General features: G+C 42.7%; 2 protein-coding genes and 1 long non-coding RNA gene across 5 annotated transcripts; all 3 read left to right on the top strand.

The window, feature by feature from the left end:
• The first annotated feature begins 10,619 nt into the window (after positions 1–10,619).
• LOC111840965 (uncharacterized) lies at positions 10,620–21,741 on the top strand. Its single transcript, XM_072706807.1, has 7 exons — positions 10,620–10,826; positions 12,433–12,603; positions 13,004–13,177; positions 19,716–19,889; positions 20,206–20,379; positions 20,494–20,540; positions 21,053–21,741. Exons 1-7 carry the CDS (start codon positions 10,723–10,725, stop codon positions 21,580–21,582), a joined length of 1,374 nt encoding a protein of 457 aa, XP_072562908.1. The 5' UTR covers positions 10,620–10,722; the 3' UTR covers positions 21,583–21,741.
• Positions 21,742–42,543: 20,802 nt separating this feature from the next.
• LOC140582455 (NLR family CARD domain-containing protein 3-like) lies at positions 42,544–109,260 on the top strand. Of its 3 annotated transcripts, none has more exons than XM_072706805.1 (12): positions 42,546–42,756; positions 43,373–43,474; positions 47,242–47,355; positions 54,153–54,266; positions 64,121–64,237; positions 66,764–66,827; positions 67,005–67,233; positions 67,405–69,124; positions 73,542–73,715; positions 95,223–95,396; positions 95,511–95,557; positions 101,322–101,401. In XM_072706805.1, exons 2-12 carry the CDS (start codon positions 43,413–43,415, stop codon positions 101,324–101,326), a joined length of 2,820 nt encoding a protein of 939 aa, XP_072562906.1. In that variant the 5' UTR covers positions 42,546–42,756; positions 43,373–43,412; the 3' UTR covers positions 101,327–101,401. The 3 variants fall into 3 exon arrangements, with proteins under 3 accessions (XP_072562907.1, XP_072562906.1, XP_072562905.1); XM_072706804.1 differs by lacking the exon at positions 101,322–101,401 and adding an exon at positions 103,059–109,260 and having other exon boundaries at positions 42,547–42,756; XM_072706806.1 differs by lacking the exons at positions 95,223–95,396; positions 95,511–95,557; positions 101,322–101,401 and adding an exon at positions 75,942–76,886 and having other exon boundaries at positions 42,544–42,756.
• Positions 109,261–115,124: 5,864 nt separating this feature from the next.
• LOC111845523 (uncharacterized) lies at positions 115,125–117,723 on the top strand. The gene is made up of 3 exons (XR_011985433.1): positions 115,125–116,167; positions 116,295–116,327; positions 117,195–117,723. It is a non-coding gene; the product is annotated as an uncharacterized lncRNA (long non-coding RNA).
• The last annotated feature ends 26,456 nt before the right edge of the window (positions 117,724–144,179 follow it).

Raw genomic sequence — 144,179 nt, 5'->3', positions numbered from 1 at the left:
GGCAACAGGCATGGCCGCAGGCAGTGCAGCCAGAGCCACGGGCGCGGCGGCAGGCAGTGCAGCCAGAGAGGCAGTCAGGACGGGCGAGCCGGGCTGGACGGGCGAGCCGGGCTGTACAGGCAGGACAGGTGGGGCCGCAGGCAGGACAGGCGAGCCGGGCTGGACGGACAGGACAGAAGAGCTGGCCTCAGGCTGGGCCACGAGTGGAGAGGCGGCTTCAGGCAAGGCCGTGGGCAGAGAGGCAGCTTCAAGCAGGGCCGCGGGCATGTGGCCAGCAGGGGGCGCCTCAGTGAGCACCTCGGGCTTGCGGCCAGCAGGGGGCGCCTCCGTGGGCTCGGCGGGCGCCTCAGCAAGCGCCGCCGACACGTGGCCAGCAGGGGGCGCCTCATCAAGCGCCGCCGACACGTGGCCAGCAGGGGGTGCCTCAGCAGGCGCCTTGTGAAGAGCGGCGGCAGCTGCAGTAGGCGGTGCAGCCAGAGCTGCGGGCAGGACGGGACCAGGCGGGTCCGGAGCAGACTGGACCAACGAGCAGGGCTGGACGGGCAGAGCGGCGGCCTCAGGCAGGGCCGCGGCATCAGCAGGCACCTCGGGCGTGCGGCCAGCAGGGGGTGCCTCAGCAGGCACCTCGAGCGTGCGGCCAGCAGGGGGCGCCTCGGCGGGCGCCGCCATCACGTAGCCAGCAGGGGGCGCCGCAGCAGGCACCTCGGATAGAGCGGCGTCAGCTGCAGGGACCGCAGGCAGGACAGGCTGGACAGGCGGGTCAGGCTGGACAAGCGTTGCCGCAGGCAGTGTGGCGGCGGCAGCAGCAGCAGGCGTTGCCACGGGCAGTGCGGCGGCGGTAGCAGCCGGTGCTGCTGGCAAGTCCGGAGCAGGCAGGTCCGAAATGGGCGTCAGGAGTGGCGCCGGGTATGCAGGCGCTGCCCCTTTAAGGGCCTTGGAGATCCGGGGAATCGCATCCCAGACGGCCCTGATCCCCTCGTATTCTAGGTGGCCACCCTGGAATATGGAGGCTGCTGGTGACGGCGGCTGCTGTGATCCCCGCTGGCTTCTGTGTCGGGAGGGGCTCCTCCCGATATTCAGCGGGAAGAGAGGCAGAACGGAGAGAGCAAGCCCCCAGGTAAACGGTCGGGGTCTCCTCCAGTCCTCTCCCCTTGCGCCTCTTTTTTTTTCTCTGACTAGGGCAGGTCGGTTGAGGCGGGGTTGCCTCAGAGACGGCGAGCGGCTGGAGCCGCTTCTCCGTCACCCCGTCGACGAGCTGCCGGAGGTTTTCGTGCACTTCCGCCAGTACGTGCACTGCCGTGAGCGGGGTTATCTCCTCGAGAAGGGTCCCGCTTTGGCTGGCTAGGTGCCGTAATCCAGGGTCCTCACGGACCTCTGGCAGGTTTAGCCAGTATAGTACCACTTGAAGGAGATAGAGACACTGGTCTGCAATCTCCTGAGGTGCGTTGGGGAGATCCGTCATTCTGTCAAGATTCGCGGGGCGGGCGAGCCGGAAAGCAGGCGAGCGGAGCCGTGAAGTCTGGCAAACAGGGTTTATTTGCAACGGGGGGTTGACAGGTACGAACATCCACTGACACTACAATGACGGATCTGACGAGACGTACTCATACGCGGACTAAATACACAAGACTTGCCAGAAATAACAGGACACAGGTGATCACAACCAAAAATTGACACGAGGTAATGAGGGGGCGTGGCACACACAAGGATCGTACGGAGCTGGGCGTGACAGTTACATCAAATAAATGATCCAGTAGCGATTTTAAATGACTGGCGAGCGGCGTGCTGACATCCGTCTCCCTAAATGTTAGATAAATGTTTGCTTTATAAAAGGAAAAATCTGATTCTGAGTGGATGTTTTGGGCATCTAAATCCACATCCCATAAAAGATACCATCCTTTATTCCCTTCCCCAGGCTCGTTTTTATCGTCCACCTAAATTTTTTCAGTCTCTCTCTCTCTCTTTCCCCCCCCTTCATTTTGTCCAGGATGTGAGGAGTTGCCAGGGCAGACTGAGAAGTGACACAATTTTGATCTCCTTGTTGTGAATGTGGAGAACTGGTGGGGAGGGGTTTGGGGGGGGCACTCATCTGCTGCCAGCCAAGTTCCCCTTTCTCCACTCAGACCCAGGCTCCCAAGTCATGCATCACGGACTCGGAGAAGAAGCTAATAGCCTCTCTAGCAGAGCCATGCTAAATTCTCCCTGCACTAAAATCATTCCCCTGGGAATCAATGGGCCTATTCTTTTGTTGGCCACCATTTGCTCCACGGTTCTACACTCCATGTGAAACAGCAGACAGTCATAGGGAAACATAAAACATAATGTGGAAGTAAAATTGGACATTAGTAGGCCCGGGAGGGGAGGCATATTGGGTCTGTTATGTTTTAGGCCTTAGGTAAGAAGGGTTGTTTTGAATACTGTGTGACCTCGTGTAGCCGAAGTACACAAAAAGAAAACAGTATTTGTATTTCATTTCCCCAAAATTTGGAGTTTATGTATTTTTGTTGTGTATTTTTATTATGTTTTTGTTTTGGGTAAACCCATCGGGGACTTTTATTTTGAAGAAGGACGTCACTTCCTGCGGCATTTGCGCTCCCCTCAGTCGGCGGGAAGCCTTGGTGGAGAGAGGTAGGCGAGTGCTAGTGCTCCCATTAAAATACAGTGTTAGTCATACAAAATTACTAGTATATTATTAGTTGGATTTTATCATGGTCATATTAATGTACAGAAGAATACACAGGTTTTTCAGCACACCACAGTATCACGCTAATTAATGGAGTATTGTAATAGTTTTTTTGGTTTTTGTTTGTTAAGGGAGTGTGACGAGCGTATTCCTGTTGTGCTATATTCAGTTCCTTTGTGTATTCAGGTACGTGAATGTTTGATTATTGTACTGTGTGATTTATTTAGTTATAACTACCAGTTTCTTGTTTTATGAATGTGTATGTACTGTTTTGTCGTTATTTCATGTTTTATAATTCATGGCTGACGATCGGAATACGCATAAGATAAATTAGAGAATGTTTAAATATATTTTACTTTATCTTATGTTAGTATATGTTTGTTTTTGCGCTCCCCTCAGCCTTGGTGGAGAGAGGGAGTGTGACGAGCGTATTCCTGTTGTGCTATATTCAGTTCCTTTGTGTATTCAGCCTTGGTAAGGAGATTTGGCGGGAGGACCTGGTGATTGGAAGAATAAATAACGTCCATCGGCCAACCAGCAGCGCGAGTCGTCATTTATGTTAATTACACAACGCAGAGAGGGAAAGAAGGGATAACCGACCGCAAGGCGGACTGGTTACATTAGTGCCGTGACTCGGATTCTGTGCTCCAGATCAGACTCACCCGGATCTCCGCACAGAGGATCAACGCCAGTTTGGTCGCCGACAGTTGCTGCGCAGCATTCCCGGTCTCCACCAAAATTGTTACAGCTAAGTGTCTAGTTCATATGAAGAGAGGACACTGTATAACTCCGGTCTTTTTTTTTTTTTTTCGCAGAAACGTTTTTCTGTGTGATCATTAGTTAGTAGACGTTTGTTAAGATTTATATTTTCCAATTTTGTTCTTTGGGTAGGTTTGGTAAAGTCGGAAAAATGGCATATGAAAAGGGGAGGGAACAAGGTAACATGGTGAATGAGTATATGTTTGCTCCAGGGATGGGGAGGGGCAGGTATTCTAGTGAAGTGCCTTTCACCCCAGTATCCACGGAGAGAAATGTTATAGTAAATTCTCCCATGTTCTGTTCTACCCGTGCACTTGACCAAGTAGTGGAGCAAGTCCCATTGAACCGTAATCTAACCTTATCCGATTCAAATGACCCAGCATTGCGTAGCCTCATAACGCAAATTGTCCACCAGGTTAGGCAGACATTAATTTCACCTGGGTTAAGCGACACTAGGCCCCTGATAAGTGGACTGCAGGTGAGATACAGGAACATCTTGATAGGTATCAGTCAGAATTAAAAGAACGTTGGTCGGCTAGCGCTAGAGGTCTTCGTCCAGTGAAGCATGCCACTGCCCATATTCAGGCACCAGAATTGAGTAATACAACACCTATCTCACCTGAAGCTGCAATAGCGTGCGCCCCTCAAATTAATGACAATTGTATGAAAACCCTTGTGAATTTACTAGATCTAGCAGTCAACCAGAACATCCAGATGGCGTCCAAACAGTGCCCATCAGTTCAGTTACATGCAAGGCATTGTAAGGTCTGTAAGTCGAGTGAGCATTCAACCCTTGCTCACTGCAGACAGGAGCGCTTGTGTTTAGCATGTTTCCAGCCAGGGCATATTAAGGTGAACTGTACAAATAGGTTGATTAGTAGAGCCACTCAGATAAAACGGATTGGTGAGTCCCAGCCTTTAAATTAGATCACTCACGTTCAAGGAGGGGTAGCGTGAGCAAAAGTGAACAGCCCCTCGACGCCGACGACCCTGTACAGTATTATGAGAGTGCGTGTTCGACAGCACCAGTAGGCACAAAAGTGATTGCACAGAATGTACAGAGGGTCGGGTTATTTGATGATTTGTTTTACGCGCCAGTTTCTGTGAATAATAGATTCCAGATGAGGGGAATGTTAGATTCGGGGTCTATGGCATGCACACTCAGTGAAGAGGCGGAATTACAAATGAAAAGTGAGAATGTGTTACCTGAGCCAAAGCCACTCACTGAGGATATAGTGTTGGTTGGATGTGGAGGGAAACATACTAGACCAAAGTGTATGTATGATGTTGAATTGAAGGTATATGGGGAGAGTTGCATCGTGCCAGTTCTGGTCGTACCTGGTCAGAAAGATGAGTTAATCATCGGCACGAACGTGATTAAATTTCTTATACACCAGATGAAATTTAGTCACGACTACTGGAGGCTTTTGTCCAGTAGCGATCAGCAGTCATCTAATGGGCACAGTCAATTCCTGGACCTTATAGCAAATGCACAAAGGTGGCGAGGTAGTGATTTGCCAGGGAGGATAGGGACTGTTAAGTTGCAGCAATCAGTCACCTTGTTAGCTAAACGAGAATACCTAGTTTGGGGGAAATTACCGAGTAATGCTCCTATGTCATTAGGGAGCACAGTTGTAGGGCTGGGCGATATCAAATCGCGATTAAATCGCGCATGCGCAATAATCACTAGGGCTTCAGATGACAGGCGCAACATTTGGTGGTGCGCCAGTTTTTCTGTGCTATACGGACATTTATTTACGCCCACAATATAAGCAGCTTAGTATGGCTAAATTATTAATGAGGCTTTGTATCAGAGCATGTGAGCGGAGTGGAGCTCACGAGGCTGTTGGCTCCGCCTGCTTCTCCGTTCTAATTCGCACTAAGCCGCTCCGCTCAACACCGCTCCTCACTCCACTAAAATTTCCTCCCGCTCCAGTCAAATCGCTCCACGCTCGCTCCAATTTAAAAGAGGGACAAATATTCTGCATGCCTAACAAATGTCACCTTAAACCGAAGCCTTATATCATAAAGAAGTATCAGCACTCAGAAAATATGCTTAGCCATACTAAGCTGCTTATATTGTGGGCGTAAATAAATGTCCGTATAGCACAGAAAAGCTGGCGCACCACCAAATGTTGCGCCTGTCATCTGAAGCCCTAGTGATTATTGCGCATGCGTGATTTAATCGCAATTTGATATCGCCCAGCCCTAGTTGAAATATGCTTACCAATGAGCCATGCATCTCCAGCAGCTCCTTGTTCTAGGTGCATACCTACCGAACTATTCTGCAGTATATAGGAGTCATGCGCACCTCCGGGGAAGCGGGAGACGACATTCAGTAGATGGTACTGGGCGTTGCAGATGAGTTGCACGTTAATTGAATGAAACTGTTTGCGGTTGAGGTAGGGAAATGGATCTGGTGAGGGTGCCTTGATGCGCACGTGAATGCAGTCTGTTGCCCCGATGGTATTAGGCAGACCGGCAATAGCATAAAACCCTCTCATGACTGGCAGCTGCTGTTGCGGTCTATAAGGGAAGGATATATATTGTGTGGCCAACTGATTTATTCCATCCACAACTCGTGGAAGAGCGCGGCTGATGGATGGCTGTGATATGCCCACCTGGTCTGCTAACTTCCACTGAAATGTCCCAGTGGCTAAAAAGCCCAAGGTGCAAAGTACCTGCACATGTGGTGGCACAGGGTTCGACTGTCGTGTATAGCTTTGCAGCGCAGGCTCCAAAATGTCACACAGCTCAGTTAAGACCGGACTTGGTAGCCTAAACCTTGAAATTAAGTACTTATCAGACTCCGCAAATAAATCTAAATGATCTTCGAACATGCGTTCCCTTCTCAGAGCACGACTGGCAAGCTCTTCAAGAAGTAACAGAAATGCCATTTTGATAGCAAGGCCAATACGCAGAAACAGACCTATTTATAATCCACAATTGCCGTTACTACCATGAAAATAATTTTTACACTTTAAAATTATTTTTTATATTTTACTTTTATAAATTATTCAAATACTATCATTTTATCGACTGTAGAATGAACAAAACTGCTATAACCAATTATTTTGAACAAACTATCATTACTCAAATGTGCGTACGAATGGTCTTGAGTGTGCGTAGATTCTGTTCTTAGCTAAGAACAAATTCAGATAAGAAAACATTGGTGAATGTCAGACTCTTCATAAAAAAGTGCGGACGTGGGGTATAAAAACAAATTTGTTCGTAAGAACGGTTGGTGAATGAGGCCCATTGATATAATGAAGCCACCCTAATGAAAAAAGTTTAAAATGGCATCTTACATCTTTACAATTTAAAATACACCACTAGGTTATTCTGTGTCAGCAGCAATAGCACTTTTAATGGGGACCATTACAGAATTTCTGTTACGCTTGTGTAGATAATTTGAGGTCTTTATATTTCTGCCATTTTCACAGAGACCAAATGGAAGGATGCAGTTCAGATCTACGGGATAAACAGGATTTATCTTCCATATTGAAGGTTTGTATTTATTGCGGATATACATTTTCATAAGTTTTGTGTGAATTAGCTTACATTTTATACAACTTTATAGTAAGCTATTAATGTTAATGAAAAGATATTCAAACCTATGAGTCAATAAATAAAACTATGAAATGGTTTAGTTCCAGTAGCAATAATTAACTGTGTTGGTGTATTTTAGTCACTTGAGGAAAATGCTGTAAGGTACCTGAAGGATGAGCTGAAGAAGATCACAAGGTACCTAGATAAGAATTACCCAGAATGCTCAGAGCCTCAGTTGGAGGGCAATGACCTGGACAGTGATGGTCAGATGCAGAAGACCTGTGCTAGAGAAGGAGCTCTGAAGATCACACTGTACATCCTGAGGGCCATGAAGCAAAATGATCTCGCTGACATACTGGAGAAGAGTAAGAGCTGAAACTCATTCTCTGTGTGTGTTTGTTTGGCCTCAGAAAAATAGCATATGAGAAAAAGCATGTGTTACATTTCTGTTTGTCATTTAATTTACAGTGGTACCTCAGTTCTCAAACTAAATCCGTTCCGGACTCAGGATCGAATATTAAAAATCGAATTTTTCACATAAGAAATAATGGAAAACCAATTAATCAGTTCCTGGCCCCCCAAAATTACACCTAAATATGTTTTTTTTTTTTTGGCATTTAAACACAAAATAAACAGGATAAAACAAGAAGAGCATTTTTTTCTTAATGGCTTCCAAAACGATAAAGATCTTATCCCTACATAGGGCTGGACGATATCATATCATATTATATCGCGCATGCGCAATAATCACTAGGGCTTCAGATGACAGGCGCAACATTTGGTGGTGCGCCAGCTTTTCTGTGCTATACGGACATTTATTTACGCCCACAATTTAAGCAGCTTAGTATGGCTAAGCATATTTTCTGAGTGCTGATACTTCTTTATGATATAAGGCTTCGGTTTAAGGTGACATTTGTTAGGCATGCAGATTATTTGTCCCTCTTTTAAATTGGAGCGAGCGTGAAGCGATATGACTGGAGCGGGAGGAAATTTTAGTGGAGTGAGGAGCGGTGTTGAGCGGAGCGTCTTAGTGCGAATTACAGTGGAGAAGCGGGCGGAGCCAACAGCCTCGTGGCCAGGAGCGGAAATTCTCACTGCTCCACTGCGCTCACATGCTCTGATACAAAGCCTCATTAATAATTTAGCCATACTAAGCTGCTTAAATTGTGGGCGTAAATAAATGTCCATAAAGCACAGAAAAGCTGGCGCACTGCCAAATGTTGCGCCTGTCATCTGAAGCCCTAGTGATTATTGCGCATGCGCGATATAATATCGATATGATATCGTCCAGCCCTATCCCAACATTACCCATTTCCTGCCCCGATCGTCCACTCCTTCCGTGTGCCACGCCCCCTCGTTAACCTCGTGTGGGATCCCCATGTGATCAGCTGTTTCTGGTTGTTGTCATTAGTCCTCTGTATTAAGTCTGCGTTTCAGTTTGTATGCCTAGTCCGGTCATTGGGTGCGTTCGACTTGCTTACAGCGCTGGCTTAAAGCAAGGCATTCTGATTCTGACGCAATGCATTATGGTTAGATGCATTGCGAACTCTCACCCAGCTGCACAAACTGGAACCGCCTCCGTGACAACACACCTTTGCCCTTATTGGCTGAAGAGTTTAGTTACATGCATGACGTTTGTATCCCAGGCAGTTCCGATGCGTAATCTGCTATTTCTCCCGAATATCACGTAAAGCAGTGAGAAGTGGTTTTCAGTTAATTTACCTGGTAAAATAAAGTTTAAATAAATGACATAAATGCTCTAATAGTACACGTAAGTTAGTGGTTTATTTATTGTTAGTTACTGTAATGTTGTGCTGCTTTATTTGGTTAATCATCCAGCCTGTGAAGAAGGCATTCAAGTAAGAATTGCATTGTAGTATGACTCATTTCCTGGCGCGTACAATTTATATTAGATCAGTGTTCACAGTTCGACTTCTGATATTCAGATTGGGTTCTAGGTCAAACTGGTTTGTTCGACTTTCAAGAAATTCGAGTTCTAGTGAGTTCGAGAACCGAGGTACCACTGTAATTTGATTTAGGCTTGCTTCTATGAGAAAAAATGTGTTTTTTTGAAAATTCTGTGCATTTACCTATCATTTCATTTCAGGGCGTCTTCTGTCACAATGTCACCACAGAATCAAATGGACTCTGAAGCAGAAATTTGAGTGTGTATTTGAAGGGAAAGCTAAGGAAGGACAGCCAACACTTCTCAATAAGATTTACACAGAACTCTACATAACTGAAGGTGGGACTGGAGCAGTCAATGATGAACATGAAGTGAGACAGATTGAAACAGCATCCAAGAAAAGGCAAACAGAAGATACTACAGTCAAGTGCAATGATATATTTAAACCCTTATGTGGGCGTGAGACACCTATCAGAACTGTACTCACTAAAGGGGTGGCAGGTATCGGGAAAACAGTCTCTGTGCAGAAATTTATTCTCGACTGGGCAGAAGGAAAAGCAAACCAGGATGTTCACTTCATAATTGCTCTTTCTTTCCGGGATCTGAATTTGATTAAGGTTGAATACAGTCTGATTGAACTGCTTCTCCACTTTGTCCCTGATCTCAAATCAGTTGAACCCACTGAGCTGTTTAGGTACAAAATCTTGTTCATCTTTGATGGTCTGGATGAGTGTCGCCTTCCTCTAGATTTTCATGACAATGACAGCTGGTTTGATGTAACAAAGAAAACGTCACTGGATGTGCTGTTGACTAACCTCATTAAGGGGAATCTGCTTCCATCCGCTCTCCTCTGGATAACCTCCCGGCCAGCAGCAGCCAATCAGATACCTCCTGAGTGTGTCCACCAGGTGACAGAGATACGAGGGTTCAATGATGCCCAGAAGGAGGAGTATTTCAGGAGGAGATTCAGTGATCAGAGCCTGGCCAGTTGGATTATCACACATGTGAAATCATCAAGGAGCCTCTTCATCATGTGCCACATACCTGTGTTCTGCTGGATTTCAGCCACTGTCTTTGAGAGGTTTTTAGTGAGACTGACAGGGGAGAAATTCCTAGCACTCTGTCTGAAATGTACACACACTTCCTGATCTTTCAGACAAGTTTAAAAAATGACAAGTACATGAAAAACAGTGAAACCAAGCTTAATAAATGCTTTGAATCTGGTAAGGAGTTCCTCTTAAAACTTGGTAAACTGGCTTTTGACAACCTTGAGAAAGGCAATCTCATATTTTATGAGCAAGATCTGGCAGAGAATGACATTAATGTCAGTGAAGCTTCAGTTTACTCTGGAGTGTGTACAGAAGTCTTTAAAGAGGAATATGGGTTGTATCAGGAGAAGGTGTACTGCTTTGTGCATCTGAGCATCCAGGAGTATCTCGCTGCTTTTCACGTGTTTCTATCAAACTCATCAGCTGACCTGCTGAAGACAGCAGTGGATCAGGCATTAGAGAGCAAGAATGGACACTTGGACCTTTACCTCCGCTTCCTCCTGGGCTTCTCAACAGACTCCAGTAAGACACTGTTACAAAGGCTACTGGGAAAGACAAAAACCAGCTCACATGACATTAAAGAAACAGCTCAATACATCAAGGGGAAAATAAAGGAAAATTTATCTCCAGAAAGGACCATCAACCTGTTCCACTGTCTGAATGAACAGGGCGACAATTCTCTAGTAGAGGAAGTACAAGGATACCTGAATTCAGGACGTCTTTCAGCAGAAGACCTCTCCCCTGCACAGTATTCAGCTCTGGCCTTTGTGTTACTGATGTCAAATGAGGAGCTGGATGTGTTTGATCTGAAGAATTTCATCAGATCAGATAAGGAGCATTGGAGGCTGCTGCCTGTGGTCAAGACATCTAGGACAGCTCTGTAAGTGAAGATGTGAAAAAATGTCATGTCCGGGCAGTAAAAGATTAACATATGTAAAATATACAATTTATGTCTCCTTGTGGATTAATAACTGGGCTGGATTTGTTTTTTCATAATCCAGAGCCCAGATTTTATAATGACTGAGTGATATTTCCATTACCATCCAGTGTGCATCCTAACCTTAAATATACTATTAATTTCTTATTGTGGATTATTAACTGGGCTGGATTTGTTTTTATAATCTGGGACCCAGATTTTATAAGGGTAGTGACTGGGGGTAGTCAGTGTGCATCCTAACCTGCCATAGAAACAAAGAGGCTCTTTATCTGGAGGGTTTATGAGTGAAGTGATCCTTTATTTGCACAAGTACAGGTACATTGGAATGCTTCCACTCTCCATGAGAGACACAGACACATTTACAGGTGACACCAGGCTTAGGGTCACAGCACAGGGTCAGCTGACATCCAGCAGCCCTGGAGCTGGGGGTTAAGGGCCTCGATCAAGGGCCCACAGACATGTGACTGTTCTGCTGAGTGTCTGACCAGCGATCCTCCAACCACAGGCACAGAGGCTTAGCCTGCTGAGCCACACACCAGCCCCACAGACATGGTATGTGAGTGTTACTGTCAGCAGGTGTGTCCATGTGATGGAGCCCAGAGCTGGGAGCTTCTAGAAGACTGCTGTCTCTGACTGCTCACTGCCGCCCTCTGTTGGCCTCAGCTGCTCCTGGCTGAGGATGCGATGACACATCTAGTCAGGCAGTAACAGATTAACATTATTTTAACTATCATTTATTTCCCCTCTTGGATTAATAACTAGGCTGTATTTTTTGGAACCCAGATTTTATACTGACCAAATGTAGTGATGTAATTAAAAAATACAGGTTTTCCATGACCATCCTTTGTGTGATGGTCGGCTATAGTGCTGATCACTGAGCCACAGCGCTGCCCAGAGCTTTATGAAAATACTTATGCAGATATTAAAGAGCCTCAGGGTAACTGGCCCTTTAAGATGATAAAAAAAAAAACAGTTTGTATTTGGCTACAGAGTTTCAAGAAAGAAATCTGTCATAGACATTGGAACAACAAAATCGGTGTCATTTTTAAAATAACCGTTCATTGAATAAATTGTGGAGCATGTTTACTCTCATGGCCTCATCTTACAGAGCTAGATTTAATAATAACTAGGGGTGGGACTCGATTAAAAAAAATAATGTAATTAATTAGAGGCTTTGTAATTAATTAATCTTGATTAATCGCACAAGAAAATTTGCCCCAAAGTGCAAATGTTTTTTTTAATTTAAAAGGGTTTTAGTGGGCGACAGAATCAAATAATAGACATGGACACGAATATTGTAAACTCAAGCTCTTTTAATTTCTGAAAAAAAAGCATTTAAACTGCATTTCAATTCAAAACAGAGAACAAAAATAATATATATAATAATATAATAGCAGTGGTAGCTGTTTAATTGGTCTGAATATGTTACGGGAGGATTCGTAGATAATTTTCAGATAGTATTTTCACGTGCTTTGTTAATAATACTTGGTACCATTAATAATGTATAGGTTGTGTATATGGTTGTGTTTTAAAATGTTTTATTTTCCAGGTTGGGCAGCTGTAATCTCACAGAGAAATGCTGTGAGGTGCTGGCTTCAGCTCTCAGATCATCCTCATATCTGAGAGAGCTGGACCTGAGTGACAATAACCTGCAGGATTCAGGAGTGACGCTGCTCTCTGCTGGACTAGGGGATTCACACTGTAAACTGGAAATACTAAGGTCAGTATTACTGGATATTCCACACTGTAATCTGGGGATACTGAGGTCTGTATTACTGGGTATTCCACACTGTAACCTGGAGATACTAAGGTCAGTATTACTGGGTATTCCACACTGTAATCTGGAGATACTGGGGTTAGTATTATTGGATACTGCAGAAATAGATGCACACCAGCAAACCCGGGTGCAGAATATTGCCACCGAATGGCAACTTTTTATCAGGACCAGGGATAACAGGGATGGAGGAAAAGGGGGAGGTGCTGAAGGCCTGTTTGCTCTGGGGGTCCAGGCCAGTCACTGTGCCCAGTTGGGCCGTGGCTTTGGGCATGACAGCACTGGCATTTTGATGGGTCACTGCCACCTGTATTTTGTCTGGAATTTTGTGATTTCCTTTCTATAGGCTGTCAGGCTGTAGAGTCACAGAGAGAGGCTGTTCTTCCCTGGCTTCAGCTCTGAGGTCAAACCCCTCACTCCTGAGAGAGCTGGACCTGAGCTACAATCACCCAGGAGACTCAGGAGTGAAGCTGCTCTCTGCTGTACTGGAGGATCCCAGCTGTAAACTGGAGAAGCTGAAGTGAGTAGAGAATATGCATTTTATGTCAGTTCAAGTCAAGTTTCTTTGTAGAGCACATGTTCATACACCAAAGTCATTGAAAGTACTTTCTGGAAAAGATGATAAGAAATAAAGTGTGGGAATAAAAATGGAAAAAAACAATTAATACAACATAAACATTTAATAACAGTTTAGGAATTATTAGCTCAGGTAAATTTTAATATCTCCACCAATATGTTTTGAAGTTAATTCAATTTTAATTAATAAATTTTTTTAATGCTGATTATTAACCAATTGTTATGTCGATTGGTCGGCTCCTCCAAACTCAATTGCAGAATTCCCGTGAGTCTGTTAATGTGAGACTTAAATGGGATTCACTAATTACCAGCATCTCTTAATAACCAGGGTTAGAAGGCTCGTCCAGCGAGCTGCATCACCAGGTAATGTAAACGATTGGTAGCGAAGCTCCTCTCACGGCCAATGAGAGAGAGTCTCACGATGTTTCAGGCGAGTTTGAGGTTTCAGAGCATGTTGCAAGATCACACATAGGCAGGGACTTATTGTGGAACACTCAATGACCGAGGCTGATGTTGTGTAAAAGACATGCATTTATTCCTAGCTAACACTACAACTAACATAAGACAGACATTACAGCTAACACAAACAACAAACACGAAATAACGGAATAAAACAAACGATGTAATTATGAAAATGCAATGACCAGATTTAAATGAGTAACCTTAAATGGGAAATACTGTTGTGTAAAGCAAGCACAGTTTGTGGAAACACGGCCCTATGCTGAAAAAAGAGAATTGTTGGACCAACTTAAAAAAATTGCTTCAGTTTGTAACACACAAATGAATTAAGTTTTTTCAAATCAAGTTAACAAGTGTAATGAACCCATTTGCTTTAAGTTAGGTGTACTGAATAATCTGATTACATTCCAAATCAATAGTTTTTATTAATGCAACTGAAATTTTAGACAAGTCAACTTAAAGTTTGCAGTTTTTATAACACAGTTATTTGCTTTATAGAAAAGTAAAATACTGCACCATAACAAACTATAGTATGATTTCAAGAAGTCTTTTTTGTATACTTGCATTTACTACATTAAATATATTTAAAATACCAATGAAATGCATTTACTAAAAATATTTAATACAATCTTTTTTCAGATTTTATTATGCACAACCATATAAATGACTTCTTTGTCCATTTCTCTAAACGAAACATGCACTAAATGCATATTTAGAATAGATATGACAAGAAATGTTCATAACTATGTTGATTTAACAAGTTTGTCAAAATTCCACTGAGCAACAGCTAGCACAAATTAAAAAGTGCATAACAGTTGGGCTATAAACAAAATTCTTTCAAACAAAAATACCAGTTTTTACAGCAGGTGAATATTATACAACTAAACAGTATAACTGAATATTGGATGGAATTTTTCTTTCCCATTGTTACAATTTAGAGCAGCAAAACAACTCTCCCATTTTCCTGGCAGCCAATGGTTTCAGTTCCAGACAACAGTTGATTTATTTTCAATTTCTAAACCAAAATGAATACAAAATGATCAATGAAGAAAATAACAGACAAAATCCAAGTTATGTTTTTTCTGCAAAATATTTTCATTCATTATGCGTTATTATTGTAATTCACATGTGTTCACAATGTTACGTCATGCTCCGTCCGCTCCTAGTGTGTGCCACGCCCCCTCATTCTCCACGTGTGGTTTCCTGATTGTGCCCTGCTGTTTCCTGTTTTGTCTACCTGGTCTGGTGTATTTAGTCCGTGTCTAAGTCAGTGTACCCCAGATCGGTCATTGACGTTTGTTGTTGTGCTTTCCCCAGTCCTGTCCTCCGAATAAACCCCTGTGTTATTCGACTTCCTGGTGAGCTTGTCTGCTTTCCTGCTCGCCTTCAGCACTGCTCGTAACACACAACATTTTGATATTTTATGTATACATAAAAGTTGGTCCAACAATTCTCTTTTTTCAAAGCAATTTTTTTAAGTTGGTCCAACAATTCTCTTTTTTCAGTGTAAAGTCTTATAGCAGGTTAACAGAACAGCTTAAGTTGTTAGAATAAGAGGAAGTTGGTTTACTTGCTTGCAGAGCAGGGGGGAGGGGGGAGTCTTGGCAGTTGGTTGCAGAGGCTGATGAGCTGATGGGATGATGGCACTCAGGAAGGCGCAGCGTTTGGAGCAGTGGAGTGAAGCCCCTTGGATTCTCTCTCCTGGTGAAGCTTTGTCTTGGTTGCAGTTCTCTGTCCAGCTGGGCCTTCACCGGAGGGCTTCTTGTGGGCTTCTCTTCTCCTGGGCTGATGTTCTCCGCCTCTCCTCGGGCTGATGGTCTTTCTGCTCCTCTTGAGCTGATGGGCTTTCCTCTGCTCCCTGAAGATTTTTCTGCCCACCTATATTCTGAGGTGCCAGGTTTTTATGGTCTAAAGTTCATGAATAGGGATGACCAGGAATTCGACTCCTAGACCAATGGCTGGCCATCCATTTGGCAGGTTTTCGGGAGGGGGTCCGTATCAGTCCTTTTGGGATTTATGGCCCGACTGATTCTCCCTTTACTGATGATTTTCATTAAGCTGGTATAACTTTTGATACATCCACTTTTATGGTAATCACTGACCAGTTTTGGAATCAGGAGTGATTGTCCATCAGTTTTACACCAAACATGCCATACGAGCTTCACAGGTTCACACCTCATACCATCTGTTTTAACTGATTAACAATTACTTATATTATGTATGTGACTGACTCACATCAGTATATGACACAGGTGTTTTGGGTTGCACCTCAACAGATATTACACTTTGTGCAGACATTACATCAAATATTCATATTACAAACAGCACATCTTATACATAGATAGGCATGGCCGTTAGTTTGTGGTAATATCAATATAAGTTGCACATCTGGAAACAACATATTTTATTTGGTGTGGCTTATCCCAATTGATCTTCTCCAGAATGGATAAGGTACACCGTAATTCAGTTCTTTTAATATAGCATGGTAGAACACCATGCTATAGCTTGGTAACGGACCACCAAGATCAGATAAGGACCACAAAGGAATGTTGGAAGAGAAGGAGGGGGGGTTGTTAAACAAAGAAAGAAGAATCTCTGAAAGTTAGGACACACTAGGATACCTGGTTAGACTATTCAACTTTTCTTCTGGTATAAACATGAGAACATATATGCAGGGGTAGCTAATACCTACTTATTTATTCAAATTTATATAAGTCTTCAAGTGTAAAGGGGTAAAATAGGTGATACTCTGTGAACATGGTTATAAGGGTGGCACACAAAACACTAAGATTGTCTAAGGACACATACAAACATAAGACTGGTAGTCATAAGTAAATCAATATACAGGGTATACAAAAGCCAAACTTAAATGACACTTTCTTTAGGGTGTTGGTCTGTTGGGTGAGTGATATGTAAGGCAGAGTGCATGGGGAGGGGGTTGTGTGCCAAGTCGAGGGACCCCTGTCAGTGAGGTCCACTCTGCTGTCTGTAGGTCCCTAAATCTTTGGGCAATAAAAGTTGGAGTGCTGGCCTCCCTTGTTATCTGTGTGTGTTTGTGTGTTTGTGTGTGTGTGTGTTTATGTGTGTGGGGTCACTAACCCCCCTTTGGTGCCTAGGCCAATGTCTACCTCTCATACCAGGCTCGGCCTTGTCTCAGGCCACCTGGAATTTAAGCTCTGTGATATGTGCATGTGTGATCCTACAACAGATATTATAAGTGAACATCAGTTACGATTACACAGTCGACCATTGAGCTGCAGCCTGGGTGCTCTGGTGCCAGGTGCCTTATGAACACCCTTATGCTGAATACAATGTTTGTTATGGACAGACTGTGGTTCGCACAGGAGTCCAATAACAGAGCAGCACTCGGGTTGAGATCGGCCAGGCCGCTCCTCCCAGTCACACCCCTCCCAGTTACAGGTTTCACTGTCGCTACCAACATGAGCATTAAACTCCCCCAGCAGAACACTGCAGTCTCCAGAGGGGGTGTCTTCCAACTCCCCATTGAAGGTCTCCAAAAAGAACCCACTGATCTAACACTGTACTGTCATGGATAACCTCCCTCAGGCGTTACCCACTGATCTAACACCATACTGTCATGGATAACCTCCCTCAAGCGTTACCCACTGATCTAATACCATACTGTCATGCATAACCTCCCTCAAGCGATAACCACTGATCTAATACCATACTGTCATGGATAACCTCCCTCAAGCGTTACCCACTGATCTAATACCATACTGTCATGGATAACCTCCCTCAAGCGTTACCCACTGATCTAACACCATACTGTCATGCATAACCTCCCTCAAGCATTACCCACTGATCTAACACCATACTGTCATGCATAACCTCCCTCAAGCGTTACCCACTGATCTAATACCATACTGTCATGCATAACCTCCCTCAAGCGATAACCACTGATCTAATACCATACTGTCATGGATAACCTCCCTCAAGCGTTACCCACTGATCTAATACCATACTGTCATGGATAACCTCCCTCAAGCGTTACCCACTGATCTAACACCATACTGTCATGCATAACCTCCCTCAAGCATTACCCACTGATCTAATACCATACTGTCATGGATAACCTCCTTCAAGCATTACCCACTGATCTAATACCATACTGTCATGGATAACCTCCCTCAAGCATTACCCACTGATCTAACACCATACTGTCATGCATAACCTCCCTCAAGCGTTACCCACTGATCTAATACCATACTGTCATGGATAACCTCCCTCAAGCATTACCCACTGATCTAATACCATACTGTCATGGATAACCTCCCTCAAGCATTACCCACTGATCTAATACCATAACCTTCGTCAAGCGTTACCCACTGATCTAATACCATACTGTCATGGATAACCTCACTCAAGCGTTACCCACTGATCTAACACCATACTTTCATGGCTGAGAGCCGACCACTGCTGTTCCAGGTATTAATGGTAATTAAAGACAAACATACTGTTACTTTACCTAAATAGTATTTTTTATGAAAATGTTTTCTTTTAATTTTATTTTTTGTTATCAATAACTACCCTGCTACAGAATATGTGGGCAGGACGACCCATAATGCATTTCAGCAGTAACATAATAAACAAACACAAACAGCTTCTTTGTTCTTCTCCTACTTCCTTATATCCCATGTTATGTTACAGTTTAGAACGTAAATATGCTTTGTACACTCACCTAAAGGATTATTAGGAACACCTGTTCAATTTCTCATTAATGCAATTATCTAATCAACCAATCACATGGCAGTTGCTTCAATGCATTTAGGGGTGTGGTCCTGGTCAAGACAATCTCCTGAACTCCAAACTGAATGTCAGAATGGGAAAGAAAGGTGATTTAAGCAATTTTGAGCGTGGCATGGTTGTTGGTGCCAGACGGGCCGGTCTGAGTATTTCACAATCTGCTCAGTTACTGGGATTTTCACGCACAACCATTTCTAGGGTTTACAAAGAATGGTGTGCAAAGGGAAAAACATCCAGTATGCGGCAGTCCTGTGGGCGAAAATGCCTTGTTGATGTTAGAGGTCAGAGGAGAATGGGCCGACTGATTCAAGCTGATAGAAGAGCAACTTTGACTGAAATAACCACTCGTTACAACCGAGGTATGCAGCAAAGCATTTGTGAAGCCACAACACGCACAACCTTGAGGCGGATGGGCTACAACAGCAGAAGATCCCACCGGGTACCACTCATCTCCACTACAAATAGGAAAAAGAGGCTACAATTTGCATGAGCTCACCAAAATTGGACAGTTGAAGACTGGAAAAATGTTGCCTGGTCTGATGAGTCTCGATTTCTGTTGAGACATTCAAATGGTAGAGTCAGAATTTGGCGTAAACAGAATGAGAACATGGATCCATCATGCCTTGTTACCACTGTGCAGGCTGGTGGTGGTGGTGTAATGGTGTGGGGGATGTTTTCTTGGCACACTTTAGGCCCCTTAGTGCCAATTGGGCATCGTTTAAATGCCACGGCCTACCTGAGCATTGTTTCTGACCATGTCCATCCCTTTATGACCACCATGTACCCATCCTTTGATGGCTACTTCCAGCAGGATAATGCACCATGTCACAAAGCTCGAATCATTTCAAATTGGTTTCTTGAACATGACAATGAGTTCACTGTACTAAAATGGCCCCCACAGTCACCAGATCTCAACCCAATAGAGCATCTTTGGGATGTGGTGGAACGGGAGCTTCGTGCCCTGGATGTGCATCCCACAAATCTCCATCAACTGCAAGATGCTATCCTATCAATATGGGCCAACATTTCTAAAGAATGCTTTCAGCACCTTGTTGAATCAATGCCACGTAGAATTAAGGCAGTTCTGAAGGCGAAAGGGGGTCAAACACCGTATTAGTATGGTGTTCCTAATAATCCTTTAGGTGAGTGTATATACTGTACAATAAATTCATTGTTTTAAAAACTCTTCTGTGATGGCAGTGATGGCTCACATACCAATGCAAAAGGTAGTTTTATAAGTGTTTCATTTTCTTAAGGGTGGACAGGTGTGAACTCTCAGAGAAATGCTGTGAGGTGCTGGCTTCAGCTCTCAGATCAAACTCCTCACACCTGAGAGAGCTGGACCTGAGTGACAATGACCTGCAGGATTCAGGAGTGAAGCGGCTCTCTGCTGGACTGGGGGATTCCCACTGTAAACTGGAGATACTGAGGTCAGTATTACTGGCCATTTCACACTGTTAACTGGAGATACTAAGGTCACTATTATTGCGTACAGTATTTCACACTGCAAACTGGGGATACTGAGATCAGTATTACTACAGTAGGTATTCCACACTGTAAACTGGGCATGCTGAGGTCAGTATTACTGGGTATTTCACACTAAACTGGGGATAGTGAGGGCAGTGGTACTGAGTATTCCATACTTTTAACTGTAATTATTGAAAGTAGTCACATTTACTTGAAAGTAATATTTGTATTGGTGAGGTGATCTTATTTACCTGAGAGTTTTCATCTGTCGCACTGCAGACTGTCAGGCAGTAGAGTCACAGAAGAAGGCTGTTCTTCCCTGGCTTCTGCCCTGAGGTCAAATCCCTTATACCTGAGAGAGCTGGATCTGAGCTACAATCATCCAGGAGACTCAGGAGTGAAGCTGCTCTCTGCTGTACTGGAGGATCCCAGCTGTAAACTGGAGAAGCTGAAGTGAGTACAGAGTGTGTGTCTGACACACTACAGATACTTATGCATGTATGTGAAGAAGAGGCACCAATAAATAAATGGATACAGCAGTACTATGTCATTCTGCTTCTCCTATAGTGTGGACCACAGTGGAGAGTGCAGGACCAGACCAGGCTTACATAAATGTAAGTGTGTTTGCAGGCTGTTACTTTGTATTTTTATTTACCCGTTAGTTTAGCACGCGCGGTGTTTTGGCGGCTCTTCCCACCGTCAGCCGACATTTCCTGAAGTATTTCACAGACAGGGAGCCTCAGGTTACGGTGTCTTTATGTTGAGTTTAATAGGTAAGTCAGAAACATAAATGCAGTACACAATAAATAATGGTAAATTTATTATTAATGTTACTATTATACAGTAAAAATATAAGTGAATACTGTATTGCACCTTGAGCTGACAAGCGCGTGCCTTCGTTATTACGGACCATTGTATTTAACCCAAATTTTAATGTAACAGGATTCATGGCAGTCCGTCCGTAAGTACGAGCTGTCTGTAAGTTGGACATTCTTAACTCGGGGGCTGCCTGTACCTGAATTCCCATTTCGGTCAGGGAAGCTGGGCTGTTTTGTATCATATAGAAAATAAAGTACAGGCTAAAGCTCGGCCTGATGGTCTTAGTGGCTCTTCCTCCTGCCTACAGACTCCAACCAGCTGACACTGGACTCCAACACAGCAAACAGACACCTGTCTCTGTCAGAGGGGAACAGGAAGGTGACATGGGGGGCAAAGCAGCCATATCCTGATCATCCAGAGAGATTTGACCTCCAGCCTCAAGTTCTGTGCAGAGAGAGTCTGACTGGCCGCTCTTACTGGGAGGCTGAGTGGGATGGATATGGAGCCCGGATAGGAGTGACTTATAAAGGGATCAGGAGGAAAGGAGGGAGGGACTGTCTGCTTGGAGCCAATGACAAGTCATGGAGTCTGAGCTGTGATCCTGACAGCTACTCTGTCCGGCACAATAATAACAAGACTCTCATACCCATAGAGCCCTTAGGCTCCCGCAGAGTAGGAGTGTATCTGGACTGGGAGGCTGGTACTCTGTCCTTCTACAGAGTCTCCTCCGAAGGACTGACCCTCCTGCACAGGGTCACCTCCTCATTCACTGAGCCCCTCTGTCCAGGGTTTGGGGTTTATCCAGGCACCTCAGTGTCGCTGTGCATGCTGGGATAGCTCACTGCCTGCCGGAGGAATCACTTTTACTGTATCACAGTGTGACGTTGCTGGTTCACCATGGTAAATCTCTGCTTTGTAGCCTGTATAATCCTTTTTAAATTGATGTTTGGCAAAAATAAATGATGGGGTACAGCGAGCTGAACAAACACGCAAAATACGTTTTAGTCAGAGAGAAAAAGTTAACGAAATATGAGCCAGATGAATGGGGGGGGGGGGGGGGGGGGGGGGGGGCTTTTCCACTCCCCTGTAAATGTACATTTTATATATTTATGTCTATATATTGTATTTCCTACCTGTATAGTAATAATAAAGGCTTTTTCTTCTGTCCTATCAATGTCCTGGTTCAGCAGTACCAAAGCATAACTGAGTAACATAATAAAACCACATTCTTTGGCAAATAAAATTCACTTTACTACTTACAGTCTAGTCTACCTACAGTCCTGCTTACAGAGGAATCAAAGCATTACGCACATCTGAATTTGTTCCTCTGAGACTTGCAATCAGGGCAAGTGATGGAACGGTCCTTACGGATGACACTGCAGTTGTGACCCGCTGGGCTGGTTACTTTGAGCAGTTGTTTAAAGCTGACCCTCCAGCTAGGACCTCGGACATCTCTGGGTCCACGGTTCTCCTCCGTTCAGCTGTGAACCACCCAGTCTCACTGAGATTGCATGGGTGGTGAATCAGCTGGGGGTACGGAAGGCCATAGGGATCTGTGGCATCCGGGGTGAACTTCTCCAGGCTGGTGGTAAGGCTGTCCTCCTGGTATTGCAGGAAAACTTTGCTGTCATTTGGGAGATGGTCATCATCCCAACTGACTGGAAAACGGGACTTGTAGTCCCTGTCTGGAAAGGGAAGTGTGATCACCTGGATTATGGCAACTACAGGGGGATAGCACTGTTCTCATTGCCAGGTAAAGTCCTTGTTAGGGTCATCCTTAATAGGATCCATGATCACTTGCTTGCCTCTCAGTGACTGAATCAGACTGGTTCTACACCTAAGAAGTCGACCATCAACCGTATCCTTACTTGGAGTGTTCTCATCGAGCGCAAATGTGAATATCGGCAGAGGTTTCTTGCAGCTTTTGTCGATTTTTGTAAAGCATACGGCTCTGTCGACCTAGTCGAGAGATTTACCTACCTCGGCAGTGACATTCATGTCTCTGGTGACTCTTTCTATGAAGTCAGCAGATGGATTGGAAGAGCATGAGGGGTCATGAGATCGCGGGAAAGGGGTGTGTGGCGCTCCTGATATCTTTGCAAGAGGATGAAGGTCCAAGTCTTTAGAGTCCTGGTGCTCCGTGTCTTGCTTTATAACTGCGACATGAACGCTATCCAGTAACCTGAGACAAAGACTGGACTCCTTCGGTACTTTGTCTCTTCAGAGAATCCTTGGGTACCACTGGTTTGACTTTGTGTCGAATGAGCGGTTGCTAGAGGAGTCCCGAATGAGGCACATTACCTGCATTGTGAGGGAGCGTCACTTACGGCACTACGGCCATGTGGTGCGTTTCCCTGAGGGTGATCCGGCTCACAGGATCCTCATTGCTGAGGACCCAAGCAGCTGGACCAGGCCAAGGGGATGCCCACGTAACACCTGGCTGCGGCAGATGGATGGCCATTTCCGGAGGGTGGGACTGGACCGTGTATCTGTCTGGGGGGTCACCAGCCGGAATCCAGTGCATGGTCAGAGCACATACACACACACACGCCGCATGATCAGGGCGAATACGCACACATACAGTGCATGGTCAGAGCAAACATATACACACAGCGTATGGTCAGAGCAAATATATACACACAGCGCATGGTCAGAGCAAATACACACACACAGTGCATGGCCAGAGCAAATATACACACACAGCACATGGTCAGAGCAAATACACACACAGCACTCGGTTGACCACACACATGCATACACACACACACGCACACACACATACACACACACACAACAGCTCAGTTAGAGTGCCCCCTGCATGCTCCACATTCAGTGCTCTGTGCCTCAGTTGTACTATCAGCTTCAGTTGTTATTGTGTGTCTGTAATGCGTATGACCTGATTTCAATGGCTTTCTGCTAACTGCATGAGCAGACAGACTAGCTGTGTTAGCAATGTGCCAAAACATTGTTTTTTGCTGATGCTGTGACAGCTCGTGTGAACATGCAATGTCAATAGTATTTTCTAGCGTTAAGCTTCTCACGCGCTCTCAGGGAGTTTGTGCCAAAGACGATCCTGTCTCTAATCATTTTGTCACTGTTCGGATACTTGCAGTCTTTCACAAGCAACTTTAACTCGACCACAAACTGGTCGAAACTTTCACTTCCCCCCTGTATTTCTTCGTGAAACTTGAAGCGTCTGCTTTGGGTGCTACATACGCTTCAGACTTGTCGTGGTACATCTGTCATGTCTTCCTCTTGTCTGCCATGAGGGTCCATGTATTGAAATATCCCTGCCCTTTTCACCAATCGATAGAAGTAGGTATCTGCACTTTTCCTCCTCCTCTTTGGCGTGTAGCGGTCTGTAGAACATTAGCTCCACATGATGCTGAAAGTTTTTCTTTGCGTCGGGCAGGTTGGATGAATCCCAGTCCATCTGTGGCACGGGGACGCCTGTGTGTGCCATCTTTCATCAGCCATCTTCCATTATCAGGGCAATGTAAACACTGGTCTGTGTGACACCATATAATGTTTTTTTGTGTTATCAATGGCAAACTGTCTAAATAATAAAGGAAATAAACTGGCTCACCTCGGTGTTGCCATCTTTATTATTTAGCTCTGCCTTGCGCAATGCGGTTCACTTTTATCGCGTCGTCACCAAAACTTACTCAGGATATTAACAGTGAATAGGCAGCCTATCTGAATGAGTTCAAATCTGTTTCCATTTGTGTTATCTGGACAGGAACTTATCCGCTTTCATGCTAATAATAATATAATGGTGATTTGATTTCTGTGGTAGTGCAGTCCTGTACAGATGTTAGGTAGTTCATCACCTTCCTTTTATAGCTGGTGATTAATAGTGAATACATGGGCCCGTATCACAAAGCGGGATTTCTTTCTTAGCCTGATAACTTGTCGGATTTAAGGTAGTATAGGCTAAATGGACTTTATCTCTTTTCACTTACATTTAGCTCAGACTACCTTAAATCCGACAAGTTATTCAGCTAAGCAAGAAATCCTGCTTCCTGAAACAGGCCCCAGATTGCGTTTCCCGTCTGTCAGTGCCGCTGATATGTGCACGCGCAACATTTGCTATGCGTAGGGCAGCAAGTGCCAGAGGGGGCGCCAAAACAGCCTAATGATAATAATAATCATAATAAATCATAATGATGAATTATTTAAATGTAAGAAGGAACAAGAAAGTAAAAGACAAAGACTAAGGCAGGGAGCGACACAGGAACAACTACAGTGGTACAGCAGTAGCAAACAAACACAATGACTAACTGAGGAAACAGTGTGTTTCTCAATACCAAGAACGTGAAGATTGTACTTGCGCATGGTCAGAGCAAATATACACACACAATGCATAGTCAGAGCAAATATACACACAGCGTATGGTCAGAGCAAATATACACACAGCGTATGGTCAGAGCAAATACACCCATACAGTGCATGGTCACAGCAAATACACACACAGCACATGGTCAGAGCAAAAATAGACACACAGCACATGGTCAGAGCAAAAATAGACACACAGCACATGGTCAGAGCAAATACACACACACAGCACCCGGTTGACCGCACAAATGCACACAAACACTCAGCACCCGGTTACAACACACACACACAGACACACACACAACAGCTGAGTTATGAGTTGTGCACACAAACAAACACACACACACACTATCGGTCAAAAGTTTTAGTACAAAACAAAAGTTTTCCTTCATATTAAATCAGTCTAAAGTCTTTGTTAAAAGATAAAAAATGCATAAATATAAGTGTAAACCAGTATTGGACACACTCCTGGCTGTAACCTCGCTGTTACAATAAAGACTGAATCTGAAGATCTACACAAGCGGCTCCTGATTTGGTAGGAAGGAGAAACCACAACATAATGTGGGGTCACAAACAGGATCAGAGAAGAAACCCAGGGAGACGACCACCTGACGGAGAACCGGGAGACACCTGGCTGCACCAAAGAGGGCGTTCTAAGGATAGTTAAGAAAAAGGTTTTATTATTGCATGAAATTTCAGTCAGAGATACAGCTGATTAATAGAAAGAGAATATACTGTCTTTTTAGCCAATAAAATACACTCAAAGAATGTATACTGTGTCTTTAGCCAAGCAAACAATTTAATGACAAGGCAACTCTGCATATGCACTGCATTGTCGGTGATGATTTTAGCATCACACATTGCCAAGACCACAAATACGATCTTCACATTCTTGGAATTGTCAACTCCTACCCACTACTCATGGTGCGTTCGATTATTTCTCTCCAAGTCGGAACTCGGATGAAAACGTCACGAAATGTCACGAAAAACGTCGCTTCCCGTCAGAAACACGCCTCTTTTATGACATTTAAGTCGGACAAGATTTTGTTGTCCGAGTTGCCCCGTGACGTAATTTCAACATGGCGGCTTACACACTCAACAGTAATTCTATTTTCTAAATCTTTAAAAATGTTTATTTTGTTAAATGTATTAAATGTAATTCCACATGTTCGATTTAGAGAATATCATATCATAACAGTATCCTAGCATGCAATATAAGATTTTTACCAGACTTGTTAGTGTATTTGGTTTGTTTGTAGTTTGTTTGCCTCTCAAAAAAAGAATATCGCTATGAATGTACTAAAATATTTTATAAAGCTTTTGTCACGATCCGCTCCGTTCGATCCCGTTGTGTGCCACGCCCACCTCGTTACCTCGTGTGATTCCCTGATTGTTCTCACCTGTGGCTAGTTACCAGTAGCTTGTCTTTTGTATTTAGTCCTTGTCTCAGTCTGTCTACCCAGATCCGTCATTGTATTGTTTCGATGTTTGTTCCTGTCAGCCTTCCCTCTGTGAATAAACCCCGTTTGTCCGTATTTACGGCTCCAGTCGCCTGCTTTCCGGCTCGCCTGAGCCCCATCGTGACAGCTTTTAATGAGTTTTGATATTAGTTCATGTTTCTTGTTTGTTTTTCTCTCTGAAAAAATAATCTCACTCCAAATCTGCTAAAATATAAAGCAACAACACACAGCAGCGCGTTCGTGGAGGCAGCCATGTTTGTTCCGAGATGTGGGCAGCTCGAACAGGAGATTGTCGGACGTGATGTCACTCAACTCGGAATTTCCGAGTTCCGAGAGAAAAACGAACGCACCATCAGACCCAACGATCCAAGTCAGTCAGTCAGATGGGGGTGCTATAGTGGCCCCATACACATTTCGGCCCATTATCTCCTGTCCTGTTAGTCCTACAATCGAAAGTCTTTTTTCTACAGAAACAGGCAAATATTCCCTACAACTTTCAGAGTGAAACTATTAGATTTTTTGCTAATTTGCATAATTTACAAAACTTAATTCTGCCTTAAAGTCCTACACTATCTGACCAAATCAGACAAATGAGGTGTCAAACCAATCAGCCATCTGAGCTGATCAATTGTTATAAAAAAGGTCTGACATTTCTGTATCATACGGCCATCTGCCATGCCCAAACTCCACCCAAATTTGGCCAGTTTCAGTCTGACTGCTATAACTTCTCCCTGCCTTAGCCTACCTTAACCAAACTTAAAATCCTACCTCCCTGCTCCATTCTGGGGACACCATACAAAGGGGTCCGCATTTAGTGAATAGGGGGCACTACAAATACCTACTTCCAATATCTCCTGAACTGCTTGGCCTATCCAAGTGAAATTTGGCACATGTAGTATGGCAGTCATTAGTCATACAATGGTGGTCATAATTAGCCAATGAAAATCAAGCATGCATTTCATAGACCTAGCAATCACCAATCTCAACTAAATCTGGATGATCCATGTGTCTACAGACCCTGATGTCACCCTGGTAAGGGCACCCCAGTCTGCCAGATGGGGGCGCTACAGTGACAACTTTTGTGTTTCTGCCTATTTCTCCAGAACTGTCAAGCCTACAGTTGACATTTATTACCAGGCCAATTTAGTATGACATGCCAAATCAAACATAGATGTAGAATTTAGTTCTCCATCTTTGCGTTTTTGCATAATTTATATACACTGAACAAAAATATAAACGCAACACTCTTGTTTTTGCTCCCATTTTTCATGAGCTGAACTCAAACATCGGAATTTTTTTCTACATACACGAAAGACCCATTTCTCTCAAATATTGTTCATAAATCTGTGTTAGTGAGCACTTCTCCTTTGCCAAGACAATCCATCCCACCTCACAGGTGTGGCATGTCAAGGTGCTGATTAGACAGCATCAATATTGCACAGGTGTGCCTTAGACTGCCCACAATAAAAGGCCACTCTGAAATGTGCAGTTTGATCAAACAGCACAATGCCACAGATGTCGCAACCTGTTGAAGCTACTGGTCGATGCATCTAAATGTGGCCTAGGAGGGGTCCTGCTCCAGGGAGAGAAACCGGACATGTCCAAGGCACTAAATGAGACTGAAGAGAACTACGCCCAAATCACAAAGCCTACAGCGGTGCTCTTTGGATGCAAGAGGTTTAGCCAGTAACTGTATGGACGAGGTGATAGTCAAGTCAGTAACTGTATGGACGAGGTGATCGTCGAGTCAGTAACTGTATGGACGAGGTGATCGTCAAGTCAGACCACAAGCCGCTGGAGGTGATCATGCATAAGCCACTGGCAGCTGCACCTCCCCGGCCACAACGCATGATACTGCAGTTATACAGGAATGTTATCACCATTACACACAAGCCTGGAAAACAAATCCCAGTCATGGACACCCGGTCCAGAAAGCCAACTGAGTACTGGGACCAGTCACTGAGTGAAGGTATGGAAATACACGCGGTGATCAGCAGTGTTCCGGTGGGCGACTAAAAAATGGCAGAGAACAGAGCCGCAGCCGCCCAATAGGAGCAGCTGTCAGCGCTGAGACAGGTTACCCTATCAGGGGAGCCCGAGTCAAGGGAGAGTTGCCCCCCTACTGTTACAGAGTACTGGAATCATCAGGACGAGATCTCAGAGACAGACGGCATCCTGCTAAAAGGAGAAAAATCATCGTATCACACTCACTCAGGGCTGAAATGCTGACATGCATACATACAGGACATTCAGGGATGGAAAAGTGTAAACAACAGGTGACAGATGTGTTATTCTGGACAAAATTGGGAAAATAATAGAGGCACCAGTAGGATCCTGCAGCATCTGCCTCAAGCGACGTAACTCCGTCCCAAGACAGCCGACGCTCCCACATCCCGTTCCCGACTGGCCCTGGCAGGTAATAGTCATGGACCTGTTTACATGAAACAGTCCTGACTACATAAGGCCGTCAACTACTATAGCAGATACTTTGAGGTAGAGTGTGAGTAGTGAATCGTGATTAAGATCGTGTGTTAATGATTTAAGTGTGTCAACGATTTAAACTTCACTGCAGGCTTTTTACATGAAAAAATATTATGTCTCTGATATGCTGCCATGATATCGGCAACAACCACACCGTGCCCCCCACTTAGAACCTGTAGCCAGTGAAAAGGGGGGGGCGCTGTGTTAAACACCCGGGCTTCCTATTCTGTACTGCTCCCCCCTCCCCCATCTCAGTGTCCTTTAAGCGACATTCTTGCAACATTCCTCCGCCCCTCCAGGTGCTTTTTTTTTATTTGCATTCACAGATGTTTGTGGGGACCTGAAAATGGTCCCAATAATATCAAAATAAGAGGTTTTTATTACATTGTAGGGTATATTGGTCCCCACTGTCACGATCCGCTCCGTCCGATCCTAGTGTGTGCCACACCCCCTCATTACCTCATGTCGACCCCTGATTGTTCTTACCTGTTGCCTGTTACGTTTGCCTAGTCGTGTGTATTTAGTCTGTGTCTCGGTTAGTTTCCCTTAGATCTGTCATCGTCAACACTGCGTGTGAGTACCTGTCTTGTCGGTTCGTCCGTAATAAAACCCTGTTTTTCCGCTCAACCTGGCTGCTCTCGCCTCTCTCACTTGCTCGCCACTCGCTAAACGTGACACCCACAATGTAATATAAACATAATCACACAAACACAGTCAGTCAAAGGGACATTATTTTTCTTGTTATTATCCTTGTCTGACTGTTATAAATAACTTAAATAGCCCCCAGGTCTGAGACACAAAGCACTGTGGCTGACATTCAAATCCACAGGTAAACATTCTGTCATTATTTCCCAAAACTCACTGCTATTCTCTGTTGACAGAGCTCCATGGAAAATCACACACTAAGATAGCACAGGAAAAGCTGTTGATCGGGTGGGGGGGCTCCATGGAAAATCACACACTAAGATAACACAGAACAAGCTGTCGATCGGGGGGGGGGGTGCTCCTGAAGCATTGGGTAAGCAGCAAGCTAACCTGAGCACCTTTGTATGATGCTTTTATTTGGGTAATACAGCCCCCCAGTTCTGAAACAACACCGATCTCCAGTCACTATCTGCCCTCAAGCCGTTTGTTTCCTCTGCTCCTTTTAAAAGCTCAAGCGCAGTGTTTTATCTGCACATTATGCTAATTCAACACAGCCTTCTTTCTGAGATTATAGTTTTACATGACTTTAATGAGATGGTTTGCTGAATCGCCTACTCCACATTAAGGCTAGGCGATATGGCAAAATATTTTATTGTGATATTTTTTTGCATTTAAGTCAGTATCGATGATTATCAGCGATTTAACCGAAGTCATTATTTCATTACTTTCCACCTCACTTTTTGCTAAAAACTCTATTTGAATTGAAACTGCAAGACAGTAACAGCAGCTAACTCAATCATCCCTGCTGTGCCTATGTCGGACCATAAATCTATTACTCTATTTTTAAAGGACTGCCATACGATTTATTTGAAATTGCATTTGTTTCTGTGATGCAACATATTATTGTGTGCTGTCAAAAAGAAGTTTCATATTTTCATATCTGCCCCATTTTAATGTGCACTCATTTGAACTTATTTGGGCATTCAGCTGCTGTGTTTTACTAATCCACCATAATAAGAAAGACTCAGACCAACATAGCCTTTTCTCATTTAAGCATAACAGAAAAGGTGTTTTCAATCAGGTTAAGAAGCAGTCATGTTCACCTGAGAACTGCATGTGGTGTAAAAGTGAGTTAAATGTATGGCACCAAGCACGGATTATAAAGCTAGACTGTGTTAGACTGCGTATCAAAATTATTTAGCAGTACTGAGAAAAAGTGAGAGCTTAATGGTGGAAGGAGTGCGTTTCCGCTAAAGCAGATATAATGGTTGGTGGCCTTATTGCTTTTAGACCACAACTTGGGATAGAACAACAAATCAAATCACTTTGCTCATTTAATATTCAGAGTTTCATTTAGAAACCCACCACGATTGAGGATGGTATGGCACTGATATTAGTATTTACCACCTGTTGTTCTCAATTTTTCCGGGTTGTCTGTGTTGGTGTATGTTAATTGGTCTGAGTAGTGTATTTTGTTCCTATATATGTGTATCCACAAAGACATTTTCTCAATTGTACAGGTTTGGATGCTTTTCCTTGAGAGCCCAAGCTTGGAGAAGGAACAAAAAAATTGATTTTCCTTTTAGCCAAATTCTCTCCTACTTAAACCATAGAAGATAACACACAAGAACCATTTCTGTGGTTTTTGTTTTCTTGCCCTATTCATCACAATAGCGGTAGATAAAAATAAATAAATAAATAAAGTCAAAAACAGTACTGTGTCATGCTATGCAAATATTCATCCAGCACCATTGGTCTACAGGTGAGTGGGTGGTACCAGGAGCTGTTCAGAAAAGCGTATCACAACGGTCCTAACACCTTTCCGCATATATTAATCATCCAAGGGCAGGACTAGCACTCAAACACAACCCCCACACAATTAAAATATATACCAATCAGGAGAGTCACCCAAAATGTTTCCAAGATTTCTTCGGTCAATTTTTTGATACCAACATGCTATAAAATTACAGGCCAGCAGAAAAACCACCAGAACTACAGTTCTCTAATTACCAAGATCAGTCAGCACAGCAAAGCTTCAAAATAAAATAATAAAAAGCTGTAAGGTCCTTTTTGGTCAGAGTCTTTCTCATGATGGTGGTTAAATCTGGGACGGCCCCCCAGGACTGGAGTTTGACACCTGTGTATTAGATTGACTACTTTAAGATGAACTGACTTGAAACAATTAAGTGTGAAAAAATGAAGTAATATTTTAAGTTGATCCAATGTTTAATTTTTTTCAGTGTGGGCTGAAAATGTGTCGTGAAATGGTGGGGACATGTGGACCCCATCGCCGTGCCCTTGATGTGCGGCCCGCACCGTGGGCGTGATGTGGGCGGGACACCGGGGACCCCATTGCCGTATAACCGGAACCCACATTGGGCCCACAGTGTATGGAGGATTCACTGCATGAGCAATTACAACACTGTATAATCTGTGATGGCAGTCTGGGCCCTGACACAGCCCAAGTGTTACGGGTTTATAGAGAGACCACACTGAACACACAATATACCTAAAGGATTATCAGGAACACCTGTTCAATTTCTCATTAATGCAATTATCTAATCAACCAATCACATGGCAGTTGCTTCAATGCATTTAGGGGTGTGGTCCTGGTCAAGACAATCTCCTGAACTCCAAACTGAATGACAGAATGGGAAAGAAAGGTGATTTAAGCAATTTTGAGCGTGGCATGATTGTTGGTGCCAGACGGGCCGGTCTGAGTATTTCAGACTGAGTATCTGCTCAGTTACTGGGATTTTCACGCACAACCATTTCTAGGGTTTACAAAGAATGGTGTGCAAAGGGAAAAACATCCAGTATGCGGCAGTCCTGTGGGCGAAAATGCCTTGTTGATGCTAGAGGTCAGAGGAGAATGGGCCGACTGATTCAAGCTGATAGAAGAGCAACTTTGACTGAAATAACCACTCGTTACAACCGAGGCATGCAGCAAAGCATTTGTGAAGCCACAACATGCACAACCTTGAGTCGGATGGGCTACAACAGCAGAAGACCCCACCGGGTACCACTCATCTCCACTACAAATAGGAAAAAGAGGCTACAATTTGCACAAGCTCACCAAAATTGGACAGTTGAAGACTGGAAAAATGTTGCCTGGTCTGATGAGTCTCGATTTCTGTTGAGACATTCAAATGGTAGAGTCAGAATTTGGCGTAAACAGAATGAGAACATGGATCCATCATGCCTTGTTACCACTGTGCAGGCTGCTGGTGGTGGTGTAATGGTGTGGGGGATGTTTTCTTGGCACACTTTAGGCCCCTTAGTGCCAATTGGGCATCGTTTAAATGCCACGGCCTACCTGAGCATATTTTCTGACCATGTCCATCCCTTTATGACCACCATGTACCCATCCTCTGATGGCTACTTCCAGCAGGATAATGCACCGTGTCACAAAGCTCGAATCATTTCAAATTGGTTTCTTGAACATGACAATGAGTTCACTGTACTACAATGGCCCCCACAGTCACAAGATCTCAACCCAATAGAGCATCTTTGGGATGTGGTGGAACGGGAGCTTCGTGCCCTGGATGTGCACCCCACAAATCTCCATCAACTGCAAGATGCTATCCTATCAATATGGGCCAACATTTTTAAAGAATACTTTCAGCACCTTGTTGAATCCATGCCACGTAGAATTAAGGCAGTTCTGAAGGCGGAAGGGGGTCAAACACCGTATTAGTATGGTGTTCCTAATAATCCTTTGGGTGAGTGTTTTACACTTGCAGTATTTTGCACATTCAGTAAGTATTAAGTAAATATGACCTGCAGGTCAGGAAATGTATAAGTAAATAAGTATTACATTTTCACTCAGGTAATCTGAGTCCAAGTTCAAAAAGCAAGTTTTTATTTCATGTAATATAATACAATAACAATTAACAAATCAAAAAATACATGTAAAGAACTGAAACACAAATCATTAATATTAAATTAATAGACAAATGCAGTAAACACACATAAAAATACCAAGCTTAAGGGACACGTAAGGGACGGACTGGAGGATTGGTGGGATTGCTTCAAGGATTGCTGGGATTGCTGCGAGAGAGTGGTGTTGAGCTGCAGCGATTGTTTGGGATTGTTTTTTGGAGTGTTTTGAACGTATTTTGAGTGTTTGTGTGCTTTACTTGTTTACGTGGGTGGCTGTTTATTTCTATTTATAGTTCTTTTTCAGTCGGCATGAGTGCTTGTCTGTCCTGTCTGTTAATTAACAGCGCGATTATTACCGACGGAGAGCTGCGGGTGTCGCGAGCGGCGTTTTTCTGTCCGCGTTTAACTCCGTAACAAACACCCGCGGGGCGATAATAACTAATAATATCTAACGTCGGTATCGCTACCCAGCGCCGGAAAAGGACAGTTGCTCCTGAGCTTTGCTCGGTCGCCAGTCGGGGCCGGGAGGACATTTTCCACTTTTTTCCCGCTCCGGCAGTAGCCTGCTGTGAGGGGGTTTTTGTGGTTTTTCGACCTCCCAAGAGCAACTTCGATTTCGCCTTGTTTTTAGTTCATACTTGGTTCAGGCAGAAGTTCTTCTGGTAAGTAGTAGTAAATTTATCAGGTTTAAAATTTTAAATAAAATAATAATTAAGTTCCGTTTTAACACAAGTAATAACTTATTTTAGTGTACTCGGCACGTTATTGCATTTATTGTTATGCAAATTAATCTTTATAGTTAAATACACTATATAAATTTACTGGGCTGAGAGTACGGGGTCATAGTGAGTTTGGTAATTATGGGGCCGGCTCAGTGTTGCGTTTGCAAGATGTTTGCCCTTCTGGACGTTAGTGTCCAGTCTAGGGATGGCGAAAACTAAAAAATTTCTTGACCGACCACCGAGCCTCAGTAGCCGGTTGAAACCGGTTAACCGATTAGTTTAAAATATGGTACGCTATTTGAAATAACAGCCATTTCGAGCCGCGCCTGCAATTTCGCAACTCTGTCGCATCTCTCTGCCGCTCTGCCTCCCGCACACACACACACACACTGCCACTCACGTCACTTTTTTAAAATCCCCTACAGCGCGAAACATGAGTCCCGCAAACGTGGCGCCGAAGAGCTTGTTGTATGTAATCGTAGGACAAATGGCTCCTTAGTTTCAAATGGTTTGGGTACAAGGTGATCGCTTTGAAAATAAAGGCGTTTGTCTAGGTTAGAAGCTCATTTGAAACATTGCCACGGCTCATTTAAGAAAATGACAGCTCCGAAGAGACGCTGTTTTAGTTGAGGTAGAAATGGTCCCACACACTACTTTTCTTTGCACGCTTCATCCTGTCGTCTGCCCTGGCTCTAACCTCGAGTGTTTTAGCCTGTTGCCTTTACTTTTTCGCAAACCTTGTGAGCGCGCGAACCCAAACGCTGTGACCTCGCGCCAAATGTTTTTATTGGTTTATTAAGTACAAACAGGCGAGTTATGAAAAATTGAGTGTGAGGGATAATTTGTTCACTTAACACAAAAAGATGAGGAATGAGATGGCTAACTGTAGTAGTGTATAGTCCACTGTCTATAATAGCCTAATTTAGATATCACTTTTTTTTTTTAACCGACTACCGACAACTTTGACCGGTTAACGTTGATACGGTCAACCACCGGTCAAACGGTCATCGGTTAACATCCCTAGTCCAGTCGGACTTCATCTGCGAGCGATGTAAGCTAGTGGACTCGCTCATGGTCAAGGTTCGCGACCTTGAGAAGCAACTGGCTCTCATCCAATGCAACAGTGAGTTAGATGAGCTAGTTGATACGCCGTTTAGGGAGATGGTGTGTACGCCACTAGCGGGGGGGAGGGAGAATGAAGAGCAGAGAGGTCGAGAGAGCTGGGTGACCGTAGGTCGTAGACGCAGGAAAAGGCGTAAACACGTTACAGAGGCGGCATCACCTGAGGTGTCTGTGTCTAACAGGTTTCAGGTGCTTCCAACTTTAGAGCCGGAAGGGACTGGGGAGGCAGGTGGGCCCTTGGGCACTGAGGAGACCCCTCCCCCCAGGAAGAGGGAGTTTGTGGTAGTGGGGGATTCAATTATTAGTGGAGTAGACAGTTATGTGTGCACGCGTGATAGAGAGTCCCGTACGGTGTCTTCCCTGCCTGGTGCCCAGGTAGGAGACCTTCCAGATCGTGTGGACAAACTTTTGGCCCCAGCTGGGGTGGATCCAGTTGTCGTGGTGCATGTTGGCACCAATGACATAGGCAAGGGTAGAAGGGCTGTTCTGCAGGATAAATTTATAGAAGTCGGCAATAAGCTTAGAAGCAGAACGTCCATGGTGGTATTTTCTGAAATACTGCCCGTGCCACGCGCAAGTCAGGCTAAGTTAGCTGAGATAAGGAGATTAAATGCGTGGCTAAAAGGATGGTGTAGGAAAGAGGGGTTTAGGTTTATGGGGCACTGGAGGACCTTCTGGAACAGGTGGGACCTGTTCAAGCCGGATGGGTTGCATCTGAACCGGAGGGGAACCAGTGTACTGGGAAGGCGTATTTGTAGAGTAGTTGAGGAATGTTTAAACTAGGGACTGGGGGGGCAGGGAGGTTAGTTAAGTATGTAACTGGGGGGAAACGGAAAGCCCCAAAAAATCATATTATAAGTAGGCACTGTAATAGGCCTACCCTTTGTTGTCTGTATCTAAACGCCAGGAGTATTAGGAATAAAATTCATGATTTAGAGGCTCTTATCTCATTGGACTCTTATGATATTATAGCAATAACTGAAACGTGATTGAGTGAAAAGGATGGACAAGAATATAATATGGATGGTTACATGTTGTTCCGTAAAGACCGTATAGGTAAGAAGGGAGGTGGTGTTGCAGTATATGTAAAGGAAAACTTGCAGGCAAGGGAGCTTACTGATAGAAGTAAAAGTACGGAAGCTATATGGGTAAAATTAGATGCTAAAAACTCAAACAACCTAATTGTCGGTGTTTGTTACAGAGCACCTAATGTAGCTGCTGAGGAAAGCAGATTGTTATACAGTGATATTAGGATTATGAGCAATAAAAATGATGTGGTAGTTATGGGTGATTTTAATCTACCGGGGATGCAGTGGGACATTGTTGCTGGCTCTTCTGAAAATGAACTTGACATGGTGGAATTAGTACAGGATTGTTTTTTTACTCAGTTTGTTAACACCCCTACCAGGGGAGATGCCATTCTTGATCTTGTTTTCTCTAATAACCAGGACAGGATTGGTAAATTAGACGTTTTAGAACCACTTGACAGTAGCGATCATAACATGGTTAAATTTGAGGTTAAGTTTAGTGCCTGAAGAGCAAAGTCCAAATCAAAAATATATAATGTTAGGAAGGCAAACTTCAACTGTATGAGATTAAAACTAGAAACTGTGAACTGGATTGAGTTAAATAACAAAACTGTTGAAGAGGCATGGGAATTTTTTAAAAGCACATTATTGCAAGTGCAAGAGGACTTCATACCTGTTTCCAGCAAGAATAAATCTAGGAAATTGCAACCTAGGTGGTTTACTAGGGAAATAAAGTATAAAGTAAGCAGGAAAAGGGCTTTGTTCCAGAAATGGAAAATAACTGATGATGACAGAATAAAGCAAGAGTATCTAAATCTACAGGCTGAATTAAAAAATGACATTAGACGAGCTAAAAGGAATGTCGAAAGGAAGATCGCATTGGAGGCTAAGGATGACGTTAAAAGTTTCTTCCAGTATTTTAACTCTAAAAGAGCTCTAAAAGCTGAAATTACTAATCTGCAGGATAGTAAAGGTCTTATAATTGAAAACGACATTGACATAGTAAATGAGTTCAATGATAGTTTTGCACGGGTATTCACTGTTGAGGACACTAGTAACTTACCAGTTCTTATTACTAATCCAACATCGTTTATAACTAATATATATATATATATATAACTGAAGCTGATGTTTTGCAAAGCCTAGCTAAGCTCAAAATAAATAAATCACAGGGCCCTGATGGCATCTTACCTATAGTGTTAAAAGAGATGAGGGATATTATTTGCTGACCCTTAACTTTACCGTTTAAAAAATCCTTATCTGAAGGTGTGGTACCTTCTGATTGGAAGCATGCCAACATAACGCCCATTTTCAAAAAAGGGGATAGAAGTAATTTGTCAAACTATAGGCCAATCAATCTAACTTGTATAACTGGTAAAGTTATGGAGGCTATAATCAAAGAGAAAATGGTAGATTACCTGGACTCAAATAACATTTTGAGGGATAGCCAGCATGGATTTAGGAGAGGTAGATCGTGTTTAACAAATCTGTTGCAGTTTTTTGAGGAGGCTACTCAGGAAGTTGATGATAAGAAGGCCTATGATGTCATCTACTTAGATTTCCAAAAGGCTTTTGATGTTGTCCCCCACAAGAGGCTCTCCCTTAAACTCAAAGCGACAGGTATTTTAGGAACTGTAGCGACCTGGATTGATAACTGGTTAACGGATAGGAAGCAGCGAGTAGTTATAAGAGGCTCAATGTCACAGTGGGCCTGCGTTCATAGTGGGGTACCGCAGGGTTCAATTTTAGGACCACTATTGTTCCTAATTTACATAAATGATATAGACACCAATATATACAGTAAACTGGTGAAATTTGCAGATGACACCAAGATGGGTGGTGTAGCAGATACTGAACTAGCGGCTCAGCAGCTACAGCGGGATCTTAATTTAATTAGTGACTGGGCTGACACCTGGCAGATGAAATTTAACATAGACAAATGTAAGGTACTTCATGTAGGGAGCAGAAATATAAAGTACAGGTATTTTATGGGACCTACTGAAATAAAGGTAGCTGATTATGAGAAAGACCTTGGTGTGTATGTTGATGCTTCCATGTCTCATTCCCGCCAGTGCGGGGAGGCAATTAAAAAGGCCAATAGGATGTTGGGATATATCTCCAGGTGTGTGGAGTTTAAGTCAAGGGAGGTAATGCTAAAATTATACAATTCCTTGGTGAGACCTCACCTAGAATATTGTGTGCAGGTTTGGTCACCATATCTTAAAAAGGACATAGCGGCCTTAGAAAAGGTACAGCGTAGGGCCACAAGAATGATTCCTGGTCTTAGAGGAATGTCATACGAGGAAAGGTTATTTGAGCTAAATCTGTTCAGCCTCAAGCAAAGGAGACAGGGGGGACATGATCCAGGTCTATAAGATTCTAACAGGTTTGGATGCTGTTCAACCGAATAGTTACTTCAGCATTAGTTCAAATACAAGAACTCGTGGACATAGGTGGAAATTAGCGGGAGAACATTTCAAACTGGATTTAAGGAAGCACTTCTTTACACAGCGTGTAGTCAGAGTATGGAATAGTCTTCCTGATAACGTAGTGCAAGCCGAATCCTTGGGTTCCTTTAAATCAGAGCTAGATAAGATTTTAACAACTCTGAGCTATTAGTTAAGTTCTCCCCAAGCGAGCTCGATGGGCCGAATGGCTTCCTCTCGTTTGTATAGTTCTTATATTCTTATGTTCTTAATTAATAATTAAAGCACTTTTCTCCTATTCAGCCTCCCACTGTCTCTGTCCCCTGCATTTCTGAGCCATAATTTTATGACTTTTTATTTTTATGCTGCATCATATGGCTGCTCTTTGTCACCCTTAACTCTATGGAGGGCACCAGGGGCCCCTTGCATGGGGGGGCATTTCTTCCCTCTTTGGAATAATTACCTTATAACTTCAGATATAAAAGTCACAGACACATGCCTGATACCTAAAATCAAAAGTTGACCCCTTTACAATTGATTGTAGGAAGTTCAATAACGAAATGAATAACCTGTGTATAATTTATGGACATGCGAATATAACAAAAACAGCTGGAAAAATACAAAAACCTGTCTTTGTGTCTTGGATTTTTGTAAATATTTCAAAAACTACATGATGGAATAGGTCCAATTTTAAAAATCTGGTTCCCAAACTTGTTTTCTACATGTGTGCCCAATTTCATATCATTTGATGCAGCCCAACAGGTTTTACGGAGGAAAGAGCAAATGGTGCAACTGGGAGCTTTTCCTATCCAAAACCTAACCTAAACTAATCTGAAACTTATCCAAAATGGCAATAGTGTAACTAGCAGTGTTTTTTGGGGTAGCAACTTTCTTTCTAAATGCATTACCACTTATAGGTCATAAGTAACAATTTGTCACACATCATCACCACACATTTGTAGGAAAATCTATATTTTATTCACACGACTTGTGCCAAACTTATCCAAAACTTATCCAAAACCTATCCAAACTGGCCACAGTGTAACTAGCAGTGTTTTTTGGGGTAGCGTCTTTCTTTCTAAATGCATTACCACTTATGGGTCATAAGTAACATTTTGTCACACAAAATCACCACACATTTGTAGGAAAATCTATATTTTATTCACACGACTTGTGCCAAACCTATCCAAAACCTATCCAAAATGGCCGCAGTGTAACTAGCAGTGTTTTGGGATAGCGTCTTTCTTTCTAAATGCATTACCACTTATGGGTCATAAGAAACATTTTGTTTCTAACCCTAACCCTGCATAACTGTGCCCAAACAAAGCCCGACAAGTGCCCCGCATAACTGTGCCCAAACAAAGCCCGACAAGTGCCCCACATAACTGTGCCCAAACAAAGCCCGACAAGTGCCCCGCATAACTTTGCCCAAACAAAGCCGACAAGTGCCCCGCATAACTTTGCCCAAACAAAGCCGACAAGTACCGTACATAATGTTGCCCAAACAAAGCCGACAAGTACTGCACATAACTTTGCTCAAACAAGGCCGACAAGTGCCCCGCATAACTTTGCCCAAACACAGCCCCGCGTAACTTTGCCCAAGTGAAAGCCAAAAGCGCTGCATTACTTTGAACACTTCAAAGCTTGACAAAGGCAATGCGGAACTTTTCCCAATGTAACACAATACAATGTTACCAAAGCAAATGTTAATTTTTGGAAATGTCGTTATGTTTTTTGAAATGTCGTTGTGTTTTTTGAAATGTCGTTGTGTTTTGTGTTTTTGGAAATGTCGTTATGTCTTTTGAAATGTCATTGTGTTTTTTGAAATGTCGTTGTGTTTTGAAATGTTGTTGTGTTTTTTGAAATGTCGTTGTGTTTTAGGAAATTTCGTTATGTCTTTTGAAATGTTGTGTTTTTGGAAATGTCGTTGTGTTTTTGGAAATGTCGTTATGTTTTTTGAAATGTCGTTGTGTTTTTTGAAATGTCGTTGTGTTTTGTGTTTTTGGAAATGTCGTTATGTCTTTTGAAATGTCATTGTGTTTTTTGAAATGTCGTTGTGTTTTGCCCTTCAGGGCCACCGTACCACAATGTAATATAAACTTAATCACACACACACAGTCAGGAAAATCACACACTGAGATAGCACAGTAAAAGCTGGCGATCAGGTGTGAGGGGGGACTCCATGGATAATTGCACACTAAGATAGCATGGTAAAAGGGGGGTGCGCTCAAAACATTGGATAAGCAGCAACATAACCTGAGCACCTTTGTATGATGCTTTTATTTGGCTAATACAGCCCCCCAATTCTGAAACAATACCGATCTTCAGTCACTATCTGTCCACAAACCGATTGTTTCCTCTGCTCCTTATAAAAGCTCAAGCGTAGTGATTCATCTGCACATTATGCTAATTCAGCACAGCCTTCTTTCTGAGATTATAGTTTTACATGACTTTAGTGAGATGGTTCGCTGAATCGCCTACTCCACATTAAGGCTGGGCAAATATGGCAAAATATTTTATTGTGATATTTTTTTGTCATATCAGTCAGTATCAATGATTATCAGTGATATAACTGAAATCATTATTTCTTTACTTTTACTTAAATGTTGTATCAGGATAAGTCGATATCGTTTATATCGCCCAGCCGTACTCCCCCAGCAAACGTGCCCTCGGGGGGCCACAATGGGCTGAAAATGTGTGATGAAATGGTGGGGACATGTGGACCTCATTGCCGTGCCTTTGGTGTGCGGCCCGCACCGTGGGCGTGATGCGGGCGGGACACCGAGGACCCCATTGCATACATTTTCACTCAGATAATCTGAGGTCAAGTTCAAACAGCAAGTTTTTATTTAATGTAATGTAATACAATAACAATGAACAATAATCAAAAATTTCATGTGAAGAACTGAAACACAAATCATTAATATTAATATAATACACAAATGCAGTAAACACACGTAAAAATACCAATTAATAATTAAAGTACTTTTCTCCTATTCAGCCTCCCACTGTCTCTGTCCCCTGCATTTCTGAGCCTTATTTTTATGGCCTTTTATTTTTATGCTGCATCACATGGCTGCTCTTTGTCACCCTTAAAGGGAAAAATGTGCTTACTTATATAAAAAGCAAGGTGCAGACTCCTGTAAAAATGGAACATTCTGGAGAGACCAAACCATAGTCATATCGTATCAGGTCCTCTGGTCCAAGTCTTGCCGGTGTGTCTTCATCACTGAGCTGACAGTCCCTGGGGAGGATGCCATCGATGAGGCAAACGAGAGGAGAAAACTGCCGTATGCAAACCTGGCAGCTGAGGCAGAGGAGCTGGGCAGGAATGTGAAGGTGCAAACCTGGCAGCTGAGGTAGAGGAGCGGGCAGGAATGTGAAGGTGCAAACCTGGCAGCTGAGGTAGAGGAGCGGGCAGGAATGTGAAGGTGCAAACCTGGTAGCTGAGGCAGAGGAGCTGGGCAGGAATGTGAAGGTGCGTCCAGTTGGCTGCAGGGGTTTTGCAGCAGCTCGTCTACAAGGCTGCTGGAGGAAGTGGGCACCAGAGGGCAGGCTGGCAGAAGGAAGTTAAGGAACTGGCCACGGTCACCGAAAGCAACACTTATTGGCTGTGGCTGAAGCGAAAGGAGTCAGCATAGGCTGCCAAATGACCACTTAGTCAGCATGCGGCAGACACCCAGGTCTGATCAGGCTATGGGGGGCCTGAGGCAGAGGATGCTGAGGGTGTCTGGTTATAAAAGGCAGAAACACCGAATGAGGCCGCGTCATAAACCGCTTCCGGGTTTGGAACGAAGCTGCGCATTTCCTGTCTTTAAATGAAAGTGATAGAAAAATGGCCAGAGTCACCATTTTAGCAAGAAACACGAATACGATTCTGGAATAATGTAAAGATATTTTGTATTGCAAGGTAAGATTATATTCAGCAGATACAACTAATAAAGAAATAATCATGTTCAATCTGCAGTATCTGCAGAATATTTTGATTGGGGTGGCCGTCGGGGACCAGTTATATTTATGAGGGGGGGGGGGGGTGCACACCGCACCGTGTCTGTTCTGTGTTTCTGCTTAGAAAATAAAATAATCCAAATTTCTTTTTTTTATTATTTTGATGTGTGATGGCTGCCCCTAAAATCTGCCCCTGCTTAACACACATGCTGGGATTTAATACTTAACATAATTATACATTTAATGTAATTCGATACATTGTAAATAATCGCATGGAGTAAACGTTATGGAATAATTTGTAGAATGTTAAGTGAATTAACACATTTATATAGAATGATATTTAATAAGCACGATTATGAGCTTGTCTTGTATACAGTGCTGCCTAAACGTGGAGCGTGTGACACTACGGGAATAAACTAGATAGTATTTTAAGGCTGTGTTGTGTTTTCTTAAGGAAAAAAATGGCAATAACTGTTAGCGTGACATTGTTGTCATTCCAACGGCAGCCAGTTCAATGTAAAAGTGTTGATTATTAGATATTGTATTTGTATGTGTTTATTCACCCTTCATGTTCACAGAGGCCCCAGCAAGAATCATCTGCGCTGGATTAGCACCAAAATGGAGGAACCTGCTTCTGAAATGACCCCCCCTGTGGGGTGTAAGACAAAGGGGCCTGAGAGGTAACAGTGTTACAGGCCACTAGCATGCATGTCTCTGTGGGTCTATAGTTAGGCCATAAGGTAAAAGTAAACAGCCCAGTGGGCACACACTCATGGAATCCACGTGGAAAAGATGTTTTCACCACGTGGAAAAGATGGGTAATTTAGGCGTAAAAGGCAAGTTGAATTCCACGTGGATGTTGACACATGGAATCCACGTGTTTTCACCACGTGGAAAAGACGTGGAATTTAGGTGTAAAGGCAAGTTGAATTCATGTGGATGTTGGCCCGTGGAAAATACATGTTGTGTTCAACGTAAATTCCACAAAGTTCAAAATGTCTACAAAGCAGACACAAATCACATAAAAGTTTTGTCATATTTTTATCAATTATTTAGTCATATTTCAAAACAAACAATACAAAATGCACATAAAAACTGGGTGTAGTACATAATACTGACATAACATAAAAATGCCAATACTAATTAAGACTAATGAAACAAACAGAACAGCTACACTGTAATCCCGAATAAGTTGGCAAAACTCAAAAAAATTGAGGTAATCAGTTACATCAAATTTTTTAAGTTATGAAATTTCCAATTTTAACTAAGCAGAAAAATCTAGTTTTGAGTTTGTTGTACTCTTGCAAAATAATTTGTTCTTACTTGAAATACCCAAGTTACCCTGTTTATACATTTTGAGATCAATTAACTTATTTTTTTTAATATCTACATTACAAGTCAATAGTGGACAGTGGTTGTACACAGATGTTTTGCTTTGGCAGCAACTTGAACAATTGAGTTAAAGTATTAATCTTTATTAACTCTAATAGTGTTTAATTTACACCATAAGGTAAGTCAATGAGTCTCCACCTCCAAACATCTGCCCCATTTTAATATGCGTACAAGTCATGAGGATCAGAAGAGCCAGCCCAGATTTACCCACCATCATGAGAAAGATTCAGACCAACATAGCCTTTTCTTTTTTTATGCATGTCCCCCCCTTACTTCAGCTCTTTATACCCAAATAACTGTGCTCATGTAAGTTGGAGTATATTGAAAAGCTGTTGTTATAAATGTATTTATTCAAGCATCAATAAGGTGTCTTCAGTTAGGGTATGAAAGAACCGGCTTTCTTGAGAACCACCTCTGGTATAAAAGGGCTGAGGAAAGGTGAGAGCTATCTTAATGGTAGATGGAGTGTATTTCTGCTAAAGCATATATAATGTGTGGTGGCCTTATTGGCTTTAGACCACAACTTGGGGTAGAAGAACAAATCAAATCACTTTGCTCATTTAATATTCAGATCTTCATTAAGCTTCATTTTTAGAAACCCACCACGATTGAGGATGGTATGGCACTGATATTAGTCTTTACCACATTTCTTTATTAGTTGTTCTGCGTTGCCTGTGTATGCTATTTTGTCTGAGTATTGTAGTACTTATCTATGTGCATCCCCACAGAAACCTCAATTGTAGACGTACTGTACAAATGTCTTTTCTAGAAAGCCTATGAACAAAATAACAGATTTTTCACAGTAACATGCGTTCTCTAGTTAAGCCATAGAGGCAAAAACCATTTAGCCTGGTCACCAGGTAGTACACAAGAGCCATTTCTGTGGTTTTTGTTCTCTTGCCCTATTCATCGCAATCGTGGTGGGTTTAAAAAAAAAAAAAACTATTCACTCAAAGACAGTACTGTATCAGGCTATGCAAATATATACCCAGCACCATTGGTCTACAGGGGAGTAGGCGGTTCCAGGAACTGTACAGAAAAGGGTATTACAAATGTCCTGACACCTTTCTGCATATGTTAATCATCTAAGGGCAAAATCAGCAATCAAATACACGCCTATCCCTTTAAACGATACACCACTCAGGAAAAGTGCCCAGTTTGTTTCCTAAAGTTTTTCCTCTGACTTGATGCCAATATGCAATAAAATCACACATCAGGAAAAAAAAATAAAAAATCACCAGGACCACAGCTTTTTTAATCTCCAAGAACAGTCAGAACTGGACCAGCAAAGCTTTAAAATAAAAACAAGAAAAAGCTGTAAGGTCCTTTTTGGTCAGAGTCTTTCTCATGATGGTGGGTAAATCTGGGCTGGCTCTTCTGATCCTCATGACTTGTGCGCATATTAAAATGGGGCAGATGTTTGGAGGTGGAGACTCATTGACTTACCTTATGGTGTAAATTAAACACTATTAGAGTTAATAAAGATTAATACTTTAACTCAATTGTTCAAGTTGCTGCCAAAGCAAAACATCTGTGTACGACCACTGTCCACTATTGACTTGTAATGTAGATATTAAAAAAAATAAATTAATTGATCTCAAAATGTATAAACAGGGTAACTTGGGTATTTTAAGTAAGAACAAATTATTTTGCAAGAGTACAACAAACTCAAAACTAGATTTTTCTGCTTAGTTAAAATTGGAAATTTCATAACTTAAAAAATTTGATGTAACTGATTACCTAGGAGGGTTCCTACCCAGTGGGCACACACTCATGGAATCCACGTGGAAAAGATGTGTTTTCACCACGTGGAAAAGATGGGTAATTTAGGCGTAAAAGGCAAGTTGAATTCCACGTGGATGTTGACACATGGAATCCACGTGTTTTCACCATGTGGAAAAGACGTGGAATTTAGGTGTAAAGTCAAGTTGAATTCATGTGGATGTTGGCCCGTGGAAAATACATGTTGTGTTCAACGTAAATTCCACAAAGTTCAAAATGTCTACAAAGCAGGCACAAATCACATAAAAGTTTTGTCATATTTTTATCAATTATTTAGTCATATTTCAAAACAAACAATACAAAATGCACATAAAAACTGGGTGTAGTGCATAATACTGACATAACTTATAAAAATGCCAATACTAATTAAGACTAATGAAACAAACAGAACAGCTACACTGTAATCCCGAATAAGTTGGCAAAACTCAAAAAAATTGAGGTAATCAGTTACATAAAATTTTTTAAGTTATGAAATTTCCAATTTTAACTAAGCAGAAAAATCTAGTTTTGAGCAAATTACCCATATTTTCCACGTGGTGAAAACACATCTTTTCCAAGTGGATTCCATGAGCGTGTGCCCACTGGGTAGCCAGGGCTGGGGGGCACATTAATATTTATAGTTTAATAATAAAATACCTCAGCATTTTCCTCTTTCCTCTAAAATCAGCCAGTTCTTCTATTTTAGAGAGAACCATCACATCATCCCTCCTACCCAAAATGACAACAAACTGGAAAAGACTAACAGCAGCCAAGTCTAGTGACAGAGGCTGTAACAGTGATACATAATAACAGGCTCCTCAGATGGCTCATTCTCCTCCTCTGCTGTCTCTGGTCCATGTTCAGTGAGCTGCACACAATCATACCAAACTACACAGTAACATGTTCTTTCCCTTTAAATAGGCTGAATGGCTGATGGTTGATGAAAAGCTTGAAGGCACCTGTGATACTTCAACAGTTTTGCTATTTAACTGCATCCAGTGTACAGTTTCAGACCATTAAAGTCAGCCTTCCTAACATTCTATACTTTTGTTTTGGACCTTGCTCTCATGGACAGTAAGATAACATGATCAACATGATAACTAAACTTTCCATATAGGAATCTTAATTTTAGATGAGGCAGTTTATTTAACATGAAATCTAACTGTAAATAAGCCAGTTTGCATTAAGAGCATTACAGCAGGTTAAGCAGCAACGGAAGATTTAATGTGATGCTGCCCACATTATATGAATTATAGTTATATAATGAGGATTTGTTTCCTCTCGTCATCCACAGTGTCCTGATGGAGAGAGCAGGCTCACCTGCACCCAGCTGTGCTTCCATGAAGAGTAACAGGTCAATGGAGCTCCCATTCTACTTCAGAAAAGGACCTTTTCCTACAGATCAGAGGTAAACATGCCTTTAAACAAACACTGTTTAAAACACTCAGACTCTCAGTCAAAAGGCATATGGGCACACAAGCTATGATGAAAATACTTTATAAAGAATGCATCTTTTGTAACTTTCACAAATGGCAAAATATTTTATTGTGATATTTTTTTGTCATATCAGTCAGTATCAATGATTATCAGCGATATAACTGAAATCATTATTTCTTTACTTTTACTTAAATGTTGTATCAGGATAAGTCGATATCGTTTATATCGCCCAGCCGTACTCCCCCAGCAAACGAGCCCTCGGGGGGCCACAATGGGCTGAAAATGTGTGATGAAATGGTGGGGACATGTGGACCTCATTGCCGTGCCTTTGGTGTGCGGCCCGCACCGTGGGCGTGATGCGGGCGGGACACCGAGGACCCCATTGCATACATTTTCACTCAGATAATCTGAGGTCAAGTTCAAACAGCAAGTTTTTATTTAATGTAATGTAATACAATAACAATGAACAATAATCAAAAATTTCATGTGAAGAACTGAAACACAAATCATTAATATTAATATAATACACAAATGCAGTAAACACACGTAAAAATACCAATTAATAATTAAAGTACTTTTCTCCTATTCAGCCTCCCACTGTCTCTGTCCCCTGCATTTCTGAGCCTTATTTTTATGGCCTTTTATTTTTATGCTGCATCACATGGCTGCTCTTTGTCACCCTTAAAGGGAAAAATGTGCTTACTTATATAAAAAGCAAGGTGCAGACTCCTGTAAAAATGGAACATTCTGGAGAGACCAAACCATAGTCATATCGTATCAGGTCCTCTGGTCCAAGTCTTGCCGGTGTGTCTTCATCACTGAGCTGACAGTCCCTGGGGAGGATGCCATCGATGAGGCAAACGAGAGGAGAAAACTGCCGTATGCAAACCTGGCAGCTGAGGCAGAGGAGCTGGGCAGGAATGTGAAGGTGCAAACCTGGCAGCTGAGGCAGAGGAGCGGGCAGGAATGTGAAGGTGCAAACCAGGCAGCTGAGGCAGAGGAGCGGGCAGGAATGTGAAGGTGCAAACCAGGCAGCTGAGGCAGAGGAGCGGGCAGGAATGTGAAGGTGCAAACCAGGCAGCTGAGGCAGAGGAGCGGGCAGGAATGTGAAGGTGCAAACCAGGCAGCTGAGGCAGAGGAGCTGGGCAGGAATGTGAAGGTGCGTCCAGTTGGCTGCAGGGGCTTTGCAGCAGCTCGTCTACAAGGCTGCTGGAGGAAGTGGGCACCAGAGGGCAGGCCGGCGGAAGGCAGTTAAGGAACTGGCCACGGTCACCGAAAGCAGCACTGATTGGCTGTGGCTGAAGCGAAAGGAGTCAGAATAGGCTGCCAAATGACCACTTAGTCAGCATGCGACAGACACCCAGGTCTGATCAGGCTATGGGGGGCCTGAGGCAGAGGATGCTGAGGGTGTCTGGTTATAAAAGGCAGAAACACCGAATGAGGCCGCGTCATAAACCGCTTCCGGGTTTGGAACGAAACTGTGCACTTCCTGTCTTTAAATGAAAGTGAAAGAAAAATGGCCAGAGTCACCATTTTAGCAAGAAACACGAATACGATTCTGGAATAATGTAAAGATATTTTGTATTGCAAGGTAAGATTATATTCAGCAGATACAACTAAGAAAGAAATAATCATGTTCAATCTGCAGAATATTTTGATTGGGGTGGCCGTCGGGGACCAGTTATATTTATTGGGGGGGGTGCACACCGCACCGTGTCTGTTCTGCACTGAAAAAAATGAAACATTGGATCAACTTAAAATATTACTTCATTTTTTCACACTTATTTTTTCAAGTCAGTTCAACTTAAAGTAGTCAATCTAATAAACAGGTGTCAAACTCCAGTCCTGGAGGGCCGGAGCCCTGCACATTTTTGGGTTTCCCCTCATTTAACACACCTGATTCAACTCCTTGTGCTAATTACCACACAGTTCTTGAGCTGAATCATTTATGGTGGAACAGGGAAGGGACTAAGCTACACAGGGCTCTGACCCTCCAGGACTGCAGTTTGACACCCTTGCCATAGGGTGTTAAGTCAATGAGTCTCCACCTCCACATATCTGCCCCATTGTAATATGGGCACAAGAAGTCATGAGGATCAGAAGAGCCATCCCAGATTTACCCACCATCATGAGAAAGACTCTGACCAAAAAGGACCTTACAGCTTTTTATTATTTTAATTTGAAGCTTTGCTGTTCTGACTGATTTTGATAATCAGAGCGCTGTAGTCCTGGTGGTTTTTCTGCTGACATGTGATTTTGTAGCATTTTGGTATCAAAAAATTAGCAGAACAACTCTTGGAAATATATTGGATGATTCTCCTGATTGGTATATATTTCAATGGTGTGGGGGTTGTGTCATCTTTTATGGTTTAAGAAAGAGAGAATTTGGCTGAGAGGAAAATCAATTTTTTTGTTCCTTCTCCAAGCTTGGGCTTTCTAGGAAAAGCATCCAGACCTGTACAATTGAGAAGATTTCTTTGTGGATGCACACATATAGGAACAAAATGCACTACTCAGACCAATTAACATATACAACACAGGCAACCTGGAAAAAGTGAGCGCATCAGGTGGTAAATACTAATATCAGTGCCATACCATCCTCAATCGTGGTGGGTTTCTAAATGAAACTCTGAATATTAAATGAGCAAAGTGATTTGATTTGTTCTTCTATCCCAAGTTGTGGTCTAAAAGCAAGAAGGCCACCAACCATTTTATCTGCTTTAGCGGAAATGCACTCCTTCCACCATTAAGCTCTCACCTTTTCTCAGTACTGCTAAATAATTATGATATGCAGTCTAACACAGTCTAGATCTATAATCCGTACTTGGTGCCATACATTTAACTCTCTTTTACACCACATGCAGTTCTCAAGTGAACATGACTGGTTCTTAACCTGATTGGAAACACCTTTTCCGTTATGCTTAAATGAGAAAAGGCTATGTTGGTCTGAGTCTTTCTTATTATGGTGGATTAGTAAAACACAGCAGCTGAATGCCCAAATAAGTTCAAATTAAAATGGGGCAGATATGGGCCACCCATTTTGGACTTGCAATTTGGGAAGAGGTTGAGACTCATTGACTTAACACTCTATGGCAGGGGTATCAAACTGCAGTCCTGGAGGGTCAGAGCCCTGTGTAGCTTAGTCCCTTCCCTGTTCCACCATAAATTATTCAGCTAAAGAACTGTGTGGTAATTAGCACAAGGAGTTGAATCAGGTGTGTTAAATGAGGGGAAACCCAAAAATGTGCAGGGCTCCTGCCCTCCAGGACTGGAGTTTGACACCTGTGTATTTGATTGACTACTTTAAGTTGAACTGACTTGAAAAAATAAGTGTGAAAAAATGAAGTAATATTTTAAGTTGATCCAATGTTTCATTTTTTTCAGTGTGTGCTTCTGCTTAGAAAATAAAATCATCCAAATTTCTTTTTTTTATTGTTTTGATGTGCGATGGCTGCCCCTAAAATCTGCCCCTGTTTAACACACATGCTGGGATTTAATACTTAACATAATTATACGTTTAATGTAATTCGATACATTGTAAATGTAGGGCTGAACGATATCAAAAACTTTTTTTGCTCCAATATTGCGGCCCTCCTCACGAAAAATATTCGTTTTGGGTCGGTGGAGGCAGTACTTCGAAGACCTCCTCAATCCCACCGACACGTCTTCCAATGTGGAAGCTAGGGCTGGGCGATATCAAATCGCGATTAAATCGCGCATGCGCAACAATCACTAGGGCTTCAGATGACAGGCGCAACATTTGGTGGTGCGCCAGCTTTTCTGTGTTATACGGACATTTATTTACGCCCACAATATAAGCAGCTTAGTATGGCTAAATTATTAATGAGGCTTTGTATCAGAGCATGTGAGCGGAGTGGAGCTCACGAGGCTGTTGGCTCCGCCCGCTCCTCCGCTCTAATTCGCACTAAGCCGCTCCGCTCAACACCGCTCCTCACTCCACTAAAATTTCCTCCCGCTCCAGTCATATCGCTTCACGCTCGCTCCAATTTAAAAGAGGGACAAATAATCTGCATGCCTAACAAATGTCACCTTAAACCGAAGCCTTATATCATAAAGAAATATGAGCAATGGTAACATTGCCACTCAGAAAATATTTATTTTTAAGCAACATATAGGCAACAACGGACAGGATTGGCAATGGCATTCCACACAAAAATAGGCTTAACAATAAAGGAATCAGTGGGCTTAATAGCCTAAAGAATATACAGGCTAAGCATCCACGTTTTAAATTCCTCAATTTTTTTCTGTTGATGCTGCTGCTGCGTCTCTACAAAATAAAATTTCACTGACAGCGTTACGTGAAATTTAAAAAATCCTTATTAGACCTACTTTAAATGACAAAACGAATTTATTTGATTAGCAATATTTACTTTATAGGCTTTTATACTTTAATTTACTTTATAGACTTGATATGCTACAACCATATAAAACTTGCTCAGGTTTTGCTTGCTTCCGCCTGTTCGCGTACACTGTAAAAAAATCTATTGTTAAATGTCAGTCAAAAGTCGGTCAGGTCCTGAAGACCAATAGTGCTGATGTATATTTGCATAGCATGACAGGGTACTGCCTTTGTTTAAACTTTTTACCATGATGGTGTTGTATAGGGCAACAGTATAAATTCCCCAGCCACGGTATGAAATATTTTTTGTTGCAGCAGTGTATTCTCGTAGAATCTTGCGTGGTGGCAGACGTAAAAATAGATTCAGGTAATTTTTTTTGCTCCAATATTGCGGCCCTCCTCACGTAGCGAACTGTTTCAGGCACGTGAGCTGTACCCCGAAAGAGCAGTGAGTTTATGTCTAGTGTTGGACTTACCCCTGCGCCCACTTATGTTTAAATTTCCAAAGCAGGCTGAACGAAGATTGACGTCACACGCAAAACAGAGTAGGATTACTCCTGGTATTCACCGGCAATAGTCAGATTGCTGACACGTACTGAACCCTAGATTAAGAGCTATCATGCTGGACTGTCATATACCTAATAATACATGGGAGAGAGTAATATCTGTGGCATTCCATTTTCAGTTGCGGTAGGTTTATAAATATGGGTTTCCAAAAATCAAGCCTAATAAAAAAATTTTATATTAAATGAGCAAATTAATTTGATTTGTTCTTCTGTCCCAACTTGTGATCTAAAAGCAATGAGGCTGCCACACACCGCAAAAATCTACTGTAAAATAACAGTCAAAAGTCTGGCAACAGGAGTGCTAGACAAAATCTGCTAACGGTGAAAAACATTTTCACCAAATGTACATCAGACCTATTGGTCTTTATGAAAATGGGCAGGTTCAGAAGCTGCAGAGAACAACAGACTTCATAACCTGCATCAAAATAAGCATTGAAAAGATTTTCCCATTAATTACAGTCTTCACAACAACCACCCAAAAAGATCCTACAAGAATCTACTGTTATGGCAGAATTTACTTTGTACCGTGGCTGGGGAATTTATACTGTTGCCCTATTCAACACCGTCATGGTTAAAAGTTTAAACAAAGGCAGTACCCTGTCATGCTATGCAAATATACATCAGCACTATTGGTCTTCAGGACCTGCCAGACTTTTGACTGACATTATACAATAGATTTTTTTACAGTGTACGCGAACAGGCGGAAGCAAGCAAAACCTGAGCAAGTTTTATATGGTTGTAGTATATCAAGTCTATAAAGTAAATTAAAGTATAAAAGCCTATAAAGTAAATATTGCTAATCAAATAAATTCGTTTTGTCATTCAAAGTAGGTCTAATAGGATTTTTTAAATTTCACGTAACGCTGTCAGTGAAATTTTATTTTATAGAGACGCAGCAGCAGCATCAACAGAAAAAAATTGAGGAATTTAAAACGTGGATGCTTAGCCTGTATATTCTTTAGGCTATTAAGCCCACTGATTCCTTTATTGTTAAGCCTATTTTTGTGTGGAATGCCATTGCCAAACCTGTCCGTTGTTGCCTATATGTTGCTTAAAAATAAATATTTTCTGAGTGGCAATGTTACCATTGCTCATATTTCTTTATGATATAAGGCTTCGGTTTAAGGTGACATTTGTTAGGCATGCAGAATATTTGTCCCTCTTTTAAATTGGAGCGAGCGTGAAGCGATATGACTGGAGCGGGAGGAAATTTTAGCGGAGTGAGGAGCGGTGTTGAGCGGAGCGGCTTAGTGGGAATTAGAACGGAGAAGCGGGCGGAGCCAACAGCCTCGTGAGCTCCACTCCGCTCACATGCTCTGATACAAAGCCTCATTAATAATTTAGCCATACTAAGCTGCTTATATTGTGGGCGTAAATAAATGTCCGTATAGCACAGAAAAGATGGCGCACCACCAAATTTTGCGCCTGTCATCTGAAGCCTTAGTGATTATTGCGCATGCGCGATTTAATCGCGATTTGATATCGTTCAGCCCTAGCTTGAAGGCACCTGTGATATTTCAACAGTTTTGCTATTTAACTGCATCCAGTGTACAGTTTCAGACCATTAAAGTCAGCCTTCCTAACATTCTATACTTTTGTTTTGGACCTTGCTCTCATGGACAGTAAGATAACATGATCAACATGATAACTAAACTTTACATATAGGAATCTTAATTTTAGATGAGGCAGTTTATTTAACATGAAATCTAACTGTAAATAAGCCAGTTTGCATTAAGAGCATTACAGCAGGTTAAGCAGCAACGGAAGATTTAATGTGATGCTGCCCACATTATATGAATTATAGTTATATAATGAGGATTTGTTTCCTCTCGCTGTCCACAGTGTCCTGATGGAGAGAGCAGGCTCACCTGCACCCAGCTGTGCTTCCATGAAGAGTAACAGGTCAATGGAGCCCCCATTCTACTTCAGAAAAGGACCTTTTCCTATAGATCAAAGGTAAACATGCCTTTAAACAAACACTGTTTAAAACACTCAGACTCTCAGTCAAAAGGCATATGGGCACACAAGCTATGATGAAAATACTTTATAAAGAATGCATCTTTTGTAACTTTCACAAATCCTATTATCTTTGAAAATTTAAATAGATGTTTTATCTGTTTTTGATATAAAAGGTATCAGGATGAGGATTACTGTAAAGATCATTTGGCCCATCAAGCTCATTTGGGGAGAATTCAACTAATAGCTCAGAGTTGTTAAAATCTTATCCAGCTCTGATTTAAAGGAACCCAAGGTTTTAACTTGCACTGCACTAGCAGGAAGACTGTTCCATACTCTAACTATACATGCTGTGTAAAGAAGTGCTTTCTCAAATTCATTTTAAAATGTTCTCCTGCTAATTTCCACCTGTGGTCATGAGTTCTTGTATTTGAACTAATATTGAAGTAACTATTTGGCTGAACAGCATCCAGACCTGTGAGAATCTTATAGACCTGGATCATGTCCCCCCTCAGTCTCCTTTGCTCGAGGCTAAACAGATTCAGCTCAGCTAACCTCTCCTCATAAGACATTCCTCTAAGACCAGGAATCATTCTCGTAGCCCTACACTGAACTCTTTCTAAGGCTGCAATGTCCTTTTTAAGGTATGATGACCAAACCTGCACACATGACAGTTCATGTATTTCATTGGTAAATATATATTAGTTCACAATTTTTTTCTTGAGTAGTAAAGAAGTTAATAAATAAGTTGTGCCTCTTCACATGAAGTCTTACCATTATTAACTAATTAATTAACCATAGGGGTCGGGTGTGATGTGAGCTGGGCAGTGGCCAAAGGCGGGGACCTTGGCTGTCCGATCCACGGCTGCAGAAGCTAGCTCTAGGGACATGGAATGTCACCTCTCTGACGGGGAAGGAACCTGAGCTGGTGTGCAAGGTTGTGAGGTTCCGACTAGATATGGTCGGGCTCACCTCGACGCATGGCTTGGGCTCTGGAACCAGTCTCCTTGAGGGGGGTTGGACCCTATTCCACTCTGGAGTTGCCCGCGGGGAGAGGCGCCGAGCGGGGGTGGGCATACTTATTGCCCCCTGGCAGGGCGCCTGTACATTGGGGTTTACCGCAGTGGACGAGAGGGTAGCCTCCCTTCGCCTTCGAGTGGGGGGACGGGTTCTGACTGTTGTTTGCACTCATGCGCCAAACGGAAGTTCAGAATACCCACCCTTTTTGGAGTCCTTGGAAGGGGTGTTGGAGAGCGCTCCTCCCGGGGACACTCTTGTTCTGCTGGGGAACTTCAATGCTCAGTGAGACCTGGAGTGGCGTGATTGGGAGGAACGACCCCCCGATCTGAACCTGAGTGGTGCTTTGTTATTGGACTTCTGTGCTCGTCATGGATTGCCCATAATGAACACCATGTTCAAGCATAAGGGTGTCCATATGTGCACTTGACACCAATGATCAACTTTGTGGTCGTATAATCGGACTTGCGGCCGCATGTGTTGGACCCTCGGGTGAGGAGAGGGGAGGAGCTGTCAACTGATCACTACCTGGTGGTGGGTTGGCTCCGCTGGTGGGGGAGGAAGCCGGCCAGGCCTGGCAGGCCCAAGCGTATAGTGAGGGTCTGCTGGGAATGTCTGGCGGAATCCCCTGTCAGGAGGAATTTCAACTCCTACCTCCAGCAGAACTTCTCCCATGTCCCGGGGGAGGCGGGGGACATTGAGTCCGAAGGGGCCATGTTCCGCACCTCCATTGTGGAGGCGGCCGACCGGAGCTGTGGTCCACCATCCGGCGTCTCAGGGCGGGAAAGCAGTGCAGCATCAACACTGTTTATGGTGGGGATGGTGCGCTGCTGATCTCAGCTCGGGATGTTGTGGGTCGGTGGAAGGAGTACTTCAAAGACCTCCTCAATCCCACCAACACGCCTTCCAATGTGGAAGCAGATTATGGGGACTTGGGTGTGGACTCCCCTATCTCTGGGGCGGAGGTCGCTGAGGTGGTTAAAAAGCTCCTCGATGGCCGAGCCTCAGGGGTGGATGAGATCTGCCTTAAGGCTCTGGATGCTGTGGGGCTGTCCTGGTTGACACGCATCTGCAGCATCGCGTGGACATTGGGGGCATTGCCTCTGGACTGGCAGACCGAGGTGGTGGTCCCCCTCTTTAATCCTCTGGAGTCTGAGGCCTCTCAGCCACTTTCGGGGTAGTCTGACATGCCTTGACATTTTTAAATATTTCACCTATCTAAAAAACATTTATCATAAAGTGTTACATTTGCCTCTCCGGGAGCCGACACCTTATCGTGGTGGAGGGGTTTGCGTGTTCCAATGATCCCAGGAGCTAAGTTGCCCGGGGCTTTATGCCCCTGGTAGGGTCACCCAAGGCAAACAGGTCCTGGGTGAGGAACCAGACAAAGTGCGGCTCGTCAGACCCTTATGATGAACACAAACATGGATTCACGATTTCCCTTGCCCGGACGCGGGTCACCGGGGCCCCCTCCTGGAGCCAGGCCTGGGGGTGGGGCTCGATGGCAAGCGCCTGGTGGCCAGGCCTACACCCATGGGGCCTGGTCGGGCACAGCCCGAACAAGGCACGTGGGTCCCCCCTCCAATGGGCTCACCACCTGTAGGAGGGGCCATAGGGGTCGGGTGCGTTGTGAGCTGGGCTGTGGCCAAAGGCGGGGACCTTGGCGGTCCGATACTCGGCTGCAGAAGCTAGCTCTAGGGACATGGAATGTCACCTCTCTGGTGGGGAAGGAGCCTCAGCTGGTGCGCGAGGCTGCGAGGTTCCAACTAGATATAGTTGGGCTCGCCTCGACGCACAGCTTGGGCTCTGGAACCAGTCTCCTCGAAGGGGGTTGGACCCTCTTCCACTCTGGAGTTGCTCACGGGGAGAGGTGCCGAGCTGGGGTGGGCATACTTATTGCTCCCTGGCTGGGCGCCTGTACATCGCCTTCGAGTGGGGGGATGGGTCCTGACTGTTGTTTACGCTTATGCGCCAAACGGCAGCTCAGAATACCCACCCTTTTTGGAGTCCTTGGAAGGGGTGTTGGAGAGCGCTCCCCCCGGGGACTCTCTTGTTCTGCTGGGGGACTTCAATGCCCACGTGGGCAATGACAGTGAGACCTGGAGTGGCGTGATTGGGAGGAACGGCCCCTCCGATTTGAACCCGAGTGGTGTTCTGTTGTTGGACTTCTGTGCTCGTCACGGATTGTCCATAATGAACACCATGTTCAGGCATAAGGGTGTTCATATGTGCACTTGGCACCAGGACACCCTAGGCCGCAGTTCGATGATCGACTTTGTAGTCGTGTCATCGGACTTGCGGCCGCATGTCTTGGACACTCGGGTGAAGAGAGGGGCGGAGCTGTCAACTGATTACTACCTGGTGGTGGGTTGGCTCCGCTGGTGGGGGAGGAAGCCGGCCAGGCCCGGCAGGCCCAAGCGTATAGTGAGGGTCTGTTGGGAACGTCTGGCGGAATCCCCTGTCAGAGGGAGTTTCAACTAGGGCTGAACGATATGAAATCGCGATTAAATCGTGCATGCGCAATAATCACTAAGGCTTCAGATGACAGGCGCAAAATTTGGTGGTGCGCCATCTTTTCTGTGCTATACGGACATTTATTTACGCCCACAATATAAGCAGCTTAGTATGGCTAAATTATTAATGAGGCTTTGTATCAGAGCATGTGAGCGGAGTGGAGCTCACGAGGCTGTTGGCTCCGCCCGCTTCTCCGTTCTAATTCCCACTAAGCCGCTCCGCTCAACACCGCTCCTCACTCCACTAAAATTTCCTCCCGCTCCAGTCATATCGCTTCACGCTCGCTCCAATTTAAAAGAGGGACAAATAATCTGCATGCCTAACAAATGTCACCTTAAACTGAAGCCTTATATCATAAAGAAATATTAGCAATGGTAACATTGCCACTCAGAAAATATTTATTTTTAAGCAACATATAGGCAACAACGGACAGGTTTGGCAATGGCATTCCACACAAAAATAGGCTTAACAATAAAGAAATCAGTGGGCTTAATAGCCTAAAGAATATACAGGCTAAGGATCCACGTTTTAAACTCCTCAATTTTTTTCTGTTGATGCTGCTGCTGCGTCTCTACAAAATAAAATTTCACTGACAGCGTTACATGAAATTTAAAAAATCCTATTAGACCTACTTTGAATGACAATTTGATTAACAATATTTACTTTATAGGCTTTTATACTTTAATTTACTTTATAGACTTGATATGCTACAACCATATAAAACTTGCTCACGTTTTGCTTGCTTCCGCCTTTTCGCGTACACTGAAAAAAAAATCTATTGTTAAATGTCAGTCAAAAGTCTGGCAGGTCCTGAAGACCAATAGTGCTGATGTATATTTGCATAGCATGACAGGGTACTGCCTTTGTTTAAACTTTTAACCATGATGGTGTTGAATAGGGCAACAGTATAAATTCCCCAGCCACGGCACAAAACAGTTTCTACCACAACAGTAGGTTCTCTTTCAATCTTGTTGGGTGGCAGTCATAGAAATAGATTCAGATATCTGCGCCCACTTAAGTTAAAATTTCCAAAGCAGACTGGACGGACATTGACGTCACACGCAAAACAGAGTAGGATTACTCCTGGTATTCACCGGCAATAGTCAGATTGCTAACACTGAACCCTAGATTAAGAGCTGTCACGCTGGGCTGTCACACAACTAATAATACATGGGAGAGAGTAATACAGTATCTGTGGCATTCCAGTTGCGGTGGGTTTATAAATATAGGTTTCCAAAAATCAAGCCTAATAGAAAATTTAAATATTAAATGAGCAAATTGATTTGATTTGTTCTTCTGTCCCAACTTGTGATCTAAAAGCAATGAGGCTGCCACACACCGCAAAAATCTACTGTAAAATAAGTCAAAAGTGTGGCAGCAGGAGTGCTAGACAAAACCTGTTAATGGTGAAAAACATTTTCACCAGAAGTACCTCAGCACTATTGGTCTTTATGAGAATGGGCAGGTTCAGAAGCTGCAGAGAATAACAGACTTCATAACCTGCATCAAAATAACCAGTGAGAAGATTTTCCCATTAATTACTGTCTGCACAAGTCTTTATGACTGCCACCCGACAAGATCCTACAAGAACCTACTGTTGTGATAGAAACTATTTTGTGCCGTGGCTGGTGAATTTATACTGTTGCCCTATTCAACACCGTCATGGTTAAAAGTTTTAACAAAGGCAGTACCCTGTCATGCTATGCAAATATACATCAGCACTATTGGTCTTCAGGACCTGCCAGACTTTTGACTGACATTATACAATAGATTTTTTTTACAGTGTACGCGAACAGGCGGAAGCAAGCAAAACCTGACCAAGTTTTATATGGTTGTAGCATATCAAGTCTATAAAGTAAATTAAAGTGTAAAAGCCTATAAAGTAAATATTGGTAATCAAATAAATTAATTTTGTCATTCAAAGTAGGTCTAATAGGATTTTTTAAATTTCATGTATCGCTGTCAGTGAAATTTTATTTTGTAGAGACGCAGCAGCAGCATCAACAGAAAAAAATTGAGGAATTTAAATCGTGGATCCTTAGCCTGTATATTCTTAAGGCTATTAAGCCCACTGATTCCTTTATTGTTAAGCCTATTTTTGTGTGGAATGCCATTGCCAAACCTGTCCGTTGTTGCCTATATGTTGCTTAAAAATAAATATTTTCTGAGTGGAAATGTTACCATTGCTCATATTTCTTTATGATATAAGGCTTCGGTTTAAGGTGACATTTGTTAGGCATGCAGAATATTTGTCCCTCTTTTAAATTGGAGCGAGCGTGAAGCGATATGACTGGAGCGGGAGGAAATTTTAGCGGAGTGAGGAGCGGTGTTGAGCGGAGCGGCTTAGTGGGAATTAGAACGGAGAAGCGGGCGGAGCCAACAGCCTCGTGAGCTCCACTCCGCTCACATGCTCTGATACAAAGCCTCATTAATAATTTAGCCATACTAAGCTGCTTAAATTGTGGGCGTAAATAAATGTACGTATAGCACAGAAATGCTGGCGCACCACCAAATGTTGCGCCTGTCATCTGAAGCCCTAGTGATTATTGCGCATGCGCGATTTAATCGCGATTTGATATTGCCCAGCCCTATCCGCTTGTACTCGCGATCTCGTTATTTCGGTCACTACCCATAGCTCATGACCATAGGTGAGGGTAGGAACGTAGATTGACTGGTAAATTGAGAGCTTTGCCTTTTGACTCAGCTCCTTCTTCACCACGACAGACCGATGCAGTGCCCGCATCACTGCTGACGCCGCACCGATCCGCCTGTTGATCTCCCGCTCCATCCTTCCCTCACTCGTGAACAAGACCCCGAGATACTTAAACTCCTCCACTTGGGGAAGGACCTCCTCCCTGACCCGGAGAGAACACTCCACCCTTTTCCGGCTGAGGACCATGGTCTCGGACTTGGAGGTGCTGATTTTCATCCCAGCCGCTTCACACTCGGCTGCAAACTGCTCCAGTGAAAGCCGAAGGTTACGGTCTGATGAGGCCAACAGAACCACATCATCTGCAAAAAGCAGAGACCAAATCCTGAGGTCACCAAACCGGACATCCTCAACGCCCTGGCTGCGCCTAGAAATTCTGTCCATAAAAGTTATGAACAGAATCGGTGACAAAGGGCAGCCCTAGCGGAGACCAACACTCACCGGAAACGAGTCTGACTTACTGCCGACAATGCGGATCAAGCTCTGGCACCGGTTGTACAGGGACCGAACAGCCCTTATAAGGCAGCCCGGTACCCCATACTCCCAGCGCACTCCCCACAGGACTCCACAAGGGACGCGGTCGAATGCCTTCTCCAAGTCCACAAAACACATGTAGACTGGTTGGGCAAACTCCCACGCACCCTCCAGGACCCTGCCGAGAGTATAGAGCTGGTCCACTGTTCCACGGCCAGGGCGAAAACCACACTGCTCCTCCTGAATCCGAGGTTTGACTATCCGACGGACCCACCTCTCCAGCACCCCCGAATAGACCTTACCAGGGAGGCTGAGAAGTGTGATCCCCCTATAGTTGGAACACACTCTCCGGTCCCCCTTCTTGAAAAGGGGGACCACCACCCCGGTCTGCCAATCCAGAGGCACCACCCCCGATGTCCACACGATGCCGCAGATGCGTGTCAACCAAGACAGCCCTGCAACATCCAGAGCCTTGAGGAACTCCGGCCGGATCTCCTCCACCCCCGGGGCCCGGCCACCGAGGAGCTTTTTAACCACCTCAGCGACCTCTGCCCCAGAGATAGGTGAGTCCACCCCCAAGTCCCCAAACTCTGCTTCCTCATTGGAAGGCGTGTTGGTGGGATTGAGGAGGTCTTCGAAGAATTCCTTCCACCGACCCACAACATCCCAAGCTGAGATCAGCAGCGCACCATCCCCACCATAAACAGTGTTGATGCTGCACTGCTTTCCCGCCCTGAGACGCCGGATGGTGGACCAGAATCTCCACGAAGCCATCCGGAAGTCGTTCTCCATGGCCTCGCCAAACTCCTCCCATACCCGAGTTTTTGCATCTGCTTGGCCCGCCGGTACACGTCAGCTGCCTCCGGAGTCCCACAGGCTAAAAAACCCCGATAGGACTCCTTCTTCAGCTTGACGGCATCCCTCACCGCCGGTGTCCACCAGCGGGTTCGGGGATTGCCGCCACGACAAGCACCGACCACCGTACGGCCACAGCTCCAGTCAGCCGCCTCCACAATGGAGGCGCGGAACATGGCCCATTCAGACTCAATGTCCCCCTCTTCCCCCGGGACATGGGCGAAGTTCTGCCGGAGGTAGGAGTTGAAGCTCCTTCTGACAGGGGATTCCGCCAGGTGTTCCCAGCAGACCCTCACTATACGCTTGGGTCTGCCAGGTCTGACCGGCTTCCTCCCCCACCATCGGAGCCAACCCACCACCAGGTGGTGATCGGTTGACAGCTCCGCCCCTCTTCTCACCCGAGTGTCCAATAGATGTGGCCGCTAGTCCGATGACACGACCACAAAGTCGATCATCGACCTGCGGCCTAGGGTGTCCTGGTGCCAAGTGCACATATGAACACCCTTATGCTTGAACATGGTGTTCATTATGGACAATCCATGACGAGCACAGAAGTCCAATAACAAAACACCACTCGGGTTCAGATCGGGGGGGCCGTTCCTCCCAATTACGCCCCTCCAGGTTTCACTGTCATTGCCCACGTGAGCATTGAAGTCCCCCAGAAGAACAAGAGAGTCCCCGGGAGGAGCGCTCTCCAACACCCCTTCCAAGGACTCCAAAAAGGGTGGGTATTCTGAACTGCTGTTTGGCGCATAAGCGCAAACAATAGTCAGAACCCGTCCCCCCACCCGAAGGCGAAGGAAGGCTACCCTCTCGTCCACTGCGGTAAACCCAAATGTACAGGCGCCCAGCCAGGGGGCGGTAAGTATGCCCACCCCTGCCCGGCGCCTCTCCTCGTGAGCAACTCCAGAGTGGAAGAAGGTCCAACCCCCTTCAAGGAGACTGGTTCCAGAGCCCAAGCCGTGCATCGAGGTGAGTCCGACTACATCTAGTCGGAACCTCGCGGCCTCGCGCACCAGCTCAGGCTCCTTCCCCACCAGAGAGGTGACATTCCATGTCCCTAGAGCTAGCTTCTGTAGTCGAGGATCGGACCGCCAAGGTCCCCCCCTTCGGCCACTGCCCAACTCGCACTGCACCCGACCCCTTTGGCCCCTCCTACAGGTGGTGAGCCCATTGGAGGGGGGACCCATGTGCCTTCTTCGGGCTGTGCCCGACCAGGCCCCATGGGTGTAGGCCTGGCCACCAGGCGCTTGCCATCGAGCCCCACCCCCAGGCCTGGCTCCAGGGAGGGGCCCCGGTGACCCGCATCCGGGCAAGGGAAAACGTAGATCCGTGTTTTTACTCATCATAAGGAGTCTTTTTGAGCCGCACTTTGTCTGGTTCCTTACCCAGGACCTGTTTGCCTTGGGTGACCCTACCAGGGGCATAAAGCCCCAGGCAACTTAGCTCCTGGGATCACTGGAACACGCAAACCCCTCCACCACGATATTTTTAAATGTGTATATGACAAAAACTCGCAGAGTAATTTAAACGGTTTGGCGAAATTTCTGTCATGGTGAAGAAAGAGCTGAGCCAAAAGGCAAAGCTCTCGATTTACCAGTCGATCTACGTTCCTACCCTCACCTATGGTCACCAGCTGTGGGTAGTGACCGAAAGAACGAGATCGCGAGTGCAAGCGGCCGAAATGAGTTTCCTCCGCAGGGTGGCTGGACTCTCCCTTAGAGATAAGGTGAGGAGCTCAGTCATTCGGGAGAGACTCAGAGTAGAGCCGCTGCTCCTCCGCATTGAGAGGAGCCAGATGAGGTGGCTCGGGCATCTGATTAGGATGCCTCCTGGACGCCTCCCTGGTGAGGTGTTCCGGGCATGTCCCAATGGGAGGAGGCCCCAGGGAAGACCCAGGACATGCTGGAGGGTCTATGCCTCAGGATTCCCCCAGAGGAGCTGGATGAAGTGCCCGGGGAGAGGGAAGTCTGGGGTTCCCTGCTGAGACTGCTGCCCCCATGACCCGACCTCGGATTAAGCGGGAGATGATGGATGGATGGATGGATGGATGGATAATTAACTAATAACATAATTATTATAATTATAATAATGATAACTGAACCTTTCATATTGGGATCTGAATTTTAGATGAGACAGTTTATTTCACATTAAACCTAAAAGTCTGCTTGCATGAAGAGCATTACAGCACGTTAAGCAGCAACGGGAGATTTAATGTGATGCTGCCCACATTATATGAATTATATTTATATAATGAGGGTTTGTTTCCTCTCGCTGTCCACAGTGTCCTGATGGAGAGAGCAGGCTCACCTGCACCCAGCTGTGTTTCCATGAAGAGTGACAGGTCAATGGAACACCCCCTATTCAACTACAGAAATGAACCTTTTCCTATAGATCAAAGGTAAATGTGCAATTTAAACAAACGCTGTTTAAAACAATAAGACTCTCAGTTAAGCTATGAGGACAATAACCTTTCAAAGAATGCATTTTTTTTTTTTTAACTTTCACAAATCCTATCGTCTTCCAAAATTGAAACAGAAGTTTTGCCGGTGTTCAATATAAACTTCATCTGAGGTAAAAGGATGATGATTAATGTAAAGACTGACTTCCTGTGAGCTGGAATTATAAGTTATTTAATTCAAAGATACATTTAAAATTTATATTCACAGCATACAGCTGGAAGAGCAGGCTGACCTGCACACTGCTGATATCCATTAAGAAAGACTGGACAATACATTGTCTTCTGGGACGGATGTTTCTGTTTCAGTAAAAAAATAAATGCATTCTCATAGACTCATTAGATCATGCTCAGAATAAGGCTTCAGTTTGAACATGTTTAACAGAAAGGTGTCTGTTAATAGGCAGCTGAGCTGTCTTACTGTATGTCATCAGAAAAAAATGGGGTAGGCTCGACACACCAGCGCACAAGTATAAATGCTCGCTACGGCGTGGGCTGCACCGTAAGTTCTGCGTAGGCTTGACACACCAGCGCACAAGTATAAATGCTCGCTCCTGCATAAGCTCTGCATAAACTCGACATAGTACTAACCTAAAGTTATGATTTGATTGTCTTTGGGGCTCTCATGAAATGTACTGAAAAAGTCAACGGCAGTAAATCATGACATTGAAGTATATTGTAGTATATATTAAGTATATAAAGTATATTGTAGGAGTCCTACAACTTTCCATCTGTCCCTTGAACTGACTTAAACTTAAACTGTATACAAACTAAATAGATTTCCATCTAATTTAACAAAATTAAAAATCAAGCTGATAATAATTATGATGTAAGGACACAGAGAGATATATGGTGCCACTGCATATTTTATTTTAGTTTGTAGAGCACACACAGCAAAAGACTCATTGCCTGCAAATGCAGAACCGAACGCCACAGGGAATCCTTTCTACCTGTGGCAATAAGAGTATATAACTCTTCCCCTTTTTGTAGGTGATCTTTTTCACCTTTTTCATCTTTTTCAGCATTTATGTCATTAGGTTCTCATTCGGATTGTACAATATTACTTATCTACTTTTTATTTACTCACCGGTATGCTATTGAATGTTTACATCACCTCATTTTCATTTTCATCTTCTCATTTTATCCATGGCACAAACACTAAGTCACTTTTTATAACCACTTGCACTAATTATCTCTTATTTTATTATATCTGTTATAGTTTTTTGTTACTTTGTTAGATTTCTTTTGTTATTCTGTTTTTGCACTATTACTACTGTTCTTTTTAAGCTCTTTACTGTCTCATCTTTATTTCCTCTTGTTGCACTGAGCATGTTTAAGATGAAAGAATTTCCCTCTGGATAAATAAAGTTCTTCTTATCTTATCTTATCTTACACTGTAAAAAAAAATCCGTCAAAAAACAGAAAATGTACTGGCAGAAAATTACCAGCACATTTTCCGTTAAGTTAACGGACTCTTCCTTCAAGTCTCAAGGAAAATACTGTAAATTCAGTTTTCCGCAGTTTGTTGTTCCAAGCAATATTTCTTAACTAATAGTTAACTATTAGGCTACTGAGCCACACACTTACACTGACTTAAGTTGTAACTTTTCAAGTGGAATGAATTGCATTGTACCTGACTGTAATACAGGCTAATTTGCCGACTGATAAGTTGGACTGTATAGTTAATTTTGTATCCATAACTGTATAGTTAATTTTACATCCATTAACTGTTGTTGGCTGTATTAGTTGATTTTACTTGTGCCCATTTGATTTTGTCAATCCAAACGTACAGCATTTCTTTGTAATTTAGATGTGATACTACAATTAGTCATTAAAATGTTGGTCAAACCCAAAAATGGTATTGTAATCAGTTAGAGTTTTTAATTGAATGGAGGAAATAATTTTTTGACAGTATTTCGACAAGTTAAGCATGGACAGAATATAAACACTATTTTATATCATTTTAAGGTCTATTACCATTGCTCTTATACTCCAGGCTAGTGTATACCTCACTGTCAAAATGTGTTTGTGAAAATGCCGATATTGAGCTTCCTGTCAAAGACCATCATAAATTCTCAGGCTATTTACTCAGTTTCCTGCCTGAGGCTGGTGAATGAAATGCTGTCAGCTATGCTAATCAAGCAGAAATCTGTTTGAAATCAAGTTGATCTCTCTAAAAGTCACTGGGTACAAAGGGCCACATATCAAACTGTCTGTCATGCCTGCTGTATCTCTGTGTGGAGAAGCAGGATATCACTGGTTCTCTTCTGCTGTTATGAGAAGATTGATGTTATGAAGCTGCCCTAATGAATAAAGCTTAAAATGGCATCTTATATCTTTACTAATTAAAATACACCACTAGGTTATTCTGTGTCGGCAGCAAGAGCACTTTTAATGGGGACCATTACAGATTTTCTGCTGCACTTATTTAGATGATTTGAGGTATGTATATTTCTGCCTCATTGACAGAGACCAAATGGAAGAATGCAGTTCAGATCTACAGGAGAAACCGGGTTTATCTTCCATATTGAAGGTTTGTATTCATTGCTTATATATATTTTCTGAAGTTTTGTGTGAATTGGCTTATATTTTATACAGCTGAACAGTAAGAAACTAATCTTGTTAAGATATTCAACCCTATGATTCACAAATGAAACTATGAAATGGTTTGCTGCAAGTAGCAATAATTAATTGTAATGGTTTATTTTAGATACTGGAGGAAAATACTGTAAGGTTCCTGAAGGATGAGCTGAAGATGATCACGAGGTACCTAGATCAGAATTACCCAGAATGCTCTGAGCCTCAGCTGGAGGAGAACAATGACCTGGACAGTGATGGTCAGATGCAGAAGACTTGTGGTAGAGAAGGAGCTCTGAGGATCACACTGTACATCCTGAGGACCATGGAGCGAAATGATCTTGCTGACATGCTGGAGAAAAGTAAGAGCTAAATCTCGTTCTGTGTCTGTTTATTTGGCCTCAGAAAAATAGTATATGGAAAAACACATGTATTGCATTTCAGTTTATCATTTAATTTGATTTAGTTTTGCTTATACGAGTAAAAAAATGTGTTTTTTAAAAAGTCTGCATTTACCTCTCATTTCATTTCAGGACATCTTCTGTCACAATGTCAGTGCACAATCAAATGTAACCTGAAGAAGAAATTTGAGTGTGTATTTGAAGGGAAAGCTAAGGAAGGACAGCCAACACTTCTCAATGAGATTTACACAGAGCTCTACATAACTGAAGGTGGGACTGGAGCAGTCAATGATGAACATGAAGTGAGACAAATTGAAACAGTATCCAAGAAAAGGCTAACAGAAGATACTACAGTCAAGTGCAATGATATATTTAAACCTTTATGTGGGCGTGAGACACCTATCAGAACTGTACTCAGTAAAGGGGTGGCAGGTATCGGGAAAACAGTCTCTGTGCAGAAATTTGTTCTCGACTGGGTGGATGGAAAAGCAAACCAGGATGTTCACTTCATATTTGCTCTTCCTTTCCGTGACCTGAATTTGATTAAGGATGAATTCAGTCTGATTGAACTGCTTCACCACTTTGTCCCTGATCTCAAATCAGTTGAATCCACTGAGCTGTTTAGGTACAAAGTCTTGTTCATCTTTGATGGTCTGGATGAATGTCGCCTTCCTCTAGATTTTCGGAACAATGAGAGCTGGTTTGATGTAACAAAGAAAACATCTCTGGATGTTCTGTTGACTAACCTCATTAAGGGGAATCTGCTCCCATCCGCTCTCCTCTGGATAACCTCCCGGCCAGCAGCAGCCAATCAGATACCTCCTGAGTTCATCCACTGGGTGACAGAGATGCGAGGGTTCAGTGATGCCCAGAAGGAGGAGTATTTCAGGAGGAGATTCAGTGATGAGAGCCTGGCCAGCAAGATTATCTCACATGTGAAATCATCAAGGAGCCTCTTCATCATGTGTCACATACCTGTGTTCTGCTGGATTTCAGCCACTGTTCTTGAGAGGCTTTTTAGTGAGACTGACAAAGGAGAAATTCCAAAGGCTCTGACTGAAATGTACACACACTTCCTGATCTTTCAGACAAGTTTGAAAAATGACAAGTATATGAAAAACTATGAAACCAAGCTTAAGGAACACAGCAAGGAATCCCTTTTAAAACTTGGTAAATTGGCTTTTGACAACCTTGAGAAAGGCAATCTCATATTTTATGAGCAAGATCTGGCAGAGAATGACATTAATGTCAGTGAAGCTTCAGTTTACTCTGGAGTGTGTACAGAAGTCTTTAAGGAGGAATATGGGTTGTATCATGAGAAGGTGTACTGCTTTGTGCATCTGAGCATCCAGGAGTATCTCGCTGCTTTATGCAAGTTTCTTTCAAACTCATCAGCTGACCTGCTGAAGACTGCAGCAGATCAGGCATTAGAGAGCAAGAATGGACACTTGGACCTCTACCTCCGCTTCCTCCTGGGCCTCTCAACAGACTCCAGTAAAACACTGTTACAAAGGCTACTGGGAGAGACAAGAACCAGCTCACATGGCATTAAAGAAACAGCCCTATACATCAAGGGGAAAATACAGGAGAATTTATCTCCAGAAAGGACCATCAACCTGTTCCACTGTCTGAATGAGCTGGGTGACAATTCTCTAGTAGAGGAAGCACAGAGATACCTGAATTCAGGACGTCTTTCAGCAGAAGACCTCTCACCTGCACAGTATTCAGCTCTGGCCTTTGTGATGCTGATGTCAGATGAGGAGCTGGATGTGTTTGATCTGAAGAAATTCATCAGATCAGATGAAGAGCATTGGAGGCTGCTGCCTGTGGTCAAGACATCTAGAACAGCTCTGTAAGTTTGGATGTGAAATTGTATCTTGTCTGGAAATAACAGATTAACATTTTAAAAAATATTTAAAATATACAATTTATTTCTCCTTGTGGATTAATACCTGGGCTGGATTGTTTTTGATTATCTGGAACCAAGATTTTATAATGACTGAGGGTAGTGATGTAGCAAAAAACAAAGTGACATTCCCAATACCACCCAGTGTGCATCCTGACCTGCTATAGAAACAAAGAGGGTCTTTATCTGGAGGGTTTATGAGTGAAATGATCCTTTATTTGGAAGTACAGATACATTGTAATGCTTCTCTTCTCACTCTCCATGAGAGACACAGACACATTTACAGGTGACACCAGGCTTAGGGTCACAGCACAGGGTCAGCTGACATCCAGCAGCCCTGGAGCTGGGGGTTAAGGGCCTCGATCAAGGGCCCACAGACATGTGACTGTTCTGCTGAGTGTCTGACCAGCGATCCTCCAACCACAGGCACAGAGGCTTAGCCTGCTGAGCCACACACCAGCCCCACAGACATGGTATGTGAGTGTTACTGTCAGCAGGTGTGTCCATGTGATGGAGCCCAGAGCTGGAAGCTTCCAGAAGACTGCTGTCTCTGGCTGCTCACTGGCGCCCTCTGTTGGCCTCAGCTGCTCCTGGCTGAGGATGGGACAACATATCTAGTCAGGCAGTAATAGATTAACATTGTTTTAAATATACAATAAAATTGTATGAATATATCATTTACTTCCCCTCTTGGATTCATAACCAGGCTGGATTTTTTTGGAACCCAGACTTTATATTGACTTTGTGTGGAAAACAACCAAGAGCCAGAATTTTACAGCATGTTCCAGTTTCCCTTAATACTGGGAAAACCACTCAAACATTCTTTTCAGTTCTTGATACTGGAGGAAGTATTTCTGTAAATACTTGGCCAAGGACCTTAATGCCAGTGGCTGCAGGGGCGCTGGATGCTTGCCGACCCTGTGCTGTGTGTGTCTATGTGTCTCATGAAGAGCAAGATGGGAGGGGTGAATAGAGAATTAGTGAAGTATCACTATATTTATAAATGTTTTGTTTAAACAAATTTTGCTTTTAAAGGCACATCTGAAGGAACTGGTAGTTTTGCGATTAGTGTGTAGGTGATTTGACAGGTTCACAGATACAGCAATACAGAAAAAAGGATTTCATTCATGGGATCTGGAATTCAAGTATCATTTTAAAAAATCATCATTCAAATCCCACATCAGCACACACAAATATTCCAGGCAAGAATCGAACGCAAAACCCAAGATGGTCGAGAATGGTCTGGCTGCAGAAGGGGCCTGAGAGTGCGTGTCCTCTGTCAGGCCCCATCCACTCTCAAGCCCCTACTGTACGTCATTTCCATTTAAACGACAGAATCCGTCTCCCAAACCCCAATACGTAATTTCCGTTTAAATGATAGACTCCGTCTCAAACCGGAACAGTACCGTTGTATTGTGAGACATCAGACTATAGCTAATATGTACTTTTAATAATTATTTTCTTGTGCCATATTTATGCCGTGAAATATGGTACTTTAATAATGTCAGAACGTACGGACGCGAAATGGGTGTGTGCGTGCGTGCGTAGGTGTGAACCGATACCCCCCCAACCCCAGCTTCGCAGATCCGCGTGGATGGTCCTGGGGCACCTGCGGTGCTACTGGGAGAGAATTGACGCTTGACAGGGGCAGTGCGTTGAAGCCTAGACTGTTGTCATATACACCGTTGATGGGTGCTGCTACTCTATTACGGCAGCATTGAAGGGGAGCTGAGCTGCATGCGGAGGTTCAGATCTCCGATCAGCACTGACTATTTGATACTCCCTTTAGTGTGGGTCTCTGCAGGATCGGCAGGTTATCCCACGGGTCTCCTTATCAAATCTCTCCGATTAGTGCTAATTGAAGGGGCATTATGCTGGGAGTGAATACCGCTGTCCTAACGTAGTCGGGGTCTGGTAGGGCTTGGTTATCTAAAATTAAGTAGAGGCTGGGTGGTTAAAACGATTTTAATTATATTGTGAAGACAATAACATAATGTGAAGTTGCAATAGTTGTACAATTGCCTAATTTAAATAAACGTTTGCCAATAAATATAATAGTTGTGCCTTGGTACTGGCCATAATACAATATTTTTACGATGTTTAACAATTTTTTCTAAGGAGCTGATGAGAATTCATTTAAATTTCTACAAGAAAAACTACTATTCTAGTTGTATACAAAGTATGTTGTTTTTAATAAAAATGTTTTTTTCTCACAATACAGGAAAAGGAAAGCTGTTTATCTTTCAAACCCAACATAATACAGTATAACAGACTTTGGTTGACTTTATTATGTTACTGAGCACTAGTCTTAGGACTTTAAGGTAAACACAAGTTGCCTGTAGTAAGGAGAGGAGTTCGACACATGCGTATTTCGCTGTGATGATTAATTTCTAAACTGTTAAGCCATACATACCGCGTTTTGAGAATTATATGCAGGACAAGATGGATGCTGTAGCGGCTGTCAGCAAGTCATAATCGTGACAAGACGGATTCTGTCGTTCGAACGGAAATGACGTAGGGGCTTGAGAGTGGATGGGGCCTGACAGAGGACACACACTCTCAGGCCCCTTCTGCAGCCAGACACTCGTGAGATGGTCAGCTGTAGTGCTGATCACTGAGCCACACCACTGCTCAGAGCTTTATGAAAATACTTATGTAGATATTAAAGAGTCTCAGGGTATCTGGCCCTTTAAGATGATGAAAAAGCAGTTTGTATTTGGCTACAGACATTCAAGAAAGAAATCTGGCTTGGACATTGAAACAACAAAATTGCTGTTATTTTAAAAATACCCTGTCATAGACTAAATCGTAGAGCATTTTCACTCTCATGGCCTCATCTTACAGAGCTACATTTAATAATAACACGTACAGAACATCATTAGTGAATACGGTTTATTTGATATGTACAGTGGTGGGTGGGGTCCCGCTAATCTGCTAATTAGCAAAGGTAACTTTCTCATTTGCGGAACAGCATTTCTGCTAACTTTGAAAACCATTAGCAGACCATTTAACTTCCACTAAATTTAATTTCGCTAACATTTTTTAATCCACTAACATTTTTCACAGTAAATAAAGTTTAATGGTCAAAAATGTTAGGAAGTGTGATTTCAGTACCAGTTCCTAAACAATACTTTTTCGATGCCAATATATTTTTATATCAATTTCAACAACAAAAATACATTATAGCACAAATTTTTTATTTGAACATGTCATTTTGTTGGTTATTGGTTAGTTACTGGAGGATCAATTGCTACCATAATGGGGCATTTATTTATATTTTACTTATTTTACCCGGGAAGTGTTTATAATAAATCTGGTCAGCAGATCGATCTTTCATTTTCCACAGAATAAAAACAATGTAACGTTATCCTGCTAATAAGCGCTGTAACGTTTCACCGCCGCCACGGCAATATATGGAGATGCAGTGGAAACGTATTTCTTCTTGAGGTTCAAAAATACTTCCATCCGCTCCGTCTCTCTTTCTGCATTTCCGTGTAACTTCCACGTTAGCGCCGGTGCTTGTGGTCAAGCAACCAGCAAATCATCACTGTAAGCGCTGCCTTAGTAGTGCCTCCAGGGACCGAGTTCCGATGATCTCGATCACACACACATGCATATATACCCACATGCATACACACACACATGCATACCCATAAACACACCAATTCTCACTCTCTCCGGGAGTTTTATGTGATATACGATGATGTGGCCAGCTGCTATATGGGGGCATATTCGGGTATAAATGAGGGCACTAGTGTGCCTATAGTCATAAAATGTAGTTGCACTGTCTACAAAAACAATCACAAAATTCAGCTAAATGGTCACAGTCTTTAAACACGTGGAGCCACACTTTTCATTTCTTAGGCATTTTTTACACTATTTGAAAAACAAAAACAACACACACACGTGAACCAGTTCCCTGGTTTGTCTCTGAACATACTTTTTCCCTCTATGAGTGTTTGTGTGATGTTACATTAGACAGCCAATCAGCAGTGACTATAGATCTTTACAGGAGTATGCTGCATGCTTATTAGCTCACAGACGCTGAGATTTACTGTTTGGGTGTCGGAATTTGGCATCAAGAGAATTAATTTTTCGATCCTCGATAGGATTGGCACATTTTGGTCAGTACCACAAAAGTACGAGTAATCGAAGTTCGATACCCAGCAATAGTTTGGGGACACCTGGCAGAAAGATGGCTGACGACTGCAGTGGAAGCTGTTTCATTGGTCTGAATGTTATGGGAGGATTCACATATAATTGTCACATAGTATTTTCACATACACTCTTAATAATACCACTGTACCATTAACAATGTGTAGGTTATGTATATGGATGTGCCTTCAAATGTTTTGTTTTCCAGGTTGGACAGCTGTAATCTCACAGAGAAATGCTGTGAGATGCTGGCTTCATCTCTCAGATCAAACTCCTCACCCCTGAGAGAGCTGGACCTGAGTAACAATGACCTGCAGGATTCAGGAGTGAAGCTGCTCTCTGCTGGACTGGGGGATTCACACTGTAAACTGGAGATACTGAGGTTAGTATTACTGGGTTTTCCACACCGTAAACTGGGGATACTGATCTAGAAGTAATGATATTATTGTGGTATCTGTAGAAACTTTGAACAAAACAATTATAATGATGCAGAAACCAGTCAGATTCATCTTTAAATTTGTTTATTGTGTGTCTTCTCTCTTTTTTGACAAATGACATACATTCACAATACGAGTGTAGTGAGCTGGAGAATCTATAACCTTGACTGTATAAAAGCACATGTAAAGAACAATTACACCCCCTAATGGATGGTGGAGGGATAACCAGGGCTAAAGCCCCCTTTTGCGCTTACTGTTGATTGGCACGTCCTGCAAACTGGGGTCTCTAAGACCCCGTCTTTTTCACAAAATCCTGTAGTGACTCCTTTAATTTTTATTTTAACGACATCAGGTTCATTTTAAATGTTATTTACTTTTTCCATTTTATATGTGATCCCACCAGAGCATGTGAGCGGAGCGGTCGGAATTTAGTCAGAGCGCGGAGCGGTTTTTTTTAATTAAGGCTGGAGCGGTTGCTCTGTCTCGCTCCAATTTCGCTCCGATACCGCTCACACTACGATTCTGAGGTGTGCCCAAATCTACCCAAAATTCATCTGTACAATTATCAAGACTATTACAGAAATTGGCCGAGATGGAATTCGCAAAAGTATTTCACAAAGGAAACTAATAGTTCATACAAGTGTAACAGTCTTCTCAAACGTATAGATGACAATTATGTAGAGCAAGAATAACAAGGTGGTGAAACTGTTTCAGTGAGTAAAGATTCACTTTGGAATCATTTTTCTCAGAAACACGACAGTGTTTTATGAGAACAGACGGAAGCCAGAGCAAAACCTGAGCAAGTTTTATATGGTTGTAGTATATCAAGTCTATAAATTAAAGTATAAAAGCCTACATTGGTAAATATTGGTAATCAAATAAACTCGTTTTGTCATTCAAAGTAGGTTTAATAGGATTTTTTAAATTTCACGTAACGCTGTCAGTGAAATTTTATTTTATAGAGACGCAGCAGCAGCATCAACAGATAAAATTGAGGAATTTAAAACGTAGATGCTTAGCCTGTATATTCTTTAGATCAGTGGTTCTCAACACTGATACTCTCGTGGGGGGGCGCAAGTAGGCTACAGGATGGAGGAAAAAAACTGAAAAAAAATTGCAAATTTGTGATTTGTTTGGATTCATCGGATCTATTTTCGCTGCTAAAATAGACCAAAACGGTCATTATTTCATCAAAAATGTAAGTGACTTAATATTATTAACTTGTTTGTTGAACTGTTATATGAAATCAGTGTCACATTTTCAATCGTGAGGTAATGGTAAATTAAGTGATGGTCAATTGTCAGCTCTCTTGGTCGTCAGGTCGTGTGATGTATGTTGCTGAACTGTAGGCTATTCAAATGTTATAAATATAAAAACACCACATTTTGAAATTTAACTGCAGTATGTCAATTTAGTTTATTTGTGTGTGCTGCGCTCACACTGTAAAAAAAAATGTTCAGCCAACTCAAAAATTCAAGGCAACATGTTGCGATAACATTTTTGAGTTAAGCTAGCCAACTCAATTACAAATGTTTAACAAACTTATAGACAGAGGTTCAGCTAACTTTGACTTCAGAGTTAAGGCAACACTGTAATACAAGTTAGATTAACTTAGGTACAAAGTTTCAATAAACTTGGATTGTTAAATTGTCAACACTATTTTGCAAGTTCGATTAACATAGTTACAGAGGTTTAGTCAACTTTGTTTGAGGAGTCAAATTAAATACCTCCTGAGACCCAAGGAAATAAGTGTCCTTCAATTGTAGGTTATTTGTCTTTCGAGGAAATGACATCTTACAATTTAGATTTTTTCAAATTTATTCTTATTTTAATTTCACAGCATGTCCTCTTTAGTGCACAACAAGAATAAATACGTTTCCCAACATCAGTGAAAAAATAAATGCAAAAATACAATGTCCACTACAATGGACATAAATGAATAGGTCGGGTCTCAGGAGGTTAAATAAACCTGCCTTGTTTAGGTGACATTTTAAGAGTTAATGTTTTCATTAACTTTTTTAAATAGCAAGATTCAACTGTAATATTTCAAGTTGCCTTGATTAGCGTATAAAAACTTATATTACCATTAGAACCCACTGAAAAAAGTGTCACAAGTTTCACGTAGGATTGATGTATAATTTTCTTTAATGTGTTCAACTTTAATTTTTTAGCTGCCCCATTTTAATATGCGCACAAGAAGTCATGAGGATCAGAAGAGCCATCCCAGATTTACCCACCATCATGAGAAAGACTCTGACCAAAAAGGACCTTACAGCTTTTTTTTTTCTTTTCTTATATTGAAGTTTTGCTGGCTCAGTTCTGACTGATCTTAGAGAGTAGAGAGCTGTGGTTTTGGTGGTTTTATAGTATGTTGATATCAAGACCGATGAAAAACTCTAGGAAATGTACTGGGTGTGTCACCAGAGTGATATTTATTTTAATGTTGTAGTGGTGTATTTGATTGCTGGTCCCGCCCTTCGATGATTAACATATTTGGAAAGGTTTCAGGACAGTTTCTGTGCAGCTCCTGGTACCACCCACTCCCCTTTAGACCAATGGTGCTGGATGTATATTTGCATAGTATGATACAGTACTGTCTTTGACTTAAGATTTTTTTAATCCACCATGATTGTGATGAATAGGGCAAGAGAACAATAACCACATAAATGGCTTTAGTCTGCTTGCCAGTGAGTAGTTCAGATGGAGTATCCTCTATGGTTCAGATAAAATGATATGGAAAATGAATTGCTTTGCCTTGATTCACAGCCAAGACCCTCTAGAAAATACATCCAGACCATATGTACCTCCATAATTGATATACTTTGAAAGAATGTGTTGCAAAGCATAACAAGATTTCTTGGGGGATGCATACACGTAAGAACAACAGCACTTAGACCAATTAGCATACATCAAACTAAAAGCAGTCACTATCAAATGTGGCAAAGACTAATATCAGTGCCATACCATCCTCAATTGTGGTGGGTTTCTAAAAATCAAGCTTAATGAAAATCTGAATATTAAATGAGCAGAATGATTTCATTGGTTTTCAATCCAAGCTGTGGTCTAAAGACAAAAGGTACTGTTTCTGGCCACTGTATCTTGTTTATGCTATTTATGTAAGGATGCAACAATGTGTTGTAATAAAGTGGACTGTTGCAGTAAACTGGCTTTTGGGTTATTTAGTTCTTTCAAATTATATTTATTAGTTGAGAATGAGCAGTTTTATTGGTTTTAAGTGCAAAAATCTAATGTATTAGATTGACTACTTTAAGTTGAACTGACTTGAAAAAATTATATTAACCAAACTTGAAAAAATTAAGTAATATTTTAAGTTGATCCAATGTTTCCGTTTTAGCCTGTAGGTTCTAATAGTAATATGTTTTTTTAGTACTCTAAACAAGGCAACTTGAAATATTATGAATGTTGCTATTTTAAAAAGTTAATGAAAACAGTAACTCTTAAAATGTCACCTAAACAAGACAGGTTTATTTAAATTTAATTTGACTCCTCAAACAAAGTTGAATAAACCTCTGTACCTATGTTAATAGAACTTGCAAAATAGTGTTGACAATTTAACAATCTAAGTTTATTGAAACTTTGTACCTAGGTTAATCTAACTTGTATTAGTGTTGCCTTAACTCTTAAATCAAAGTTAGCTGAACCTCTGTCTATAGGTTTGTTGAACTTTTGTAATTGAGTTGGCTAGCTTAACTCAAAAATGTTATCGCAACATGTTGCCTTGAATTTTTGAGTTGGCTGAACATTTTTTTTTTTACAGTGCATAGACTTTAGAAAACGGCGCTCATTTGTTTGATTTCTCCTCGAGAAGTTGCGCAAGCCTCAAAAGTTTAAGGTCCTTGCACCCTGACTGAGTCCGAAACTGTCATATTCGTTTTTCATATTCGTCATTTGGTGGCTCTCAATTGTCAAAAACACCCCTCAAAATATTTGCTACGGATACGAAAATTGCAGAAAATCGAACCATCCGAATTAATTTTTATGACGCACGGAAGTTGCAGAGGCTGCAAACGTATAAAACGTGAGGTCGTATTTAGTTTTATATGTGTGTGTGTGTGTGTATACATATAAAAAATGAATAAACTAGTCAGAATATAGGCTACAGTTAAAGCTTTCCTTTAGTGTTTGTGAAATACACGCACGCACGCAGCCAGGCACACACACATATAAAACTTTAAATACATTTATGTTAATAAATAAACAACAATAAATTGTTGTAACAGCAATATCTCCAAGTTTTGTTTTTCACTGTAAAAATGTAATGATTTGCCAATGCAAAGTGAGTACCGCCACCTTTTCCCCCACTTCAAGCACTGATTATAGCACAAACAAATCGTCCTACTGACCACTTTTTTTTTTGTCAAAAGCGACAAATCCAGTGACTTTTACTGGTGTTTTTGGAGACTTTTGTGGTGAAAACAATTTGCGACGTACTTTAAAGAGGATTATCGCTCTTTTGCATGGGTTCGAGATCCGTTTGTGTGCACAGCAAACGAGCTATCAATTGATATGCAGGAACAGCTTCCCACATAGCAAAACTGGTATGGCCCAGATCTGGCCCACACTATGCGCTTACACCCGGCCCAGATACCGCAATGAATGGCGGCCCCTTGCTGGCCCAGATCTGGTTTGCCAGAGGTGGCCCACACATGGACCAGCACAAAGCCAGATGCAGACATGTTCCTGGCCCTGTTCTGGCCCAGAACAGTTTCAGCTCGGGCACCAAATGTCAGCCTATGTGTACCTTGATCAAGTCATGTGATACCTACTTAATATTAATTCAATATTCATTGAAATATTAAGTTACCTCATCATTCAAATAAAGTTGCTCTACCTTAATTTTTTTGTTTTCTACTCAGAAATCTCCATGCAAATAGTTAACACACTTTCTTTAGTATTAGTACCTTGTTTTACTTAAGTCAGGGGAAATAAAAAACAAGAACCGCATTTCACAATTCAACATTTTAATAAATGTTAAATAATAATAATCATCACTTCATTAGTCCCCATGGGGAAATTGCCTTTCACATCTCCCTTAACTTGCTCTTTGTAAGTAAGTTGTCCATGAAGCTGGGGGTTAAGGGCCTTGCTCAAGAGCCCACAGACATGCTGAGGCTGGATTTGAACTGGTGACCTTGTGATTACAGGCACACAGGATTAGCCCACTGAGCCACACAGAACACATGGATCTAGTTGTTAGAATACAAGATTTTTTATAAATAAATTACAAACATCAACTCTAAACACAGAAAGTATACAATAGGTATTTTAAACATCCAGAAATTGTGCAAATGTTGCAAAAGTAGTCAAGTAGAAAACAATTTGAGCATAGCTGCTCTGGGTAAAATTGTTCTAAAATACGTTACACAGCAAATGTGCCAGTGTTAAATTAACACTGCATACTGTTTATATAGGCCCACACCATTCAGTGTTACCTATAATACTTTACAGTGTGCAGTGAGTTTTGTTTTTACAGTGTTAATATTTATTAACTCATATAGTGTTCAATTGACAACTTAGACTGTTAAGTCAATAAGTCGCCACCTCTTCCTAGATTGCAAGCCCATAAGGGTGGCACACAAGTACAAAATGGGTGGCCCATGTCTGCCCCATTTTAATATGCACTCATTTGAACTCATTTGGGCATTCAGCTGCTGTGTTTTACTAACCCACCATAATAAGAAAGACTTAGACCAACATTGCCTTTTCTCATTTAAGCATGACTATGTTAGGTTTTTTTTTATTGTTATTTGAATAAGAAAGAACCAGTTAAGTTTATATGTGAACTGCTTGTGGTATTAATGTGTGTGAAATGTATGGTACCAGCCTCCAAACACAGATTATGAAACTCGCTTGTGTTCGACAGCATAACATAATTATTTAGCGGGGCTGAGTAAAGGTGAGAGCTCTACTAATGGTGGGAGTGCGTTTCTGCTAAAGCAGATAGAATGGGTAGTGGCCTTATTGCTTTTAGACCACAACTTGTGATGGAAGAACAAATCAAATCATTTTGCTTATTTAATATTCAGATTTAAATTAAGCTTAATTTTTGAAACCCACCACGATTGAGGATGGTATGGCACTGGTATTAGTCTTTACCACATTCTGTTTCTTGTGTATGCTAGTTCGTCTTAGTAGTGTATTTGTTCTGCAATCTTAAGTGTAGTGCTGCATCTGATCGGGATACTTTCCCTAGGGAGCCCAGGCTTAGAAAAGGAACCAAAAAACAATTGATAGCATTTTCTTCCTACCTAGTGTCCTAAGTTAAACAATATAGGCTAAATAATCTCATCTAGTCATTGGCAAGCTACCAAGAGCCATTTCTGTGGTTTTTGTTCTCTTGCCCTATTCATCACAATCGTGGTGGATTTAAAAAAAAAAATAATCTATTAAGTCAAAAATAGTCCCGTGTCATGCTATGCAAATATACATCCAGCACCATTGGTCTACAGTGGAGTGGGCGGTACCAGGAGCTGCAAAGAAAAGGGTATCACAACTGTCCTAACACCTTTCCGCATATATTAATCATCCAAGGGCAGGACTAGCAATCAAATGCACCCCCACCCCATTAAAATATGTATCACTCTAGAGACATGTCCTGTACGTCTCCACAAAACTTTCTTTGACCTGATACCAACATATATAAAACCACACATCAGAAGAAAACCACCAGGACCACAGCTCTTTAATCTTCAAGATCAGTCAGAACTGAGCCAACAACACTTTAACATAAGACACGAAAAAGCTGTAAGGTCCTTTTTGGTCAGAGTCTTTCTCATGATGGTGGGTGAATCTGGTGTGGCTCTTCTGATCCTTATGACTTTTTGCGTGCATATTAAAATGGGGCTAATATGTGGAGCTGATGACTTAACAGTCTAGTTGTCAATTGAACACTATATGAGTTAATAAATATTAACACTGTAAAAACAAAACTCACTGCACACTGTAAAGTATTATAGGTAACACTGAATGGTGTGGGCCCATATAAACAGTATGCAGTGTTAATTTGACACTGGCACATTTGCTGTGTAACGTATTTTAGAACAATTTTACCCAGAGCAGCTATGCTCAAATTGTTTTCTACTTGACTACTTTTGCAACATCTGCACAATTTCTGGATGTCTAAAATACCTATTGTATACTTTCTGTGTTTAGAGTTGATATTTGTAATTTATTTATAAAAATTCTTGTATTCTAACAACTGGGATCATGTGTTCTGTGTGGCTCAGTGGGCTAATTCTGTGCGCCTGTAATCACAAAGTCACCGGTTCAAATCCAGTCTCAGCATGTCTGTGGGTCCTTGAGCAAGGCCCTTAACTCCCAGCTTCATGGACAACTTACTTACTGTACAAAGAGCAAGTTGAGGGAGACGTAAAAGGCAATTTCCCCATGGGGACTAATGAAGTGATGATTATTATTATTTAACATTTATTAAAATGTTGAATTGTGAAATGTGGTTCTTGTTTTTTATTTCCCCTGACTTAAGTAAAACAAGGTACTAATACTAAAGAAAGTGTGTTAACTATTTGCATGGAGATTTCTGAGTAGAAAACAAAAAAATTAAGGTAGAGCAACTTTATTTGTATGATGAGGTAACTTAATATTTCAATGAATATTAAATTAATATTAAGTAGGTATTACATGACTTGATCAAGGTACACATAGGCTGACATTTGGTGCCCGAGCTGAAACTGTTCTGGGCCAGAACAGGGCCACGAACATGTCTGCATCTGGCTTTGTGCTGGCCCATGTGTGGGCCACCTCTGGCAAACCAGATCTGGGCCAGCAAGGGGCCGTCATTCATTGCAGTATCTGGGCCGGGTGTAAGCACATAGTGTGGGCCAGATCCGGGCCATACCAGTTTTGCTATGTGGGTTATTGAGCTGAAGAGTGACAGTAGACTGAAGGAACTCTTTAGCTCCTGCCCTCTTTCGTCATTCTGGGCAGCATTGATGCAGGAATATCCTGAACTCTGTGACGTCGCCTTTAAGATTCTCCTTCCTTTTGCGTCGACATATTTGTGTGAGGCAGGATTCTCAAAAATGACTGCACTCAAAACTAAATACCGCAATCGTGCACAAATCGAGGATGATTTGAGGCTATGTTTATCAAACATTGAGCCAAGAATTGAGGATCTTTGCAAGGCAAAGCAGGCTCAGGTCTCACATTAACATCACCTACCTGCAAGCTTCTGTAAAAAATGCAGATGATGCCTACTATTAGGCCTAGTAATAATAACAATAATAAAGCATAAATTAATATCAGAGGTCTGGTGTCAATTCCCAATTATAGCAATAGCCTAGTAATGATAATAGGCCTATACTGATGATGATAATAATAATAATAATAATAATAATAATAATAATAATAATAATAATAATAATAACAACAATAAAGCATGTGACCTCATTATTATATAGCAATAGCCTAGTAATGATGATAGGCCTACTACTACTCATAATAATAATAATGTCTGCAAGCTCACGTTAGAAGTCTGGTGCTACTGCCAATTATAACAATAGCCTAGTAATGATAATAGGCCTACCTACCGCTACTGATGATGATAATAATAAATAATAATAATAATAATAATGTGGGCCTAAAAATAATAGCCTAGGGCTATCTATCTATCTATCTATCTATCTATGCAAGGTGGTGTTTGGGATGTGGGGGGGGGGGGGCACTGGGACCCCAACTGCAATGAGCCAGCTTTGGGGGGGACCAGCTTGCAAAAGGTTGAGAACCACTGCTTTAGATTATTAAGACCATTGATTCATTTATTTTTAAGCCTATTTTTGTGTGGAATGCCATTGCCAAACGTGTCCGTTGTTGCCTATATATGTTGCTTAAAAATAAATATTTTCAGAGTGGCAATGTTACCATTGCCCATATTTCTTTATGATATAAGGCTTCGGTTTAAGGTGACATTTGTTAGGCATGCAGAATATTTGTCCCTCTTTTAAATTGGAGCGAGCGTGGAGCGATTTCACTGGAGCGGGAGGACATTTTAGTGGAGTGAGGAGCGGTGTTGAGCGGAGCGGCTTAGTGCGAATTAGAGCGGAGGAGCGGGCGGAGCCAACAGCCTCGTGAGCGAGGAGCGGAAATTCTCACCGCTGCACTCCGCTCACATGCTCTGGATCCCACTGAACTGGAGTGAAATTCATATGGCTAAAACAAATGCAAAATACGTCAAACTTCATGTATCAGTTCAAAGTGAACCAAAGCTATAAGTGACTAAAATACCACGTTGCTGGACTGCAGCAGGTTAAGCTGATAGAAATATAAGCTAATATTTAAGATAGGCTACAGGATATTTAGGTAATAATGTTGATCAAAAAACTGGAAATAGACGACCGAAGTGAACACTTAAAATAACAAGCAGTGGAGATCATGTGATTTCCAGTCCCACAGAGGATATTCTGAAAACCTCTTAACACTTAATGGCAGAATCAGAATGGCATGTAGTGGAAACATTTTAATATAATGACCAAAATAGACACCATTATAACTGAAGATTTACTTACATTTATTTGCTAGTTGTAAGGGCACTTAAGGTGTAGTGGAGACTGCTGCTAGTGGAGACTGCTGTCTCCCAAGTTGCTGGGTCTGATTCTAACTATGTATATCCCGAAGTGTCAGCCAGAACACTAATTAAGGCTGAGGGATCCTGATGAATCTTTATTACTTAATTCTAGTTTAACATCCTTTCTCCAGGTCTCACGTAACACAGGTGCTGATGTATAGGTGCTTAGGCGTATATGGGTGTGTGTGTGTGTGTGTGTGAGAGAGAGAGAGAGTGTGTGTGGTCTAAAAGAAACAAAAGTATGGTAAGTGTACACTCAGCAAACTACCAATAACAATGTCAGCTTACATAAACACAGCGATCTCTCTGTCCGCGTGTTAATTATACAAGCACAGCATTATATGCCCCACGTTATACAATTATAATCTCTCACTATTTTAACATTAACAGAGATTATATGCATAAAACTCACGTTTGACAAACAATTATATAGTGGTACCTCAGAACTCGAAATTAATCCGTTCAGAAGTCCGGATTATTTCCCCATAAGAAATAATGGGAAAACAATTGGTTCCCAGCCCCAAAAAATTACACCGAAATATGTCTCCAGGAGCCGACACCTTATCGTGGTGGAGGGGTTTGCGTGTTCCAATGATCCCAGGAGCTAAGTTGCCCGGGGCTTTATGCTTCTGGTAGGGTCACCCAAGGCAAACAGGTCTGGGATGAGGAACCAGACAAAGTGCGGCTCACAAGACCCCTTATGATGATAAAAATAGTGGAATCACGGTTTCTCTTGCCTGGACGCGGGTCACCGGGCGGGGGTGGGGCTCGATGGCGAGCGCCTGGTGGCCAGGCCTGTACTCATTGGGCCTGGTCGGGCACAGCCCGAACAAGGCACGTGGGTCCCCCCTCCAATGGGCTCACCACCCATAGGAGGGGCCATAGGGGTCGGGAGCATTGTGAGCTGGGCAGTGGCCAAAGGCGGGGACCTTGGCAGTCCGATCCTCGGCTACAGAAGCTAGCTCTTGGGACATGGAATGTCACCTCTCTGATGGGGAAGGAGCCTGAGCTGGTGCACGAGGTTGTGAAATTCCGGCTAGACATAGTCGGGCTCACCTTGACGCACGGCTTGGGCTCTGGAACTCTGGGCTCCTCGAAGGGGGTTGGACCCTCTTCCACTCTGGAGTTGCTCACGGGGAGAGGCACCGAGCGGGGGTGGGCATACTTATTGCCCCCTGGCTGGGCGGCTGTACATTGGGGTTTATCACAGTGGACGAGAGGGTAGCCTCCCTTCGCCTTCGGGTGGGGGGACGGGTCCTGACTGTTGTTTGTGCTTATGCACCAGGCGGCAGTCCAGATTACCCACCCTTTTTGGAGTCCTTGGAAGGGGTGTTAGAGAGCACTCCTCCTGGGAACTCTCTTGTTCTACTGGGGGACTTCAATGCCCACGTGGGCAATGACAGTGAAACCTGGAGTGGCGTGATTGGGAGGAACGGCCCCCCCGATCTGAACCTGAGCGGTGTTTTGTTGTTGGACTTCTGTGCACGTCATGGATTGTCCATAATGAACACCATGTTCAGGCATAAGGGTGTTCATATGTGCACTTGGCACCAGGACACCCTAGGCCGCAGTTCGATGATCGACTTTGTAGTCGTGTCATCGGACTTGCGGCCACATGTCTTGGACACTTGGGTGAAGAGAGGGGAGGAGCTGTCAACTGATCACTACCTGGTGGTGGGTTGGCTCCGCTGGCAGGGGAGGAAGCCGGTCAGACCTGGCAGGCCCAAGCGTATAGTGAGGGTCTGCTGGGAACGTCTGGCGGAATTCCCTGTCAGGAGGAGTTTCAACTCCTACCTCTGGCAGAAGTTCTCCCATGTCCCGGAGGAGGCGGGGGACATTGAGTCCGAATGGGCCATGTTCCGCGCCTCCATTGTGGAGGCGGCTGACCGGAGCTGTGGCCGTAAGGTGGTCGGTGCCTGTCGCAGTGGCAATCCCCAAACCCGCTGGTGGACACCAGTGGTGAGGGATGCCGTCAAGCTGAAGAAGGAGCTGCTGCAACAAAAAATATTTCATACCGTGGCTGGGGAATTTATACTGTTGCCCTATACAACACCATCATGGTAAAAAGTTTAAACAAAGGCAGTACCCTGTCATGCTATGCAAATATACATCAGCACTATTGGTCTTCAGGACCTGACCGACTTTTGACTGACATTTAACAATAGATTTTTTTACAGTGTACGCGAACAGGCGGAAGCAAGCAAAACCTGAGCAAGTTTTATATGGTTGTAGCATATCAAGTCTATAAAGTAAATTAAAGTATAAAAGTCTATAAAGTAAATATTGCTAATCAAATAAATTCGTTTTGTCATTCAAAGTAGGTCTAATAGGATTTTTTTAATTTCACGTAACACTGTCAGTGAAATTTTATTTTATAGAGACGCAGCAGCAGCATCAACAGAAAAAAATTGAGGAATTTAAAACGTGGATGCTTAGCCTGTATATTCTTTAGGCTATTAAGCCCACTGATTCCTTTATTGTTAAGCCTAGTTTTGTGTGGAATGCCATTGCCAAACCTGTCCGTTGTTGCCTATATGTTGCTTAAAAACAAACATTTTCTGAGTGGCAATGTTGCCGTTACTCATATTTCTTTATGATATAAGGCTTCGGTTTAAGGTGACATTTGTTAGGCATGCAGAATATTTGACCCTCTTTTAAATTGGAGCGAGCGTGAAGCGATCTGACTGGAGCGGGAGGAAATTTTAGTGGAGTGAGGAGCGGTGTTGAACGGAGCGGCTTAGTGCGAATTAGAACGGAGAAGCGGGCGGAGCCAACAGCCTCGTGAGCTCCACTCCGCTCACATGCTCTGATACAAAGCCTCATTAATAATTTAGCCATACTAAGCTGCTTATATTGTGGGTGTAAATAAATGTCCGTACAGTATAGCACAGAAAAGCTGGCGCACCACCAAATGTTGCGTCTGTCATCTGAAGCCCTAGTGATTATTGCGCATGCGCGATTTAATCGCGATTTGATATCGCCCAGCCCTAGTGGAAGCAGAGTATGGGGACTTGGGTGTGGACTCCCCTATCTCTGGGGCAGTCGCTGAGGTGGTTAAAAAGCTCCTCAGTGGCCGGACCCCGGGGGTGGATGAGATCCACCCGGAGTTCCTTAAGGCTCTGGATGCTGTGGGGCTGTCCTGGCTGACACCCATCTGCAGCATCGCCTGGACATCAGGGGCAGTGCCTCTGGACTGGCAGACTGGGGTGGTGGTCCCCCTCTTTAAAAAGGGGGAGCAGAGAGTGTGCTCCAACTATAGGGAGACCACACTCCTCAGCCTCCCTGTTAAGGTCTATTTGGGGATTCTGGAGAGGAGGATCCGCCAGATTGTCGAACCTCGGATTCAGGATCGAGCAGTGTGGTTTTCGCCCCGGCCGTGGAACAGTGGACCAGCTCTATACTCTCCACAGGGTTCTGGAGAATTCATGGGAGTTTACCCAGCCAGTCTACATGTGTTTTGTGGACTTGGAAAAGGCATTCGACCGTGTCCCTCGGGGAGTTCTGTGGGGGGTGCTCCGGGAGTATGTGGTGCCGGGCTTCCTTTTAACCCCTTGGGGTAGGCGATCCCGCCGGCGGGATCTGACAGAAATTTCGCAAAACCGTTTAAATAACTCCGCGAGTTTTTGTCATATACACATTTTAAAAATACTCTCAGAAACGTTGGACGGTCTACTTTTCAAATATATATAGGTAGAAACTAAATATATTTTTACAGCTTCGTGATACGAATTGAAAGAACAAGAGTGACTGACTTAAGCGTCTGCGTCTCGAAGCGGCTCTGATCGCCCACCCACTTGCAAATCGCGCTATTCGCATGATAATAACATGATAATCCGACAGTTAGTATTGGGTAAAGAAATATGTGAATACGCCCATTGTGACCGAAATAAACAAGAGCACATGTCTGGGTAGTGTTTACACTGATCGGCTACAATATAGCACACGGATACGTCTCTGCCGCTGAAGCTTTGCGCCAGTGTTGCCACTTTCAGCAGCGAAGCTCATACCTACGTTCATGGCTCAGTGGGTTAAGCCTGTGTGCCTGCAATCACGTGATCGCAGATTCAAACGCAGCGTATTTAGAACGTGAATAGCGATCTTCCGCTGAGAGCGGTCCTAAACGCTCGCGATACAAGTAAAACAAAGAAAGGTGACACGATTTGCTTTTTTGCCTATTTAACCTAATTTTAAAAACTTTAATACTTCTGACAATGGAAGTTTTGAAAAGAAGACAGATAACGGATTTAGTCAGTGTTTTTTTCATGATTTTACATAATGATTTCAGCGAGATATAAACTGAAATACACAAGATACGCGGTCGACGATGCCCTCGTCCCCAGAGCGTCAATAATAGTCACTGCATCATATTTATCGCTTTCTATATTTATATAGTAACAGTTTTTCATTTTTCATTCCATCTACCAATAAACTGTGAAAGGGATTTTATTGTTGCTACTTTTCTTGCGTTTCAAACTGCCTTTCCAAAGTGATGGGTGTGGGGTGCAGTGACATTCCAGATTGATGGGCCATTGACAGTATGCAAACTACTACAGGTGTGAGGACACCTATCTCATCAATATTCATTTTGAAGGCCACTGACTTTGAGAAAAAGAGTGTCACTCTAAAGTACTAACACTTTAGTAATCAAACTACATAAAATTTCAGAATGTCACTTTCACCTATGTGTAGCCAACCCCTGTGTCTATAAGTTTCAGAGCTCAAAAGTCTTACCTAGAAATGTCTATAATGTGATTTTTTACAATTTCTCAGCATGTCTGAAAATAGGTTTTTGAAAAGTATATAAAGTTTAAAGTTGATTTTAACAAAAAATAGAATAATAACATTCTAAGAGGTCTCAGATTATTGGTGCTGAGTTTGTGCTGAATAAAAGCAAATGTATCACTTTGGGATAAATGTTTTTTAGATAGGTGAAATATTTTAAAATGTCAAGGCATGTCAGACTACCGCGAAAGTGGAAAAAAGGCCTCAGGCCCCAGGGGGTTAAGGGCTGTTTGGTCCCTGTATGACCGGTGCCAGAGCTTGGTCCGCATGGGCAGCAATAAGTCGGACTTGTTTCCGGTGAGGGTTGGACTCCGTCAGAGTTGCCCTTTGTCACCGATTCTGCTCATAACTTTTATGGACAGAATTTCTAGGCGCAGCCAGGGCGTTGAGGGTGTCCGGTTTGGTGACCTCAGGATCAGGTCGCTGCTTTTTGCAGATGATGTGGTTCTGTTGGCCTCATCGGACCGTGACCTTCGGCTCTCACTTGGACAGTTCGCAGCCGAGTGTGAAGCGGCTGGGATGAGAATCAGCACCTCCAAATCCGAGACCATGGTCCTCAGCCGGAAAAGGGTGGAATGCTCTCTCCGGGTCGGGGATGGGGTCCTCCCCCAAGTGGAGGAGTTTAAGTACCTCGCAGAGCATGTGAGCGGAGCGGAGCGGTGAGAATTTCCGCTCCTCGCTCACGAGGCTGTTGGCTCCGCCCGCTCCTCCGCTCTAATTCGCACTAAGCCGCTCCGCTCAACACCGCTCCTCGCTCCACTAAAATGTCCTCCCGCTCCAGTCAAATCGCTCCACGCTCGCTCCAATTTAAAAGAGGGACAAATAATCTGCATGCCTAACAAATGTCACCTTAAACCGAAGCCTTATGTCATAAAGAAATATGAGCAACGGCAACATTGCCAGTCAGAACAGAAAATATTTATTTCTAAGCAACCTATCGGCAACAACGGACAGGTTTGGAAATGGCATTCCACACAAAAATAGGCTTAAAAATAAAGGAATCAGTGGGCTTAATAGCCTAAAGAATATACAGACACGTTTTAAATTCCTCAATTTTTTTCTGTTGATGCAGCACGTCTCTAAAATAAAATTTTACGTTACGTGAAATAAAAAAAAAATCTTATTAGACCTACTTTGAATGACAAAACAAATTTATTTGATTACCAATATTTATACTTTTATACTTTTTATATGCTTTTATACTTTAATTTACTTTATAGGCTTTTATACTTTAATTTACTTTGTAGACTTGATAAAACTTGCACGCGTTTTGCTCTGGCTTCCGCTTGTTCGCGTAGCACACTCATGTTTCTGAGAAAAGTGATTCCAAAGTGAATCTTTACTCACTGAAACAGTTTCACCACATTGTTGTTCTTGCTGTACATTCTTGTCATCTATACGTTTGATAAGAATAGTACACTTGTATGATTTATCAGTTTCCTTTGTGAAATACTTTGCAAATTCCATCTCGGCCAATTTGTGTAACAGTCTTGATAATTGTACAGATGAATTCTGGGTAGATTTGGGCACGCCTCAGAATTGTAGTGTGAGCGGTATCGGAGCGAAATTGGAGCGAGACAAAGCGACCGCTCCAGCCTTAATTAAAAAACCGCTCCGCGCTCTGACCAAATTCCGCCCGCTCCGCTCCTCGCTCACGCTCCGCTCACATGCTCTGGTACCTCGGGGTCTTGTTCACGAGTGGGGGGACGATGGAGTGGGAGATCGACAGGCAGATCGATGCGGCGTCCGCAGTGATGCGGGCGCTGCATCGGTCTGTCATGGTGAAGAAGGAGCTGAGCCAAAAGGCAAAGCTCTCGATTTACCAGTCGATCTATGTTCCTACCCTCACCTATGGTCACGAGCTGTGGGTAGTGACCGAAAGAACGAGATCGCCAGTGCAAGCGGCCGAAATGAGTTTCCTCCGCAGGGTGGCTGGGCTCTCTCTTAGAGATAGGGTGAGGAGCTCGATCATTCGGGAGGGACTCAGAGTAGAGCCGCTGCTCCTCCGCATCGAGAGGAGCTAGATGAGGTGGCTCGGGCATCTGATTTGGATGCCTCCTGGACGCCTCCCTGGTGAGGTGTTCCGGGCATGTCCCACTGGGAGGAGGCCCCGGGGAAGACCCAGGACACACTGGAGGGACTATGTCTTTCGGCTGGCCTGGGAACGCCTCGGGATTCCCCCAGACGAGCTGGATGATGTGGCCGGGGAGAGGGAAGTCTGGGTTTCCCTGCTGAGACTCCTGCCCCCGCGACCCGACTTCGGATAAGCGGGAGAAAATAGATGGATGGTTGGATGTTTTTTTAGCATTTAAACACAAAATGAACCGAACAAAACAAGAAAAGCATATACTGCACTAAACACATCTAAGTACATTTATCAAAACAGTAGTTTTTAAAGTAAGAAAATAAATGTATCCAAACAATGTGTAAAGTTATAAAAACAATGTGTCCTGCCCCGATTGTCTGCTCCTCCCGTGTGCCACGCCCCCCTCGTTAACCCCATGTGGAATCCCCATGTGATCAGGTCTTTCTGGTTGTTGTCATTAGTCCTCTGTATTTAGTCTGCGTTTCAGTTTGTTTCCCCAGTCCGGTCATTGTATTGTCTGTCTGCATTTTGCCTGCCTTACCTGTAATTAAACCCGTATTCCCCGATACCCTAACGTCTGCGCCTTTGTCTCCGTTCTGTCCCCGCTGGGCATGACAATATTACTATAATTAAATGTATTAATGGATTATTATTAATATTAAAATTATCTATAAGAAATCTTTATTTTTAAATGAATTTTATTATATAATAATAATTACTGTTACAGTCTATCATTGTCTAAATGTATTTTTACTGTCTAAATATATGTATTCAGCTAGTATAAACATGCACGATGCTATCACAGTGAATGCGAGGCTGAGACTGAAGCGTTACCCTTTGTTTCCGCTGAGAGACGTGCCGCGTGACTCATTTCCCTACGCTTACAAGTTATCTTAGGTCGGCGTTCACGGTTTGACTTCTGAGATTCAGATCGAGTTATAGGTAATTTGTTTTCGAACTGGTTGGTTTGACTTTTAAGAAATTCGAGTTCTAATGAGTTTGAGAACTGAGGCACTACTGTACTTCGCAACGCGAAAGAAAATTTGCGCCATGCGTGCCCACGTACTACCATGGAAACAATAAACTAATGGCTGCTCCCATGTAACATTATAAATGGATTAATGAAATCAACTAAATAAGAATTTCAATTACTAAATACTTATAACAGTTGGGGGGGCTTTTGTACACAAGGAGATAAAACACAACTGCTAAAGCGGACCTTTCTTCCGACTACATATATATACGTAAAGCATGCGGGAGCAGCAGAGAGACAAAAAATGAAACACCCCCTTTTTAACGGGTTCCTACATCAAAGAAAGGCATTTTTGGTCAAAACTGTAAACAATATACCTTTATTTCTTCATAAAATATGTCATGTTAATTGAACTATTCACAACATGGCAGAGACTGTTACTGTGAATTACGGTGTTTCAAAACCACATCATCCTGTTAATTTATTGTCTCTGCACCACTTGTGACCTTCATTTAAGGTGAGGAAACACACAACAAGTTAACACTAAGTCATTAATCTGAAAAGTAAAAGAAAAATAGCAAGAAGGAAGAAGGAGAGAGAAAAAAATCAACAGGAAAAATTGTAGTGACAGAAGCATTAGGTGCTATTATGCAGTATATATGTGAGGACTGTGAGGGTGTGTACTGTACTTTACCATTAACGGGGGGCGTGTGTGTGTGTGAGTGTCTGTGTGTCTGTGTGTGTGTGTCACTGTGTGTGTGTCCCTTTGTGTGTTGGGGAAAGTGAAAGCGATACTTTGGGGGGCAGAGATGAAAGTGATGAGAAGGAGGAGCAAAGGGAAGATTGATGGGGGGGGGGGGGTTATTTGGCCAGAATATCTCTGTGTCCAGCAAAGGCCTGGCAGGCTGTCTCACCGCACACCGTGAGCGGGCCAGAGGGAGGGGCATGGCAACCTCCAGGACAGCGCCCCACCCATGACCCCCCACCCCAGCCAGACCACACTCTGCATGTCATGACGCCCCTTTTACAAAAGTACAGAGACAGGATTGTATTTATACAGTATGTGATGGTTATGGATGATGAGGCGTAATTGTCAAAAAGAAAAAAGTAAATGAAAAAATTAATAATTCCACATATATATTAATACATACACACACTGTCATACATATATTGAAACATACAGTACAATACATGAATCAAACAGCAATAATAATAATAACAGCAAAAAAATCATCAGAATGGGGGGACATTGAGCTTTTATCCACAAGATATTTTGCTGTGAACATCAGTAAAGATAAATATAAACAAAAATACTGGTATAGAAAGAAATGAGAAGAATGAAGGGGAAAGAAAAGTAATTAAGCTGCAGCTTGGAAATTACATACAATAATGGAAGGGCTCAATGTAAAACTCCAAAAGAGAGTGATAGAAGAGTGAGTGTTAAGGTTTGTTTGAGTGTGTGTGTGTGAGAGTGAGCATGCACACGTGGGTGTGTAGGGACTGTGATTATACGCTTAATGCCTTTATAGAAATGTATGTGGCATTAGCCTGGCCGTTTTGTTCATGGTTAGATGCTGTAAGGATAAGTTTTCCCCAAACAGCAGGATGTTAATTTTATCTAAGGCTGTAATTTTTTCCATGGATTTGTATTCTATCGTTAGATTAGTCCAATTATTACAGTTTTTGGATTTCCAGTTTTGAAGAATTGCTTTTTTCACAATAGATGGAAAAATATGTATATTATTATTGTATATGTTCAGTGTGTTTAACTGTGCAAAATGTCCAAGCAAACAAAGTTGGGGAGAAGGAGGGATTCTGCAGTTTAGGGTTGAGGTGAGTTTTTCAGTGATTGCTACCCAGTGTGAGCAGGTATACAGGCACACATAGCATACAGAAAATCATCTGTGACACCCAAAAATTGCCTCTCAACTTCGTATTTATGGCTTGAGTCTTCGAATGTCATGAAATGACTGTTATTGAAAAGGAGGTGGAGATGTTTAATCCCTTTCTGTTCCCATGAGTGCATAGTGAATAGTAATATTGTGAAGTTGGAAGTCCAGATTATTCCAGATTGGGGTGTATTTACGGGGTCTGAGAGTGCAGTTTGTGATTTTAATGGATTTCCACTGGGCTGTCAGCGTTGTGAAAATGGCAGAATTGTTACAGCAGTTACAGTATGTTTCTTTAGTGAAATATTGAGTAAGGGTAAGTCTGCATGTCTGAGATTTTTACAGTACAGCTGCTCCTGCTGTAACTACTGTAGTGTGACCATTTAGTTAAGTATTGCAGTTGATTTGCTAAGTAATAATGAAGAAAAATCTGAGCTTTTCCTTCATCTTGAGATTAATTTTTCTATAATGTGGAATGTTTGATTTTTCTGTTTTTGTTTTTCCAGTAAAATGTGACAGTAATGAGTTAAGAGTTTGAAAGAATTTTTCTGAAATTATTCTGGAGTAGAATATTTATTTTGTTTTTTGAAATAGGTCCTATTCGTGAGAGTGGGAGATTCATCTATTGTTTTGAGTAAGGGGGTGTAGTTGGGGGTAAACAAGTCTGACAGCCTGGGGGAGATGTTGATACCCAAGTACCGGATATTTCCAGTGTGAAATGGACCATCCTGATCAGCTGAATCCCAGGCATCTTCAGACAGTGAGAATATTGTGGGTTTTTCCCAGTTTATTGTGTAGTTTGATAGTTTTGAAAAGGTATTAATAAAATTTAAATTTCATATATTGAGGGTTGAGGGTTTTGTAAAAACAGCAAGATATCATCTGCATAGAGACTAATTTTGTGTTGAGTTATTGGTATGAATTCCATTTATTTCACTGTTCTGTCATATTGCTGCCACAAGTGGTTCTATGAAGATGGCAAACAATTAAGGAGAGAGTGGGCATGCAGGCCGTCTTCCCCGTTAGAGTGTGAATGCAGGTGATATGATCCCATCTGTGATCACTGTAGCTTTGGGTGAGGTGTACAGTATTTAACCCAGTGGGTGAACGACTCTCCGAAGTCAAATCTATGTAATGTATTAAAGACAAATGTCCACCTGACTGTCAGATGCCTTTTCTGCATCTAATGGTGTAATTAGGGTTTTAGTATGGGTATGCTGAGCAATATTGATTAAATTAAACAATCTCCACCCAGCCAACACATCCATGTGGGGCCTGCATGGGATGCACTTGGGCTGACATGGGAAACCCAAGTGGGGCCCAGTCAATTTTATCCGCAGTTTCCATGGTGGCCCCACATGGGTTAGCCCACATGAGCTAATGATGAACCCTTCATGGCCTCCATATACACTGAAAAAAAGAACATGTTACTTAATTCAATAGTGTACAGTGGTTGTACACAGATGTTTTGCTTTGGCAGCAACTTGATAATAAGTATTAATATTATTAATAAGTATTAATCTTTATTAACTCTAAAAGTGTTGAATTTACAACATAGGGTAAGTCAAGTCAATGAGTCTCTGTACACTGTAATGGCCGGTAAGTGGAGGGATGTGTTGGGTCTTTATCAGCTTTCAATAACACTGTAATGGCCGGTAACTGGAGGGCTGTGTTGGGTCTTTATCAGGTTTCAATAACACTGTAATGGCCGGTAACTGGAGGGCTGTGTTGGGTCTTTATCAGGTTTCAGTAAGACTGTAATGGCCGGTAACTGGAGGGTTGTTTTGGGTCTTTATCAGGTTTCAATATCCGGTCTGGGCGATTTGTTGTTTGGCATTTGGTTGGGGACTTTATGCAGTTCTTCTGATGTTAAGGGTGCATCAAGGGTATCTGCTATTTCATTGGTTAATATGGGTAAGTCTTGATTATTTAAAAATGATTCTATATCAACTGCATCTGGTTCTTGTTCTGAGGAGTATAGGTTCTTATAAAATGTTTGGAAGGTGTTAATTTCGTGTGAATATTGAAATATTAATTAGAGAAGTCACATTTACTTAAAAGTAATACTTGTAATGTTGAGATGATCTCATTAATTGGGGAGTTTTTTCTGTCTGTCTACAGGCTGTCAGGCTGTAGAGTCACAGAGGAAGGCTGTTCTTCCCTGGCTTCAGCTCTGAGGTCAAACTCCTCACACCTGAGAGAGCTGGACCTGAGCTACAATCACCCAGGAGACTCAGGAGTGAAGCTGCTCTCTGCTGTACTGGAGGATCCCAGCTGTAAACTGGAGAAGCTGAAGTGAGTACAGAGTGTGTGTCTGACATGCTACAGATACTTATGCATGTATGTGAAGAAGAGGCACCAATAAATAAATGAATACAGCAGTACTATGTCATTCTGCTTCTCCTATAGTGTGGACCACAGTGGAAAGTGCAGGACCAGACCAGGCGTACAGAAATGTAAGTGTGTTTGCAGGTTTTTATTAATAATACCATCAATTAGGGCTGGGCAATATCATATCGATATTATATCGCGCATGCGCAATAATCACTAGGGCTTCAGATGACAGGCGCAACATTTGGCAGTGCGCCAGCTTTTCTGTGCTATACGGACATTTATTTACGCCCACAATTTAAGCAGCTTAGTATGGCTAAATTATTAATGAGACTTTGTATTAGAGCATGTGAGCGCAGTGGAGCAGTGAGAATTTCCGCTCCTCGCCACGAGGCTGTTGGCTCCGCCCGCTTCTCCGCTGTAATTCGCACTAAGCCTGTTCTGTCCTCTATGCGTGCGGTGCATTCACTGACAGACAGCTAAACGCTTTACTCCACTCAAACCTCTGGATATAGATCGCCAGGTTTATTCGTTGAAGCAAAGGTGAAACTAAAAGAAAACAGATAAAATAAACAAATTCTGAACCGCATCGACACCCCATATTAATCAACAAAAGGCATGACTAGCGAAAACCATATGCTAAGAAGAAAAAAAAAGGCAAACGAAATTGACTTCTTGCAAGCAATCAATATACATACTAAATTTAAAAATAAATAAATAAACACATGAAAGCAAGAGTACATGTGCATTTCCTCTGTACATACCGACTAAGGCTGGGCGATATCATACCGGTATTATATCACGCATGCGTAGTAATCACTAGGGCTTCAGATGACAGGCGCAACATTTGGCAGTGCGCCAGCTTTTCTGTGCTATACGGACATTTATTTACACCCACAATTTAAGCAGCTTAGTATGGCTAAATTATTAATGAGGCTTTGTATCAGAGCATGTGAGCGCAGTGGAGCAGTGAGTATTTCCGCTCCTCGCTCACGAGGCTGTTGGCTCCGCCCGCTTCTCCGCTCTAATTCGCACTAAGCCACTCCGCTCAACACCGCTCCTCACTCCACTAAAATTTCCTCCCGCTTCAGTCAAATCGCTTCACGCTCGCTCCAATTTAAGAGGGACAAATAATCTGCATGCCTAACAAATGTCACCTTAAACCGAAGCCTTATATCAAAAAGAAATATGAGTAACGGCAACATTGCCACTCAGAAAATAATTATTTTTAAGCAACATATAAGCAACAACGGACAGGTTTGGCAATGGCATTCCACACAAAAATAGGCTTAAAAATTAAGGAATCAGTGGGCTTAATAGCCTAAAGAATATACAGGCTAAGCATCCACGTTTTAAATTCCTCAATTTTTTTCTGTTGATGCTGCTGCTGCGTCTCTATAAAATAAAATTTCACTGACAGCGTTACGTGAAATTTAAAAAATCCTATTAGACCTACTTTGAATGACAAAACGAATTTATTTGATTACCAATAGTCCTGATGTATATTTGCATAGCATGACAGGGTACTGGCTTTGTTTAAACTTTTAATCATGATGGTGTTGAATAGGGCAACAGTATAAATTCCCCAGCCACGGTGCAACATGATCAAACAGCAAAGTTTGTTGTTCTCTGCAGTTTCTGGTCTTGTCCGTTCTCTTGAAAACCAATAGTGCTGATGTACATTTGGTGAAAATGTTTTTCACCGTTAACAGGTTTTCTCTAGCACACCTGCTGCCAGACATTCGACTGTTATTTTACAGTAGATTTTTTTCAGTGTGTGATAGCCTCATTGCTTTTAGATCACAAGAGAAGAACAAATAAAATCAATTTGCTCATTTAATATTTAAATTTTTTATTAGGCTTGATTTTTGGAAACCCATATTTATAAACCCACTGCAACTGAAAATGAAATGCCACAGATATTACTGTGTATATTTGGTATGTGGCAGCCCAGGGTGATGGCTCTTAAGCTAGGGGCCAGTGTCAGCAGTCAGACTATTGCCACTGAATACCAGGAGTAATCCTGCTCTGTTTTGGGTGCGATGTCAATCTTTGCCCCGCCTGTTTTGGAAATTTAAACATAAGTGGGAGAAGGGGTAAGTGTAACATTAAACATAAACTCACTGGTCTTTTGGAGTATAGTTCACGTGCCTGAAATAGTTTGCTACGTGAGAAGTACCACAATATTGCACCTGCGTGAAGTTGGCCCCCCATATGTTTCAGATTTCAACCAAACTGGTCTCAATCGTATGTTTGTGCCGGATTGTGCCGTTAAAATTTTTGTTTGTGCTGTTTTAGTTTCTGAGATATAAATGTGTGTTTACATGGTGATGTCATCAGCGTGAAGTTGGCCCCCCATTTGCGTCAGATTTCCACCAGACCGATCGCAATCGTATGTACTGCGTTTGTGCTGGTTTGTGCCGTTAAAACTGTCCTTTGTGCTGCTTTAGTTTCCGAGATATTAATGTTGTTTACATGGTCACGTGACACCAGCGTGAAGTTAGCCCCCATTTGTGTCTGATTTCCACCAAACCGATCGCAATCGTATGTACTGCGTTTGTGCTGGTTTGTGCCGTTAAAACTGTCTTTTGTGCTGCTTTAGTTTCTGAGATATTAATGTTTGAAATGTTGTCCCCCCTCCCATTTGCGTCTGATTTCGACCAAACCGATCGCAAAAGTTTGTGCCGTTTGAAAGTTGTCTGTATTGTTATTTTTCTGAGTTATATCTCTTAGTTTATGCCTTAACGTGATCACTGTATAGTGCTCAAGCTCATGTTTCTCATGTTAACAGAAGGTGGAGCGTTTGATGACTCCGCGACAAAGCTGCACGTACTTAGTCTGCCCCGCCAGCCAGATAACGCATTTCAAGATCGTGCTGAATAAATTAAGGTTCTCAGCGGCTAACACCCATATGCGTTTCATATGTAGCACTTTGTATTCATTTTATGCTGCTATTTAATAAGGGGGCGCTGTATTTTCACGTGAGCAATGCCATTTTAGAAATTGGGGGGCGCGGGCGTTAATATTTTTGAGGTCTATACCTGTTCATTAACTATACACACACATACATACATATGTATTCATACATAGACAAACATATTTTCGCTATATTTTTACAAAGACAGTAAAACTTCATTATTGGACATTTTTATTTAATTGCCATGTGCAAGAAGTAAGAGGGTCCATGGGAAGGTAAAGACATCAAATACACAGTGCAGGCAAAATGACAAGAGTTTATTATACATTGTTGTACAGTATTAAGCATTAACTGGTCGCGTTTGGTGCTGGGGCGTTCACTACCTTGTAGCAAAACGCTATTACGTCTGCATATAATTTAGGGTTCTGTGATGTGCTTTCCCACTGTAAATGGCACACAATCACTTTTGACACTGCAAGAGCCACTTTCCATACTGTTGTTTTGCTTTTTCACTCCCAAATTACACATTCCCAAGAATCTTTACATCTCAAGGAATCGTACTGTGTTGTGATGAGTTGGTAGAACAGATGATAACCTGGGTCAAGCCTGTACGTAACGAGGCAGTATGTAACTGGCGGTCATTTGTGAAAATATCTAGCATGATCCTAAAATGCGGTATCTGGCTGGCGGGGCTGACTAAGTCTACGTGCAGCTTTGCCGCGTAGTCATCAAACGCTCCACTTTCCGCTAACATGAGAAACACAAGCCTGAGCACTATACGGTGATCACGTAAAGGCATAAACTAAGAGATATAACTCTGAAAAATAACAATACAGACAACTTTCAAACGGCACAAACTATTGCGATCGGTTTGGTCGAAATCAGACGCAAATGGGAGGGGGGACAACATTTCAAACATTAATATCTCAGAAACTAAAGCAGCACAAAAGACAGTTTTAACGGCACAAACCAGCACAAACGCAGTACATACGATTGCGATCGGTTTGGTGGACATCAGACACAAATGGGGGGCTGACTTCACACTGGTGTCACTTGACCATGTAAACAAACATTAATATCTCGGAAACTAAAGCAGCACAAAGGACAGTTTAAACGGCACAAACCAGCACAAACGCAGTACATACGATTGCGATCGGTCTGGTGGAAATCTGACGCAAATGGGGGGCCAACTTCACGCTGATGACGTCACCATGTAAACACACATTTATATCTCAGAAACTAAAACAGCACAAACAAAAATTTTAACTGCACAATCCGGCACATACGATTGAGACCAGTTTGGTTGAAATCTGAAACATATGGGGGGCCAACTTCACGCAGGTCAATATTGCAGCAAATAAACCTATCTGAATCAATTTTTAGATCCTACGAGAATCTACTGCTGTGCCAGAAGTCATTTTGTACCGAGGCGGGGGAATTTAAACTGTTGCCCTATTCAACACCATCATGGTTAAAAGTTTAAACAAAGGCAGTACCCTGTCATGCTATGCAAATATATATCAGCACTATTGGTCAAATAAATTCGTTTTGTCATTCAAAGTAGGTCTAACAGGATTTTTTAAATTTCACGTAACGCTGTCAGTGAAATTTTATTTTATAGAGACGCAGCAGCAGCATCAACAGAAAAAAATTGAGGAATTTAAAACGTGGATGCTTAGCCTGTATATTCTTTAGGCTATTAAGCCCACTGATTCCTTAATTTTTAAGCCTATTTTTGTGTGGAATGCCATTGCCAAACCTGTCCGTTGTTGCCTATATGTTGCTTAAAAATAAATATTTTCTGAGTGGCAATGTTGCCGTTGCTCATATTTCTTTATGATATAAGGCTTCGGTTTAAGGTGACATTTGTTAATCATGCAGATTATTTGTCCCTCTTTTAAATTGGAGCGAGCGTGGAGCGATTTGACTGGAGCAGGAGGAAATTTTAGTGGAGTGAAGAGCGGTGTTGAGCGGAGCGGCTTAGTGCGAATTACAGCGGAGAAGCGGGCGGAGCCAACAGCCTCGTGGCGAGGAGCAGAAATTCTCACCGCTCCACTGCGCTCACATGCTCTGATACAAAGCCTCATTAATAATTTAGCCATACTAAGCTGCTTAAATTGTGGGCGTAAATAAATGTCCGTATAGCACAGAAAAGCTGGCGCACTGCCAAATGTTGCGCCTGTCATCTGAAGCCCTAGTGATTATTGCGCATGCGTGATATAATATCGATATGATATCGCCCAGCCCTATTTATAACTGCTCATATCATCTTTGTGTTTGTGTGGGAGCATAATATGGTTAAAATATATTCTGATGTAGTTGTACACCTTTTATTTCACAAAAAAAGAATCCTTTGCATTTGTTCTTTTTGCACATGCCATTAGTGTATGTTTCTGTGTGAGATTCGTTAGTATTGTCCTAAGACGACACCCATAGGCAGTGATAACGAACTCTCTCCTCCAGTGTGAGATGCGAATTTGCATTTTTATAGGGTGGTTTTGGAACACTCCTTAATATTCATGAGAGAATATTCCTGATTGGCCAGTGAATGCCTTGGACCAGGGGTGCCCAAATCCAGTCCTGGAGGGCCAGAGCCCTGCACATTTTTGGGTTTCCCCTCATTTAACACAACTGATTCAACTCCATGTGCTAATTACCACACAGCTCTTGACCTGAATCCTTTATGGTGGAACAGGGAAAGAAATAAGCTACCCTGGGCTCTGGCCCCCCAGGACTGGATTTGGGCACCCCTGCTTTAGAGAGAAAAAAACAGGCTGCGCATGTCAACGTTAACTGACTAATCAGGTAGTGCTCCTCTCATAAATATTAATGAGCCAGCCAATCATGTAAGGCTTCGCTTATGAATTTTAATAAGATTTCCCAAACCACAGTACTAAAAGAAATTTGCGCCTGGGACACACTGAATGTGCGGCAGAAAATATCTAATTTGTTTTCTGCGCACATCTTAACAGATTAGAGTGGCCATGTGCCTGCGCGAGATGTGGGGCTCACGCCTCGCAGCAGTGGCAACACATCTATAGTCACGCGCACGGTAAGCGGTTCTCTACAGAAGCGTATTGCATTCATCTGAAAAACAATCAATTCTGTTTTTCCGAATTAGTGAGATAACCTTTCAGTTGTTCAAGAAGCACGATCTGTGCAGTTTAGTCCGCTTTTGTTGATGGTTTGTAGACGGTATTATCATTAGTTTGGCGACTTTGCGTGGCACCTATTCCGCCCCGGTTGACGCTGCAGTGTTTCTCCCGGATCAGTAGATACAGTATGACACGCTTCACGGAAATAAGCCGATGCATGTGAAATGCATTCAGACCGGCTTTGCTGTGACTAAAGACCATGTCAGATAATCGCTGCAAATACTGGATTCTCATGGAGCGTAACTCCGGTGCCGTAATCGTCTCTGGAGGCTTTGTATCAGAATCCAGGTCCAAACTTTCATTAAATATCACTTGAAATATATAATAATTAGGGCTGTCAAAATTAACGGGTTTCCATCATCATGATTAATCTGATTAAATTTTTTAACACAATTAACCCGTCTGCAGTGCAGAATGACTCAAAATCCCTGAAATATCTCTGTCAACCCATTTCGGGTAGTTTTGGTGCATTCCATTTGCCTGGGAACTCGTATTCCGAGTCAGATTCCGAGTTTTGAAGCCAGAAATGATGACATGCGCACTCCCGTGTCTCGGAGATCCAAGAAATATCTCAGAGCAGCACAGAGGCTGCACCCTTTATCAACAGAAGGGAAAGTTGTAGTTTTATACTGTTTAAGCACTACTTCTCATTTGTGGCTTATTAAATCGGTCGCACACACTATACACACCAACTTATCCGTGGACGTGTTGCTACAGAGTTTTATATGTAAAGCACCGCACATAATGTGTTCCCAACTGATATTGCTAACAATGGCAAATAACCGGGCTAGAATTGGATTCCATGATTAGTCGGATTATTTGTCGGATGTACGCTAGTTCGGGCTAACTGTAAGTGAAGGAAGATAAAGACCATTTAAACTGAGGTACCTTAAATCCGACAAGTTGTCCAGCTAAGCAAAATAATCTTGCTTTTTGAATGGGTCCATGGTATTGCACTTCTGTGGCAGATGGAATGCATCCGAATCGTGTTCAAGATGTTCAATAAACATGTTAAGTGCATATATATTCCATTTTTTCTTGAGTCTGTTTGCAGACTCAAGAATATAGATCAAAAATGATCAAAAATGAATGATATTTAATTGTGATTAATCAAAATTAATCCACAGCAACTGTGTGATTATCTGATTAAAAATGTTAATCGTTTGACAGCACTAGTAATAATATTACTTATATATTCTGTTATTGATGGTCATTTTCAAAGGTAAACTCTCTGTAGGCCAATGTGTCCCGGCTTTAGCGGTTAGAAGGATATTCGTCTTTAAAATAAATACACTGACTTCTAGTATTACTATCTGGTGCCATTTTGTGGTAAATATGCTTGTGATGAATGTGCCTGATGAATGTCACTGCTTTGTAATTTTGTTTACCCATAATTACGCTGTTAGTTTAGCTCGTGCCGCATTTTTGCGTCTCTTCCCACCGGTGTCGCTCGCCATCCGACATTTCCTGAGCTATTTCATAAATTTATATTGTACAGAAACATAAAAGTACAGGCGACCTGATGGTATTAATAATTCTTCCTCCTGCCTACAGACTCCTGCCAGCTGACACTGGACCCCAACACAGCAAACGGACTCCTGTCTCTGTCAGAGGGGAACAGGAAGGTGACATGGGGGGCAAAGCAGCCATATCCTTTTCATCGAGAGAGATTTGACTGCTGGTACCAAGTTCTGTGCAGAGAAAATCTGACTGGTCGCTGTTACTGGGAGACTGAGTGGGATGGAGATGGAGCCCTGATAGGAGTGACTTATAAAGGAATGAGGAGGAAAGGATGGAGTGATGACTGTCTGCTTGGAGCAAATGACAAGTCATGGAGTCTGTGCTGTGATCCTGTCAGTTACTCTGTCCGGCACAATAATAAAGAGACTCTCATACCCATAAAGCCCTCAGGCTCCCGCAGAGTAGGAGTATATCTGGACAGGGAGGCTGGTGCTCTGTCCTTCTACAGAGTATTCTCTGATGGACTGACCTTCCTGTACAGATTCACCTCCTCATTCACTGAGCGCCTCCATCCAGGGTTTTATGTTTTTATAAACTCCTCAGTGTCACTGTGACATGTTGCTGGTAGAGTTGGAGATCTCGAGACCACTTTTACACTGTCTTTGTCTTGTCACGGTCTCGATGGTCTATTGTCTTGGTCTTGTCTTGTCTCGGATCCCTCTGTCTTTGTCTCGTTGTCTTGGTCTTGCTGTCTCAGATTGACATAGTGGTCGGGAGATTTGGAGCGAAAAGTATCCATGACACACTGTAACGTTCGATAATCCATCCATCCATCATCTTCCGCTTGTCCGGGGTTCGGGTCGCGGGGGTAGCAGCTTCAGTAGAGGCACCCAGGCCTCCCTCTCCCCAGCTAACCCCACCAGCTCCTCGGGGGGGACACCAAGGCGTTCCCAGGCCAGCCGAGAGATATAATCCCTCCAGCGAGTCCTGGGCCTGCCTCGGGGCCTCCTTCCTGTAGGACAGGCACGGAAAACCTCTCCGGGTAGCCGCCCAGGAGGCATCCGCACCAGATGTCCAAACCACCTCAACTGGCTCCTTTCGACGTGAAGAAGCAGCGGTTCTACTCCGAGGCCCCCCCGGATATCCGAACTTCTCACCCTATCCCTAAGGGAGAACCCAGACACCCTGCGGAGAAACCTCATTTCGGCCGCTTGTATTCGCGATCTCGTTCTTTCGGTCATTACCCATAGCTCATGACCATAGGTGAGGGTAGGGACAAAGATGGGCTAATAGATCGAGAGTTTGGCTTTTTGGCTCAGTTCTTTCTTAGCCACGACGGACCGGTTAAGCGCCTGCAGAACTGCAGACGCCGCTCCGATCCGTCTATCCAACTCCCGATCCCGCCTACCCTCACTCGTGAACAAGACCCCGAGATACTTAAACTCCTCCACTTGAGGCAGTACGTCTTCCCCAACCCGAAGTGGGCAAACCACCCGTTTCCGGCTGAGAACCATGGTCTCGGACTTGCTAATCCTCATCCCTGCCGCTTCGCACTCAGCTGCGAACCGCCCCAGTGCCTGCTGGAGATCCCCAGCAGATGAAGCCAACAGGACGACATCGTCTGCAAAAAGCAGCGAGGCAATCCTGAGGTCACCAAACTGGACACCCTCAACGCCTTGGCTGCGCCTAGAAATCCTGTCCATAAATATGATAAACAGGACCGATGACAAAGGGCAGCCCTGGCGGAGCCCAACACGCACCCGGAACACGTCCGACTTATTGCCGGCAATGCGGACCAAGCTTCTGCTCCGTTCGTACAGGGACCGGATCGCCCACAACAGTGGACCCCGGACCCCATACTCGCGAAGCACCCCCCACAGAGCACCTCGGGGAACCCGGTCGTAAGCCTTTTCCAAATCCACAAAACACATGTAGACTGGATAGGCAAACTCCCAGGCCCCCTCCAGTACCCCTGCAAGGGTATAAAGCTGGTCCAGTGTTCCACGACCAGGACGAAAACCGCATTGTTCCTCCTGAATCCGAGATTCGACTATCGATCTCACCCTCCTCTCCAGTACCCTGGAATAGACCTTCCCAGGGAGGCTGAGAAGTGTGATCCCCCTATAGTTGGAACACACCCTCCGGTCCCCTTTCTTAAATAAGGGGACCACCACCCCGGTCTGCCAATCCAGCGGCACTGTCCCTGACCTCCATGCACTGTTGAGAAGGCGTGTCAGCCACGACAGCCCCACAACATCTAGAGCCTTCAGGTACTCCGGGCGGATCTCGTCCACCCCCGGGGCCCGGCCACCACGGAGTTGTTTAACCGCCGCGGCCACCTCAGCCTCAGTGATGGGCAAGCCCCCCCCCAGCACCCTCGGGCTCTACGCCCTCAGATGTCTCAAAGGCAGTATGCGTAGATGTATCGGAGGCAGGGTTGAGGAGGTCCTCAAAGTATTCCTTCCACCTCCGGATGATGTCCCCAGATGAGGTCAACAGCCCCCCCCCCCACTATAAATAGTAGGAACCAGGAGCTGCTTCCCCCTCCTGATACTCCGTATGGTTTGCCAGAACCTTTTTGAGGCCGACCGAAAGTCACTTTCCATGGCCTCACCGAACTCCTCCCACGCCCGGGTTTTTGCTTCTGTGACCGCCCGAGCCGCGTTCCGCCTGGCCCGCCGGTACCCGTCAGCTGCCTCCAGAGACCCCCGGGCTAATAATTCCCGGTAAGCCTCCTTCTTCAGCTTCACGGCCCCCCTCACCTCTGGTGTCCACCATCGGGTACGGGGGTTACCGCCACGACAGGCACCGACCACCCTGCAGCCACAGCTCCGTACGGCCGCTTCCACAATGGAGGTCCGGAACAGTGTCCATTCGGACTCAATGTACCCTACCTCCCCCGGCATGCAGTTGGAATTCTGCCGGAGGCACGAGTTAAAGCTCCAGCGAACAGGAGCCTCTGCCAGACGTTCCCAGCAGACCCTCACTATACGCTTGGGCCTACCAGGTCTGACCGGCTTCCTCCCCCGCCACCTGAGCCAACTCATCACCAGGTGGTGATCAGTTGACAGCTCTGCCCCTCTCTTTACCCGAGTGTCCAAGACAGAGGGCCGCAGATCAGTTGATACGATTATAAAATCGATCATCGACCTGTAGCCCCGGGCATGTTCGTACCATGTCCACTTATGGACACCCTTATGCTCGAACATGGTGTTCGTTATGGACAAACCATGCATTGCACAGAAGTCCAATAACTGAACACCACTCGGATTCAGATCAGGGAGGCCGTTCCTCCCAATCACCCCCTTCCAGGTCACACTGTCATTGCCCACGTGAGTGTTGAAGTCCCCCAGCAAAACGATGGAATCCCCCCGCGGCACACCAAATAGCCTACCGCTAAGGGAATCCAAGAAGGCCGGGTACTCCGAACTGACATTCGGCGCATAAGCGCAGATGACAGTCAGAGACCTATCCCCGACCCGAAGGCGCAGGGAAACAGCCCTCTCGTTCACCGGGGTAAACTCCGATGTTAATGCACCGAGCTGTGGGGCCACCAATAGCCCTACCCCAGCCCGGCGTCGCTCACCCGCCGCAACTCCAGAGTAAAAGAGCGTCCAGCCCCTCTCCAGGAGATTGGTTCCAGAACCCAAGCTATGTGTTGAGGTGAGCCCGACTATATCTAGTCGATACCTCTCAACCTCATGCACAAGCTCAGGCTCCTTCCCCACCAGAGAGGTGACATTCCATGTCCCGAAAGCCAGTTTTGTCAGCCGGGGATCGGACCGCCAGGGCCTCCCTTGGCCACCACCCAATCCACAATGCACCGAACCCCTGACATTCCCCTTGCGGGTGGTGGGCCCACCTGGGGACAGTCCCGCGTGCCTCTTTCGGGCTGTGCCCAGCCGGGCCCCACGGGCCAAGGCCCGGCCACCAGGCGCTCGCCAACGGGCCCCTCCCCCAGGCCTGGCTTCAGGGTGGGGCCCCGGTGACCCTAGTCCGGGCGAGGGAAACGGGACTTTGATATTGTACTTTTTCATAGGGTTCTTTCGGATTGCTCTTTGTCTGGCCCCTCCCCTGGGACCTTTTTGCCTTGGGAGACCCTACCAGGGGCTATTGCCCCCGACAACCTAGCCCCCAGGTTCACGGAGGCACGCAAACCCCTCCACCACGATAAGGTGGCAATCCAAGGAGGGGCGTTCGATAATGCAACATTATTATTATTTCGCCTTTGGCACCCTTCAAATGCAACCAATCAATGACATACAGACATTGGCGCTCATCCAATAAAAATATGCGAAATACGTGCAAAATAAGTGTAGCTCTATAGTTAAATGTAGGGCAGCACGATTTGGGGAAAATATTGAATCATGATTTTTCTGACAGAAATTGCGATTACGATTTTAAAGATGTGATGTGTCAAGTTAAAGTAATAATGAAAACAATTATAATTATAATATCAATATATTAGGCGATCTTGACTACAAGTCTAGTTGCTGGTTCTTTTGCAACATTCAGTTGGATAAATAAATAAGAAAAACCAAAGTCATGTCACTATTTCTGACACCTTTCATTGAATATGTAGCAACTTTCATGTGTATAAATGAGCCATTGTCACCTGGCCAAGCTGAAGTGACTTACCTGAAATCAGGTATTGTAACTCCACTGCAAAAAATGAAAATCTAAGCAAGTATAATTTTCTTATATTTAGACAAAATTCCAATTTCATTAATAAACTGACTACACTGCAATAAATGGCCTGTGAAATTTAAGAAATAGTTTCTGTTGTGAGGAAAAGATAGCCTAAAACTAGCAAAATGTCTTTCTAGTCAGTTTATTGATGAAATTAGAATTTTATTTTACTTCCCCCTTTGGAGATGAGGCGAACCCAAGAGGTGTACAATACAATAATTACAGGCCTAAACAAAGTTATAAGACTGATATTGTCAAGCAATGAGGGACAGCGTGGTATATCAAAAATTAAACAGATTTGAAGCCCATTGAGCTTGTTTGGCACATGATGAAAGATTTCATCCGCAAGGAGGCCAAGCCAGGTACAAAGCAGCAGCGTGTCCAAGAGTTATTTTGGGAGAAGAGAGTGACCCAAGATGTGTGTAACAGACTAATTACAGGCCTAAACAAATTTAAGTAATAAGGTTGAATGTGGAGAATAAAGGTGGACAGAGTGGAAAATGAAAAAAAAACATGGTTCTTGTGGGATTCAATAGAATTATAAAGAACATACAACAAATAGAGGAAAAGGAGAATATAGCTTAAAGCATGATGAAAAGGCGCCGCAGGGCAAGGTTACCTAATCGGGACCAATAGAGGGAGCAGACAGAAAACGTCAGCGGCCCTTACGTATCTGTAGCCTTCCACAAGGACAAGTACTAACCCAGCAGGCATTTTGTGTTGTAAAGATGTTGTTACAACATTGTCTCTCAACATTGAATAACCGTTATCAGAGTGTTGGTTTTGAAAGATGAAATAACATAATTTTTCCATATTGGTCCAATATTGGGATTCAACTTTGTTTATACTACAAATTTAAACAGAATTAGTTAATGTAAACAGTGCAACAGTTAAAACAGTAAATGATGTCAATAGTGCAGTACCACTAACACTGCCAAAAAAATTTAAATGTTCATGTTGGTTGTAGAAAAAGAATTAAAATTTAACATGTGCTGTATCAAAGACGCTTGGGTATTTTTCCTAACTGGGATTCATTTTGTGTCTGCCACCACCTCCTGCTCTGCACAGCAAATGTGCCAGTGTTAAATTAACACTGCATGCTGGCTATATGGGTCTACACCATTCAGTGTTACCTTTAACATTTTTCAGTGTACAGTGAGTGTTGTTTTTACAGTGTTCATATTTATTAACTCTTATAGTGTTCAATTTACAAGCTAGAGTGTTAGGACAATGTGTCTCCACCTCTTCCCAAATTGCAACCCCATTTGGGTGGCACACAAGTACAAAATGGGTGGCCCATATCTGCTCTATTTTAATGTACTCTCATTTGAACTCATTTGGGCATTCAGCGGCTGTGTTTTACTAACCCACCATAATAAGAAAGATTCAGACCAACATAGCATTTTTTTTTATGTAAGTTTTATTTCAGTTCAGCTCTTAACCAAAAAACTGCGCTGAAAACCATCTGTGGTATAACCGTGCGTGAAATATATGGCACCAGTCACCAAACACAGATTATGCAGGTAGACTGTTAGACTGCATAACATAATTATTTAACCGGGCTGAAAAAAGGTGAGAACTATCGTAATGATTGAGTGTATTTCTGCTAAAGCAGCTATAGTGGGTGGTTTCTCATTACTTATAGACCACAACTTGTGATAGAAGAACAAATCAAATCACTTTGCTCATTTAATATTAAGATTCTCATTAAGCTTAATTTTTAGAAACCCACCACGATCGAGGATGGTATGGAACTGATATTAGTCTTTATCACAGTTTATGTTTTTCTGGTTGTCTGTATGCTAATGGCTCTGAGCAGTGTTGAGCTATACATGTGCTTTCCCAAAAAAATCTCAATTGTAGAGCTGCATAAGGTCCAAAAGATCTTCCTGGAGCACTCAGGCTTAAGAAGGAAACAAAATTATTGGCTTTTTGTAGTAGTTTCCTCCCAGCTAGTGGCTTCTGTAGTTAAGTCCTATAGGCTAAATCATCCCACCTGGTCCCAGGCTGGCACATCAGAGCCATTTCTATGGTTTTTGTTCTCTTGCCTTATTCATCACAATCGCGGTGGATTAAAAAAATAATGAGTCAAAAACAGTACTGTGTCATGCTATGCAAATATACATCCAGCAGCATTGGTCTACAGGGGAGTGGGTGGAACCAGGAACTGCACAAAAAAAAGGGGTATCATAACTGTCCTAACACCTTTCCACTTATGTTAATAAAAGGGCGGGACCAGCAGTCAAACATATCCTCACACCATTAAAATACATACCACTCTAGAGACACACCCTGCACCAAGAATTTTTTTTTTCTGATTTAAATGCAATATGCTATAAAACCAAAGCTCTCTAATCCCCAAAAACAGTCAGAACCAAGCCAACAAAGCTTTAGTATAAAACAAGAAAAAGTTGTAAGGTCCTTTTTGGTCAGAGTCTTTCTCATGATGGTGAGTAAATCTGGGATGGCTCTTCTGATCCTCATGACGTCTTGTGCGCATATTAAAATGGGGCAGATATGTGGAGGTGGAGACTCTTTGACTACACTCTAACTCTGCACACTCGTAATGACATTTTCTGAGAAGCAGGAAAACTCTCACACACTCTGACACGCAGTTTACGCTTCTATGTCCTGATCCGGACTGACTGCAGGGTTTGGGTTTGTGATAAGAAAGTGTCACTAACGGCTGCTGCTGAATTCATTAGTATTACTGGGAAGCTGCAGACGGTTTGATTTTACTTTCCGGCAAGATGATAACGACCGCAGCCTAAGTAACAAACGCACCTGCAGACATGGTTAAGAAAAGTTAGAAACACGTTTGCCCGTGTGGCAGAAGTACAAATAAATCACTTTCATTATACGCAAACTGTTACATAAATAAGTGAAGCTTACTGGATTCTGTTAGATAAATCACCTCACAGGACAAATGCTTCATTCCTAGTTTATGTATCATCTTTTCTGATTCATTTTACATTTGGCCCATACATGAAGGTTTTGCTTGATAGGTGTCATGATATAAGGAAAGGAAAATAAAGTAAAATGTGTCTCTGCAGTAGCTCTGAAATTACCAATTAATGGCTACAATTCAACCAGCTACAGTAGCTACAGCATTATTAACTACAAAATAATTTCTACAAAGTCAAAGAGAATGTGACAAGAGTCCATGTAATGGAGTATTCTACGCTGAGACCACGAAGAAATACAACCCGCTGAATGGCGGCGGCACTGTGGCTGGGCCCCGGGGACGAGGTGGAACAAGTTGTGGCCAGTGTTACTGAGGACAGCCGTCACATCAGGGGGACAACAAACCGGAAAGCTAACACTGTCACATCAGTCATATGCAGCAAGCAGAAAGAGCACGACAGAGACCTCACTGAATAAAGGCATCACAATAGCGGCAACTTTAAAACATTACACTCTGATCCAGTGCGTGTCCACTGCATCCATAGTGTGCACTCTAGACACATTTACCGTAGATAGCAAAGACCACAGATAACTGTACAGAGAGGGGCAAATTCAAATAGGACATAAAAAGAGTGTCAAAAAAGAGATACATTTAGAAGTGGTCGCCCCATTCAGTTTTAACCAATCACCAACTTGCAAATATGAAAAGGACCAATAAAGTATCACTTCTAAAAAATTTGAATTAATAAACAGACTAGTCAGCCAATAGGGGCCCCTGATCACTCTGGGCCCCTGGGCTGCAGCCTGGGCGAGCCTGTTTGTTAATCCTCTCCTGAGCACAGCTACACTTACCCAAAACATGTCCCAGTGCCAGATGCCTTAAGTGAGGACATCCCTCACCCAGCCAGGTCTGACAGCATCTCCCTGACTCCTTATTGGAGGTAGAGGGGAGGCTTTTCTGATGCTCGGTATCAGTCATGGCCGTGGCTTGAGTACTCCGTTAAGATCGATGCAGGCTTGTGGTTTCCTCATGGGGCGTTTGGTGCTGCTTTCACTGAGAAGGAAACCTTTGTCATGATCGGTGTTAGAAACTGGAAAGCAGCACTGGTATGTGAATGGGGGCTACACAAACAGGAATTCCTCAAGCCATTAGACTCATGAACTCTCAATACCTCATGGCAGCCCCCCCCCCCACACTCCGCCTCTCTTCATCCATCAGTTTCCAAGAACTGCTTTTTTAAATTGTCTAGTGAAATATGTCTGAAACGGCGATGTACACTGGCTTTTGCTGCTATAGTGCTGTTAATATATTTTTATGTATATTCTATGTTAATTCCACTTTATATTCTTTTTTAATACATTCTGCTATCCCGATGGCGAGTCAATGCATCCATCCATCCATCTCCTATCGCTTCTCCAGGTCGGGTCGCGGGGGCAGCAGTCTAAGCAAGGAAACCCAGACTTTCCTCTCCCCGGCCACTTCATCCAGCTCCTCCGGGGGAATCCCGAGGCGTTCATAGGCCAGCCGAGAGACATAGTCCCTCCAGCGTGTCCTGGGTCTTCCCTGGGGCCTTCTCCCAGTGGGACATGCCCGGAACACCTCACCAGGGAGGCGTCCAGGAGGCATCCTGACCAGATGCCCAAGCCACCTCATCTGGCTCCTCTCAATACGGAGGAGCAGCGGCTCTACTCCCTTCCGAATGACTGAGCACGACCACTTTGACAACAGATAAAGGCAGTTTTATTTATCCTCCCCACGCTTAGCTTGACAACTTCTCTCCTGCTTACTAAGCGGAGAAAAAAAAACAAAAAACCTTAGCTTCACGACCGACACCGCCACACTCAACAGCGGCCGACATTTCATGAGGTATTTCACACACAGGCAGCACCAGGTTACGGACTGGATCCATTCCCAAAGTTTGTCTTTAAGTAGAGTTTGTAGGTAAGTCAGTAACATAAATAAAATACATAATAAATAATATATTATTCAACAAATACAAGTAAATACGGTACTGTGCTGTACCATGACAGGCACACGGATTTGTTATTTTTAATATAAAAGGCTTTACGGCAGTCCTTCCATAAGTACGAGCTGTCTGTAAGTCGGGCGTTCTTAACTCGGGCTGCCTGTACCTGAATTCCCGGTTCAGTTTGGGAAGCTGCGCTGTTTCTGTATCGTATGGAAAAATAAAGTACAGGCTAAAGTGCTGCTCTGCCTGATGATCTTAGCAGCAATTCCTCATGCCTACAGACTCCTGCCAGCTGACACTGGACCCCAACACAGCAAACAGACGCCTGTCTCTGTCAGGGGGTAACAGGAAGGCGACATGGGGGGCAAAGCAGCCATATGCTGATCATCCAGAAAGATTTGACTGCCGGCCCCAAGTTCTGTGCAGAGAGAGTCTGACTGGCCGCTCTTACTGGGAGGCTGAGTGGGATGGAGATGGAGCCCGGATAGGAGTGATTTATAAAGGAATCGGGAGGAAAGGAGGGAGTGACTGTGGACTTGGAAACAATGACAAGTCATGGAGTCAGTTAGGGCTGGGCGATATCAAATCGCGATTAAATCGCGCATGCGCAATAATCACTAGGGCTTCAGATGACAGGCGCAACATTTGGTGGTGCGCCAGCTTTTCTGTGCTATACGGACATTTATTTACGCCCACAATATAAGCAGCTTAGTATGGCTAAATTATTAATGAGGCTTTGTATCAGAGCATGTGAGCGGAGTGGAGCTCACGAGGCTGTTGGCTCCGCCCGCTTCTCCGTTCTAATTCGCACTAAGCCGCTCCGCTCAACACCGCTCCTCACTCCACTAAAATTTCCTCCCGCTCCAGTCATATCGCTTCACGCTCGCTCCAGTGTAAAAGAGGGACAAATATTCTGCATGCCTAACAAATGTCACCTTAAACCGAAGCCTTATATCATAAAGAAATATGAGCAATGGTAACATTGCCACTCAGAAAATATTTATTTTTAAGCAACATATAGGCAACAACGGACAGGTTTGGCAATGGCATTCCACACAAAAATAGGCTTAACAATAAAGGAATCAGTGGGCTTAATAGCCTAAAGAATATACAGGCTAAGCATCCACGTTTTAAATTCCTCAATTTTTTTCTGTTGATGCTGCTGCTGCGTCTCTACAAAATAAAATTTCACTGACAGCGTTACGTGAAATAAAAAAAATCCTATTAGACCTACTTCGAATGACAAAACGAATTTATTTGATTAGCAATATTTACTTTATAGGCTTTTATACTTTAATTTACTTTATAGACTTGATATGCTACAACCATATAAAACTTGCTCACGTTTTGCTTGCTTCCGCCTGTTCGCGTACACTGTAAAAAAATCTATTGTAAAATGTCAGTCAAAAGTCTGGCAGGTCCTGAAGACCAATAGTGCTGATGCATATTTGCATAGCATGACAGGGTACTGCCTTTATTTAAACTTTTTACCATGATGGTGTTGAATAGGGCAACAGTATAAATTCCCCAGCCACATTACCAAACAATTTTTGCCACAGCAGTAGATTCTCGTAGGATCTTTTTGGGTGGCAGTCATGAAGACAGTAATTAATGGGAATATCTTCTCAATGCTTATTTTGATGTAGGTTACGAAGTCTGTTATTCTGTGCAGCTTCTGAACTTGCCCATTCTCATAAAGACCAATAGTGCTGATGTACATTTGGTGAAAATGTTTTTCACCGTTAGCAGGTTTTGTCTAGCACTCCTGCTGCCAGACTTTTGACTGTTATTTTACAGCAGGTTTTTGCGGTGTGTGGCAGCCTCATTGCTTTTAGATCACAAGTTGGGACAGAAAAACAAATCAAATCAATTTGCTCATTTAATATTGAATTTTTTATTAGGCTTGATTTTTGGAAACCCATATTTATAAACCCACCGCAACTGAAAATGGAATGCCACAGATATTACTCTCTCCCATGTATTATTAGGTATGTGACAGCCCAGCGTGATAGCTCTTAATCTAGGGTTCAGTGTCAGCAATCTGACTATTGCCGGTGAATACCAGGAGTAATCCTACTCTGTTTTGCGTGTGACGTCAATCTTCGTTCAGCCTGCTGTGGAAATATAAACATAAGTGGGCGCTGGGGTAAATCTAACACTAGACAAAAACTCACTGGTCTTTTGGGGTATAGCTCCAGAAAAATTGATCTGAATCTACTTTTATGTCTGCCACCAAACAACATTCTACGAGATTCTAAGATTCGATCTTCTACGAGAAATTGTTTTGTACCGTGGCTGGGGAATTTATACTGTTGCCCTATTCAACACCATCATGGTAAAAAGTTTAAATGGAGGCAGCACCCTGTCATGCTATGCAAATATACATCAGCACTATTGGTCTTCAGGACCTGCCAGACTTTTGACTGACATTTTACAATAGATTTTTTTACAGTGTACGCGAACAGGCGGAAGTACGGAAGAGGATTAGGGCCACCATAAAAATATTATTTGAATTCTGACTTTTTTCTCAGAATTCTGACTTTAATCTCAGAATTCTGACTTTTTTTTCTCAGAATTCTGACTTTAATCTCAGAATTCTGACTTTTTTCTCAGAATTCTGACTTTTTTTTCCTTCTTCCATGCAGATTGATAGTGAAGTCATTGGGCTGGTGGATGATGTAACTCTGGTGAATTATATCCCTTCCTATATGGAGACTGAATTGCTCTCTTCAATTTCTGCAAAAGTCTTAATTTGAAATGATCACATAAGTTTTACCAGTTTTTCTGCTTACAACAATGCCTGCAATGCCATTTGTGGATGACTTAATCATACTGTACTTGAGACTTTCTTTTACTAACAAAGAAATACTCACACTTTTAGCACACAACAATCAGATAGTCATAAGTGTCCGAACTCTAAAGAGAATTTGTAAAAGACTAGGTCTATTCAGAAGGAGAAACCAGTCAGACCTGGACGAAGTGCTGGCTTTTGTCCAACATGAGATTATGACTAATGGACAGATGCAGGGTTACCGCTGGCTACATCTTCGCGCAGTTCAACGAGGATTTGTTGTGTCACAAGATACAATAAGACGCATCATCAAATTGGTTGATCCACAAGGTGTGGAATTAAGACGATCAAGGCGTTTGAGAAGACGCCAGTACAGCTGTAGGGGACCAAATGCACTTTGGCACATGGACGGCTATGATAAATTAAAACCCTATGGCTTTGCCATTAATGACTGTATAGACGGTTTCAGCCGTTATGTGTTATGGATGGAGGCCTATACCACGAACAATGATCCTAAAGTAGTTGCAAGCTACTTCATCAAAACAGTTTCATCCATAGGTGGATGTCCAGAGAGGATTCGTGCAGACAGGGGTACAGAAAACGGCTGTGTAGAAGAAATGCAGATGTTTTTGCGCAGAAACGACCCAGACAGTTTTGCAGGGGAGAGAAGTTTTCTTTATGGAAGAAGCACAGCAAACCAGCGCATTGAGGGATGGTGGGGTACCCTCCGCAAACAAAGTGCACAGTTCTGGATAAACTTATCCCTAACCTTTCAGGATGATGGTCACTTCACAGGAGACTTTTTGGACAAAAATCTTATCCGGTTCTGTTTCCTCAGTCTTGTTCAGGTAAAAATCTTTCCTCGCCCTCTTCACCAGTAAAAATAGTATAATAAAAGTAAAAATAATTCTGATATTAATGATATTTTTATAAAATAAGAATTCTAAAAATGTACTTTCTTTTGGTTGTATGTAGAAAATGTCTACAAGATCACTCTGTCAAAGTCAGGTGAACATTGTTTCTTTTTTTATACTTTGATGGCACTTAATTTAATTCACTATACCAATGATATCAACTCCACCTTTCTCTGGACAGGTACATAGGGCACATTTGTTTTTATTGTCACATAACAGGCCTTGCATTGTAAGGCATGAGTATATAGGTCAATATGTGGATTGAAATTCTGGGTTCAGAAAGAGCATTTAGTCAAAACTGTGAGTCTTAGCCAGACACAAGCAAATTTCTGGGATTCAGTTCTAGAAAGAACTGTTACTCTGAATTAGTTAATGTAGTAACTGACTCTGTAAACCTAACCTTTTTCTGGCAGGTTTTCTTTAATTTACTGACTTTCTCTCTGATTCCTCCCCTCCTGCTGCCGAGCTTTAAGGAGCTGTCTGACACAATATTTAATTTCCTTATGCACACAGTCAATATCCAAGCACATATCTGAATGCATTTATTTGTAGAACTTTAGTTTTTAGAAAATCTAAATTTCGGTTAGATACAAGTGTGTTAACATAAGTACTTTTCAATCAATCAATCCTTCATCAAGGAGAGACACACAGATGCGTGGACAGTGTGGCTTCATCCATGCCACCTCAATTATATAGTCAGTGATTTGCCCTGAGCTCAGAATAACATGTATTGCCCCCCTTTATAACACTGTGATTATTAAGGCAGCTGTATGGTTGTCAGTTCACCTGCTCTGATTTACTGTAGGGTTTTTTTTTTTGCAGTAATCACTGTTTAAAGTCTTTTCCTGTGATAGTTGGATTGTCATTAGCTGATGGGGAAATACAGTGACAACACAGCAATTTAGACAGACCCGTTTCACATTGCTTGTAGTCTATACTTACTATGCTTCTTTCTATGCAGGATGAACTTGATGAAGTTGTCAACACATGGAATTCACACAAAATCAGGCCAAGATCAAATGGTGACATGGCATCGGGCCGGCCTGTTATGATGTACTCCTTCCCAGAACTGCACAGTGCTGATGATAGACTTAAACCTGTTTCCATGGAGGAGGTCAATTTGTGTATGGAAGAATGTACTCCCAAAGGCCAGTTTCCATGCGATGAGACTGTTTTTGAACTGTGTTGTCTACTGATGGAGGAATATGGTTGGGATGCTCCAGCAGATCCACTTGCTGCAGCTGATCTGTACATCATGTTAAGAGAGCAAATACTGCAAAATATTTGATAAATGCTACAAATCCAGTTTTTACTAAATAAAAAATATGTAGTTTAGCCCTTTAATAGTTATCTTGTAAGTAGACTGTGTTGCTTTTTCAGTGCATATCTATGTCTCAACATGAAGATGACTGCAGTGCAGGCCTGGCAGAATATAAGGAGAGAACATAACCAGTATAGAAGCCAACATAGGAAATACATCCCCCGAATATATAGAATTTTAGTTAGTTTAATTACATAAGTACTGAATCATTTTTGCATGGACTATCCAAATTAAATGGGAAGTGAAATCTCTGTAGGTAGTTATTACACATTATGCAGTCTGAAACATTCTAAATACCATGGCAGGGTGAGATATAAAACATACTTTTGTATTATATGCAAAATTTTGACTTGAATAAAAAATGAGAAATAGTATTTCTACTTGTGGAGTATTTTTCTTAAGCATATGCTTGCATTTTAATTTGAATATCTTGTTTGTGTACTTTTTTAACAACACAGAATTTGACTAGTTAGCTGATAAGTGTCTGAAAGTCTCAGTTGTCCAGGTCATGGTTATACCAAAAAAGGCCAGTTGGATGGCTATTGTGTATGATTTTCAGTGGAAGCACTTCATGTGTCATATTTTCCTTAACACTTGAAATCTGTTCTTATCGGTAAATCCCTAACTCTATGTAATGGTGACAAGTTGGCACCTGGTGCTGTTAAAATAATTGACTGCACATTTAAATCAGCCAGTTACTGGTAATCATAGAGCCTTTTTATCAGAATGTCTATGCACACAGCCCTCCGGTGGCGGGGGGCCCGGGTACCTGGCTGCTGTGGGGCGGCTGGGTGCATGATCGCTCGGGGCTCTCCTGGCCGTCTGGGGGGGCCCAGGGCGCCGTTGTTGTGGCCTCGCACACCCATTGGGAATCATTCCATGTTAACCTGCACACTCATACATACACTCACAACACACAAACATGCACACATGCGCACACATACACACACACGTATATATGCACACACACATATACACTTTCACATCCACACACATATACATAGAACGCGCACACGCATAGACGCACATACACACGCACACGCACACACAAGAGAGCCTAAGGCTTTCTTGCCCTATTTTATCTCTCTCTCTCCTTGTCTGGTTGTGTGTGTGTGTGTGTGTGTGTGTGTGTGTTTCGCTTCCATTCTTTCTTCTCAGATGCAGATACTGGTGCGGCGATATCCAGACTGTGTTCCTGTTGGTCTGCTTATGTATCTTTTTCTTTGGTATTAATGTATTTAATTTCAGAAGCAGATACTGGCACAAGCATATTCCCCATCATAATGGTACCATTGGTTTCTTTGTATGTATACTTTTTGTGTGTGTACCTGGATCTTATTTTTCAGATACAGCAGCTGGTGTGATGACACAATGTCCAGCAGTAAGATGCAGAAGCTGTCCTTTTGTTACTCTTTCCTTTTTGCTCTACTTTTTCTCAAGTTGTCATGTATTATTTTTCTTCCCCTGTCTCTCTCTGTCTGAACCCCTCCCCCTTTTTTTAATTAATTTTTTGTGTATTCATTTATTTTTCTTCTTCTTCTCTCTCTCCTCTTTCTCTCCCTCCTCTCTTCCTCTCTCTATCTCTTCTACATCAGTTAGTCCATAACTTCTCACCCAATTTCCCAAACATCGTATTTTCAGGTCAAAATGAAGCTCTACACTCAAAACCATTCACTGTTGCTGAAAAACCAAACTTTGCCCACAGACATCACACATAAGGCCTCAAAACACACACACTACAACATAGTCTGGCAAGTTATGTTGCTTGTGGTTCTTCCCCTCAAAAATCTTTTCACATGCTGAACACCAAAGACGCAACCAATGTATATACAGTGACAAATTTTTATTCATGTACTATACAGTACAACACACACCAAAAACATTATTCCTCCTCAGCATCCTGTCTTTGGTCTGGATCAGGCCAGAGAATCTCATCCACATCACAGGCTATATTGGCCCTAGCCAGGCAGCGGGGGTAAAATCCTCATGCATGCCTTTATCCACCCCTGGCATGCATCTACTGATATGTCTAGGCAGGCTTCTTCCATGGCCTGGAGGAGGTGAACACGGACATAAGGTTCTGTCGTACACTTTCCACCTCCATGCCGAAAATAACTCCTCTATCGGGTTTAGAAAGGGAGAGTATGCAGGCAGAAAGATGTTAGAAAACCTTGGGTTATTGGTAAACCAGTCATGAACCAGAGCAGCGCGATGGAAGCTGACGTTATCCAGCCTCACTACAACAACGTAGTGAGGCTGCTCTGGCTGTGTTGGTTCCCTGTAGTCCAGCTGGAACATATGTTGTCTTAGACCATCAAGAAAAGCAAGGAGAAGCATAGTGTTATAGGGTCCTAGAATGGCATGGCGGTGGAGTACCCCTCGTTGGCTGATGGCTGCGCACATAGTGACATTCCCTCCACGCTGACTAGGGACATTTACAATAGCCCAATGGCCAATTATGTTCCTCCACCTCGTCCTCCCTGATGTCCTGGACCTCCTTCTACTCCTCTTCCTCGACCTCCTCCTTTGCATCTCTTTGGATCCATTGTTTCAAACCTGAATGAGCTGACTTTGGCCCTTTTATCTATCCATCAAAGTTTCTGATTGGTGTGTGATAAATTTTGACTCCTAGTGTTTCCACTTGGTTAATTGTGTGCTAACTGAGCTTAAACTCTGCTGACTTAAGTTAACATTATTGAATGCTAGTGCTTTCTAAATGACCACATGGTGTAAGCACTGAAAAATGTAGGGATTTGTGTGTAGAGTTTTGCAGTAACAGTTCACCAAATCTGACTCATGTGTTAAAGCAGGGGAATAGTGTTTATAGTTCAGGGAAATGGGTGTGCTTTTTGAAAAATAGCATTATGGTTTTGAAATTTTAGTTCAAAAGATTGGTTATAGTGTTTTAGCAATCGAGAAAAACTGTAAAAGAAGTGTTCGCCCATCTTCTGAAAGCCAAAGATCCTGAGCCAGACCAGGTAGGTGCCCAAGATACATCTGCTCATGGGCGTCGTTAGGTCTGATAACTCAGGGCTACAGTCCCGAGTGTTTTAAGCTTAGCCCTGAGCATTTTAGCCTCTGATCTTTTCAATAGCTAGAAATTCCCCTGCATCTGCCCCTCTGGCTGGTGTCCTGGGTCCTGTTTCTCTACATCAGTCTGTAGAAGAGCCCTTATTATGACTCCAGCACCCAGGAACATGTCAGTACATTCTCCATGGTCACAGGCCCTTGTTGTTAAACATGGTAGGGAAGGTGGTCATATATTACTGAATCTCAGAAAAAGCCAATCCAAAGCCAAAACCGAACAAATACTCTTCACATCCAGGCCAGCCACTCCACCCCACTCAACACCCCCCCAGTCACGGCAATGTACACTGTAAAAAAACATTGTAATTTTACAGAAAATAACCATAATTTTTTTACAGTAGTTTCTCTTTTTTGAAAGCTGTCTACAAAGCTCTGTAAAATTACAGAAATTATCCCTGAATTAATAAACCAACCTTTATTTTACGCATAACGCCAGTAATGAAAAATTACACGTATTTCACATTTTTAAAAGGAAAACTACTGTTTAATTTATACTGTATGTTTTCCACTTTCTCAAATTACATACAAATTTATGTAAAATCACAACATTTAACTGTAATTTAAAAAGTAATTCATAATTTAAAGATTTATGACCATACTAAAAATGTAGCGTTTTTCTTTGTAATTTTGAGGTAAATCCTATTAGTTTTACATTACTTTGACATTTAACTTCTAAGTCCAATGTTTTTTTAACTCTATGGAGGGCACCAGGGGCCCCTTGCATGGGGGGGCATTTCTTCCCTCTTTGGAATAATTACCTTATAACTTCAGATATAAAAGTCACAGACACATGCCTGATACCTAAAATCAAAGTTGACCCCTTTACAATTGATTGTAGGAAGTTCAATAACGAAATGAATAACCTGTGTATAATTTATGGACATGCGAATATAACAAAAACAGCTGGAAAAATACAAAAACCTGTCTTTGTGTCTTGGATTTTTGTAAATATTTCAAAAACTACATGATGGAATAGGTCCAATTTTAAAAATCTGGTTCGCAAACTTGTTTTCTACATGTGTGCCCAATTTCATATCATTTGATGCAGCCCAACAGGTTTTACGGAGGAAAGAGCAAATGGTGCAACTGGGAGCTTTTCCTATCCAAAACCTAACCTAAACTAATCTGAAACTTATCCAAAATGGCAATAGTGTAACTAGCAGTGTTTTTTGGGGTAGCAACTTTCTTTCTAAATGCATTACCACTTATAGGTCATAAGTAACAATTTGTCACACATCATCACCACACATTTGTAGGAAAATCTATATTTTATTCACACGACTTGTGCCAAACTTATCCAAAACCTATCCAAAACCTATCCAAACTGGCCACAGTGTAACTAGCAGTGTTTTTTGGGGTAGCGTCTTTCTTTCTAAATGCATTACCACTTATGGGTCATAAGTAACATTTTGTCACACAAAATCACCACACATTTGTAGGAAAATCTATATTTTATTCACACGACTTGTGCCAAACCTATCCAAAACCTATCCAAAATGGCCGCAGTGTAACTAGCAGTGTTTTGGGATAGCGTCTTTCTTTCTAAATGCATTACCACTTATGGGTCATAAGAAACATTTTGTTTCTAACCCTAACCCTGCATAACTGTGCCCAAACAAAGCCCGACAAGTGCCCCGCATAACTGTGCCCAAACAAAGCCCGACAAGTGCCCCACATAACTGTGCCCAAACAAAGCCCGACAAGTGCCCCGCATAACTTTGCCCAAACAAAGCCGACAAGTGCCCCGCATAACTTTGCCCAAACAAAGCCGACAAGTACCGTACATAATGTTGCCCAAACAAAGCCGACAAGTACTGTACATAACTTTGCTCAAACAAGGCCGACAAGTGCCCCGCATAACTTTGCCCAAACAGAGCCCCGCGTAACTTTGCCCAAGTGAAAGCCAAAAGCGCTGCATTACTTTGAACACTACAAAGCTTGACAAAGGCAATGCGGAACTTTTCCCAATGTAACACAATACAATGTTACCAAAGCAAATGTTAATTGTAATTTGCTGAATCACGGAATTATAAAAATCTATAGAATAAAAGAGTAAAATGTAAACTGTAAATAAATGTACTTATGTCGAGCGTTGCATCCTCTCCGCGCAAAAAAGCGTCCTCCTCCATCGAATCAATGGATAAAAGCGACACTTTCTTCCCCCGAACCACTCTTCAAAATCATCTTCTGTGCTTTCTCAACAGTGAAAGTCATCCGAGCCATTTTTCTTCAGTCAAAAAAGTTGTTGTCCGAAAATAACTGGGTAAACTCACGGAGACTACGTGCGTAATGCGTAATCGAGACACTCCCACAAATACTGCACCTGCAGATAATAAGTTGCGCATTCATGTCCCCAGCGCGAAAAACAATGCCCAATCAGCACATCCCATACCATTTTGCAAACCTTAGACACACCTCTATTGGATGAAGCAAATGACACTGTAATTTGATGTTCATGTAAAAAGTTTATTATGGTGAAACATAACCATGGGCAAAGGTTCAGTGCGTAAAAAATAATGTGCTAGCAGGGAAGCAGAGCATATATCTGAAAAAATACTTGACAATGAAGGATTACAGTGATTGATTTATGTACATAAGAGATCAAGCTTTCAAACGAGGGTAACTTTGTCATTTTATTCATTGGTTTTCTTCTAAAACTCCGAAGATAATAAACATTGCACGAATGTACAGAATGCCGACTGACATTTTTCCGCGATGAGTGAGCAAGCTATTTGAGAGCATTACAGTCATATTTATGGAAAAATGCGTGTTTTGTCTTAATACTGTGACGGTTTATGAAGTATTGGCCGTGAAAGAAATAGTTTGAAGTGCTTAGTTTTCATTTTATTAACACTTATATTTTACTTCCTGACACTCGACCCGTTTAAAGATGGCTACCATGGTCATTTTATTTTTACTTGTTACAAAAAAACCATGGCACAAAAATTGCGCAACTTTCTACAGATATTATCTGAAAGGTTTTTTGTAGTGTAACAAGCCGTTTTTGGTTGATTTGATACATTTGTTTCTTTTATTGAACGTCATTTTTTTCTGTTATTGAAAATTCGGACGTATGCGTCCGAACCACTAGGCGGCGACAATGAAAGAGTTAATTACTTTTAAAAGGATTATCCAGGTAAGGCAGCAGCAGACCTCACTTTTACGTAGACTGTCAGCTCCATGTCTTCCAAAAGCATGGATTAGTAAATATAGAGGACTGATATACTCAGCATCCATGCACGCGTTATTCCACCCATTCCAAAATATCTTTTGCATATTGTGGGTGTGTCTATGTAAAATGTATATGTTGCTATTCTTTATATGCACTAAAGAAAGGTATTACATAATATTGGCATAAAATGCCAACTTTCCTCATGTTTGTTGCGCCCCACCTGTCTGGTCTCTTCCCCCCTAGTGGTGCCCGCCCCACAATTTGAGAGGCAAGGAGCTATACCATTGTAGTAAACATTATGAATCTGGCTGGCACAGCATTTGACAGAAAAATAGGGAGTATATCAATGGCTGATCTATGTAAAGTGTAATCCATATGGCATTCAGTATTTCCCCAAAACTGTAAAAAAAAAATGAATAAAAAAATAAAAAATAAATCTCGTAAAAAAACGGTAAAATGACTCGCAGCAGCGGCTGCCAAACAAAAACTGTAAAATTATAATAAAATGTTTTATTTCAAATGAAGTGCAAAAACATGAAATTTACAAAAATGTCCTTTATTCTTTCGCATAAAAACACTGTCATTTTACAGTTTTTCTCAATATTATTATGATCAAATACCTTAATTAAAAGGGCAGTTCCAAAAGGTCAACAAATAAATACTGTTATTTTACAGCTTTTCTTAATATTATTACGATCAAATACCTTGATTAAAAGGGCAGTTCTACACTGTAAAAAAAAACAGAAAATGTACTGGCAAAAAAATACCGGCACATTTTCCGTTAACGGACTCTTCCTTCAAGTCTCAAGGAAAATACTGTAAATTAAGTTTTCCACAGTTTGTTGTTCCAAGGAATATTTCTTTAATAGTTTATTTTCATTTTTAATTTTTCATTCTGCCAATGCAGAATTGTTTGTTTAATAAATGGTGTTGTTCACAAAACTACAAAAAGTAATTTGAGAATATAGTAACTCACTACATTCAGTATTTTTCATGGCTCAAAGGCCCATAAACATGCAACTGTCTATCTGAAACTGGATTTGAACCAGCAACCTGTGGATTACAAAACCAAACACTTACACTGACTTAAGTTGTAACTTTTCAAGTGGAATGAATTGCAACATAGCAGTACTGAAAGGAGGTGAGAGCTCCCCTAGTGGCTATGGGAGTGCATTTTCATAGAGCAGATATTATGTGTGGCAGCCTCATTGCTTTTAGATCACAAGTTGGGATAGAAGAACGAATCAAATCATTTTGTTCATTTAATATTAAATTTTTTTATTAGGCTTGATTTTTGGAAGCCCATATTTTGAAACCCACCGCAACTGAAAATGGAATGCCACAGATATTAGTCTCTCCCATTGTATTATTAAATATGCAATAACCAGGAGCTGTTAGGCTATAGCTCTATATCAGCAATCATAATGTTGCTGGTTTAAATCTTGTGAATGCCAGGAGTAATCCTACTTGGTTTGGCCCTTGAGCAATTTCTGTATTTTGGGTTTGATGTCAATCATCATCCAGCCTAGTAGGAAAGATCAACATGCAGAGAAGAATGGTAGTCAGTAGCAGGGTTAACACTCTGGCCACTAGAAATAAGCCTGCACTAATCCATAAGAATGAGTATAGTTTTTGAGACACAGCTGGAGACTCTCCAGCTGAGATAAAGTACCAAAAAAAAAAGAAATCAAGCTTTTGTTTTCCCAGCCGTATTCTGAACTGCCACCCAACACAATCCACTTCTGTGGCAGCAGCCGTAATGTACTGTTTCTGGGGTATTTATACTGTTGCCCTATTCAACACCATCAGGGTTAAAAGTTAAATCAAAGGCAGTACCTTGTCATGCTATGCAAATATACATCAGCACTATTGGTCTTCAGGAGAGTGGGCAGGTCCAGGAGCTACAGAGTGTAACAAACTTTATAATCTGTGTCAATGAGCACTGCCTTGCCTGAAATGCTTTTTCAGCTAGTATCCTTGTTTTTTTATGGATTTTTTTTTTTACAGTGTAGAACTGCCCTTTTAATCAAGGTATTTGATCATAATAATATTAAGAAAAGCTGTAAAATAACAGTATTTATCTGCTGAACTTTTAGAATTGCCCCTTTTAATTAAGGTATTTTATCACAATCATATTAAGAAAAACTGTAAAATAACAGTATTTATTTGTTGAACTTTTGGAATTGCCATTTTAGTTAAGGTGTTTGATCATAATACAATTAAGAAAAACTGTAAAATAAGTGTTTTTATGCAAAATAATAGAACATTTTTTGTAAATTTTATGTTTTTTGCACTTCATTTGAAATAAAACATTTTACTGTAATTTTACCGTTTTTTTACGAGATTTTTTTTTACAGTGTACAGCCTAATTCACATGCCCCCCATGTGGCAGGGAGCAGGGGGAATAGTGGGAATAGTGGGTGGGGAGGGGAAACCAGGGGCCCGGAGCGTCTCCCCAATAAGGGCCCAGCCTGTCACATGGCAGAGGGTGGGGAGGGGAAACCAGGGGCCCCGGAGCGTCTCCCCTATAAGAGCCCAGCCTGTCATATGGCAGAGGAGAAACCAGGGGCCCGGAGCGTCTCACCTATAAGGGCCCAGCCTGTCACATGGCAGAGGGTGGGGAGGGGAAACCAGGGGCCCGGAGCGTCTCACCTATAAGGGCCCAGCCTGTCACATGGCAGAGGGTGGGGAGGGGAAACCAGGGGCCCCGGAGCGTCTCCCCTATAAGAGCCCAGCCTGTCACATGGCAGAGGAGAAACCAGGGGCCCGGAGCGTCTCACCTATAAGGGCCCAGCCTGTCACATGGCAGAGGGTGGGGAGGGGAAACCAGGGGCCCGGAGCGTCTCCCCTATAAGGGCCAAGCCTGTCACATGGCAGAGGGTGGGGAGGGGAAACCAGGGGCCCCGGAGCGTCTCCCCTATAAGAGCCCAGCCTGTCACATGGCAGAGGAGAAACCAGGGGCCCGGAGCGTCTCACCTATAAGGGCCGAGCCTGTCACATGGCAGAGGGTGGGGAGGGGAAACCAGGGGCCCGGAGCGTCTCACCTATAAAGGCCCAGCCTGTCACATGGCAGAGGGTGGGGAGGGGAAATCAGGGGCCCCGGAGTGTCTCCCCTATAAGGGCCCAGCCTGTCACATGGCAGAGGGTGGGGAGGGGAAACCAGGGGCCCCGGAGCGTCTCCCCAATAAGGGCCCAGCCTGTCACATGGCAGAGGGTGGGGCGGGGAAACCAGGGGCCCGGAGCGTCTCACCTATAAGGGCCCAGCCTGTCACATGGCAGAGGGTGGGGAGGGGAAACCAGAGGCCCGGAGCGTCTCACCTATAAGGGCCCAGCCTGTCACATGGCAGAGGGTGGGGAGGGGAAACCAGGGGCCCCGGAGCGTCTCACCTATAAGGGCCCAGCCTGTCACATGGCAGAGGGTGGGGAGGGGAAACCAGGGGCCCCGGAGCGTCTCCCCAATAAGGGCTCAGCCTGTCACATGGCAGAGGGTGGGGAGGGGAAACCAGGGGCCCCGGAGCGTCTCCCCTATAAGAGCCCAGCCTGTCACATGGCAGAGGGTGGGGAGGGGAAACCAGGGGCCCCGGAGCGTCTCCCCAATAAGGGCCCAGCCTGTCACATGGCAGAGGGTGGGGAGGGGAAACCAGGGGCCCCGGAGCGTCTCCCCAATAAGGGCCCAACTTGTCACATGGCAGAGGGGAAACCAGGGGCCCAGAGCCTCTCACCTATAAGGCCCCAGCCTGTCACACGGCAGAGGGTGGGGAGGGGAAACCAGGGGCCCTGGAGCGTCTCCCTTATAAGGGCCCAGCCTGTCATACGGCAGAGGGTGAGGAAGGGAAACCAGGGGCCCCGGAGGGTCTCCCCTATAAGAGCCCAGCCTGTCACATGGCAGAGTAGAAACCAGGGGCCCCGGAGCGTCTCCCCTATAAGGGCCCAGCCTGTCATACGGCAGAGGGTGGAGAAGGGAAACCAGGGGCCCCGGAGCGTCTCCCCTATAAGAGCCCAGCCTGTCACATGGCAAAGGAGAAACCAGGGGCCCGGAGCATCTCCCCAATAAGGGCCCAACCTGTCACATGGCAGAGGGGAAACCAGGGGCCCGGATCTTCTCCCCAATAAGGGCCCATCCTGTCACATGGCAGAGGGTGGGGAGGGGAAACCAGGGGCCCCGGAGCGTCTCCCCAATAAGGGCCCAACCTGTCACATGGCAGAGGGGAAACCAGGGGCCCAGAGCGTCTCACCTATAAGGCCCCAGCCTGTCACACGGCAGAGGGTGGGGAGGGGAAACCAGGGGCCCCGGAGCATCTCCCCAATAAGGGCCCAACCTGTCACATGGCAGAGGGTGGGGAGGGGAAACCAGGGGCCCGGAGCATCTCCCCAATAAGGGCCCAGCCTGTCACATGGCAAAGGAGAAACCAGGGGCCCGAAGCTTCTCCCCAATAAGGGCCCAACCTGTCACATGGCAGAGGGGAAACCAGGGGCCCGGAGCTTCTCCCCAATAAGGGCCCATCCTGTCACATGGCAGAGGGTGGGGAGGGGAAACCAGGGGCCCCGGAGCATCTCCCCAATAAGGGCCCAACCTGTCACATGGCAGAGGGTGGGGAGGGGAAACCAGGGGCCCGGAGCATCTCCCCAATAAGGGCCCAGCCTGTCACATGGCAGAGGGTGGGGAGGGGAAACCAGGGGCCCGGAGCATCTCCCCAATAAGGGCCCAACCTGTCACATGGCAGAGGGGAAACCAGGGGCCCAGAGCATCTCACCTATAAGGCCCCAGCCTGTCACACGGCAGAGGGTGGGGAGGGGAAACCAGGGGCCCGGAGCGTCTCCCCAATAAGGGCCCAGCCTGTCACACGGCAGAGGGTGGGGAAGGGAAACCAGGGGCCCCGGAGCGTCTCCCCTATAAGGGCCCAGCCTGTCATACGGCAGAGGGTGGGGAAGGGAAACCAGGGGCCCTGGAGCGTCTCCCCTATAAGAGCCCAGCCTGTCACATGGCAGAGAAGAAACCAGGGGCCCGGAGCATCTCCCCAATAAGGGCCCAACCTGTCACATGGCAGAGGAGAAACCAGGGGCCCCGGAGCGTCTCACCTATAAGGGACCAGCCTGTCACATGGCAGAGGAGAAACCAGGGGCCCCGGAGCGTCTCACCTATAAGGGACCAGCCTGTCACATGGCAGAGCCCCCCTACTTCCCCTTGGTGGCAGCTGCACCCTGCACACCACCTTGCCCATCTGCTCCAGCACTCTGCAATATCCTCCCCGGCTGGCCAGCTTGGGACACCACCCCTTTTCCCTCTGGGGGCAGTGCCCACAAACCATCTCCCCTGCCAGCAAGTGTCTTCCCTGGGCCCAGAGATCATAGCTGTTCTTTTGGCCATGTCAGCACTGTGCTGTTGGTCCTGGGTGAACATGTGGAGTCCTGCTCTGTGGAGCGACAGGCCATGAGCATAAGGGGCAGCGGTGTGTCCCAGTCACTCTGATGCTCTGCCATAAGGACAGCAGCTGCTGTTCCAATGTGTGGTGAAACTTCCAGGGTGTGGTCAGGGGTGGTGCAGGCTTCTGACCACCGGGTGAAGTAATCCATCCTTGTGAACACATACCTGTTACCCCTGTCAGAACAAAGAAGGTGGCCTAAAATATCCATCGCCACTCTTTCCATTGTGACCCCACTGGGAGCAGCTGGAGCTGGGAGAGTGACCTGCCCATAGGGCCCTCCTGTGCTGTGCAGAGGTCACAGTGGGGGCTGAAGTCCTTGGCGTCCCTTTGTTGGCGATGGGTGATAATTTGGTCATTTAATCAGTCTCATAGTACATTACATCCCATTAGTTTAACAAAGTAGTTGATTTCAACAGCTACCAAAATCTGTCTGAAGGCTTTGGGAGTTCTTTGGATAGTATGATGGCTTCTGTCTCATCTGAATGGCCACATGACTACAACTGATTAAAACGTAGGAAAGGGGTGGGTGTGATATACGAGTGTGTGAAGTATGTGATGTGGGTATTAGAGTGTGTGCGGTGTACGGGTGCCCGTGTCCATGGCTGAGTGTGTGCGCGCGTTTCCATTACCGTAGCTTGGGTCCCTCCCTTGGCAGTTTTTTTGGTGGACCCATAGGGGGCCAAGAATCTCTATAACACCTCCCCCCCGGTGTGTGGCATCAGACACATCCATTTTAGAGAGATTGTCATGAATGCCGGCGGCTCGGGCACGGGAGCGTGGCATGGTGCAGGCACAAAAAAGGGTGGACGACCCACTGGCGGTTCCAGGAACACAAAAACGGGGTTTATTAAACAAAACTGAAAACACTATAAACACAACTAAACCAAAAAGACCACAAGGGGTCAAAAACAGAAAGGGGATTAAACAAGACTAAATAACAAAAACCGAATACACGCAGAACACTGAAAATATCAAAACCAACGACAATCATAGACAAATGAACCACTAGTGAACTAAACACAGGCAGGAACTTAAATAGGAACACTGAACAGAGTAACGAGGCAGCAGGAGTGAGACAAGCAATTAACCAATTGGGGAAGGTGCAGGACAACAAGCAATCAGGAAAACACACAAGGGCAGGCACAAGAACAGGAAACAGGTGGAACTAATTAACTCAGGGAACTGGGATGGGAAAACTAAGACTGACAAAGAAGGAAACAGCATCTACACTAGGGGAATAACAGACAGGTAGAAACACAAGCAGGGGCACATAGAACTGAACCAAATACAAATCACAGGAACTAGAAAAACTTATACCAAAAAACACTAGGGAATTAAACAGGTAAAAACACTGGCAAGGGCACAAGGAACAAAACCAAAATACAAAAACAGGAGGTGGCGGGATTTGAACACAGGACAGAAGGGTACTCAGACAATCACATGCTCAACACGTTGAGCCATGTGGCTAGACAGGTAACAGGGGAGAACAAAGACTAACACAAAGAACAGGATGACCAGCAGCACCTGCTGGTCAAACAGGGAAGGGACACGGAAGGACCACAGCAGGGGCTGACCCTGACAGAGATCACTACCGCCCTGACTGTGGTGGTATGTCACATCACCACCATTCCTGCTGACTGTGTGCATATGAGCTCACATCGCCTTTGCCTCTGATGTACTTTTAAACAGCAGCTTTTCAAGCTACAAGGGACTTATGATTAAAAGTAGCTAAGCTACAGCCAGGCTACTGTTTAATATAGTAGTTAGCAAACACTACAAGCTACAGAGAAAAAGTAGCTAATTGAATCGAAGCTATTTTATCCGGTAATACTTAGTATCTGTGATGTAGGATACTCAAAGCAAATTCATCAAAAATGTGAAACATGACTAATAACACACACACATACAGGGCTGATAGCATTCAGGTGCCACACCGGATCTCCGGTGTACCGACGTAGCTGCAAAAAAAATAAAATAAATAAAAATCAGGTTTGCCCAGTGATCTGACACTACATCTGTGAGGCGCTGCTCAGAGCGCAGCTTTCACTCTCAACCACGCCAACAATAGGCCTGCTAGCCAATAAGCCAATCAGAAATAGGGAAGGGGCAGGCCTTGGGTCTTGGCCAAACAGATTGATACAGATCCAGCAGTCGCTCCACGTGCGAATGTGTTCTGTGTTTCCCATACTGGCAACACAAACTGTAAGTCATTACGCGTCATTAAGTGATAGTAAATGACAGCTGTCATTTACTATCGTTCATCCACTCGTCACTTTATGTAAGAAATTAGCGGAGGACAAACCCGTCCTTGCACATCTGTCCGTCTCGAGGCAGTATGTGAGCTATCTTGTTACACACGGCATCTCGCCAGAGTTTAAAAAACGTCTGTTTGAGAAGCTAAATAATGGCATGTTGTAACTGTTTTAAAACTATTTAAAATAAATGGTGCATATTTTGCAATTATATTTGTTAAAGAAAAATGAATCTGTGTCCTTGTTCATGTCCTTTAGTCAATGGCTACTAACCACCTCAGGGGTTGGAACCTGAGTGAAGCCATGTGGCAGGTGATACCTCAGCATCACACCAGTCCAATGGACAGTGGGTCCAAGTGCCCAGTGGAGTAGAATTACTCTGGGCATTCACAGGATTTGAACTAGAAACCTTCTAGTTGCAGGCACAGATCCCTAGCTTCAGAGCCACCACTCCACCTCCAGCATACGTGTAAGCCAAGAGTGTGTGAAAATTAGAAGGGTTACAGCAAAATAAAAGATTTTGATAATCTAAGAACCAAAGCGCTATGCATTTTAATGAAAGTGTCTATAATATTGTTTGCCGTGAAGTAGTTTTCAACCCAGACTATTCATGCAAAACACACATCAGAAACACCTGGTAGCTGAAAATACCCACACTGTAAAAACTGTTACTTAGATTCAACTCAAAAAAATTAAGGCAACATTTTCCAACTACTTTTTGTAAGTTTAGTGAACTTTTTGTTATTTTGATTTGGTAAAAATCTGTATTATTCATTTTACTGTATGCTAAAAAATGAAGTAGAGTCTACAATATAAAGCAAAACATTTGAGTTTAACCGTTGTGACAAAGAGCAGCATATTGACCAAATCATACTTAGTTAAAATAAGTAACATTTAAAATAAAAAATTAAATTTTTTGATTTTAATTAATTAATTTACTCTATTAATTTAGACAATTTCTTCAATCCACTTGAAATAATTAGTTAGCATTGCCATAACTTTAAATTAATAAGGAAAGAGAGGTATTCGTTTCCAACGTTTATTACTCTATAACAGTGTTACTCAAACTTTTTCAGACCAAGGACCACTTTCTCAAAAAAAAAAAAAATGAGGGACCACATCCAACCACCCCCGTCCCACGCCAAAAAAAAAAAAAAGGAAAAAAAAAAGCATAAATGTTTTGAACCTTTTATTGTACAAAACATCTAACAATGGTTAACCAATGGTTTGGAATGTTTTTTTTTTCTTTTTCAATTTTATTTAAAGTTTCCTGTTCGAAATATTGAAATATGTGAAACTTTAGTTCCTCGCATTTCCTCTCGAAAAATGCCAAGGGTTTGCTAATGTAATCTTTGTGCTTTGTGTCTAAGTGCCGCTTAAGTTTAGCTGGTTTCATTGCCTCGTTGGCCAAGATATCGTAGCACAGGACACTGTGGATTCGGATCCTCGGAATCTCCAGTCCAAAAAAATCCGAATTTTAAGTATTCATCATGGTATTTCCTTTTAACTTTTGTAGATGATTTCCCAGCATGTTGAATTTTTTTTGGTGGAGCTAGGTCTACCTCTTGTTGCGAGCAGTGTTGTGAGTGGGACTCCTCGCTAGCTCCCGACTCCTTTCTATGCACGTCGGTATCTTTATCATTTGCCTTTCTTTTAACTGATCCCGTCTTCAGCCATCTATCCATCCTTGTTTCATACTATCTGTGTATTTTTTTTAGTTAAAGTTCAATGCTTTTACTGCTTTTTGCTTCTTTTCACTTAGCCTACTGACCTGACAGCGGATGTTGTTTAGGAGACGAAATCGGCGGGGTTGATAGGCAACAATTTAGGCACTGCCAATTCAGATTTATTTTTAGCCTACATTTATTTTTATACATTTTTTAAAATAAAATGTATACATTTTTGTTCCGAGAATAAATTCGCTTTACCCTTCAGTCAATGTTAGGTTAGGTATTTTTTTTTAGAGATGATATCACTTCACGGACCACTTGAGGTCGCTCACGGACCACTAGAGGTCCACGGACCACACTTTGAGTAACACTGCTCTATAACAGCTGCCATATACAAATTTTTATGATACGTTGCAGAGAGAAGCGTCAAAAATATAATGTCCTCATCTTTTCAGTCATGTAAGGGCAACAACTGTGACTACAAATCTATCAGTTAACGTAACCTTTAACTCAGTGTTCCCCAACCGTTTTATCACCGCGGTCAAAAATTTTTTTGCGGACCGGGGGGACGGTTGCTCTCGTAATGGCGCATTTTTCAAAATGAAATACCGGTACCGATCCGCGGCCCGGTGGTTGGGGAACACTGCTTTAACTGACACATGTACGAGGATGAGAGACCATGCTAATAGTGTCTTGCTAGCTATTTCGGAAAGAGGCAGAACATTTAAGATTTAAGTGATTTGAGACAAAATAATTCACATTCACCGAGGCTAACGTTATTAGACTCCTTAAACAAACAAAATGGTGATGTTTTTTTTTAAGTACCCAGACTAAGCAGAAACATAATCTGGCAATATATCTCACATATACCTATCCCACGTTAACGTTAACGATAGTTGTTTTAAGATTAATGTTAATTTCAAGACCTTTGGTACGGCCGCATGGCGCCTGCAAAACTGACAAACTTAACGTTACTGTCTGAAACCTGGCGACGCTTTTACATTTTATAGTGCAATAAATGCGTGCTCATTCGGCTAAAACCTAACTTTATGCGATGTAAATAGTTGCTTTCATGTGTTGCACGTTGTATAAAGCCCTCAAAAACTCCAAAGAAATCCGAAACTGGTCCGGTACAGGTGACAATGAGCAACGATGTCGTTGTTCTGCTGCAGCACGTGAGCGGGTCGTGACGTTTTACTTTGGATATAAACACTTAAATAGAGTTTTGTAGAAGCAACTTATTGTGAAGGTCAGTAAAAAACAATTTTTTGATTGGTAATAATAAGTTACAAAAACAATCACACTTTTTACTTATGTAAAACTTAAATGAATTCAAAAAGAAAAGGGAATCAATTTATTGGAAGAAATATACTTTTTAAAATAAATTCCTATAGACAACACCCTTGAAGAGCGTTTTACAGTGCACCTTTGTAAAGAGAGAAAACTGATACAGGACATTAGTATTAATCAGAAGGACATTATAAAACAAATATCGACTCATGACCGTGGTCCGTCAGACCTTTATTTTATATGCAAAAATGATCATATGTATAGTATACTGTATAATAAAATTATATCATCTTTTAGTCATATTGTTTGGTCTTTTTAACCTTTTTATGACAATTTTCTTAGTTCATTATTGTTACATAAACATATAAAAATGTATATTGTACTGTGAGCACTGGGAACAATAGCCTGAGCAAGAGATGAATGAATGAGCGTCTTGCCGGGATTCTCACACTGTCGGCAGTTTGGTCGGAAACCGTTATACACACACTGGGCAACACCCATGCTGCCAGACGCGGCACAGTTGTGGCCACAAATTTGTGGTCTCAAAATGATCATAAAGTTGAACATTCGTATGTCACTTAGGTCGCAAATTGACGATGAGCAGTAGTATTTTTTAACAACATCGCTATTCATAAAAAAAAAAAAAAAGCTACAGCGTTTTAAAAGTAGCTGTTATTTAGCTACATGCCAGCACTGCTCATTTGTAGGGTTATTTGCAGGCTGTGGTGCTGATAGGTCCATTTTGGGACATTGTTTGCTCAACTTGGCCCTACAGTTGCTTCCAGCTGGACAGATTGTCAGGTTTTTCATTTTATCAATTTTATTACACTGGAAAGTGTCTTGGTGTCTCCCTAAAGAAAGGCATTGCACCTCCTCAGATGGGCCTCGGAGGGAACAGTGCCCCCTTCTGGTAGCCCAATGGACAGGGCACAGGGGTTACTGGTGTGGGAGGGGTTAGCACCCAGCTCCAGTCCAAGTCCCCCCTCCCTAACAGCCTGTCCCCCTCCCAGCTGACCTCCTGGTTGCCGCCAAGGTGGCAAACCTGGTGAGAGCTGCCCCCCAAACTAGCAGGGCCCCAGACCACATTCAGATGGGGACTCGAGGGAAAGGGCTTTGTGTGGTGCTTCAGATATCGAGCTTTTCCAGCCACACAGAAACTGGTCTGATTATGATGAAGAAACACAGCTGAGGTTTACAGACTCAAGCCCAGAATGTACAGCATAGAGAGCATGAATGTTGTTTTGGCGACTGTAACAAACATACTGTACAGTGACCCCTGCTGATGTGATGGTTGTCCTGCCCCCACTGTGCCATGTGCTGTCTGTAGGTTACTCACCACGGCTGACTGTGAGCAGCACACAAGCCCTGTGGTTTGGAGATACTCTGACCCAGTCATCCAGCCGTAATGATTTGGCCCATATCAGAGTCACTTTACCCCTTTCTTCCTGCCCATTTCTTTTGGATTCAAAATGTCAAGTATGACATCAACATGACATCAGCTGTTTGGACTGTTTGATTTCTATGCCATAGGACTGTATATTGCATACTGGGTTTTTTGAAAGATAAAGTATCCAAACCTTCTCATGGTGACCTCCAGATTTAACTGTAAAGTCATAAACACCACATGGTCACTACTTGTTGTTTAGTGGAACCAGGAAACATGGAATTTATCAGCTGACACTTTTATTTTTGTAGAGATCACATGTCAGTCACAAGACTAAGGCTTCATCCCCTGCTGATTCCAAAGGAATGAATACAGAGGATATAGAACAAAGGACTTTGTGATTCTCAGCGTTAATCTAATGGAGTCTCCCTGGGTCTTTAGATGATGATACTTGTCATTTCTAAACGGTGTGATTCAGAAGTAGGAAGCTGGCTTCTTACCAACAGTCTCCATGCAAAAACATCATGAATATTTTAAAAGTTTGGATTTTTAATTAAGTGCTGTAGTTCTTCGGTTGTAGAATGTTGGTATTTTCAATATTTCATTAATGTTTGGTTACATGAAAACTAATATAATGTAAACTGAAAGGTAAATTTATTCATGGTCACTATGCTGTGTTTGGTGAATCACAGTAATGTGGACTAATATTGTCACTTCTGTAGGGATCACATGCCAATGAGGAGGCTGTTGCATTGTCCCCCACTGATCCCAATGGACCAAACACAGAGGAGGTAAACAGAGGAACAAGAACTCTGTGATTCTCAGGGTTCCCGTCATTTACTCTACTTTGGATCCTAGGACACTGTTACCTATCAGTTTTTACAGTGTATTTCAAAGGAATAGCGAAGTTAGCTTCTTAATGAAAGTCTGTATGCATGAGAGTTTGAGCATTTCATTCATACAATTATTTTGGGATGTTAATCTTTGAAAATATTTTGTCACATTAAAATAAGTTCTCTAACCAGGTAGGTAAAGTAAATACCATTAAATGGTGGCTACATTACTTGTTTGATGAAAAAAGATTATAAAATGTCATCAAGTTACTCATGTTAGCGGTTATGAGATTATTGATGCTTTTTTACAGTTAAATTTATCTGAAGACTTGAGGGACTTTGCTGGGTAGCAGATAAGCTTTTGTAGGACAAGCTGCACATGCATATAAGCAGATGTTCATCTGCAGAGCAGCACCCTGGGAAGGACCATTATCCTGTATCTATAGTCAGTCACCTGAGGATAAAGTCAGCTGTGAAAATCAATACAGGGTCCTTCATGTCATCCTGTTTCTTCTAAACTGAACTTTGTATATTATGCTATTGTTACACTGAACTTTCCAACATTTTATGTCTCAAAATATCTACTTAATATAAAAGCTTGATTACTTCGTTTGAAGAGACACTTGGAATCAGCACCAAATGCATTTTTCTTGAATAAGTGAAAGATAAAACTTAACACTTAGGTACCAGCAAAGTGACTGGATGTTTATCATCTGACTTTGCTTTTGTGCAACCATAGAAATGGCAGCCTGTCATTCCATAGGAGTGTAACGATTCTCCAAATCCGAACCCTGGGTTCAGATCATGTGATTTTGTGAGGTTGTTTTAAAATATATTTTAATGTACTGGTCGCATTTAATTAATAAAATCTGGGTTTTATTAATTACCAACAGTTTGGAACACTAAAGAGAAGAGAACTAAAGTGCATGTTAGATTAACTTAACTTCACATAATATAACAATGTAGACAAAATTATTTCATATTTAAATTGTTGCCTGCTGGCTGAGGAAGGTTTTTGAAACATTTTGTGCTTTTTGTCTACAACACAACTGCCATCCCTGTACTCCACTGTATAACCAAAATGTTCCCACACCACTGACTTAAATGGGGGGGGGGGGTGGTGCAGTCTCAGAGTTATTATCCATCTTGAGTTAATGAGCCTAGCCTAGCTTTTACTGCAGACCTGATCACTTCATCATAATTGGAGCAAAATACTCATATGACACACCCAGTGTAATGGTGTAATACTTACAATATATACAGATTGCCCTAAATTGATTGAAGTAACCAGTCTTAATCATGCTTAAATAATAACAATCACTTTATCAATAATTATTTGTAAGCAAGCTGTCTACAAAGGGCAACCACTCATAGCAGTGCCCAGGGAGCTGGGGGGTAAGAACCTTGCAGATGTGCTGAGGCTGGGTTTGAACTGGATACCTTGTGACTATAATTAGAATTAGAATTTAGTGATCAGTGGTCATTGTCAACACACCACAGCACACAACAATGAAATGTGACCTCGGCATTTGACCCATATGTGACTTTCGTGACATAGCAGGGGGCAGTTAATTCAGTGCCTGGGGAGCAGTGCTTGGGGATGGTACCTTGCTCAGGGTACCTCAGTGGTGACTTGTTGGTGGGGGATTTGAACCTGCAATCTTTCAATTACGAGTGTGCTACCCTAACCATCAAGCCACCACTGCCAACTAAGCACACAGACTTAGCTCACTGAGCTACACACTGCCCCCCAAAATGAGAAATGAGGAATTTAAAAATACTATGTTGGTCTAAGTCTTTCTTATTATGGTGGGTTAGTACAGGTAAACTACAGCAGCTGAATGCCCAAATGAGTTCAAATGAGTGCACATTAAAATAGGGCAGATATGGGCCACCCATTTTGTACCTGTGTACCACCCATATGGGCTTGCAATCTGGGAAGAGGTGGTGACTCATTGACTTAACACTCTAGGTTGTAAATTGAACACTATATGAGTTAATAAATATTAACACTGTAAAAACAACACTCACTGCACACTGTAAAGTATTAAAGGTAACACTGAATGGTGTGGACCCATATAAACACCATGCAGTGTTAATTTAACACTGGCACACTTGCTGTGTAGTAGTAGTAGCAGTAGTACTATATGTGTTTTACATAAAATCATAAGTGGGCGTTGAGCTTTGCGTTAGAGTGGGAGCTGACGGTCCGGTCTGATAGACTTCCTGAATTTCAGTGTGGAGACGTTTTTTTTCATTACCTCAATTGTCTTTGGCACGAAAACCAAGGTGCCTAAACCTAACACCCAGAAATGTACTGGCAGCTAGACAGTGAATACTCTCAATACCCCTGAATCTACGCTGGCACTGCTGTGCCAGTTGTGTGGCAAGGGAGCTGCCCTGATGTTCACAGGCTGCTACAGTCCTGAGAATGAGCGACATGAGTAGAATCGTTTGGAGACTGAAACTTCCTGTGTTACTTTTTCAAACGGTCATAGTGCATCATTTAAGCACAGTGCATTTTTCCCTAAAAGGCAGAGGACTGTGGTCACAGCTTCATTTTGCTCACAGAGCCTCTCCAGAATGTAAAAGACTGAGTTCCAGCGGGTATCCACTGACTGAATTAGCTTGTGTTCTGCCACTTTAACTGTTGTTGAATATCCCCAAGTTTCTCTGTGGCCTTTGTGCTGTGGTGAAAAAAGGATACAATCGCTCTACATTTTTCCAGCACCTGCACCACTTCTGGGACAGCTTTTACACTGTCCCTTACAACTACATTCAATGTATAAGCAAAACATGGATGATGCCTCCATCCAGCCTTGTGCACTGTAGCAACCATATTTGCACCATTGTCTGTCACAACTGCAACCACCTTCTCAGTTATGCCCCATTCTTCTGTGATTCGCTTAAGCGCTGAGCTGATATTATCTGCTGTATGCTGCCCATGGAAAGTGTGGGTTTCCAGAACAAATTCCCTCATTTGCCAGTTTTCAATCAGATGACATGTTACGGTCAAAAATGCTTCTGTGGACACTGAAGTCCACATATCAGTGGTAAGGACGACACTAGAAGCATTTTGCAAAGATGCCCTTACTTTGCCTTTACATTCATCAAACATATTTACAAGATGAGACTCTGTCAGTTTTTTCCTTCCTGGGAGTTTATATTTTGGGTCAAGAGCCCTCACACACTGCAAAAAATCTGTGTCAAAATATAAAAAAAATAAAACCAAAACAAGAAATAGGTACTGAAATCAAGCAAAATTATCTGCCAATATAGTGAGAAAATTTGTCTTGTTAAGATTTCCTAAAATAAGAAAAAAAATCTTACACTGCAAATGAAATTATTATTTTAAAAATAAGTAAAAACTTACTTGATTCAAGACATTATGACTATATTTAAGTAACACTCTCTTGATCAAATTGCATATTAATTATCCAAAAGACACAAAAGCTAGCATTTTATTCTTGTCGTATTTTCATAAAACATTATTAATTAAAAATAGAATCCTTGAACACACTTTAATCTTAATATAAAAAAGTTTGCCTCTAAATATTCAAAATGGCTTTAAAGTTTTCTTAAATTTAAAACTGTAATGCTTAAAATAAGGCATTTCTTGTTCTCAAAATAAGGAGTAAAAGGCATATACAGTATGATAATAAAAAGTTTTATTATTAATTTCACTCTGGACATGACATGAAACGTAACACCTGCCTTTCAGACATATAATTACATCCCAAAGATGCTACAGGAAACTAAAAAAAATCAAGTACGCAGTATAAATAGAGGTGCCATAGACTAAATTAACTAAATCTGTTATTGGAACTTAAAAAGACCAAGACACAATTTACTTTGCATTCAGATGAACACAAAAACAGTACAAACTATTAGTTCAAAAATTGATCAGAATAGTGAGAATGCTGAACATAGGCTGTTACGCCCCTATAAAAGAAAAGCAACTGCTGTGTGGCCATAGGAAGTTTTTCACAACTCCACAGTGAACTTTTTCCACTCTGATAAAGCTTTTTTGTAAGATGACGTAGTATCCGATCGTGAATAGCATCCTGCAGGACTTCTGTCTGAAGTATTTTGGATAGGTAAGATGAAATGTGTAGTAATATGCTAGCAGGTAGAGCACACCTGTGTTGATGTTTTCTTTTTGAAAAGTTGTCACAGGAGTAGACCCAATGGCCAGCATGCAATTGCTATCACAAAAAACAGGAGTGAAGACTGGTCTTCGCTGATGGTAAATGTCTGGGTTTTCTGTGGGCTGCAACATAGAAAGTACAGAGTTGTACTGTCAGGAAATGCTGAATTTAAATCAGATGTTACGTCTTTTTGACCTTTTATCGATTTAAGATTTTATCATAGCATTTGCAATCAGATTTACAAATTGGGCAAGACCATCTCTATTACAACAGAAGTCCTTAAGCAAAATTCCTTTAAATGATTAACAATTCAGATGAACTTCACAGATGAGGCCTAAAGCATTCCTTATATTCACATTAATATTTATTCACTTATCTGAGTGACCTGCATTCAGTGATTACAGTTAAATACCACCTGAAGTGGCTTAGTGTAAAGTGCTCAAAGACATAATGTCAGAAGTGAGAATTGAACAAGGGTCTCTTAATAGCCAAGTGCTTTAACCATTAGGTTACTGCCACCCTCATCTAATTACCACATTAAAATAATAGATTTTTTACCTGAAGAACATACACAAGTGCCTCACTCGGATTCCTCATCTTCTTAGGCAGTGCCACAGGTGATGGAAACATTTCAGGCAGGGCCTTCCTCATGGCAATAGATTGTGTCACTGTTTGAGAAATACATTAAAAATCTCATTTTACATTATTTTGCTGTGATGTTGGTCAGTCTTACAAAAAGCAGGAAATGCAGAGGTGTGTGATCTGTTGTTACTAAAAAATGATCAACATAATACAGTGGTAACTCGGTGTACAAACTTAATTCATTCCAGAAGGCAGTTCAACTTTAGAAAAGTTTGAATTCCGAGGACCTTTTTCCCATAAAAAATAGTGTAAAAACTATTAAAATGTTCCAGACTCCTAAATATAAACGTATTTAACATTTCTGTGTGTGGTGTTGTGAATTGTGACTATGGCCACTTAAGAAAGGCAGCAAAACGAGAATGCTGTGCTGAGATCAGTTAGTGGATTGTTACGGGTTAGAGCGAGAGAACCAGACTACATATGTAAGTCTTAATAAAGTGTCACTGCTGTGGAAGACACCAACAAACAAAAGTTCTCAGTCATACAAGTTCTTTTCAGGTCAGAAAAAATGGTTTAATACTGAGACAGTTTAGTTATAAAGAGTATTCGAGTGATACACTGAATTGTAGTGCAAATTCCGTATAAAACAGGAACTACCACTTGGTTCGTACTCTAAAATTACTGCTGTAAACAGAGGACAAATTTGGTCAAAAAAAAAAAAGCGGTTGACCTCCGAATTGGACGAGTTCTGGAGTGTTCGTAGCCAAGGTACCACTGAATTTACATGTGTATTTTCAATCTCTGCAGAGCTTAGAAGGGATGTGTTAGATAGACTCTTAGAAGGGATGTGTTAAAATTGACACATCATGTGTTAAATTTTAACACATGTGCTGCATCAGCTCAGGGACAACACATGATGTGTCAATTTTAACACAATTAATGTGTCTGCTTTTTTAACACATCTTCTGTGTCAAATAAGTCAACACAAAGATGTGTTATTTTGCAACAAAGATGTGTTAAAATGTGTACATTTCTTTTTTTTTTAAAAAAGGAGAAAAAGATGTGTATATATATATATAGTATACATTTATTGAATTCCATTTTATACTTGGTATATTATCAATTATTACAATCTGAATAAACAACAGTTTTCAGAATATTTTAAATTAAAATATATTAAATTCAATTTTAACCAAGGCTATATTGCTAAATGTATATGACAAAACAATTTCTATTTGACAGAATCAAACAAAATTAATATCTGGCTAACTTTCTAACTCTGTAGATTATTAAAATGTAAAAAAAAAAACAAAAATAGAAAAACAAAAATAACAAAAAATAGTGCAATTATCATATATATGTTTATATGTTCTGAAATAATCATGTCCAGACAATACATGAATGCAGTTTTTTTAAAGGTAACAGTTGTCATCTTCAACAAATTGTCAGCATTCAACAAATGTGCAGTTGCATGCAAACAGAAAAACATATTTACATTTTGGCGAATATAGCATCCAAGTTATACAATTTTGTACCTTTGGTTCAAATACAGTTTATTAGTATCAAAGCTTGTCATTGTATATAAAGGCTGAAAATCAGAAATTTCAGCCAATGTAATCAGTTCATATTCGTTTGATCTTTCTATAAGCACTCTTTCAGCAATATACCCCTGAAACAAGTGCAGATTCCTCTGGTGACATATTCAAAACAGAGAATTCTAGTCCTGGGGAGGTTGGATACACATACAGTGTAGGATGGATGTTCTGCTCTAGCATCTTTTTACATTGTGGAGTCAGGATCACTGTTACTGGGTTTGGATTTAATCAATGTATTGAACATGCTCATAACGGGGAATGAAGTGATCCCAACATCCAAACAGCCAGTAAGAGTGGTGCGAGGCCTGCATTCACTTGCTGCGCCTGCTCAGCCTGCACCTGCTACTGCACTCCCCACTCCTGCCCCTACAGATCAGTCTCAACCTGCCCGTGGCTGCGTGAAAAACTTTGTCCACAAAGTAAAAGTGAGACCTGATGTTAAACTGTCAGGGATCCGGGCGGCTCGGGCATGGGAACGAGGCATGGTGCACGAAAAGGGGCGGACGACCCACTTGCGGCTCAGAGACAGATGGGGATTTATTCAAATGAAACAGAAAACACTATAAACACAATGAAACCAAAAGGACCACGAGGGGTCAAAACTAAAGGGGATAATTAAAGACTTAATATTACAAAACAAAAACTAGGAAGGAAAAAACAGGACACAGATCTAACCAAACTAACCAAGACAAGCAATAACACAATCATAGACAACGAACCACTAGAGAAGAACAGAACTACAACAGAAGCAGGGACTTAAATACAGAAACCAAAACTGGGTAATAAGACTAACACAGGACAGGTGAGACTAATTAACAGAGACCAGGAAAACAGGGTACAGGTGAAACTAATAAACTCAAAGGAACAAAACAGGGAAACTAAGAACTAACCAAGGAAACAGGGAAACAGAAACCAATACTAGGGACTTTAAACAGGTAAAGACACAAGCAGGGGCACAAGGAACAAAACCAAAAACCCTATACAAAATCACCAAATACAAATAACTAGACAAACTCAACTGAAACACTAGGGTGCAAAATAAAACAAGAGGTGGGATTCAAACACAGGACAGAAGGTACAAAGACAACCAGACGCTCAAGACATTGAGCCACATGACCAGACAGGTACTGTAACAGGGGAGAACAAAGACTAACATAAAGAACGGGATGACCAGCGATGCCTGCTG

Source organism: Paramormyrops kingsleyae, chromosome 24 (assembly GCF_048594095.1).
Source record: "Paramormyrops kingsleyae isolate MSU_618 chromosome 24, PKINGS_0.4, whole genome shotgun sequence".
In the NCBI taxonomy this organism is placed as follows: Eukaryota; Metazoa; Chordata; class Actinopteri; order Osteoglossiformes; family Mormyridae; genus Paramormyrops; species Paramormyrops kingsleyae.
Note: the sequence above shows the minus strand (reverse complement) of the source record. Positions and strands in the feature narration are given on the sequence as shown.

What these genes read in the sequence shown, in the direction of transcription:
- LOC111840965 (XM_072706807.1), top strand. Translation starts at nt 10,723, where the DNA reads ATGTCAAATGAGGAGCTGGATGTGTTTGATCTGAAGAATTTCATCAGA. An exon ending in TGTAAACTGGAGAAGCTGAA is followed by an intron (nt 13,178 to 19,715) that starts GTGAGTAGAGAA and finishes CATTTTCTTAAG; the next exon opens with GGTGGACAGGTGTGAACTCT. An exon ending in CAGACCAGGCTTACATAAAT is followed by an intron (nt 20,541 to 21,052) that starts GTAAGTGTGTTT and finishes TCCTGCCTACAG; the next exon opens with ACTCCAACCAGCTGACACTG.
- LOC140582455 (XM_072706804.1), top strand. Translation starts at nt 43,413, where the DNA reads ATGGAGGAACCTGCTTCTGAAATGACCCCCCCTGTGGGGTGTAAGACA. An exon ending in CCTTTTCCTACAGATCAGAG is followed by an intron (nt 47,356 to 54,152) that starts GTAAACATGCCT and finishes CGCTGTCCACAG; the next exon opens with TGTCCTGATGGAGAGAGCAG. An exon ending in TGCTGACATGCTGGAGAAAA is followed by an intron (nt 67,234 to 67,404) that starts GTAAGAGCTAAA and finishes ATTTCATTTCAG; the next exon opens with GACATCTTCTGTCACAATGT.